The sequence below is a fragment of the Anastrepha obliqua genome, chromosome 2 (assembly GCF_027943255.1).
Source record: "Anastrepha obliqua isolate idAnaObli1 chromosome 2, idAnaObli1_1.0, whole genome shotgun sequence".
Lineage (NCBI taxonomy): Eukaryota > Metazoa > Arthropoda > Insecta > Diptera > Tephritidae > Anastrepha > Anastrepha obliqua.
Window position 1 is genome coordinate 116,186,121 of NC_072893.1, and position 121,896 is coordinate 116,308,016.

The following is a 121,896-nucleotide window of genomic DNA, read 5'->3' on the forward strand; positions in this document are numbered from 1 at the left end:
GGTCGACCACCTTTTGCCATTTTTCTTCTAGAGACATTATTCCATCAGTGTAAAACTTTTGTCGTTTCTCGACGAAAAACTGCGACAAGTAATTTTCACAGGCTTCTCTTTAAGCCAACTTTTCTCCATTAAGGGAGTTCTGCATTGACCGAAACAAATGGTAGCCTGATGGTGCAAGGTCAGGGCTATATGGTGGAGCTAAGCTCTCCCAGTTTTTGCCGAGTCATCAAAGATGTGTGTGGCCTAGCGTTGTCCTGATGGAAGACGACGCCCTTTCTGTTGATCAGTTCCGGCCTTTTTTTTCGATTGTTTGCTTCAATCTCATCAGTTGTTGACAGTAAAGTGTAGAATCAATCGTTCGAGCAGGCTGGAGCAGCTCACAGTGGTTGATTCCTTTCCAATCCCACCAAACACACAGCATAACCTTTGGAGGCTTCAATCCTTGCTTTGCGACCATTTGTTGAGCTTCACCACCCTTGCACCATGATCTTTTTCGCAAATTATTGTCGTATTTGATCCACTTTTCGTCTCCTGTTACCATTCGCTTCAGAAATACTTCGATTTCATTTCGTATCAGCAAAGAATCGCAGATGTTAATTCAGTCCATTAAATTTTTCACAGAAAATTCATGTGGTACCCAAAACATCGAGCTTCTTTTTATAATCAGTCTTTTTTAAATGGTTCAAAACCGTTTGATGATGAATGTTTAGTGCCTTGGCGATGTCATGGCAGCTTATGTGACGGTCCTGGTCAATCTTTTCCATAATTTCATCGTCTTTTTCAACGATAGGTCGGCCGGAGCGAGGTGCATTTTTCACATCGAAATTTCCAGAACGGAAGCGAGCGAACCATTGTTGTGCTACACGAACTGATACAGCATCGCCTCCGTAAACTTCACAAATTTCATTGGTGGCTTGCGTGGCATTCTTCCCTTTTTTATACAAATAGTTCAAAATATAGCGAATTTCTGCATTATTTTCACTCATTTTTGAACAGCTATAACTTTTTTTCAACTTCTCCGAATTTAATTTTTTTTTTGGTTAAATGAAGCTTAAAATGTCACCTTTCTAACACCATATGATATGACACAATGTGATTGGTAGCACTGGAGATAGATGACTCGAACGACATCTATTGACAAAATACGAAAAGACTTTTTCGACTACCCAATATTACTATTTCTTGCGAAAATATTAATCAGAATCAACCAAAGGTGCCTTCCAAAGCCCAACAGCCACATGTGACTACTTATTTATCGCACTTACGGTGCAATAAACTCCCTTTTTAACAAAAAAAATATCATTACTGCATTATAAATTATTAGCAGACAGCAGCTGACTTGCAATTGGTTTGCCATTTGAAAATATACCAACGCTCAGATCCTGGCTATATATTCATAAGCACGCACAAATATATATGCGCCACTACATACGCGCAAATTTACGTTGAGCCCACTGAAGTAGCAACACCTGCCGACGCATAAGCATCGCACACTTTAAATGCTCATTAAAATTGTCATTTATGCCCTGCAGAAATTATGATATCAGACAAGTGTAAGAGCGCGTGTAGATGTGCACACTTTTATCTTTACTGCAAACGTCTGCTGAGTTAACGTTTTTACTTCATTTTGCGAATCAGTAACGTAATGTTTGAAGTGTTGCATAATTCCTGTGAGATTACCGTATAAATTTGGCTTTTTATTAAATGATAAAAAATACATAAAGAGAGCACAATGTGCTTAGTGTCATTACGGGTGATACACTGCGTATACGTAACCCAGCATAAGTAGGTGGTAGGATATATGCAAGTACAGTAGGTTCTGTTTTTATGCGGCTTTTTTTTATGCGGTTTTGAAATAGTGCGGTTTTTTTTTAAATTACAAAATGCATGTTGACCTATCGGGAATTGTACATATAAACAAGATTCTAAACCAGCTAAGCAAAAACTCATCACAGATTACATCAGAAATGCTAACCCTACAAGTATGGAAGATATATAAAGATATAATTTTCAAAGATACAATATTTTGTTTATGCGATTTTATTTAATTATTTCAGATTCATGCGGTCTATGGAACGTATCTATAGTAATAATATGGGACTAGTGCCCTTTTTTATGCGATTTTATTACATTATTTCAGATTTATGCGGTTTTAGCATTTGAAACGTATCTATAGTTTTACTATAGAACTAGTAGCTTTTTTTATGCTGTTTTTTTTATGCTGTTTCTTGCGGAACGTATCTACCGCATAAAAACAGAACCTACTGTATAAGGTAAGTATATATATACAATAGGGCGCATCACTCTCCATATAACAAAAAAGAATAAGTCACCCTTTTCCTCCAGTGTTATAAACTCTGTTATATTTTAGGGCCTATTAAATATTAAGATTTCCCTGAGCTGAACGGGTTTGAAAGTACCTCCAGAAATTGAATTTTTAATTATAATTAAATATTATTATAAAATTTGTTAAGAAAAAGGTCTGTATAAAAACATTTCAAAATTTTTTCAACAGAATCAAAATAACATACAACTTTTTGGGTATTGAATGGGTTATTTCTCCAAGAAGTGCAAGGGTTCAGAAAAAATTGCGGTGATATCTTAGAAGTTTAAGTCTGCCAAGATTCATGCTCGCCGACATCTTCCACCCGCTTTTTTTAGTTTTAGATATTTATTTAGAAGAAATCCGAGTAAAATTTGTGAATAAAATTTAAGTCAAAAAGTCGTTATATTTCAACTTAAACTTTATTCACAAATTTTACTTGGATTTCTTCACAAATTTTCTGCAATTGCTTTCAATTGTTAAAACACCACAAATATTATCAACGATTTTCTCAAACCACTAACCTATAAGAGTCAGTTCGCGCTCCACCTTCAATAATATATATGCTTGTTTAGAATCTCAATACATTTTGTCTGGCGCGGAGTTGTAAGGGTTACAGGCGGCCATCCATTTCTGTACTACAAGCAAAACAATTAATCTTCTGCGGCTTATCGTTGCTGTCAAGCTGGCTGCCAGAAATAATTTACACACACCCATACATGCAAGAGGTATAAGTGGAATAGCGTATACACCTCGCAACAAAACGATAGCCAATCGATATTTTAGCAGTCTTGATTATTTTTATTTTGGTTTTTGAATATGCATTACTTTTGTGTAAAAGTATAGCTCAAACACTAGATAAATCCGATTTTCAAATTTTATAGAAAAATTAGAAAATTTTTCGAAATTTTTCGTCCCATTTTCATCGCTTTAATTGAACCACTTCTGGTAGCAGTTTTATAGCTTAATAAATTTTATTCCAATAAAGTGCCAGTTTGTGGTTGCTGGAAAATCCCGTTGATTTTTTATAATTTATTTCTTTGCTGTGTTTGCGGCTTTTCCTCCTTTAAACAAACCAAAAAATCCTGTATTTGTTTCTCAAGTTTTTATAATTTTTTTCTAAGTTTGAAACTTATATTTACATGGTTTTTGTTGGGCAATAAATTCTACTTTTATAAGAAATGAATGAACATCAAAAAAGTAGAAAAATACTCAAAAGTGTTCACATTATTCATGCGCTATCATTTGTCGTCTACTGTAGATGCATAAGTACAAGGAATAAAGACCATACATATGTATCTACACAATATAGGAATGTATGTGCGCACAAGTACAAATACACTTTCTTTGCTTCTATTGGTTTTATACTTAACTATAAATATCTATTAAAATATAATAGATGTTGGCAAATTATTATTTACGCTTTTGTTTTCAGCGCTCACATCAGTACAGCAGGCACCGTGAACAATGTACACTCTCACATACATATACAGACGTTTAACAAGTTGTGTCATTAAGCTGACTGTGGTGCTATCAATGCTGCTATTGTCTAACATTTTCTTGTTTTTTTTATTCTTCTGGTGTATTCTTGTGTTTAGTTGTATATTAGCAATTATTTCCATTTAGGCCCACTGGCGGCAATCAGCCAACGATTTTTTTCTCTCTACCATTTTTTATAAAACTTGTCGAGCGAAATGTCCTTTAATAGCAGCTTGTCAACAATGGCTGAGCTGCAATGGTTGTCAGCTAGCACTCGCTTTTTTTCAAATGAAAATTTTTTCATCGTTCATCAATACGAAGGTTGCAGAATTTGTATGGGCTTTACTATTATGACAATAAGAAAACTGAAAAGGGATGGATAAACCTGGCAAATGATTTATTTATTGATAGTATAGTGGAATTTAAAGGGAAATTAGTTTTATAATTTTTATATAAACCAGGCTGCATATTATTTAACTTAAACTTAGGGTAACCCGAATTTTTGAAATGTTCAAACTCATTCCAGCTGACCAGTGCTTGCCCACGATGGACCTAAGTAGAATGTTTTGCATACCAAATTCCCACAAAGGAGGAATGTACAAGGCGCAGAATCTGCAGATAGTGCTCACTGGAACGGTTCACAGCGAGCTCAAAGTTTTTCATTTTCTTTCAATGAATTTCATTCCATTAGTCAATAATCAAAAACGTCTATAATCAATATATATAAATGAAAACTTAACCCAATAAAAAAATAAAAATAAAAATATTATAACTAGATACTCTTATAGCCAGGTTATTCTTAAAAGTTTGTTTAAAAGTAGAGAAATTAAATTCTAATTCTGATACAGCTCCATCCTCAACTGCAAATCTATACCAGCGATAGCATACGAACTGTCAGTTTTGTCGCATACGAAACAATCAATTAAGAGATAATTTTTTCGTGGGCATTTCATCGCATACGATTTAATTTTAAATATGCCGTCGAACAAAGCACTTCGCTGCCTTAAAACAATCAAAGCATTACAGGAACTTCGAAATCAATTGAAGAGGAGGAGCACGTGAAGGTGAAACCCAATTTCTTGAGTTACGTAAGAATCACAGTCAAGAGGCACATTTGCTAAGAGAAATCTTATGAGAAAATGCAGGTTATTTTAGAAATTTTGAAAGAATGACTGTAGACAAATTTCAAGATATTCTTGCTTTGGTAATACTTTAATATTGTTTTTTTTTTTGTCGGGACAACTAGCAAGTGCAGCACTCAGACATTAATTGAGTTCATTGTACTACACTTGGATTCCCTTTTAATTTTCTTTAAATCTACCCGATCTCCGAAAAAATCTGAGTAGATCTTGTGGTGCCAAGGAGCCAAGATGGTCGCTTCTTAACACATTAGTGCCAAAGACCTCAAATCTGATTCGAGCGAAGGCGGGGCAGACACACAGGAAGTGGTCCGCCGTCTCAACCTCCTCTTCACAAGCTGGGCAAAGTACACTGTCTGAGATGTACTTTAATATAATAGGTCTATGGATAAGTTCGTGCGGTTTTACAACAGATGGCGTAACTTGATTATTATTCCATCGATCCACATTTCCAATGGATGTTGTGTACGCTTTAAAGAGACAAGGCCGTACTTTATATGGTTTCGCCGGTGAAATTTCTTTCATACCTACTGAGAAAACATAAATAAATAAATTTAAGTGGATTAGAAGAATTTTCGATGGTTTCATCAGTGTTTCAGTGGTGTAAAACGACAGCTAGTATCTGTTGTGAATGAAAAATAAACAAACTTTTAAAGAGAAGAACAAGAAAGAAAAGAATGCAATGCTAATTTGCAGGCGTTCGAAATTTCACTAATTGTTTTGATATTTCGGAGCAGTTTGCGAAATAGCAATTTAAGGTTTGTTTTATAATAATAATGAATTAAACGAGGCTAATATATAAATTAAATAATATAATATTTCAATAATTCCGCGAATTTCTCTGTTTCGCACTGCATCGACTTCGAAGTTAATTTAAGAAATTAGGAAATGAAAATTTCAGTGAGCGGAATCAAAGCATACCTACTTAAAGGATTCTAAATAATTATTTTAAGGGGTTAGAGGTAGTCAAAGGCCCGAAAAAATTGTGAATTTCAATATTTTTTTTTTTGTTTTGCTAGACAATTGCTTTGTTTTACAAAATAAAAACATAGCATGAATACATTAGGTTTCGACTTAGCTTTAGCAAAATTTAAAACAAAAAATTAATAATTGTAAAAGTTATCGCTGTTTGGGTGGAGCTCGTTTCTCCAGAAGTACCTTCCGGTGATCATTACAAGTGCGTGGAGATTAATCTATATTATAATCAATCGGACAGGAGAAATTAGTTTTATTAATAGATAATCTTGTGCCTGATCGAAACTTTTATTTCAAAATTAAGAATATGGCGGCCTCAGGAAGTATTTTTCAGATTTTCGAGAAAAAAACCGAAAATGAACTGTTAAAAAAATATACATTTTTGAAAAAAAAATCATTCGATCAGCACGAGTTTTTTATGTTTTTCAAAAGCAGTATAAATTTTATTGAAGTCTTCCAAGCAGTTTTTAAGTTACAGTGATTATCAGTTCAAAAACAATAGTTCTGAGAAAAACGCATTTAAAGTTTTGCTATCGAGCTCCAGAGTGCCCGAGCGCCCGTTGTTAATTACTGAATAACTTGACTCACTTCACATTTTTACACAATATTTTTAAGAAATTATACTGTAAGAAAATACAAAAAATCAACACATTTTTTGAAAATTCTGACTACTCTTAACGCCTTAAATTGCATGAAATGGTATCCAAATAAACACCGCATATTTCAGCCTGGACCGAACGAAAAACATAAGCAAGAGCTTGAAAGTAGTAGTAGTAACAATTCTTTATTTTTTTATAAATATTGTATCTTACACTTCAATAATTTGTACAATAATTAATTTAAATATTTAAATAATAAATAAATGTTTGTCCCAGCTCAAAAATTAATTCATAATTCAATTATGCAATAAGAACTTCTCTATGTGTATATAAATCAGGTTAATATTCTCCAATTGTGCCCATTAAGTATTCTATTATTTCTTTTTCTGATTTCGTTCGGTACGGGGCATCTTCCTAGAAAGTGCTGCATGTTTCCTTCTTCGTTTAAATTGCAAAAGGCGCAAATTTTCTGAGCATTTAGCGTTAGTAAACCACATCTTGCTTTGAAAATTGTTGTGATGTCAGCTAGCCGCATATCTTCTTTGATATATAATTTCACTTTTGAGTAGTCTAAAGCTGCAAACACAGTTCACGCTGAGACGAAGACGAAGATGAAGACGAAGCTGAAGAGAAATTGCTTGCGTTGCGAGTAAGCGAATAGGTTGCACAGTGCAAGACGAATTGGTTGCGCTTTTGTTATGTTAGTCGCAATGGATTCCTCATCAGATGATGACCTGTTGATTGAGCAAAGCTTATATTTGAAATTAAAACGTATAAAAGTAAGTAAAAAAGTACACCCTATAAATTTGGGAAGAGAAGCATTTGGTGAATTTCATCATTTGTATGATGACCTGTGCCACGATGAAAAGAAATTTGTGGAATATACCAGAATGACAATTAGCACATTTGATTATATTCTAATTAAAATTGAGCCCCTTATTATTAAAAATTGGACTAATTTTAATAAAACGCCAATTATATGTGCTGAAAGGCTAATTGTGACGTTAAGGTAAAAACTAATTTAAAATATATTTAGTTTTATGCCTTTTATTGATTATTACTTCTCATTTAATTACTTGTTTATCGACTGTCTTAACTTAATTAACGTGCCAAAGCATAGACAGAACAAACAAACAAAAACCACGGTAACTAGCCAGCGATTCGTCTTCAAATTCAGTACAGCAGCGTTTGAAGCTGATTGGTTGCGTTTCGTCTTCATCTTCGTCTTCGTCACAGCGCGCACTATGCGTACGAGCGAGCGAATTCATACGATTTGTTCTGCACTGTTTTTCGTCTTCAGCTTCAGCTTCGTCTTCATCTTCGTCTTCGTCTCAGCGCGCACTGTGTTTGCAACCTAAGTGTTTGTAATTTCGTATCGCGCTGTGCCTTTTGCCTTGCTATATTTAAATCTTTTAACTACATTTTGGTAAGAATCTCCACACAGCGATCTTATCAAATTGTAGCGGTGAATTTTTCTTCAAACTTAAGGCCGTACTCTATTGACATGTCATTCATGGTTTTCCAAATATATAATACTCTATGTGTACTCTAAGGATCAGAAAACGAAGGCCAATTACGTTGAATAAAGGCCAACATTCCAAAATATGCATAGATAATAAAATTGAAGTGAGTGAAGAAGCTGAGTTTAGTATACCATACTATAAGCACGTAAATGGGGGGAAAAGGAATCTTCTGCCACAAAGTTTAAGTTAAGACTTCAACATCACTGTAGTATACTAAAATCGGAGGTAGCTACTATTAAAAAAGCAGTCGATTGGCTGCTTACCACAGCATCAACATTTAAGGAGATAAACTTCTATTTTGAAAAACAAATGGCACTTGAAATAAATTTGGAAAAGTTCAACTTCATTTTCCACTGAATACCTCCATACAAAGTCCACATGGATACCAGTTCACAGTGACCTTATGGCAGAATACATGCCTCATAAACTGGTTTGGCTTGTTTCGGCATCAGCTTGAGGTGGGTAGAAGTTATCTTAGATAGCTGTGGTCTGGTTTAAAAAAGTGAGCAAAATGCCAACTTAGCGTGCGTTGAAGAATAAAATTAACCTGTAAGAATGGGATGTATGTCGAAACAATATCTGCTGAAACAAACGCATACGCAGAGGTCAATGCAATTGCTTTCTTTCTTTTTTTACCGAAAATTAGTTCTTCATTTTTTAAAGGCTGTTAACATTTTGAACGAGCGTCGTATGACCAAAAAACATTTTCATTTAACAATAGATCAGATAATAAAACACTAAAAACAAAAATAAAAAAACTTGTTTAGTTCCCATTTCACATGCATTTAAAGAAACACCCAAAAACACCATTTCAAATGAGGCGAAGACCTTAATTTTATCAGAAACGTCCATCGTCTCATTTTTGTTGGCATCTTTCTTGAAAGCAAATAATTAATTTAATCAAATTTAATTTGAAAGAACTGCGTATGAATGACCAAGCCTTCGTAGTTTATAAAAATCACCCACTTAAAATTGAATTCACGTTGCGATATTCAAACTGCTCTCAGCTTAGTAATAACACATATTTTTTCCATGCACTTTAAATAGCTGAAAACCAAGTGAAAACAAAAGCATGTTTGCATACATAAACCAGCAAACAGTTGCAAAATTTTAATCAGAGCTCCTACACACACACAAACAAACAAACGAATGCGTAAATCCCATCAACCACTTTAGGAAAAATAAATATTTGTGCAAACACACCAACAGTCACGCACACATAGAAAAATTTACATAATAGAGCAGCAGTGCATTTAAATAAATATTTACAAAGACATATGCAAATAAAAACACTTATCCGGCATCCATACACAGGCACTCGTACATGCACAAAAATGTAAATGCCAATGCAAGTTTTATTGTCAAATGAATGAATGAGCGAGTGAATGAGTGAATAAGCCCACTTGTGTTGTTGGCATTTTATCTCGAAAATACAGGCAATGCAACAAAATCCATTGAGAATACATTTATATTGTAACAAATAGGCTTCGGCATTTGTGTGTATTTATGAGTGTGTGTGTGCGCCATAAACGCACAAGGGTTAATCACAAATGGTAGAACAACACGTACTCATAATTGACAATGCAGTTGCATATACCACAGAAACATCCATACGTACATACACACATACACACACATTCATGTAAGATTTACAAACATCTATGTACATACACTCGTAAGCTTGTAACAACCACACAACAACAACAGCAAAACAATAACATGCGCTCGTAATGCAATCAAAACCACGCGAATTAATTTCAATTATGCTTTTGAAGTGAACAATTGAAGTGGAAATTCATGCATATGCATGTGTAGGGTACATGCACACATAGGTGTGTGTGTAATTGAAGAGCAATACTGGAAGTAAGCTGGTATTATGCTGACTGATGTAGCAGCAGTAGAAGTCAAAGGCGTGGAACGCTGATGGTGCGCAAAATTTTGATATAAATTGAAAGGGACTGGAGGGATCATAAAAAATTGCGCTACCTTTGATCTGGTGGCTTCAAAAATATGCGCTCTTTTAATAATAAATTTTTTTTAATAAAACTTGTCAATGTACATATACATATACATATGCATATAAAAATTACATACATACCGACTTAATTGTACCTTAGTTGCTCATAAGCTAGCGCCTGAGGTGCTTTGATGTGCCCTTTAGTGAATATTTAAATTATATATTTTATCATTTTATGTGAGCGGTTCTACATATACCTGAAAACGACTCTAACGGTTTGGATAAAATATTTTATTTAGACAATGCTTTAAAGATGGTATACCCAGCCTCAAAGGTATACCCAGCCACGAGAATAGCATTTATGCTTTCACAAGCACACCAAAAAGTGTAATAAAGGGTTTTCAAATAACAGGTGTTATTTTAAATAGCCCGCTATTTCGCTAGAAATCACTTTTAAAGCTGTCATTTTTAGATGTTTCACAAGTAGAAACTACACCATTAATAAAAATGGAACGATACACGCTTAAACAACGCATTGAAATTATTAAAATTCACTATAAAAATTTTGAAAATTTGGCAGAGACGGTTCGTAAAACTCGAACATTTTTGGGTCATTGGGAAGCACCTTGTCGGACCGCAATACAGAAATTGGTGAAAAAATTCGAGCTGTAGGGGCAAGTTAGTGATGTGAAGAATAAAACCCGTGCACATCGCTCAAGAACAGCCGAAAATATTGCTGTTGTAGCCGAAAGTGTTGAAGAAAACCCAGGTTTGTCCATTCCTCGTCGTTCTTTGGAATTAGGCATTCCACAAACGTCATAACACCGTATTTTGCATAAAGTTTTGAGTCTTAAGGCTTATAAAGCCCAGTTAATACAAGAACTCAAGCCGGTCGATCATCAACAACGTCGTATCGTTGCTGATTGGGTCGTTGAAATGCATGAAAATGAGCCGGAATATTATTATTTAAGAAAGAAATTAAAAAAAAATGAAACATTTACTTACCTACAACACAAACTTGCATTTCAATGACAAACAATTGAGCAATCCCGTTCATTGGATAAATTTGGCTCATAACTGGTTGCTTTAACTTTCAAAACATTACATTTCTAAATATTCATTTGTTAGTTGGCTTCTTACTTTACTTTTAATTATATTCCTGCAAGAGAACGCTTGCTCGCACGAGTATGTCGATCCAAAGACAGTAAGCACTCCACTTCTTCTCCTCACTGTAGCAATCTGGAAGACAATGGTATTTCATGCATTGAAAGTAAGGTGAATTTATTTTATTGGGCAAAAAGTAAGGTGAATTTATTTGTCAAACTTCGCGAGATTAAAATTTCGCTCTAGTTATTTTTTTCATGAGTTGGCAGCACTGTTAATAACATCTGGGCCAACTTTCATGTGAATGTCATTATCAGTAATATATTTACGCTTGTGTTTACCAAACGACCAAGAGTGCATTTTTCGATTTTTACAATGTCTGATTTGATTGAACAGAGAAGTGCCATCAAATTTTGTTTGCGGAATGAAATTTCGGCTGCGGAAACATTTAGCATGTTGCAGAAGGCATTTGGTGATTCGACCATGTCGCAGAAAAATGTTTATAAGTGGTATAAAGACTTCAAAGAGGGTCGAGAACGTGTTGATGACTTGAAGCGCTCCGGACGACCATCGACGTCAACAGATGACCAACACGTCAATAAAGTGAGGGAGTTAGTGCTCAAAAATCGTCGGTTGACTGTTAAAGACCTTACTGATATGATCGGAATATCAAAAGGATCTGTGAAAACCATTTTGAAAGACCATTTGGACCTACGAAAAGTCAAATCTCGTTTGGTACTGAAAACTCTCAATTTCTTGGAAAAAAGTCGTCGCGTTGATGTGTGTGAAACAATGGTTTCAGACTATCAGGTCAAGCTCAAATGCATCATTACGAGAGATGAGACTTGGATTTATACTTACGACCCTGAAACAACCGACCAATCAAGCGAATATCGTGCTAAAGGCGAGGCCAGACCGAAAAGAGCACGTCAAAGTCGTTCAAAAATAAAGATCATGCTGATAGTTTTTTTCGATTTTCGTGGTGTGGTGCACTATGAATTCCTTCCACCTGGCCAAACTGTTAAGGAATATTATTTGAGCGTTATGCGTCGTTTACGTGAAGCAATTCGTCTAAAAAGACCAGAATTATGGGCCAACAACTCTTGGTTTTGCATCACGATAATGCACCGTCTCACACTGCACTCGTTCTTCGTGACCATTTCGCCAAAACTTCCACGCATATTGTTCCGCAACCACCGTATTCGCCTGATTTGGCTCCGTGTGACTTCTGGCTATTCCCAAAACTGAAGAGACCACTCCGGGGAACGCGTTTCGATTCGATTGAGGAGATAAAAGCTAAATCGAAGAAGGTGCTGATGGCTATACCGGAAATGGACTATTTGGCATGTTTCGGGGATTGGAAAAATCGTTGGCATAAGTGTATTTCATCGAGAGGGGATTATTCTGAAGGGGATGAAATTGATTTACAAGAATAAATAAAGATTTTTCATTTTACAACCAAATTCACCTTACTTTTTGTCCACAGTATATGTGCCTCAACTACTTGCATTGATTTTAATGCTGCCCACTTTTTCTGCGTTACGTACACACACCTCCACCTCTTCCAACATGCTTTTCAACTTTGAAAATGTTCCACTCCACAAAGTTTTACATTTGAAATCGATCAATCGGATTTCTAGAGATCCTGTATAAATTCCAAATGGCTGAATGTGGGTTTCGTAACTATTTGTGTTGAAATGATACTATGAATGCTATCGTGTTGTTTTGGTTTTGAATTTCTGAAATCCGTCAACAAATGCATCTTTAATTTTTTGTATAACTCGTACCAACACGTACACTGCTTTTATAGTGCTATTGATTTAGATATTGAAAATGGAGTAATTTACCACTCTAAATATCTTCTGCAAAAATATCTCTTTTTTCTTCAAAACAAATTAATTCTGCTGAAAAAAACATAGGCTGGGTGGGTTTCGCCTTCCCTGCAGTTTTAGGTTCAGCTCGTTTATTTGCGCTATGTGGAAAATTTTTTCAACCATTTGTCATTCTTCAATTCAGAGTAATTAATGCCTTTTGATTTGAGAGTATATAAGTAGCATATTTACTTCATTTAAGCACAAAGCAAAGGGCTCAACCCCTTAGTGCCATCGCACTTTATGGAAGAAGCCGTAACGGCCTTAAAACCTTCCCTTTTTACATAATTATCAATGAAAATACACACGAGTATGTATGAATGCGTTTCAAATAAAAATATTTTTAGCAGCTTGCATTCAGAAATATTTTTTAATGAGGTTGCCACCTATTTCTCATCAAATATTTCACATCAGAATTTTTGTATTTAAAAAATTATTGAAAATCTGTAGATATTATAATTTCTGTTAGCTTAAATTTGGAAATATATTTGTGTAGAGCTATCAGCCATTATTCCTTAAAAAATTTGTACCTAAATCATTAGCAACATTTTTAAATACAATATTACAATACATTAGTAGGTAACTTGTATAGTCGGGAAATCATTTCGGCCACTTGTGTGATCAAGGTATTTTCTTGCTTATATTCTATTACTTTCCTCCTCCTTATTTCCTCTGCAATGGTTTCACAATGGATGAATTTTGATGTTTTCACCTATATGTGCCCTTTCTCTGGGCAACCCTTTTAATATCACCTAAACTAGTAGGTAAAATATAATATACTAATAAAAAATATAAAACGAATTATGCTGCTTCAAAAGCGAACGCTTGAACTACCAAATAACAGTGAATTTTCAAATTGGCAAAGCAAAAATTAAAATCGAATGATAAAATGAAATGTAAAAATACATGTGGATAGACATAGAAAACTTTTCCGGCAACGTTTGCATTTAATTAGCTACCTAAGATTTTTAAAGTTATAAAAAGCAAAAATGGAAGAAGTAGCAATACATTCCACATTGTAAAAGACTGAACTGCGGCTTCGGCTATGTTCGGCTACAACCTGAACTAAGTTTCGGTTCAGTCTCGGCATGGAAAGCACTAAACTCCGGCTGAACATTTCCCAATTTTTATTCTTTCAGAAAAATAATCTTAGAGAATACTGAACAACTAGTTAAACAATTTATTTAGTGGCATTTTGAAAAAAAAATTTTCGGAAGAAAAATCAATGCCAATAGGATTTGAAAGCGAATTAAATTCTTACACAGTTCATGAAAGCAGAACAGGAAACCATAATTAGCTCTAATCAGCCTCAGCCAGAAAATATCATGACTTTGTAAGCTTCGGTGAGAAATTTGTTGTTGTATTGTTGAAACGTCACATCAAGACTTTGGCTGAGGACCTCAGCGAAATACCTAACAGAAGTGTACGCGCCAATTATTTATTTTGTATTTATTGTTGAATCACTTTTGAGCACACAAATAGCACAACGAAAACTGTATATTTGAAAGCCGTTAAAATAGTTAAATAAAAGTAAATGAAAAATTACAATATAGGTATTAAAAATACTGTATTCTATACATACAGCTTTATATATATATATATATATATATATATATATTTTCCCATAGTTCCTAGATGAAGCATAGTGCCTCAATAAACAATTTATAATTTCGTTTATTCAGAGCTAGATATTTAATTTGTCTCCAGGATCGGCCTGCTCTATTCGCCTCTGCTTCTACTTGTCGCCTCTCCCGCCTCTATGGCTTCCTTGGGGATTAAAGTCTAGCGCTGTCCTTGCGATGTCATCCCGTTGTTTGCGCAATGAATGTCTGACCCATTTCCACTTGCAATGCATAATTTCTAATATAACTGATGTGCGGATTGGGCGGATACCTCCAAAGATTATCGTTGCTTTTAATATCAGATCAGAATATTCGCATTATCTTTCGTAGGCGACGGTTTAAGAAGAATTGCAATGATCGTGATATGCTTGTTGTTAAGTTCCATATTTCACATCCATACAGAATTACCGACTTACCGTTGGCATCAAATATTTTCTGTTTTATACGCCTCGAGATGTGGGTTGTTCTCCATACCTTGTCTAGCATGCTAAATGCCACGTGTCTCTTAGATATTCGGTTCCGTATGTCAGTTGCTGATCTGCTGTTTTTTAAAATTATGCCCCCAAGATAGCAAAACTCATCTACATCTTCAAGCGCCGTATCGGCAATTTGAAGGGCTTGCGTTTCAGTGGTGCTAATCCGTATTACTTTGGTCTTTGCTATGTTAATTTTTAGACCTGTTTGTGCTACTGCATGGCATACCGCTTGTAGTTTAGCTGATGCATTTGAGTATTTGTGCGATAGTAAACAAATGTCGTCCGCATAGTCTAGGTCTTCAAGCCGGCAGCATAAGCCCCTGCTGACCGCACACGCTTGTCGCATTGCCATGTCCAGGACTTTAGGCTTTAGTGAAAAACTATTTTTGCATAATTTTGCCACTTAATTTTTTACTTAAAAAGTTTTTCAGCAAAATTATTTTAAAACCTAAATTAAAAAATTATTAAAATAAATTTTCTACATTTTATTAAGACATACGGAATTTATTTCAAACCCGCTTAGCTTCAAATAAACCTCTTCTTAGTGCATGCCACTGCTTTTAGTCACTACTGTTTCTATGGTGAATATGAGTAACGCTGGAGACTCATAAACTAAATGTGGAACACAAGTTGAACTATAGCATTTAATGCCGTCGAACTGTCCACATAGTAAGCAATACTTAAAATAAATGAAAACTTTGCTAAAGTTAAGCTCCGACCACCCGAAGTAAAAACTTAAAGCTCAATGCACTTTTGGTTTTTTGAGTTATGTTTTTCTTTCACCAAACGAGCGATATAATACATGTTCCTTCATTATCATTTATCTGTAACTGACTTGTGTGACAAGTAAACTCATTAGCAGTTCATTTCTAAATCTAGTTACTTCACACAAACACACACACACACATCTGACTCACATATAACTTTTCAATTAAATTAAAACGTTACAAATGCAAACACGTAAATATGTAATGACAGATGTGTGAACAAAACAGTTACAAGCTTACTATGCATATTTACATGGACGAGCATGTTTTTGAATGTTTGTGTATGTGTAATTTAGGGCACACAAGCAGGCGCATTACTATAATCCTGATTATACTTAGTTGATTACAGTTATATGCACAACAACACCTTTACGACTAATTACAATGAAGATGTTAATTTTCTGGACCATTTATGACTTTGTGTGCATCACGCAAGCACAATAATAGGAAGCAAATGCTTTAGAAGATATATGGAGTCCTTTTGACGCCAGGAGGTTTAGTTCATCCACGTAAAAAAAAAATCCAAAAAAATAAAAATATACATACGGAGTCCTTCATGTAGCTTTGACTAACTTTATTTTATAAGGCAAATGGAGGCAATTAAATTTTTTGCGAGAGAGAAACTTTTGTTTCCACGTTTTTTTTTTTTTGTGTTTAGTTAGAGTGAGTTTTGAAGTAATAGTACTGAACTACATATTTTTAGACTGCTTACAAGTAGTTGTAAGTAAAGTGAATACATAGGTACATACATTTTTGGTGCGTTTAATAATAACAACAGCATAGGGGCTTGTTGACAAGATTTGACAATTTTGTATGAAGAAATAATGTAGTCTACTAGAAAACCCATATCAATCAAACTTTTAATTTTTTTTGAAAATTTAACAAAAAATTAAATAAAAATTCATCAGAATGTAACATTTGAAGTTCAAATTTTTAGAAACATTCAGGCCTTCAATTTTATGGCTCAGTCAGTTCTGTAAGTTTGAATTCGCTCAAAAATCGCGTTAATTTTTGGCAATTTTTTTTGCAGACGGTATTGGATGCTTTATTGTTTATAAGAAAAATGTCGAGCATTTGTTATGCGATTTATTTATTTTTTTGATAAGTATGCTCAAAAGACTACCAGCTCTTCTTTTGTGACGTGTAAAAAATTCGAAAAATTTCGCTATCTATTAGACGGACCGAAAAGTAATGTCGTTTCTGCGCATGTCAATGCTACTTTAACGTTTGTAAGCTCATTGCGTAGTTCAAAGACGTACCAGAGACATTTTAAAGTTAAAGTGGTTTGTTTAGTTGTGGAAACTGACACTCTAAATTCGCATTCACCATTTTGAGTTAAATGACTTACCAAATACCAGGAGAGATTCAAATACGCCATTGCATGACTTTGAAGTTACGCAAGGGTAGTAATACAACAGTTGCTACCATAAACATTTACGATATTTACCCAAGTGTATGTGATGTTCGTAAATGCCAAAGATGGTGCTCTAAAATCAGATCCAGTAATTTTGATCTTTCTGACTCCCATCGATCAGGAAGGCCAACAACTGTACGAGCTGAAGTGCAAGTGAATCCATGTCAGATAATCGATAAACTGTCGAATACTCCTAACAAACCTCATAAAAAACAATTTACCATTCGGGGTCGGCTTAAAACCGTAGGTCTCTCCGTTTGTGGAGCAGCATCAAGACGCACAGCACAAACAGGAGGAGAAGCTCAGCCAAACATATAACAGAAGTGTACGCATCATTTATTTATTTTTTTTTTTTTAAGGTTGGTCGATTATCCAAGAACATTTGAAACAAATTAATAAAACAAACAGAGCAGATGTTTGAGTTCCGCATAAACTGTCTGGAGAAAACAGAGCTAACCAATCCACGACATGCAACTGATTGCTTCAACAATCCAATATAGAATCATTTTTTGATTGCTCGATCACTGCAGAAGAACAATTGGGCCTATATAATAATTCAAAATTCAAAATGCAGTAGATCGCTCCAAATGAACGGCCACGAAGAACTGCTAAGACAGGTGAAACAACACTTTCTCTCTTTGTGGTGAGACAGCCCTCCCAAGACTACTTTCTGCATTACTTCGAGAGGGCCAAGAAATAATCCGTTCTATTCACACACGTCTGGGTCCACCATATTTGTAGCCAGCTTTCATGCTACAGGCTCGGCTTATTGTGTCTCTGTCTGTGAGGCTTGGCTTTGTTGCACTCTATTAAGGTCTATCTTTTTTCCTTAACACGTCCTCGATGTATCTCTTTACCATCTTCCAGCTGCCCTCGCGTTCGAGCATTTTGCTGATTATGTGGTTTGGCACGATGTCGCCAATCTGCTTCCTCAGAGCATCTCTTTCCTTGAGGCATCTGTCATAATTAAAAAACGTGTATTCAGCGTCATCACTCGGCGCCTCGCAGTGTATGCACTTGGAATCGCTCAACTGGCCCATGCTGTATAGGTATCTCCGGAAGTATCTGTGGCCCGAGAGGAGTAATTCACTCAGTTCAGAAGTAATTCACTTCCCCGAAGTTCCTTTGGACACTTTTTCCTATTGATGGTATGGGTTTCGCCGTCTATCTGCCAATCGTTACGACCGCAGCAGAAAATTGAGCTTGTGGCCGCCATGATTAGCCTTGTTTTGCTCTGTGTTGGCCAACCGATGTTTGTCATTTATCTGCTTAGCATTTTCGTGAACTTTGCTGTTTTCCTAGCCGAAAGTACTCGTATATGGGCCCAGAAAGTAACCCTACAGTCCAGCTGAATACATAGGTAACATATTCCATTACTTTTTAGGTCACTACGGAAGTGTCGCCAATTTGCATGCTGACCTCGAGTCATCACGCTGACGTCGGTCTTATATTAGGCGAGTTCCAGGCCGTGATTCTCAATCCATATTCCAGAGATTGGGGTCGAGAATAAATCCTTGGGCTACGCCAGACGTTACCGCTGTTGTTTCCTGACCAGCTGGTGTTCACGTCCATAGGTAGTTCTGTAGAATACTTAGCAGGTATTCGAAACCATTCGCATACTACTCATAATGTCTAGCCATCGAAAGCTGTTAAAGGCATTTCGTACATCAAACGTTGCCAGAACGGTGCTATGTGATATGGGTAGTCTGCGTTGAATGCTTTCGGTGCTACGTATCACCTCCTCTACTGCGCTAAGGGTTGACTTTCCGCGTCGGAAACTATATTGCCTTGCTGACAATCCTCCTGCACTCACAACAGACTCTGCAAGCCTGCGCTGTATGAGTTTCTCATTTCCATTTATTCCGCTCACTGCAACTCTTCTTAACAAAAGTAAGGTGAATTTGGTTGTAAAATGAAAAATCTTTATTTATTCTTGTAAATCAATTTCATCCCCTTCAAAATAATCCCCTCTCGATGAAATACACTTATGCCAACGATTTTTCCAATCCCCGAAACATGCCAAATAGTCAATTTCCGGTATAGCCATCAGCACCTTCTTCGATTTAGCTTTTATCTCCTCAATCGACTCGAAACGCGTTCCCCGGAGTGGTCTCTTCAGTTTTGGGAATAGCCAGAAGTCACACGGAGCCAAATCAGGTGAATACGGTGGTTGCGGAACGATATGCGGGGAATTTTTGGCGAAATGGTCACGAAGAACGAGTGCCGTGTGAGACGGTGCATTATCGTGATGCAAAACCAAGAGTTGTTGGCCCATAATTCTGGTCTTTTAAGACGAATTGCTTCACGTAAACGACGCATAACGCTCAAATAATATTCCTTATTAACAGTTTGGCCAGGTGGAAGGAGTTCATAGTGCACCACACCACGAAAATCTAAAAAAACTGTCATCATGACCTTTATTTTTAAACGACTTTGACGTGCTCTTTTCGGTCTGGCCTTGCCTTTAGCACGATATTCGCTTGATTGGTCGATTGTTTCAGGGTCGTAAGCATAACACCCTGCACAAGCATAAATATATTACTGATAATGACATTCACATGAAAGTTGTAATAACATCTGGGTATTAACAGTGCTGCCAACTCATGAAAAAAATAACTAGAGCGAAATCTTAATCCCACGAAGTTTGACAAATAAATTCACCTTAGTTTTTGCCAGTAGTATAAAAAATTTTTAAAATTTGGTTGATCTGGAAAATGCAATATCCAAATATTTGACTGAAAAACCAATTGATTTTTATCGATCAGGCATTAAAAATTTGCACACTAAATGGCAAAAGGTTGCTGGTTGCTGCCATCATTGATTGAAAAGAAAAAGTTGTAAGAAATTCACTGTAAAAAAACGACATTATTTTCCGGTTACCCTAATATTAACATTATCGGATTAGTTAAAAACGTATTTTTACTTTTACGTAAAGGGGCGTAGTACATAAATTGAAAAATTTGAAGCGGGCAAACTCGAAGTTATGTCGTTCCTTCAGAAAACGCGCGATATTTTTAAACTTTCTCTCTCTCAACTAAATTCCCTTTCAAATAAATTAATATTCAACCTCTTTTAGGCAAAACTCGGATATTGAATGTAAAAAGCTTTGAAAGATATTTATGAGCGCTGGCAAAAACTTTGGAAGGCTTCAATTTATAAAAAGTTACCGAATGACAGCACAAAAACTCAAGTAAAAGAAAGTGTGTGGAAGCAAGAAGAAATTGGCGGCCTTTGGTGGGCAGTGACTTGGAAATGCCTGCTAGCGATTGAACAAAAATAATGACTAAAAGTAAGAAACAATTTCGTATACAAATTAAACGAATAACAATAAAAATGAAAATAAAAAGAAAACTGAAAAAAATTGTAAGAAAAAAAGCACGCATTAATGTTGACAGAGGCACAACGTTCACTTAAAGTTTTTGCTGATGCTTTTTTTTATTTTTCGCTACTTCCATGAAAGTACATGTTTTTCTCGTTTTTCGAAAGCCAACAAGGCGCTATGAAAAATGCGAATGAAGCCACTCAGCCAAAAGCAGACAAGGCAAACACACTTGAAAAACGAAAGAAGGGCGAGCGAGTGTGTGACGGCATGTACACGTGTGTACGCATATGTGTACGCATATGTGTACGCATATGTGTAGGTAGCTGGCATGAATAATGTATGCCTGTATTGTTCAGTTTGCATATGCTATGAATACGTGTATGTGTGTGGATGTATGAGTATGTGTACATGTGCGCCACATTGGATGGTTGACTATGACAAAAGTAGGAAGATCCTCAGCAAGTTGAGACAACAAACAAAGGCACACATACTAACACATTTGCATTTATGCAACAAAAAGCACACTTACTGGCTCGTGTATGTACGAAGTTGTGTCTGAGCCAAGTCAAGAAGAATGGAACTAGTAACTACTCGTACAATTACGCTGCCGGTGATATAACAATAAAGTAACAACTACATATACAACCAAGTAATGTCTGACTGTTTGCTTCGACCCACCATTTGTACGCCATAGTTGGTCATAATGTTGGCAACAATCGAGGCACAAGGACGACTGGTCTGGGTGCTGCCAAAACAAAGCTTAGCTGGTCACCGGAGGTGAGGCGAAATGTTGCTGAGGTAGGCTGGTTTGAAACAAAATGCTGCAAAACGACAACTGCGACTCTACCAAGTAAAAGACTCAGAAGAAGATTGCGAAAAAAGATAGCGAAAAATTAGGCGTAGGAGGTATAAGAGACGTAAGAAGCGTAAGAGATGTAAGAGCCGTAAGAGACGTAAAAGAAGTAAGAGGCGTATGAGATGTAAGAGACGTAAGAAGCGCATAATGTGTGGAATGTAAGCAAAGTGGCCGTTGATAGGTAGCCAGCAGAGTGCATTTGCTAGAAAGTGAATGCTTAGCTCTGATAGTGTGTGTGTGTAAAAATCTGTAAAATTGAGTCCGCTGAAAAAAATTGGAGTGCAAAAATAAATAAAAAATTTAATGAATAATGAATAACTAAGTAAAACTGTACGCTTTTCATTTGATTACTTTATACTATATATCCCCAAAAAATGGCATGGGCTGTTGAAATCGCCGTTTTCTGTCTCTGATGTATAAAATATGTTCAAAAAATTAGGTGTGCAATACAGCAAAGCCAATTTCCCTGTTTGCTTCACATACAGGCATTTTTTGTATCATTTCGATTACGAAATCCTTTCATCAGAAGTTTAAAATATGGTATCGAATAAAATAAATAAAATACAAATTTAAAATAAAATATAAACTGAAAAATTATATGCGGGATATTGGCGGGCTAATTTGCTTAATTGTAAAGGTATATTTTTTATCCCTTTCATGATTCCGACATCTGTGGTATACAAAATCGTAAGTAATTTAATGTGGAATAATACCATAACATTTTTTTAAGAACATATTAACCCTTTATTTCCTTTAAAACTAGGTATATTTTGCCTCATCTATAACCTGAAATTTGAATAGGTTGAACCAAGGAGCACCAAGAGATGTGGTGTCTAAAACACTCAGGCTAAAACGCCCATTGTATGTAGAGCTCTGGAAAGTGGGTAGATAGTCAAGGAAGAAAGGATAAAAGTATCACAGAAAGAGATAGGAAAGAATAGAGACAGAGACAAAGAGACACTAAACAAGTTATTCCTGGGAGAATTTTCCAGTTAAGCAAGATCACTGGCGTAGTTAATTCTGTTTAAAATTATAGTGTAACAGACGGTTGCAATGCGGATTAGTGAATTCGCTGATTTGCTTATTGGGTGGTTTTGTCAGTAAAAGATAGGCCGCAGGCAACAAATACGGGTATTAATAGCCCTGATACTAAGAAATTATTTATTTATTTAATAAAAATCTTGCATTGCTATTTCTCAAACTGCTCCGAAATATCAAAGCAATTAATGTAAATTCGAACATGTCAGTGCAAACTAGCATTGCATCCAGTCTTGCTTATTCTTCTCTTTAAAGGATTCATTATTTTTGATTCACAATGGATATTAACTTTCATTTTTCCTAATTCACTTAAACTGAGTAAATTAAGTTTACATTAATTGCACTTAATTTCTGAGTTAATTCCGAATTAAGTTGTTAATCCAGACTAACGTCACCGGCTGTCTAGACTATTGGGGAAAGTACTATTCCTACTTAAAAAGAGGAAAATGTAAGTTGTCATGCTTAATTATGCCTTCAATGTGGAAAAAAAAACATAATTTTCATAAAAATATTTTCGAAAATATATAATTTTATCTGTTTCAAAAAAAAAAAAAATCAAACCAAAAACCAAAAATGATTAGTGTACAATAGACACATCTCAAAACTAAAATCATCCTGTGTTGAGCTCCCAAAATTATTATTAGTAAAACAAACTTTTCAATTTTCGTAAGCAAGATTTTTAAATCAGTTTGTCTTAACAAAAAAAAAACAAATAACTGATTACTATTCCATAATGGCATCTCAAAACCACATTAGCAAGCTATGTATAAAATTGTGTGTAGCTCGTAAAATCATTTATAATAAATCTTTATTTTTTTATAATTTTCAAAAAAAAAATAAATAACATACATATATATTTTGAGATTTTTGAAAATCAATTGTTTTGAGCTCGCAAAATCATTATTAATAAACAAACATTTTGTTTTAATTTTCGTTAAAAAAATTTAGAAATAATTTTTTCTTAAAACAAGAACTAACTGGTTACTGTACAATAGTCACATCTCAAAATCAAATTCTCATGTTGTGTTGAGCTCGTAAAATCATTTTTAATATTGTAATATTTTTTTTTTAATTTTCAAAATAAAAATATACATAACACATTTAAACCTAACAGTGGAATAAGGAGATTTTCGAAAACAATTTTTTTTGAGCTCGCAAATTATTTATTAATAAAAAAAATCTTTTTCAAATTGTCTTAAAAAACTTTTTTCTAATTTTCTTAAAAAACACTTTTTTTTTTATTTTCATTAAAAAAAACTTGAAAATAAATTTTTCTATAAAGTTAAATAACTGTACAATAGTGACATCTCAAGAGAAAACTGGCACACTGTGTTGAGCTCGAAAAATCATTGATAATAATTTTTTTTTAAGTTTTCAAAAGTTTTATAGATATTTCAATCTAACAATGCAATATGAAGATTTTCGAAAATAATTTTTTTTCTATTTAATTGAAAACTAAATTTAAAGTTTTTTATTTAAAAAAAATGTATTTTTATTAATTAGAAAAATTTTCCAAAATATGTATTTTTATTGATTAAAACAAAATTTTTCAAAAACGATTATTTTTAAAGTTTTTTATTTCAAAAAAATGTATTTTTATTAATTAAAAAAATTTCCAAAATATGTATTTTTATTAAAAAATTTTTCAAAAAAGATTATTTTTAGCAATTTTAAATTTTGCCCATCGAAGTCATAAATTTATTTTTCTTTTTTTTTCAAAAAACTGTATTCTACAATTTTCATTTTTGTGCCTCGAGCTCACTAAATCATAATTTTTTTTTTTAAATTTCATAGAAATATTTTCGAAAATAAATTTTTCTTAAAAAACGTTTGAGTGCTGTAAAAAAGCCACATAGAGTGAGTGGGCTGTTTGCAAGCCTATCTATTATTTACGCGTTGATGACCCTGGCCACAAGCGCACAGTTTGATTTTTTTGTTGTTTTTTTACTCAATCATTTTTTACGTCCTCACAGCACGTCCGTCCTACACTATGCTACTTATGTAATAAGTTTGCTTAGTTATTTATTTATTATTATATCTTTTGTGCACAGTGTATCAACCATCAGCGTTGATATACACGCCAAAATAGTTTTCTTAAGAATAGTTTTTTTTTTTACTCTTATTATCATTTCTTATTTATTTTATTTATTAATTTTTGTGTGTTTTTCAGTCCTTTTTATTTATTTTTCTTAGTGTATTCTTCATTTAGTGCGTATATTTCTTCTCCTCTTGCCTCGTTGTTATTGTTTCTGTGCGTATTTAATTGTGCAAACACTGCCTGAATCACATTTTGAATGGCTGCCAAGTGCGGCGCATCACAACCAGCCTTTCTCCGGTGGCCATTGTGCGTATTTCTGCATACATTTTGTTATTATGTATTTTCTTGATTGTCAGCATTGTTGTAATGCGCATAAATACACGCAAGTGTGTAGGAATGTAGCAACATTTATATTTTTATTACTGCACATGCACACATACACCCGTGCGCCCAATAACTCGCACTTGTGGAGAACAGAGTAAAATGGCTCATCAACGCCGGCGTACACAGACTTACAATTTAACTAGTCGTTGTTTCATTGTGCTTTGTAGGACAATATTAGTGTGTGTTGGTATTTACTTAGTTGCCTGCTTTTCTATAAATATTTGATAAGTTCTAATATAAGCATCTTTGTATATTTATGGTTGCTTTGTTTGCTCATTGTGGCTTTTGTGAATTGGTTTACATGTATTTTTTTTTTCTTTAATTAGAATTTACGGCCATTATGGTTATTGAGCGGCCGCCATTATGAATATTATTGTTGCTGGTAGAGAACTGAGAACTCAAATTATGTTGTGCATCCATCAAGTGTTTAGAAAATGTACTTTAATCCTACTTGCGAGTGGAAAGTTTATATGTATACATATTAAGTCTTTAAAATTTACGAAGTAATCAAAATGGTGACCTGCTAATTTAACTTTAAGCTAGCATCCATACCTCTTACTTGTTAGTAATATAGTTTTAAGTATATTACCACCAGGTCACAGAGGCGCAAGTGGTGATTGGTCTGATAAGTGCTGTGTATATCCATAGGACGAGAGCAGGTTTCAGACCTCAGGTTTTACCACAAGCTCTGCAGCATTGCTGAAAAATCCTTCAAACGCGATTCACCTTCAGTGAAACGTGTACCTCCCAAGTCAGCTTCTTATCCAGGATTACTTCTAGATATTTAACTTCATTGCAAAGACAGCAAGTGTCACACCTTTCAGTGTTGGAAGACTAAGCCCATCCAATTTCCATTTTCTCGTGAACAAGATTATAATGGTTTTGTTCGGATTGACGGAAAGACCTTGTCTCATGCACCAGTCATCGATTTTGTCCAGAATACTCTGCACTTTCATTCTAAGCCTCCTTAGGGATTTATCAGATGTTAGCGCACAGACATCGTCCGCATATGCTTGGACATGAATGCTCTTCTTAAAGAGCACGAATGCTCTTCTAAAAAATCTTTTCCAGTTTCTTACCTACAAAAAGAAATGGAAGGATTTATGTATGTGATATTTATTAAAACTATCTTCCCCACAATTCCAGAAGAAACTATGGAATAGGTACCGGAAATTACTACTTGACCGTGTTTCTTACATTATTTTGAAAATATAACTTTATTCTGAAAAAATGGTTACAAGTGAATCATTGAAAGTATTGCCCATCCCTCGCTACTACTTTTTCCCATCATTCTGGTAGATCTCGTATACCGTCGCGATAAAACTGTTCTTCTTTTGAGGCTATCCACGGATCAAGCCATTTTTTGATGTCTTCATATGAATGGAACTGCTGGTCAGCTAGACCATGTGCCTTCGATCGGAACAGGTGATAATCGGTCAGCGCAATATCTGGAGAAAATGGTGGGTGTAGTAGGATTTCCCACTTCAGTGTTTCCAGGTAGGTTTTAACGGGTTGGGAAACGTGAAGCCAAGCATTGTCAATACCGATCCCCATTGATGGTTTAGCTTGGTTTTAAAAGTTCATAATAAATAACACCAACTTGGTCAAGGCGACGACGTAGAAGCATGACTTTCGTTTCCTTGGATTGCTGTAGTGAATCCATTTTTCACCACCCGTCACGATGCGATAAGGAAAACCCTTCCTTTTTTGCCGCTGGAGCAGTTGTTCACAGGCGAAAAAACGACGTTCAACATCCCTTGGTTTTAACTAATAAGGAGCCCAGGTCCCCTGTTTATGAATCATTCCCAAAAGCATACAATTGCTTGGAAATGGATTGGCGGGTAACTCCTTATACTGAAACGCGCTCTTCTTGCGTTTGACACGGATCCTCATTCAGTAATGCCTCCAATTCAGCTTCAGCGTCTTCGAAGGTTTTTGGCCTTCCTTCACGCGGACGGTCGTCAACATTAAAATCACCGTCTTGTCTTTGAAGCAACGGAACCAATCTCGGCACGTTGTTTCACTTAAAGCAGCATCTCCATATACTTTTTGTAGCCCCCGATACGCTTCAGCCGCCGTTTTTCTCGAATAAAAGAGGAAAAGCAACACTTCCCGCAAATGAGGATTATTCGGCACAAAATCAGACATTTTCACAAAACCGAAAGTATATGATACCAAAACAAAATCACTAATGTGTCGAGGTTTAGGACGTTTAGGTTATGTTAGAATCGACTAGCACACGCTGCTGGCGGCATCTATTGACAAACAGCGGGAATTTAGTTGCGCACCTAATAAATACATATTTTCGTTTTACATTTAAATGAACCTATGAATTTTTCTAAAGCTTTCGACAGAGTCCCACGACATTTTATAACATAAATTATCTTCGCTTGGGTTTCACTCTGTTTTCCTGTATTGGTTGAAGTTTTCTTATTAATTCGTCACATTTTGCTAAGGCCGTCCCAAGCAGTTTCTTCTTAATTTGAAGCTATTTGTATGCACATATTTGAGAAAAACCACTGAAAGCAATTTTTATTTGCCATAAAGCCTAATATAAGTCGCCCAGAGAAGCAAATTTTACTCAAGATGCCAATAACGAAAAGGTTAAATCGAATGAAAATTTATCAAAATACCCAAAAACTTTGCACGAACAAGAATTTTCATTATATAAGTATGCCTTCGATACAGTATATTTATAAATATATACGCACATATTTATATGTACATGGTATTATAAACAAAATTTACAACTCATATGTATGCGTAAACATCACGAAAACATTTATCAAAAAAAATAAAAGTCATCAGACAACTGTCAGAGCTACTGGCAATCATCAAACGGAAATCATCTTCCAATCACATTTACTGCTGTAATATTGAATAATGCACACACATTCACATAATGTAAATGTATATCTATGCGCATGATTAAAAAACAAATAGTATGAAATACCGATAATCAAACAGTTGGATAAAGAAAAGAAAATATATGCAGTGATGTCACTCAAAAACTGGTGATGGAGAGGGCACAACAAAGTAGAAGAAAGTTAAAAAATAAACACAAAGTAGATAAAACCTAAGAGAGAGCGAGAAAGAGATGTGAATAACGCTGGGCGGATCTCATTGGACGTTAAGCTGATGCAGAGCATATAATGCAGGACCTCTTGTGTTATTGCCTAAGATTCTGCACATCGCGAAAGCAGTTAAAGGTTTTGCGTTCATCCCTTCATTGAGGAGTATTTTGCGGATCACTGGTAGAGAAGTTTTCTATGCTATTCGATCCTAGTAAATTTATATTTATTTATGCTTAAAGAATGCAATATCAGTTTTGATCGAGTTTTTCTAACTAAATTATGAGAATTTGAAACAAAGAGTGAAACGTTTTCTTCTTTTACAACGAAAAAGTGTTGGTCTCTTATTTCCTGTTAACATTAAGCGAAATGTTTGAGATCTATTAAAAAAATTAGGTGATTTTTTTAATTTCTTATTATTGATGATTTTCAGTATTTTTGTTTTTTTGCTAGTCAATTGCTTCAGTTTACAAAAAATAAAAATATGGCATTAATGCATCTTGTTCCGACTTGACCTTAGCAAAATTTCAAAAAAAAAAAACAAAAATTGTAAAAGTTATCGCTGTTTGCAGATTCATCTAAAATCAATCGGTCAAGAGAAATTAGTTTTATTAGGGTGAGTCTTCATCTATTTCTGTCGACTTTACTTTAAGTAAGAAAGTATTTATGACCATCTCTTCCACAATGGCAGATGCCAATAACGAACCTCGCTCTGGAGGCCCCCACACGTCAACAACAGATGAAAATGTTGAAGCAATGAACAAAATTGTTTTGGAATACCAGCGAATCACTACTAGATATATTTACTGAGGATGTACGCATATCGGTGTCATATAATTTTTTCGAATGTTTTGTTCATGAGACGTGCGGCAGCGACATTTTTCTGAAATTGCTTAATTTTGACCAGAGGAGCCATCGCATCAGCATCGCTTAGGAGCTGCTGAATGAATGAAACTGATTGTGGTAACAACTGGTAGCGAGTCATGGGTTAAGATGTCGAAACCAAGGCCAAATCATTCCAAAGGAATAGCCTAGGAGTGTTAAGAGGGGATAAGAACTGCAAGCAGGAAGACTCAAGTCAAATTCCAAAAGTGGTTCGAAGAAGTGCTTCGTTGATTGGAGAAAGCGTTTTGCTGCCCCAAGTATGTCGTAGCTGAGGAGGATTACTTTGAAGCAGATAAAACAGATTAAGATAAATGTATAAATATTTTTCGAGCAAAGGAACAAGTCATCTTACTTTTGGGACAAACATCGCTCAACTCATACAAGGTAAAGTCTAAAATAAACAACACTGAGCTAAAATAGAAACGACAGGAACTTTGTTCTGATAACTTTGAGCTTCTTCATTCGGAATAGTAACTTTGGCCTCAATGCACTGTTTTGAGCCATCTAAAAACTTTTCGAAAGAGTGTTTCAGGTCAATAACCGGAATGTCATTCAGGATGTCTGTGCAAGCCTCTACGGACACAAAACGTTTTCCTTTCATGGCCAAATGCAATTTTCCATATAGATGGAAGTAACAGGGAGCCATATCAGGTGAACACGGTGAGTGACTCATTGTGCAAAATACGATTTCTAGTCAAAAAATCAGTCACAAGAGTGGATCGATGAGAGGGTGAATTATCATGCAATAAGCGCCAATTCCCTCCTTCGCGGTATTCAGGGCGATTTCAAGGAATGCGATGCAACAAACGCTTCAAAACGCCAAGATAGAAAATTGTCCTTGTGGACAATTCCCTTGGAATCGTAAAAACAAATGAGCATCGAATTGATTTTTGACTTCTCCAAATCCAATTTTTTCGGTAGTGGCTCGTCTGCAGCTTTCCATTCAGCACTTTGACGCTTAGTTCTCGTCTTTGCTCGCGTCTTTAATGAGGTATTTCGAATGTTGAATTCTGAGCAAATTTTGGTCCTCAGTTAACTTGTGCGGAATGAAGCGTATACAGACCTTTCGTAAGCCCAAATGATCAGTTAGAATGCCATAAATCGATATTTTGGAGATATTCAACTCCGACTCCATGAATTTTCACGATGATTTGGGTTCATTTTTTATAAATTCACGAACAATTCCGATGGAGTTGTCATTTATGTCCTCACAACCATCTCTGAAGCGTGTAAACCACTCACTCACGCCATAAACTTTTTTCATCAATTCAAATGTTTCGGTATACGATTTTACCGATTTTAAAACACAATTTGATATTAGCTCTTTGTTCGAAACTCATTTTTGTACCCATGACACGAACATACTGACACTTTAAACGCAATAACTTCGCTTCCACTGAAGCGAATGTCACCAAACTTTCACTGGAAGTCCGCTAGGAATGTAACTTCCCACGCACTAACTCATTAAAAAGATGGTGCCATCAAGAATATTTTTGTGACGCCAGTCTTGTTTATTTTGGACTTCAGCTTGTAGTTTTTTTGTGTATTTTATTAATATTTACGTGTATTTTTCCATTTCTTTTTTTTTTTATTTTTTCCATTTGTATTTTATGTGGATGTTGTTAAAAATTGATATGTACATATACATATGTACAAAATTGATAGTATACATACTTATTAAGTACTCGTCGCTTCCAAGATGAATACGAAGTATGTAAGTAGTCCAATAAGAAATCTAATACAGAAAATAAAATAAAAATTATTTATTAAAAAACTTTTCCTATTTTATGCATATGTACGTATAAATAATACATGATTTCGAAAAATGTATGTCTTGCAATGTATGTGCATGCATGCAAACTTATTGATCACACATGCCAGCTGAAAAATAAATATGATAATAAACAAAAAACTTTGGCATACAAATGAAAAAATTAGCAAAAACAATAGTTGAAAATTAGTAGTAGCAGAAATGCAAAAAAAGAAAACTAAAGGCGCATAATTTCAGATGTCCTTTAACACTTTTCAATTTCCGCCAAACAAGCAAAAAAACGATGTACTTATATTATTCCACTTTCTTTGTTTTACCATTTCAATTTGTGTGCCAGAAAAGTTTTTTCATTAAAATAAATTTGCCTGTATTGACTGCTGTCTATACAGAAACTTGTCTGCCAAATAATTTACACTACTAATTTTGCAAATGTGCGCCTCGTTCACTTTGTGCCTGCATACATATACATACATACACGTATAGATATATATATACATATGCATATACATACATATACATATATACATATAGTAAGCAGTGTTATTCATCGACTATGGTTTGTGTTCAGGAACCCACGCAGATATTTGAGTTGGTTCGCAAATTTTCAACAAAGTTGAAATTTAAAATTGAAATTTGAAAAGGCAAACCAAGAAGCACCCAGGGAATGGTAACACCTAAAACACTCAGGCTAAAAGTCCATTATATTCAAGACTCGGGGAAGTAAAAGGGTAGATAGTAAAGGAGGGAAGGAGAGAAGTGCCAGAGGCAAAAAGGTGGGATAGAATAGAGACAGAGAGAGAGACAGAGGCAGAGACAGAGACAGAGACAGCGACCGAGAGAGAGACGAAGATAGTTAGTCCTGCGAGAATTTTCCAGATTTTTTAACAAATCTGAAAATATTCCCCTGTTTGAGAGAACGAATATTGCCCATTCACATTACATCGCAACGCAAATTTTGCAGCCCTGCCCTGGCAAAGGCAAGACAGTCACAGAGAAAATGCTCAGCGCTATCCGACTTCTCTAAGTAAGCCAGGCAAATCAAGTATTCAATGATTCCAATGATAGTCATATGCTGACCCCATGAGTTGTATGCTGTAATAATGCCGACCATCAACCGAACGTCTTTTCAACCAAGTTTTAGAAGAAAGTTCGTTAGTTTTCTTTTCGGGTTTGTCACAAAACACTTTGCATCACACATCGCTCTTTATATAAATTACATACATAATCGGTGATCCAATTAATGATTCCTGTAGGTAATTCCGATTATTGGCTTTGGTCTCCATGGGCTAACCGCTGATCCCCAGTTGGACAAAGCTGGTGTCTTTTAAATTTTTATTTACTTTACAAATACTTCCATGGATTATATATTATATATTATTTAATTTGTTGGCCTTTATCATAGGCAGTACAACTACATTTTTGTTTTCCTTTTTTGGTTTTAGGTTTTTATATTTATTTACTTATTTACTTAGTCATTGAATATTCTGCAGATTATGATGATGATGAATCTCCGGAATATTCTAGGCAAACACCATCAATAACGACGCACTGTGGATATGATAAGGACATTTCCACGGCAGCCGGTTCTACGTTACCGGAATGACTCGGGTTTTTCCCGACCAAGGGCTGCCGCTCCAGTAAACTAGCCCCGTCTAGTGTACCGTACTGTGAAATTAATCTTCACGAATGAGGAACCCATCCTTCAAATCAAATGCAGAAAGTGGCGATGGATAGGTCACACATTGAGAAAACCACCAAATAGCATCACGAGAATGGCACTGGTTTAGAACCCGTAAGGAAGCAGAGGTCACGGTCGACCAAAAAACGCTTGGAGAATGGTCGATGTTGCGCGAACTAGCAGATGCCGAGATCACATGGAACGGTGCAAAAACAACCGCACAGAACCGTGTACGATGGAAGAGTCTTGTTGAGGCCCTAAGGTCCCAAGGGGAGTGAACAAGGAAACAAAAACACAAAAAAAATTAAGTCTTTGAACAAAAGTTTCATTCAGACTATTTACAAAATAGGGTAATTAGTAATTGAGGTTTTAAAAACCTGGAATACTGAATTGAAAATATTAAAAAATACATTTTTCGAAGATGAAAAATCAAGTTAAATGGAATTCGAAATTAAATTAAATTCATTCCAAACCCGAACAAAGATAAGGAGGGAGCATTACGCGCGAAAGTGCAACCATCTCTTTATTACGAGTAAATGCTTATATTCATAACATTTATGTCCGAGGTGACCCTCACTAAAATTTTCTGATAAATATTTTTGTAGAACATTTTTTGTTCCTCAAAAGTGCCTTTAAAGAGTACTTTTTGGGCTTATTTGGAAAAACAGGTCGAATAGATTCACGAAAAGAGAAGCTATAAGGTTAAAGTGTTCAACAAAAATGATGTCCATCAAATTTCACTATGGAATATTAACAATTATATTATTTTCAGTAATCAACTCAAACTTTGACAAGCTGTTAAGAAAAACCAAAACGTACTGGAGCATACCTCAATCTTACAAAAATTGCCTACTAATAATGTGCTTTCCCAGCCAGCTAGTCCCTTTTCTGTTTCCAATATAATATTTTTATCAATAATCAACTTATGGCACTTTTTTGAAGTAATATCAAAATTTCCATGAGCAAAATTTGCGCACTTTGACAAACTCTAAAGAAAAACCGACACGTGCTGGAAAAAATTTTTAACTTTTTCTACTTTGTAATCGAAAGTACGAGCGCATAATGCGCACACGTCTAGTTTAAAAATATTTTCACTATTTTGTGATGCTGTTTATATGAAATATCCTCTCATAAAACTAATTGTTGCCCTTTTCTATTTTTCTTTTGCTGCATTGCAGGTTTCCTTTCATGGGACGTTGGCGATTGTCACGTCGATTTGGAGGAGGAACTGAATACGATAACGCAACACGCATCTGATGGAGAGGAAGCTCGTCATGGTAAGTGTGTGAGATATTTGAAGAATTTCAAATTTATGTAATAGAAGAAGGCGTACACACTTTAAATATGTGTTTTTAACAAAAATAAAATCTATATGGAAAAGTGTAGGTAATAATGATATAAAGAACTTAAATTTCGCAAATAGTTGCGTATACGACATGTCGCACAATTTATCACAGCCATCACATACAAAGTACTGAAACTGAGTATGTAACATGAAACTTATTTCAAATGCTGCACGCAAGCTGAAGTTTATGTAACTTTTAAAACTTAAGATGAAAAAGCTATGAAAAAGAGGTAGAGAGGCATAATAATCAGTTTATGAGTAGTAAAAAAGTTATAAAAGAAGGACAAAGAGAAGTACTTACAAAGTACCTTAAGGAATTAAATGCTAAGGCAGAAAATTGTATGAGCATAAATATATATTAAAACAAGAAGAGCTATGTTGGATCATAGCGTACAAACTTACACTATTTAATATGCGCTAAAATGGTTATATGTAAAGCTTTTCAAATATATACTCGTATATGCAGTATGTCCATACGCATGTGATCTCTTTCAATTTTACATCCCTCCAGCTTAATACTTATGTTTGAAGTTGTGAGACACAGCCTTAATCCGTTAACGGGTTGTGATCCTTGATCAGGCCATATAAGTAAGTAAGTAAGTCTCATCTCACAAGTGTCAGAAGCTTAAGCTTGAAAACCATGTTACAGAAGCTTGTTTCGATTAATTTAGAATAACTGCTGATACATACATATATTACTACTTGTTAGTAAAAATATATAAATACATTATTTCATAATTCTTATAGTCTAGAACAAAATTTATCAACGATAAGTATGCATACTTATCTATATAATTCATTCAGTGACAAATGCAAAGTTGATTTGAAAGATAATAAAAAATCAAAAGCCAAAAAAATTGAAATTTTCTTAAATCTATTCAATGGACGACTTATGATCCAAATGTTAAGTTAGGGAGTGCTGGCTGGTCTGTAAAAAGATCTTACTTAGACCACTAGGACGCTAAGCATCTGGAATCGAAGATATTATTTTATGTAATTCTTTATGCAGATCTTCACGAGTTTTAACAAGCCGTTCAGCATTTTGTCAGCAAAATCCTTCAACAATGAACAATGTATTGAGCCTAGGCACATTTGTCCAGTCCTACGAAGAGCGTGGCAATGGAAAAGCAGGTGATTGAAAGCACCCATAGCACTCGTTTCATTGCATGTGTTATACGCATCGCTTTGGACAAGTCCCATTTTCGCTGCGTGCTGTGGGGTGCGATAGCATTCCGTCAGTACGCCAACACATATATTTTCGTCTTTCCTAGACAGTGATTAAATAAATTATGCAGTTTTCATTTCCTAGATCCTTAGCAGAATTGGCAGTTTTGTAGAAGGTTGAGTATTCCCATATCGACTGCGTTTCCAGAGCTAATTCCTCATTTAGTTATATTTTCAGAGCGGAGAGTGGTGTGCTCAATCTCATGAAGCGAATGTCTGCCTTAGCGAGCTCATCGGCTCCCTCATTTCCGTGTATGCCTTTGTTTTCTGGTATCTTATAAATACTGGCCTTCCCCTTTTCCGTAGAGTTTCTCCATTTTTGATCTGTACTTTTGAACACATTCCGAGGTAGTGCAAGGAGCTATAATTGCTTTAATAGCCGCTTGACTATCAATGAAAATCTTTGTCCTAATATTAAAAGGAGTTAATTCCAGAGCTACTTCAGCTGCTTTTTTTGTTGCGACATCATAGATTTCAGCTTGAAATATTCCACAGTAATTAAAGAGTCTGTAAGACTTTTGAAGACACAGCCGCTCCTACTCCTTTCGCTATTTTGAACCCATTTGTAAAGAAATTATATGAACGGTACGTAGATTCTAGAACTTTCTGCCATGCCTTATGCTCAATAATGACGCTAGGCTTTTTGCCAAATTTATTTCTTGGAATTACGTATTCTGACCTTGCGTTTGAATCCAGACCATTGCTGGGACCAGAAAGCCTCTATGTGCTGAAGTTGTCCTGACATTTTCAATCTTAGAGCAGAACTTTTGGCTGTCAGTTGAGAATCCTTTCTATTGCCGCTGTTGGAGTTGTGATCATAGCGTCAGTTACACATACTCCTGCAATCCTTTGCACGCTTTCCAATCTTTTAACGTAAATCTCTTTATCGCACGCCGTCCACCAAATTATCAAACCATAGCGCATTGTTGGAAAAGTGTATTAGGTTATGCAATACACAGGTTTAGCAATTCGCCTGATCTTTTCTTATCTATTTGCAGCCAAATTAGTCTGGTTGTAAAACTGGTATTTTCTTCTCTCCATGACCTATTGGCCTCCTGAAGAATATTATTTTTCATTCCAATATTGCCTCTGTTTGGAAGCAGAGGAAGATTAGTACCCTTTCTGGCTAGCTTATCGGCCTTGCAATTTCCTTCAACATCTCTGTATCTCGAAATCCATATGAGGCTGACCTTCAAGATGGTGATAATATCATTTAGAGCTGCCAGGCTTCCTGAGCAACCTTTGGTTTTAGTATAACTGCTTCCATTGATTTGATGGCCATCTATCCGAGAAGATATTTATTGTAATTTTTGTTGTGGCGTGTGTGTTAAGATACACAGTTACCACCTTTATGGCTAGAACTTCTGCCTGATAGACGCTACGGTAGTCAGCAAGTCAGACAGATAATTCTAATCCTAACTTTTTAGAAAAAACCCCATACCCTACTTTATTTTGTAGCTTGCATCCATCCGAAAAAGTATAGTAGCTAAAGCGGGGGGAAAAAAATAATAATAATTAAAAATTGTTCAATCTTCTCTATATCGGAACATAAGAGGCATAAACAGTTCTATTCTGCTCCATAAAGAATAAACCATTATTCCTCATTTTCGTATTTTTGTAGAATAGGAAAATAAATGCGCCACTTAAAAAGAGGGCAGCCAGCTGCACCACTGATGATATTAAAGATAAAATGAAGAGGAATAATACTGCTTCTGTTTTTTAACGACTTCGAATTGATTAGGGCACATTTTGCAGCATATCATTCATAGTCATATGCGGACTTAAAGTATTCAGTCACATTTTCATTATAGCCATATGCCTACTTAGTGGCATTAAACTACCTTGACTACATTATTTTATGTCATTTTATACATAAAATTTTTTTTTTTAATTTTTCCCCACATATTCCATGCTTCTGTGCTTTTAATCTTCGCCATAAAAATGTTTTTGAACTTTGCTGACGCTTTTAATCCGAGCGTTAAGTTAAAATTTTTACCAAGTGCGCGCACTTGACGTTCTGCAGATTGCGCGCACCTGCCTGCATACGCAACATATGTGTGCATATGTATGTGCAACAACAACTTCTGCGTTTCACTCGCTCCCGGAGTGTATCCTATTCCCTACGCTGCGTATTGTGGCGCTCATTTCCTGACCACGCCAGCTTAAGCGCAGGCATATCATATGTTCGCTTGTTCGCTTGTGTGGCTGTGGACAGTATGGCATTTGGTTGGCGTTGCTTTTTTTTAATTTTCATATTACTTCACTTTACCATTATTACATTTCGCTCCTCACCTCTAATGGCGTTTTCCTTATTTTTCTTGCTTAATTTCCATTTTTAGCATTTTCCGTACATATTTCATGTTCTTACATATTTTTTTTTTCTTTTTTCACATTTCTCATTTTATCCGTTCCGTGCTCATATTACTTTTGCGGGTAATAAAATTAAAATTACCGCAGCGTAAATAGTTGGCAGGCCAATATGGCTGAGTGACCATGTGGAAGGCATTTAAGTGTATGTGCGCATGTATGTGTGTATGTTGAAAAGCATATGAATGCTATTTTGCATGGTTTTAAGTAAGTGGTTTCAGCGTACTTAAATGAAAATGTTTTTTATCCATATGCCCAAACATACATACATACATACATAGGCATGTTTGCTTAGTCAAAAGCGCACATATTTGCGTTGAAATAAAAAAATTTAGAGAAAAATTTCATTTTTTAGGCGTATAAAACTTTTGAAACTTGCTTCACATGTCTCAGCTGGGGTCGAGGAAAGCGTTTTCGCTAGCAAAGTACTTAAGTTCATTTAGAGCGGTGTACTTCCCTTGCAGCGCGCATCCGTTTACATGAATCAGTCCCATCATTGAATCTACCGCATGTTCTATGTAAGCGATTCCAAGTCGAGTATTCTTGGCATTGTCATCAGTTCTCCTAAAACTTGGGTTCGTAAAAGTTGCTAGGCTTGAGTATACTAGGTAGATAGATAGGTAGGTAGGTAGCCACAAGCTGCAGTCGGTCTTTAAGACAACTTACTTAGACTGTTGGCGATCCAATGCAGCTTTCCTGCTACACCTTGTTAAGCCATTTTATTTTGTAAACCCACAGATCTGGTTGACTAAGGTCTGACTCTAAGGACATCAGTGTCATTCAAGATCGACGACCCAAGCATCTAAACTTAGTGGCATGACACACAGAAGAGTGGCAAATGGGCAGATATCTGGCAGACTCTTCCTCCTCCTCCTACTTGCAGTTTCTGCAATAGTTGAGCCTTTCTCATGGTTCAGTCTTAAAGCAAGTCAACCCTAGAGACACTGAGCTGTAATCAAAGCAACAAGCATAGAGATGTTTTTCCTTGATCGATTAAGTAGCACATTTGAGCTACTGGCGTTCCATTTTAGGCAAATTCTTTTTGTAACGTTACATCGTCAGATTATCAACTCATCTTTGAAGTGGCTAAAGTGGCAATGCTGTTTGTACCAGTGCAGTTTGTCGGTTGAGGGGGTATACATACAACCTCCATACCAAAAGGGAGGCGAGTGGTAGTGGCTAATTTATCTTCCTTACAATTCCCTGGTCTCTCACTATGCCCTGGCAGTGGAAATATTCCACCATCTTGGTAAGCGATGCCCGGCATTTGCGAACAAGGATAGATTTAGTAGCAACCCGATTTAATTGCAGCTTGCCTGTCAGAATAAATTTAGATTTCTCCGAAAGTAGACACATTTTTGGCTAGACAGGCAGCTTTCTCATTCATGCCTATAGTTTCAGCCACATATACGCTACAATAAACTTGAGTACAAGAAAAAAAAGCTTAAAAAAGCTCCAAAAAAAATTTAAAATTTTTTCTGTGCTGAAAATTTTCGTACAGACTTTTTGTGAAATTGAATTTTTACAGCCTTCTTTTCAATTTATAGCATGAAATAAAATAAATAATTTACAGGATACTCTAAATTAAATAAAACAATTAGCAAAAAAACTACAATAATATAAGAAAAACTTAAAAAAACTATATTTATAAATTTTGGGAAAAAGTAATTTTTTTGCTAAATTTTGTTGGGGGAATATATTTTTTTGCGGTTTTTTTTCTTAGATTTTATTGATAGCTTTTTATATCTATTCAAATGTTTCTTAATAAAAAAATCAACAGAACGAAATTAAGTTAAAAGCCGAAATTTAATTAAAAAATCCATTTTTTTTTTGCTAAAAGTTTTTGGGGAACCATATTCTTCATAATTTTGGAAAACACCTTCCACAGATTTTTCCTTAATTTTTTATTCATGGATTTATAAAATTATTTTCATAGCTTTTGTTTAATTTATAGGTCAAAATAAAATAAATTTAAAAAATGTATTAAAGACAAATTTAATAAAAAAAACTTGTAAAAAATTTTTGGGGAAGAATTATTTTTTGTAATTTGGAAAACTACCTTCCTCAAATTTTTTTATTAATAGATTTTTATATATACATATATATATATATATATAATTGGCGCGTACACCCTTTTTGGGGGTTTGGTCGAGCTCCCCCTCCTATTTGTGGTGTGCTTCTTGATGTTGTTCCACAAATGGAGGGACCTACAGTTTCAAGCCGTCTCAAATATTTTTATGAGGAGCTTTTTCGTGGCTTTGCCATTGCGTGCCGAAGGGCGACCGCAATTAGAAAAATGTTTTTCTTAATTTTGGTGTTTCACCGAGATTCGAACCAACGTTCTGTCTGTGAATTTCGAATAGTAATCACGCACCAACCCACTCAGCTACGGCGGCCGAATACTACTAGATTTTTATACTTATTAAATTATTGTTATAATCCTTACTTAATTTATAGGATAAAGTAAAATAGATAAAACAAAATTTAATTATAAAAAAGTTTTTTGCTACACTTTTTTAGGAAACTCTTTTTTCGTAGTTTTTGAAACAAACGTTCTTCAGATTTTTTTCTAATTTTTTGTTAATAGACTAATGTTTCTTAAATTAATGGATAAGGATATGGAAATCTATGGATAAGTTCGTGCGGTTTTACAACAGATGGCGTAACTTGATTATTATTCCATCGATCCACATTTCCAAACATTCATTGGAGAGCTACTGTCGTAAGGCACAAACGTCAGTATAAGTTTTTTATTTGAAGCGTAAACAACAATATTTTTACCACACTTGAAAATGTCGAATTTCGTGCCAAATAATGTGTTTTTGCGGGGAATTTTTTAATATGAAGAAAAAAGCAGCCGAAAGTCATCGTATCTTGGTGGAAGTTTATGGTGAGCTTGCTCTAGCTGAGCGAACGTGCCAGAAGTGGTTTGCACGCTTTAAAAGTGGTGATTTTGGCCGCGCCGCCAAAGTTCATGGATACCGAATTGGAGGAATTGCTCGATCAAGATCCGGCTCAAACGCAAGAAGAGGTTGCAAAAACTATGGGAGTTGATCAATCAACCATTTCCAAACGTTTAAAAGCCATGGGAATGATCCGAAATTCAAATTTCGAAAAAAAACCGCACGAACTTATTCATTTGTAAAATTTAAAGAATAAAAACTCAGTTAAACTTTTTTTTTAATTCTGGAATTCTGGAAAAAAATTGTTATTTATTAATTTTTGGAAAAAAAAAAATTACTTCCATCATTTCTAAATATTTTTTTTTCTTAATATTTTATTGATAGATTCTCACAACTTTTCGAGGCGACAGAATTTAGACAAAATTTGGAAGAAGAGCTAAATTTAGTCCAAGTAAAAAATCCGGTTCAGAAATCAACATTTTACATTTCCAATAGAATTAAATCTAGGTCACATGTTTTTCAGTAGTCAGAGATGCATTGTATATTTTAAAAATTCGCTAAATTGACTGGAATAAAAAAAATTCTACCCGATTTAAGACTAATTATAAATGTCCCGAATATTTATTAGAATTATTTAGTTAATCGATTCCAGCGAATTTATTATTGCATTTTGGTGAGACATCTTATTAAAATGTCTAAAGCAAATTATTTTTTTAAGCTACTAATTTTGAGTGCAAAAAGTAAAGAGGTATTGCAGACAATGCAGGCTATGGCAAGCAGCGATTTGTGAAATGACCTATTAACGCAAAGATCTCAAGGTCATAGTGCAAGTCTCGTAACCAAACAGGCTGCGCTCGCAATTTATTTGTGAAACGTGTTTCATTTAAAGCAATTAATTCCTCTAAAATCCGGTGAAAAATTATAATTAAATAAAAATGGCATTCACATAAAAGCGTGAAATCTGCTAAACTACATACTTGACCTTTGGGATTTCACGCAAAAAAATGTATGGCAATTAGATTTTTTACAAAACCCTTCCGTCAAACAATTATTATGTTTTTTTTTCTATTACTGCGCATTAACGAGCATTTGCTTGTATGCATGCGGCTGAGCAAGAAATTTCACCACCTTGACTTAATGGCATTCGCATGGGCACTATAAAAATTTTGCGTGTTTTTCCACATTCTACTGGTATTAGTATGGCACCGACTCAAACGAGTTAGGCGTAACCAAAAACAAGGTAAAAAAAAACAAAAAAAGCGGGTAGTGCCAAACCACCAAACCGCCAACAATCAGGCGTCATGCTGGATCAGCGCCGTGTCAACTAAATTACTGGCAGCCGTGGAATAGTTGCACGTTTGGCATTTCTTTCGGACGCCTGTTACCAAGCGCATGGAGATGCAGATATACATACATATATCGGTACATGGAGGAGACATGTATGCACATACAGTCTTTCGCAAAAGTCTAAGACCATTTGAGTGTAATCTGTAATGCACTGCTAGAATTTTGTGATATTTATTAGATTTTTCTTGGGCAAGCTCATGTATTACTTTATTATTATTAGTATTTCCTATGGCTCCAGGAAGGTAAAAAGGGCCAAAAGGGCAAATAGTATTACTTAAAACGTTTTCATTTATAAGATCCCAAAAGTTCACTGGACTGCTTCAAACTTGCTAGATTGCCCCAATATAATTCCCTATGAGATCCTTCCTCTACTTTTGTTCAAATAAAATGTGCTGCCTTGCCTACGTCGCAAAGGGAATTGACGCTCCTTTCCTGGCGAGTTTATCAGCAAACTCATTACCCTCAATACCTTCAATGCTAATGTGGTGCAGTACTCCGAGCAATCACATTTCGTTGGCCCTCGGCCTACTAAGACATTCCGATACAAATTTAAAGATTGCCTGATAAGATTCGTAGGCCTTGGCTGTATAACAAGCTTGCGATCTTCCGGTGCCGGTCGTTGAGCTGTATTAAAGCCGATTTTGTACGGCCTGAATCTCAGAAGAGAGGATATGAGAAACACGATAGGGATACTAACAGCGCATTGACTGATAGACTGGAGGTACCCAGAGAAGACTCAGAGGTGTAAAGTATGAACTCCAGTGGTATCACAATGAGGCCACTAAGGTCTAAGTGTCTCGAATGACAGTCACTCAAGCTAACTGAACCTTACCTAACCTAAACGAAGCTGTATCTGGAAGACTTTTTAGAGTTTTATAAAAAAAATGACGTACATTTTTTTTTTTGGGAAATTGTGAATTTAGTTGAACCGCGCTGGATTTTGCAAAACGCGATGTATAAAGAACCCTAAGTGCTTGAAAAAAACTCTCTCGCAGTATTCCAAAATAAAAATTAATTTTGTTGAAATTATTAATATGTCACAAATCTGCCATCACCTATAGTGGAGAGAGTAAAGTTTATTCTTTGTATCACACTTCTTCACTTCCTCCTCAAAACTAGTAAGCAAGAATATGTTGAATTGAGGTCATGCGTTTCACTGCAGAATACTGGACAAATGTATTCATTGTTAAACAAATATTGCATGCGCAGTTGGGCCAGCCGCACGCCCGCAACAAAAATGCTATGTCGAAGAAAAGCTCAATAGCTGCCATTTTCTATTATATTAACTTAGAAAACTATATAGTAATAATAATTCATTCTGTTTATTATATGTATAATACGTCCCGTATTTGCGTTATAGCGTTGATTTTTGATAATTTTTTTCTGACGGCAAAGACGGCATATAAAGAAATGTTGACCGTTCGTTAAATGGAGAAAATGCACACGAACGCCAGGAAAAAAAAATTGCATAAATCAACGTAACTTTTAAGCGAAACTTTAACTTTGTTTATTTTAAATTTAATGAGCTACAAATCTGCATACTCGAAATTTTTCGAAAATTTCTAAAAATAAAATTTTTCACTTAACATAGTTTGAAGTTTTCATGGAAATTTGTCGAATTTTTTTGTTAGTTTAGTTAGTTTTCACAAAATGTATTTATTTTATCAAAACTCAATGAGCCATAAAATTGCTTGTTCGTCCTTTTGTTAAAATTATTATAATATATAAAAATAAAAATTTTTCACATAAAAAAGTTTAAAATATTCGTGAAAATTTCTTGATTTTTGTTTTTAATTTTCACAAAATTTATTTATTTTATCAAAATTCAATGAGTTATAAAATTGAATCGAACTCTTTTTAAAATTCTAAAAATAAAATATTTTACATAAAAAAGTTTCCAATTTTCATGAAAAACTGTTGAATTTTTTTTTCACAAAATTTATTTATTTTATCAAGATTCAATGAAATATAAAATTGCATACTCGAAATTTATAGCAAACATTTTAAAAATAATTTTTGGACATAAAAAAGTTTCTAATTTTCATGAAAATTTGTTGACTTTTTTTTTAATTTTAATTTTAATTTTCATTTCATTAATTTATTTATTTTATCAAATGAGTTATAAAACTGCATACTTTAAATTTTTCTAAGCATTCTAAAAATAAAAGTCTGAAATGCTCATGAAAATTTGTTGAATTTTTTTTACAAAATTTGTAACTTCCATTCAAGTGATTTTTGGGAGGAAATGAACTATTCCTTCATAAAATAAATTATTGAAATTAAATTAAAAATAAATATTTTGTCAAAATTTGTTGCCTATAGTTAATTAACGCAGAGTTTTTCATTGTGCCGCTGAAAAAAATTAAAACGAATACTAATTTTCTTTCAAATACTGTGGTTTGACTACCAAGTAAACATTTTTTCTGAATGTGATAATCATTGCAATCTCTATTTCAACCCAGTTTGAGTGTTTCGAAAATTTCAAAGTGATTTCGCTCTAAATTTGATGAAGGTTAAATAAACTACAGTAGCCTTAAAAGTGTTGCACCAAACTGTATATAGAGCAGGACATAATATACGCTGCTCATATATAGAATATATCATTTATTTACGTAGCGTATTAACTATGCATGCACATAGGCTTACCTTCCCTGTGTGTGTACGTGCTTACATGTGCGGCTTGCTAATAATGCCGCACTTGAGCTACTCGTTAGCACTTTTGCGCTAATGTCGAGCGGCTGAATGAGTGGCTTTTGTGCAAAACTAAAATATTTAGTTACGTATATTTGCATGAATGTATGTGTGTTATATGCACATACACACCGATAAGTATGGTAATTATGCAACACACGTAGAAAATCATACGTGCAAATATTTATACAAAAAAAAGGTGCAGTTTTCCATAAAAAAATGTAGCCCGCACACAAAAGCATATGCGCTGCCGATTCATACGCTTCTGTGCGCACACAATAACCCTGCACGTATGTATATATATTATGATCCTACAACTACAATTATTTCATTTGCCACTTGGCATGTGTGGAAACTTTATGCATAGGAAAACATAAAAATGTAAGAAAAACGAAATTTAGCCATTGCTTTGCTTAGTCACAAAAAAGTTTCAAATTTTCTCGTTTTCAGCCTTACTGCTCATATTTCATAACTCATTTCCTCACTTTTCTTTTTCTTACCACTCATATCCGTTGGTTTTTCCAGCTTAACATCTGGCAAAAGCGCTGAAAATTCGCTTGCCTTTAAGTCACGCGCTCAGGCATATAATTTTCAAATTCTAAATTTTTTCGGCTTAACTCATGCTTACTGCCTTTTTTCGCATAACTACTCTTCTACAGGGTTTTTTCGTAGTCCGCTTTAACTACACACACGCACACACATATTTTTATACTGTTTCTTTGCCACAAATTCCGTGCTGACTTTTAGTGGTCATTCAATTTTCTTGAGTGTCATTCGTCTTTATATGCATATGAATTGTAAAATGCATGTGTTTGGGCACTTAAAACTGCACAAATTTCATATGAGAGCATTTAAGTATTTTCGTGAAAGCGCCGAAAATTGCATGCACTCAAGTTTGAAAGTTTTTCTGCTAATGAGAAAATATATTTGCACCAAGGTTTCAGGGGTAAGAAGGCAAAATTTTAGCAACCAGATAAGATTGTGAACAAACCCAGCGACGAATGTGTAATGCTCCGATGTGAATTGAATTGCCCCTATCAGAGCATGAGCTACCAATTCTGAACATCAATGTGACTATGTGAATTCTTCCGTACTTGAAATAACTCGAAAATTTCGAGGAACTAAAAAATGTTCCAGCTCAAAAAAAAAAAAAAACAATCAAAATTTTTATGAAATACAAAATAAACTCTTAGCGAAAATTGTTGAAGCTATAGCTAAGTAATAATATCTTCCCACATAGTTGTGCCAAGCTCCTCCTCCAATTTGCGATGTTCATATTGATGTTTTTCCACAAATGACGACCCACGTAGTCGAATGGATTAATGCGTGACTACCATACGGAAGTGCACAGATTCGAATCTCCGTGCATGAAATACCAAATGGTAGCAAAAGTCGGCCGGTGATGACAAACTTTCGAGTGTATTTTATGGCAGAAAAAAGTTCCTTTTAAAAATCATGGGGTTAAAACTGCTAATTATAGCCCATCGAGTTTTAGTATAATAAACTGCAAGTTTAAAATGGCTCAAAGATTGCGTTGATTCATTTCATCATTTTTTTCGCTGACGGTGCTGGGTGCTTTCTTAGATATGAAGAAATTGTCGAAAAATCTTTATATGGAGAAAATGCACAAGAACGACTGCAAAAACAATTCTCAAAAATCAACGCGTTTTTTGAGCTACTTCAAACTTGCACATTCTTGCATCAAAATTAAATAAGCCACAAAACTGCATACCCAGAATTTTTATTTTTAGAAAATTCTGAAATTCAGGAATTTAAAAACATTAATTTGCAAAAAGTTTGAAACTTTATTTATGTACTATAGGTTCTGTAGGAGAAGAGCTAAATTTTCATAAATCATAAATTAAAATTAATTAAGAAACAAATAAATAGTCAAAACTTGTCAATAAGCCCCTGTCTTATTGTTATCAAACGCTCGCTAATATTCTTATTTCTGTGGCTACTTGATTTGACTCGCGTAAAATAGTCACTTTTGATTAGTGACCAAAAATAACTGTTATGTAAAATAATTTAACACATTGCATCAGTGGCGCCAGCGAGAGGAAGCGGGCGACCGCGGTAATAGCGCTGACATCCCAAATTTAGCGAAGTCCTCAACCAACTGTGCGATCCTTCTGCCAGAAAAATGTGAGACACAGATGGCGCTCCAAACAGTAAGAAGGCGTTGTTCCTAAGCAATGACAGGTGGGCATTCCCACTACTTAGGACTGGTAGCGGCAGGCTAATCACCTTTCCTGTCAGAAATCAAAAACAGGTTAATGAAACCAACGCAAAACTGATTCCCTATGCCGCCGAGAGAAGTGAACAAGGAAAAAATTATAATAATTTGAACTAAAAAATCATTAAGAAAAAGTTTTCGCACCCATATAATTTCAGGCACAAAAATTCTTAATTTGCTGAGCTTTTTTAAAACTCGCTTTGATTGTAAGATTTAACAAAGATTCTTAGCTTCCTTAGTTATTTTTGAACTGCCAAATTACTTGCGAAAAGGTTCATTTCACAAAGCTCCCCAAAACATTTTTTCACTTTTTATGCCATTCAAGTACTGGGAATTAGACAACGTCTGTTGTGTTTAATTTGAGTACCTGCCGGCGACGGCCTAGACGGCCCCACGGTGCTCAAAAGTGCACGAATTAATTATATTATTGATAACAACCCAAGATACTTATCTGATTTTTTTTCCTTGTTCACTCCTGTCGGGAGCATAGGGCCCCGACAAGACATTTGTCTTGCGTTGGTTGCGTTAATCTATTTGTCTTTTGACAGGGTTGGAGATTAGCCTGCCGCTATCTGACTTAATTTCGTATTATTTTATTGTTCGAAGTAATTACAGGTCTTGGTACCAATTGGCCGTGTGACAAGGACACACTAACCGCCTAGGTAGGGCTCAAGGCCAATCTTAGCCTTTGCCGTTCTAGCGGGCCCGGCATCCGGTTGCAATGCAACTCCACATCAACCAAAAGTTTTAGTCGCATTTTAGATAATGAAAACCTCCCCGAAAGGCCGTTCCCATAAACTGGTCAAAACGAACTCTAACGGCCCCTGTTCCCCGTGGTACCAAGATTAAGTCTTCGGCCGGACCTTGTACCCGAAGACACCAACAGTTGAGCTTCCATGCTGCTGAGGGAGTGGTAACTCTAGATTTTAGTCGCTTTTTACAACAGGCATAGCTTACCTCGGGCAAATCCTAACCATTGACCCGGTTATTATTCATTAAAATTAATTACATTGCATTCAAAATAGGTGCCCTTGCAAAATAATATACTAAATCCTGCCATAAGGTCTGTTACAAGTTAAGTCCGTTATAGGTATGAAATTATAATACTTTTTTAATAAAGTTAGTACTATTTAATCATGTGAATACTAAAAACAAAAAACAATTTTACATTTTCATTCTGGTCACCATTTGCTTTTATTGCTTTTACACATGCCTTCAAACGACTAGGCCATTCAGCTACGGCTGCACGCACGGTTTTATGGATATTGACGTCGCTGCTCAAACTAAAAATTGTTTGAAACTCTCCGAATTCCTGTGAGGTCTTCGACAGGCCATGAACCCCAATTCTGACCAAAAATTATAATCCACTGTTTCACCACGAATTGCAAGATATCCTCTGGGTACACTTTTGGTTCGGTCTTAACCAATTCTTGGCATAAATGAAAAGATGTAACGCCTTTACGAGATACTCCCCACCAAACCGTTACGGAGGCTGGATGGTGGCCGCGCTGAACCCTTAGAACAACATTTTTTGCGTCTTTAAAAGTTTTAGCATGGATTTTTTCGTTTTGCTTATTAAAAACGTCTTCTACAGTGAGCAGTTTCTCTTCCGTGAAAAAAATATTTTCATGGCCGTTGACCGCGTGCCACCGAAGAAGCTGCTTGCTTCTGTCGAGTCTAATTTTCTTCAAGCGCGTTGTCAAAAGATGACCAGTTGAGCGACGGAAGGCTTTCATGTGGAAATCATAGAGACTATCGGCATTTCATTTCTTTTTTTACGATTTTTGCATAAAACTGCATGGTTCTAATAGCTTTCATGCATTCATTTTCCTCATTTCCATTATTCGTTTGATTCTGCTATGCACACCTGTAAAAGAATTTTCGAGTAAAATCATGCACTTTCAACAATCACATCAAAGGCGACAATCTTGAAAAATATTGAACAGCAACTTTCGTAGCCCAGAAGTTGAAAGCGAAAATAATTCACTCACTAACTTCAATTTGTTTGCAATCAATGTAACACTTGTCCTTGGCAGCAACAACCCCGCATAACACAGCAGCATCTAAAAGACATAGGCTCACTTGTGTGGAAGCATATTTGCAGGCGCATACATTCAACTTGAATGCCAATGTTCCAGAACTCAAGTGTGTTTGTTTTGCAGTAGAAGTGCAATGCGCGCAAGTATGTGTAAATGGGTTTCTAAGTTGGTCGGTCTACATGTAAATGTTGTTGACATTTAACGCATCAAAGAATGCCAATAAAGCAAACACACAGAAGCATGAAATAGCCAAAGGAGGGGGGCAAGTAAATGCAAATTTGCATATAGATTTTATTGCGTTTGATAACTTATTGCATTTTTGAAATATTTTCACTGAACTTTTTTCTGCATAGCACACAAATAGCTGAACTGTAGTATAACTTTATTTATATGATGCTTGTTTCCTTACTACCTTGAGTAAACGAGATTGATGTAGATGTACCTATGCGTGCCAAAATGTTCAAAATTACTGCAGAAATCGATTTAGCCATGCTCGAAACATGGCGTATGTGTTGTATTTGGCCCAAACGAAATTAGAAGTAAAGATGGGCAGCATCAGGCACCAGGCACCCCTATGTACGGGCAATTTTCATATGTGTAAAAAAATTGTATAAATTTATTTCATTTTTAATTTTATTCTTTTAATTAAATTTTTTATCAAAATTAAAAACAAAGTTTTCGAAAAAAATGTATATAAAATTTAAAAAATTAAAAATTTTACTTAAAAAAATAAAAATTACATATATTTTTTTTTTAATTTTATATAATTTTTCTCCAAAAACATTATTTTTTTAAGTGAACTTATTTTATCCTAAAAACTTAGAAAAAAATTGTAACATTGAATAAATCTCAAAATAAAAGAAATCTCTAGAGGTGAAAAATAACTAACAAAGATTATTCCCCAAAAATTACAAAAATACATTTTAATTTTAATGAGAAAAAAAAATTGAATGAGAAAAACATCCAAAGGGGTTTTTTCAAAAATGACTAATAAAATTTTTCTCCCCAGAATTAAAAAAAATGTATTCTAATCAAAAATTACAAAAACTTTTGCCCCAAAAATTAAAAAAAAAAATTAATTTTAATGAGCAAAAAATCGAATGTGAAAAAAATCAAAAGGGGTAGTATTGCCTCTTCTACGCTCACTGCGTCTAGAGTCGCCAGTTTTGGAGTCATGCTATCGATTCAATTTCTAATTCTGTAAATATTTTACAGCCTCTACAGCAACATTGAAAAGGCAGGCATGGATTTTCTAAAAACTTTCCAATGAAGCTGTGTGACGTGATCACTCCATACATTTTCTTATTCTTACTTTAATTTAATTTATTTCATTTTCTCTAAATTTCAATGCCAAGTGCTTTGCAAAGTATTTCAATTTGCTGCAGAGTTAGTGAAACATCTGCAGCGAGCTTGTCAAATTGGTTTTCAATGCAAATTCTTAAAACATTTACAGTGCTTATGTATACCGTCTTGCTTAGCTGTGCAGCTGCTGTAGCTGTGTTTGTGTGCGTGTACAACTTAAACGATTTACATGCATTATGCAAACGCATCGGCAACACTGTTGTTAACTGCCGGTTGTCTGTTGTTTAAGTATGCAAACAGCTGTCAGCAAACAATTGTCAATAATGATTGGATAGAGCAGGAAGACAGCAGGGAAGAAGGAGGAGTAGCTGTTAGAATACAAAGTTAAGAATATCACTGTGGAATCACAAAACAAAAGTGGACAATTAAATGAAAAAATCTTGATGCTCAGAATGCATATTTAAAAATAATAATAATCTGAGAGTCTTTGCAAGTCACCATGTCAGGAGCATTGAAATATAACGTCAATTGGCCCAATAATTTGAAATAAAAAGTTAAAATTAAATTAAAATTAAAAATAATAATCTTTTGTTTATTAAAATTAAAATAAATGATCCTGTGTCATCCATGAACATGTGTCAATTATTTGTTTATTAAAATAAAAATAATAAACCTTCTACTTCTTCAAGCAATCTCTAAGTATATTCTACAAAAAACTGATGGAGAGGCAGCTCTATATGTGTCTGCAGCGACAGCCAAGCTGCCCTCATGGCCTTAGACAGCGCCCCAACCACTTCAAGGGTAGTCGAGTCATGTAAATCCAAGCTGAACTATGTCCGTAGACATAATCGCCTGGTGCTAACATGGGTCATGGGACACCTGGGTAAGGAGAGCTCTGACTCCTTAGATAGGAGCCAAAGAAGTTGGCCTCAGGGCCCATTCTGCCACTCCCATGTGGAGCCATGAAAGCCACGGTTAGCAAAGGGGTTACTTCAACCCACAAGCGAGTTTGGCAGACTGAGAGATGGCTGCAGATGAACAAAACTGATGTTACCTGTCATGTTCGACCGACTGTCGCAAATCCTGACAAGCCATTAAGCAGAAGGGACTCTAGGCAACTGATTAGACTGATGACGGGAAACTTTCTATGGGGGAAGCACATGGAAAAGTTAAGCATTTCAGACAGCATCACACTCTGGCCAGAATGTGGAGAGGAGGATGATACGGCGGACCACTTCCTGTGCGTGTGCCCACACTCGCCCGAATAAGGTCTTAGGTATTTGTAACTGATGTGTTAAGGTACTTGCAGTTGTCCCGACAAAAAAAAAATTCTACAGCGTATGATTGCCTGCTCAATCTGCTAAAGGAAAGTGAAACCTAAGACGTTTCACAGATCGGGTTTTTTAGCATTTTTTTAACTGCCTATTAAAGGTTTATGATCAGCGATTATTAAAGGGAAACCAATGTTCCCACAACAACGGCTCTATATTACGGAAACGACCCGGATTTATAACCGGCTAAGGAGTGTCACTCTATCAGCATTTCGAACACATGTATGGGGAATGTTTATGCCGCTACAACAAAGGGAAACTAGCCGATTTTCTCCAAAGCTGAGGAATTATACCAAAATTTAGGGCGAACCACTGAAAGAGCTAAGCTTCTTTAAAGTTATACATACAGCAAAGTTAAAGAGGAATTTGCAACTTCAAACTTCACTAGTATGTACTTTAAAAAATTATTTTTGCCGACTTCAGACACCTTAAGCTGAAAATTTGTACATCTTTTCATAACAAAAAGAACTAAAAAGTAAGCGCCAACCTGAACGCCCTCGCAATGAGCGCCTCTTTATAATTCTTCTTAGGTACTAATATCTTTGTTAATTTTCGCTTACTCCCTTTTTGGGTATTTGGCGGAACTGCTCCTCTTATTTATAGAGTGCGTCTTGATGTTGCTCCATAAATGGAGGGACCCACAGCTTTTAGGTGATTCCGAACGGCAGATGGATTTTGTATGATATCGCAAATATATGACATAAATTTGAAAATCCTACTCTCATAAATACGTACTATATACCCTGGACAGTCAATAAAAATGCCCACTATTTTCTAAACAAATTCCTGGAAGACTATACAACTATTACTAAATCTTCGTTTCCTTCTATTACGCAGTTTATTGAAAACCCGAAGCATCATTTCCATCCTATTTCCATCAAACCCTAACTACAATTTACGCTTTACTACAATATCGCATTTAAATTTCCAAATTCCTGTGCAAGCTTTGTAATAAAATAAAAAATAAATAAAAGTAAACTCCCATTAAGAGAGAGCAAAGCTTACTTACTTTTGCTGCCTTAACAGAAAATGTTGCCCTTACAGTGGTAGACTAACAGACAAATGTAAAATTGCTTACAGATATTTTTTAGGCACATTGAGAGCCGTAACTATACGAATAAAAAAAGAAACCAAATCCTGTTGACAAACCACCTATCGTTTTTTTTAAGACGCTTAGTTTGGTGCGACCATACTACAAAAAATTTGATGTCAATAATAACATACTATAAAATCAAAACGATCGCATTTTATTTTCTTAAAAAAAAAATCCTAAAAAATATCTATAAAAAATGAGTATTTGACCAGACTTAAATTAACTTTTTCTTTTAATTTTTTTTTTAATTTTAAAATAAATTTTGCATTTTAATTTTTTCAAATTTGATTGCGGAACCTTTTTAAATACATTTTTTTTTTAATTTTCCTTTACTTTTTTCTGCTCAAATATATGTTTGTTTGACACAATAACTCTTTTTTAATTGTTGCAAAGTAGAAACAGCAAAAAGTTTTGTTAAGCTTTCAACAAGGCACTTTGGCCAAGACCAGTGTAAATAAATACTGGTAAATTTTTTATATTCCAAAATGATGTATTTTGCCGCATTCAAATATATTAAATGAAATATTTTATTATTCTATTAGCTCATATATGTCTCTGCGTCTGTATATGCCCATGCAATCAGTTATCGCTACCGCGACTTGAAATATATTTCCAATCGCGCTTTTTTGCCATTCCATCGTATTTTAAATGAATATGCAAAGCTGTAATGCCATGAAAAGCGTAAAATATTTCAGATCTTCGAAAAAAATTGCATTTACACCCGACTGCACAAGCGGAATATGTTGAAAAATTGCAGCAAGAACTATTTGCCCTCCACAAAATTATTTAAAGCCAACTTTTACAGAAAATTTCACACACGAAACAAAAAAAACAACTATTTTTTAAACTTTGTGTAGCAAATTCACAGCGGCACACTTAATTACCGCTTGCCCTTAACACCTACCGCTGCATATATCGTTTGTGCAATTTTCAACTTTGTTACTATTTTTCCCGTTTTTGTGTTCTGTTGTCACTTGCACCGTGCCCATGTAACAAAAGCAATTTAAACCAACTACAAACGGGAGCAAGAAAAAAGTGCGCACTTTTGTGGCCAGGGCGGTCAGCCAACAAAACAGTTGACCGACTACAACCGCGCTTCTCAAACTTTTTTTTTTTTGTTAACTCTATTCACTTCCTCTCCTATATTCACAAGCGCTGTGGGGAATTTCTAAGTTTTTGTTTCAAGTCTGTTTTATACACTTTGTCACAGAAACGGCAGCTGTTAGCGAGGCTGTCAGTTTTTACGTCGTTTCTCTTTTTTCGTTGCCACCTGGCGGCTGGCATTTCAAGGTGTCAAGCTGGAATTTTTTTGTTTTTCAACGGAAGGATGTTGCAACTTTTTTGATACTAAACTCCGCATTTGAGCTTTAGTTTAAGGATTAGGATCAAAAATATTTTCATGATGCCATGAGGAAGTCTAGCTTGAGCTTTAACGTCTCGAGTTGTCAGGTGAGTAGCCAACATGAACTGTTGAAAATTGTGGTGAAATAAAAAATAAGTGGATAATGTGTCACTTACAATAATGAAAGGTTTAAACGTAACTCCTTCTATAGTTTGTGTTGAGCTTGGATGTTCATCCTAAAAAGAGGATATTGAATATTAAAAAGTTTTTATTTATCAAAAGTTATTTCATTTATTTTTTTTTCTCTTGGAAAAAGTTGTCCAACTTAAAAAAAAATGATCGTTATGTCCATCATTTAATTTTAAAGTCATGCATTTCAAACCTCTCTTATACTCGAGCACTGTAGCTAACATTTATGCCTATCAACGCCTGAACGCACACTAATGTCTGCTATGTATCACTAATGTGATTTCAATAAACTTGTCAATCACAGTGGTACATCAAATATCTCTTCCCAACATTGCTGTAGGCTTTCATAAAACCGCAACATTGTTAACGACAGAGACATCAATAGAAAATCAAACACAAACACATTGCAAATACATTGTCTGTACGTGGCATATTCAGCTTTTTTAATATAAGTATGTATGTAGGGGTATATGTTTTTTTTTTTCAAAATATATTGCCATTGTGCTATTCTTGCATTACATTCGCATATAATGAAGGAAATGTTGTGTGCCATAATCGAAATATCCTTGAGAATCACAGTTGACATGTGTCAATTATTTGTTATTGCATACGCAATAACCGCAGCAACGGGTGTATGCGCTAGTTGGATAGATATGATTTAGTGCATACCCTGCAGGGTACATCCGCAGTGGTATTGATGTGACTTTAATCACTAAATTTAAAATCAAAATTATTTTGGGTCACGTTTTGTTCCACTCTTTTTCATACAGTCGAGTGGTGAGTTTTAGGCGGACTTGTACTAAATTTTAAATTAGTACTAAATTCGGTAAATTTTTTGTATAATTCTTAAGCAGCGCTAAGTTCCGTATAATTTTACTAATAGCTTAGAACTAGTACATTAATTCAGTAAACGTTTTTAAGTACTAAATTTGGTAATTTCTTTTTTTATAATTCATGTTTAGGTTCGTATAAGTTTTGTTCGGTATAAGTTTTCTAATAACTGGGAACTAGTAAAGAATCCGGTATATTTTTTTAAAGTACTAAATTTGTTAATTTTCTCGTTTTTCTATAATTGGTTCTTAGTACTAAATTTAGTTAGTTTTTTTTATAATTTGTTTTTAGCACAAAATTCGGTATACCTTTTCTAACTAAGTACTAAATTTGTTTTTTTTTAATTTGTTGTTAGTACTAAATTTGGTACATCTTTTCTAATAATTTAGAACTAGTACTTAATTCGGAAAACTGTTACAAGTACTAAATTCGTTAGTTTTTTTGCTTTGTTATAATACCTTATTGGTACTAAATTCGGTATACTCAGAACTAATAACAAATTTGGTGTACCTTTTCTAATAATTTAGAACTAGTACTGCATTCAGTATATATATATATAATACTAAGTTAGGTTTTTTTTAGAAATAAATTTAGTATATTCTTTGAAGTACTAAATTCGATAATTTTTGTTTTTTCATTTGCTATAACTACTAAATTTGGTATCCTTTTCTAGTAACTTTAAATTATTAACAAATCCAATGTACCTTTTCTAATAATTTTGAACTAGTACTAAATTCAGTATATTTTTTTATTACTAAATTTGGTTTTTTTTATTACTAAATTCAGTATATTCTATTAAGTACTTAGTTCGTTAATTTTTTCTTTTGTTTAATTTGCTAATAAGTACTAAATTAGGTATACTTTTCTAATACCTTAGAACTATTCAAAAAGCCGATGTACCTTTTCGAATAATTTGGAACTAGTGCTAAATTCAGTATATTTTTTTAAGTACTAAATTCAGTAATTTCTTTAGGATTTGTTTCTTATAATTAGTTTTAGTACTAAATGCAATATATTCTTTTATGTACTAAATTCGAATATTTTGGTTTTTTCCATAATTTGCTATTAGTACTAAATTAGGTATACTTTTTCTAACAATTCAGAACTCGCACTAAATCTAGTATATCTTTTTTGTTAACTTGGAATCAGTACTGAGTTTGGCATTCTTTGCTTAATAATTTAGTACTAATATTAATTTCGTCATTTGCAACTAGTACAAAATTTGGTATACTTTTTTGATAACTTAGAACTTTTTCTTTGTGCTATTATTAAATGGCGGGTTAAAAATCCTTGAAGTACCAAGGTACACCACTTTATTTTTATTTTATTTTTACATCAAACTACACTTTTTTTCAAATTACTTGTCTGTCTGTTATAACGGCAGCTCCTTCTTAATCTTATGAAATCTCAGAACTATTAAAAAAGTTCTTTTTGTCAATTTAGAACTAGATAAAAATTGGCTATACCTTTTCGTTAGCCCACAGCTAGTACTAAATTCGTCACCCTCTTTTTTTTTTGAAATTTTAGCACAGTGAAAAACTCGATATACCTTTTTTGATTACTTGGCACCGGTACTAAATTCTGAATATTTCTTTTGCAATTTAGTACTTGTAAAAATTTCGGTATACTTTTTGCATAACTCGGAAGCATTTCTAAATTTGCAATCATTTTTTTGCTTTTTCACAAGTAAAAAATAAGACATATCTTTCTTAAGAACTTGGAATTAGTAATTAGTTTTGCGTTTATTTGCGAATAATTTTGAACTATTACGCATAAAATTTGATATACCTTTTTTGATAATTTATAACTATGTAGTACCAAATTTGCCCGATAAGGCTAAGTATGTCCTAAATTCCTTTTTTGAAGAAGTTTTAAATTAGAACAATTTCTTATATAAGAAAAAATCTGCAAAGTAGCGCACCTTGTTGTCGCTGTCGCATTCACTGCTAGGATAGAGTATTAAAAGCACAAAGCTATTTAAGTAGAACAAACTTTTTTTTTTGATAAATTTTTGTTTTTGAATATTTTTTCTTCACCTTTCTGTTTCTGTATCTATTTTGTTTTCTAATTTTTGTTTTTGAATATTTTTTCTTCACCTTTCTGTATCTGGAAACAGAAACTTTGTTCACCTGTACTAGCCTTCTCTGCAGGGTTTGCCTACACATTCACGCATTTTTCCCCACACTTCATATTTTACATTTTCCTGGCATGCTTTTTGGGGCGCAGCAGCAGGCTGACTACCAGAGTGCAGCTGATAAACCTAACCTGAGGCATTGATTTCCGCAGCAAAACCGCGACAAAGCCAACACTCAATGCTGTTAACAGTAAGATGTCAAGTTGGGGTGTACGCTTTTATATATATGTACATGTGAGAAAATGATTTGCGAAAGAGCATGGCGAATGAGGGGTACGAAAGTGGAGAGTGAGTAAAGCTGTTAGAAAGATGAGATTTTCATATTAATATTGTTGAAAGGTCTGTTACTGAAAGTAGTTATCATTGTTTTGTAAGGAACATATATGTGTACATGTATGCGTGTTGGTGAGTGTACGTGATTCGTGAATAAGCAGCATTTAAGAAAACCCAGCATTTAAGGATCAGCAAATTGTTGGCAAGCCAGCTATCATAGAGTAGATTAAAAAAATTGCACTCATTTTTTCGAAGGCTTGAAAACAGCTACCAAAATCGTAAGTAATTATGGCAAACGCAAAAATATTCATTAAATATGAAATGTGAATATGAAAAGTTAAAATTTTTTTTTTACAAGTAAAATATTATTTCAACCTAAAATTTACTATGGTCGGTTTTCTCAACAAAGTTATAGATTGGTAAAGCTCAGTTTATCTTGCCGATAAACGAATTTTCGTTCGCTTAAAAATCGTTTAAGTGTACTTTAAAATTTGCTTTATTTGTGTTTTAAAATTCTAAGATTAAAACTGAACTAAAAGCAAGTGAAATTTAAAGTAATACAGAAGAGCTTTTTAAATACAATATATAACAGCTGCATTACTAACCGAAAAAATAGTGACTCAACATAGGGAATTTTTACTCCAGCCTTGCTTTAGTTTGGGAATTCTCAGATCTATCTTTATCAGGAATTTTGACGATCGGAGAAACCTTTAAACTACCATAAGTCTGAACTCACTTCACTATTTTCATTGACAAGCATCACTGATACTGCTGGAGCACTTGGCAACTGGAACTGAAGTATAAGCACCCCTTGAACTAGGCATGGCATAACTGTTGAAGCTTTTTAGATTATTATTTGTTCTATGGCCCCGAAGGCAGCCAGATTCCACTTCTTTTAGTCCCTAATCTAAAAAATATATTAAGATTGGAAAATGAATGCTAGTTAGAGGCACTTCTTGTTTTTATAAAATCCCAGCTAGCATTTGGTGACTTCCCTGACTGGGGGACTCTGCACTCCCGCCTACACTTGCCATTTCAAACTTCACGACACTTCAATTTACCAGTGTTATGAGATACCTGTAGACGATGTCTACATTTTCACTGATAGCCAGACGGCGCTAAAATCCCTCACAAAAGAGTTAACAACCTCCAAGGCAACCATTAAAGGCCGCACATCTCTTAACGAAATAGCTGAGTCAATTCACCTAAAGGTAAAATGGGTACCTGGCCATTGTGGCATTGAACTGTGGGGCCGATGAACTAGCGAGACTCGGCACCAAGGTGACTGACGCTTACACAGACAATGGCCGACTCTCAATGCTAGTTAGGTAGGTACGTAGGTGAAATGGTTGAAGTGCCACTCTGGCACTCCCCAAGTAGCACTGAGACGTCCAACAGGAAGATATCTACAGCCAGCCAGAGCTGTTGATATAATGGAGAAGATTGATGGGATTTAGGTTGAGGTTGTTGAAGGAAGGGTCACCCAGTGACCTCAATTGCCTAGCTGCCGAACCCGGACATTTACAGAGAAAGTGCTCAACAATCTCCTTCTCTAAAAGGTCCCCACAGCTTCTGCAATGGGGGTTAAATGGTACCCCAGCTTTGAAAATTGAATGGTGAGGAGTTCAAAGCACTTTCTGAGTCCTCGTATGTTATAGTGGGGCGAAAGGGTTCTCGAAATAACAGATGAAGTAATGAAGCTCCATCTCTTCTGCTCGCAATGATAAACGCACAGGATCTGTGTTAAGCCAAAATAAGTCTAAGTCATAGTCTTAGCACACTGATTTTCATTGTATCAGAACATTGTTTAATAAGCAGACACGCCCAGAGAATAGACGTGCAAACACATGACTTCTGCTAAAGCTGTCTAGATGAGGAAGAGATGATCTCGTACTTCTTGTGTTATTTTCCTATCCACCCGTAGATGCACCATTTTAGGTAGACAATTCTTTAATGAGCTGGAAGATTTCAATACTGTGGAAATCAGGGATCTTCTAGAATTTTTGAAAAATACACAATGGTTTTAGTTTAGAGATAAGAACAAGTCCGCCACACAAGGCATCAAAGCGGGTTGTGAAACTGAGTGCGGTCCACAGTGGACAACCGCTTCAACCTAACGTAACCAAACCTCACACCTTTCCTTCATCACAACACTCTCACCGATCGCTGTTTGAATGCAATCCAAAGTCTATAAGGAGCACCAGCCTGCAGTTGCGCATTAGATGCATGTACAGGATGGCGCAAAATTAATCACTCTATCGGAAAATTTATTATATAATTTTTGCTAATGACGTTGCACTTCATTCATACTTGTTAGTTGTGAACTGGACAGCTGCAGTATACGAACAGATAAATGTCAAAATAAAGATTTCCATCACTAAAGATCTTTTTTTAATTTATTAATTTATTAAAAAATTTGTTAAAAAAAGTTAGATGATTAATTTTGCGCCAGCTTGTATGCATTTCCTTTAAGAGATTTCTAACATTTTCACTAACAATCATTTCTTCTTATTCACATATTAAAAACAATTTAAAAAAAAACGTAATTCGAATGATTAATTTTGCGCCAGTTTATATATATGCATTTCCTTTTAGAGATTTCCATCACTAAAAATGGAAATTTTTTTTTAATTTTTTAATTTATTGAAAAAATGTGTTACAAAAAACTTGGATGATTAATTTTGTGCCAGCTTGTATCTATGCATTTCCATTTAGATTAACTGATTATATGTATTTTAATTACAGCTATTACAAATACTTGAAATAGTTTATATTCAATAATAATTTAATATTGTACGAAATTAATTCGCACTTTTCATTTTCATTAATTGTTATTCGTAAAAAACTTACGACCCATAAATTCATATACATATGTAAACATAAAAACTCATGGTCAAATAGTGCAATTTAAATATCATAATTTTCATCACACCAAATTATTTGCATTTACCAAACTTTTTGCCTTTCGCTCAACCGCACATCCATAATTCGAATTTCATTAATTGTTTAATGAAGTGAACGAGCTGATAAAATTTTCATTTATTCGCTTGGTATGACATTTTTTGCATCCCATATTCAACCTTCATTGACTTTAACTAGCAAAGTTCGAATAATTTTAATCAAAAAATAAATTCAACCAAATGATTCTACTCCCTCACGCTCCGAACAATTGCAGCGAAATGTACTCGAAGTTAAGTTCATTGAACGACTATAACTATAGAAGTTTGACAACCACCCCTTACGAAAGTGTGGACTTTGTTAGCCTTCACTTCTCCCTGAACTGTCTCCTATACAAATTTACTAAGCAGAGCTTATCGGTAACTAACTATATCAGTACCAACGCACGCAGAGTTGAGCCGTGAAGTTCACCTTTATAAGGGCAGAGCACAGTTAGACTGCCCAGTATACTCGCAGCTTCTCTTTCCCCTAGCAACTAGTTAGCCTGACTAGTCAGCTCGTCACCTGTACTCGTACAGCTTCATGCGCTGAGCTTCAAGTCTGGTAACCATATGGGCTTGATAGCTAAGTATTCAGACGCAAGCGAAAGAGAAAGAAATCAGATGAGACTCAGCACTCCGGCAGGCGAAAAAACATACGTGCGTATGCCCAATGCTGGGGCTTCCAAGTAGTTTATTATCTCTTTATATAAACCACACAATAACAATAAATACAAGGCAAATCATTTCAGTATTTTTATTAAACTTTTCTTACAAAAATTTCCACATCTGCCGAATTCCTTAAATTTTCAACGAACTCTAAATCAACACAAATTTTAGTAACACTCGCTTTCACTTTTTCACAAGAAATCGCATTGAATGTCAGTCATTAAATTTCAACCTATTTAATTATTCTTCGGAAATAAGTGAGCTATTCAATTGTGCAAATTTGAAAGTATGCAAAGCAATTTTTGCACAGCAATTTGCATTTCCACAAATTTCAAATACTTGTGGGGTATTGTTGTTGTTGCGCATGTGAGCAAGCACTAAATTTTCACTTGCTCTGAATCAGGTCAAGTTAATCAGCCAATTTGCAGCCAACTACCAACCAATAAAGCCAAGCAGCAAACAATAACGCACAATCAACATAGGAGCTGGAAGCAAGGTAGCTAACAACAATAGAAGAAAGGAAATAGAAAATTTATTATTAATGCAAGTGCAAGTGTGAAAATGGCGAATGGATAGAAGCCAGAAATTTTTGTATTACAAAAACAAATTTCGTATGCAAATAAGATACTGAAAAGTTTTTGGTACGAGCTGTATGATAAGCCAGCCATTAACAAAGACACGAAAAATGCTGGTGAGATGGAGGAAGAGCGCAAAACAAAGTCACTGAGAAAAAAACTAAGAAAACAATTTATAAAGTTCGTGGATAAGAAAGTTAAACAATTGCTTTGCCATTGGTGATTTTGAGGATATCTGATGAGCAAAAACTTGCTGCGCAATTGAAAATTTTCAATTGCAGCTTCTGCCGGATTCTGACGCATTGTTCGATTGGTTATTGGCGGCAACCATAATTTAGTCAAGTGATGTGGCACAGGAGCAGAGTTTTTTTGATAGGGAGGTAGAGTTCAAAATGCAAAATGTAAATTTGAAATAAAACTAAAACTTGGATTAAAACTTAAATTCAACTTAGATCTCAATTGAGGAAAAATTAATATTAGAGACAATTAAAATTCAATTTTATTTAAATTAAAATTCAAGTCAATATTAAATTAAATAAAACAAAAAATAAAACTACTCGCTTTATCAATTTGAAATACAATGAATCGGAAATTGTTTCGACAATTATTCGCAAAAGTTAGAGAACGAGACCAATGCAATGTATTCACATATTTCACGCTTCCTCGAATGTATTTTTCATGTCATTGTCCAATGCAAATTACAGTCATTCGACATTTTTCTATTTTCTACTTTTTTGCTTATCATTTGCGGACACACAAAGAGAAGAAAATAAAAATTACATAAATATGGGCGAACAAGAAACGGTTGGTAGCTACTATGCTTAAGTAGGTGTGCGTGCGCATGTGTGGTGACAAATAGGTGAAAGAAATTTACAAGTTTGCCAAAGACAGTTTCGTAGTTAACACCAATTCAAACAAATATGCACGTATGAATACATACATACATACATATATGCATACATGCATGCAAACATACATACATACATATGTACGTGCATACATGCCACATACATACATAAACAATGAGCGCTGAGAATATGGCAACGCTAACATGACAAGCGAATTTATTGTGTAGCATATTTTAAGGGAGAAGATACAGCAGGGCGGGAAACCCAAAGGTATGCGACAGTGCTTGTGTCTTACGGTGTATGTATATGCTCATACGTGTATGTATGTGTATATATATATATATATACAATGCATAATGTGTATTGAAATTCTTTGCCATTCACGCCTTTTACTTGAACCCAAAGTTGCAAATAGCAACTAAAAACTTACACATTCTCGAAGTTCATTTGCGGTGAAAATAATCTCTGTAGCTTACACACACCCTTACACGCATAAAGCTTCACTAATACTCGTGCATATGTATGTGTATTGGTGTGTCTATTAACCCATAAATATCTATTTCTCACTACTGCCGCCACAAAGTATGGCAGACGAAAGTAATATCCTTCCCTACTCTGCATAAATTTGCATAAATATATGACCACACACATACACATGTGCATGTGTATCTGCACATATATAGCTCTATACTTATCTCCACTAACTCTTTGCAGACATTCAATATTTCCCAACTACAAAATTGTATTACTTAGGTGCGTGCGTAGTTATATACGAGTATAGCTTAACTCTATGGTGCGCCGTACAGTATGCAATAAATTTTTACTACTTTTCACAAGACGCTTACCTTGAGAAACTCCATTTCATGAGCACTGTGTGCACTATTATGCAAGCAGGGTATACCACGACCACACCTGTATGCAGGTATGTGTATAAGTCCGCTTGCGTGTAGTGGCGTATCAATTTCGCAGCCAAGCTTTTATTCATACTCGCACAATATGCGTATGAGAAATCACTTAAGAGTTGCCCACACTCTGGCGCATAGATTTTTCAGAAGATATACGGGTGCTTTGGTGACATGTTGGCTTGCGTAATAAATTCGAATTACACTTTGAAGTTGGCATTTTTCGTTGCTGGCTTTGTGTGTGTGTCTTCAACTACATGTGTCAATATAAAATTTTATTAATGTATATGTAAATTATTGTGAATTATTCTGAATTATCTGCTTAAAAAGTTCCGCATTTTGAGGTACCCTTAAGATTTTTCTGAAAAAATAGTAAGCCTAAAAGTATGCTAAATTGATGTAAAGCGTAATAGAATAAAGACATAAATTATTCAATTTTATGTGTCGGAAAGAGGTTCAGCATAATTTTGGGTCGCTTAAATTACTTTATTCTCTGAACAAAAATGTGTATTGCTCCTTTGTGGAAGAATTACAAAAATTATATAAGCTACGGAACAAAATTTAAGCTGCTGCTCACTCTGCTATGCCTGCATTCGCAAATAGGAACTCCATCTACCTACCGTAGGTTTCAAATCACAAAATCTCACTTATAGAAGACGGCAGTAGAGAAATATGTTGCACAAAACTTTCAAAATTAAAAATTAGAAAGTTTCAAGTTTCTAGCGATACTGCGATTTGTGTGATCAGGGCCTCCAAATATTCAAATTTATTTAATTATACATTTCAGTCTACAGATAAATCTTGAAGGTCTATTTATTAAAATGTTTTCGAGTATTTTAAACATATAATATTTAGTCATTAAGTGGTACTTGTCCAACTTTTAGAAAAATCGCCTAAAATGCGACACACTTTTGTTTTCTTCGTATGCATATTTTGTCAGTTTGGAGAAATAATTCTATGGAAAATCTTAACCCCTTCCCACATAAATTTTCTTCAGACTTTTCAAAAACACAAAAAAAACTTTCAAAACTTTCCTTTGGTGAAGGGGTGCAACATTTGAGGAGGGGGCATGGCAAACATATTTATGGATCGCTCAAAGTTGGACGGAAGGGGTGGAGGGAGAGCTTAAATTTAGGCTGCAATTAAAAAAACAACGGATTAATTGCTTACATCTGCAACTACTGCAAAGGCGATAAATATTTGCCCCGACAGCCGGACGGCAACTAAGGGCGTTTCAAAATAGTCGTGAAATTCCTGATTTCCCTCTCAATTGCATCGGCATACTTCGATGTAAGACTCTTTTGGGTTCCGGGTAACAGTGGCATAGCAGAAAATTGCTGGTCAGATTAGCTGGCTAGACAGGGGACCTCGAGATTGTTCTACAGCGAAATCAGAAGATTGGGGCTCCCTTGAGAAGGAACGGTGTACAGTTCTAGTCTACTGGGGTGGCAGCCCGTGGACGAGAAAAACGCGAGTCATTTCGGTAACGTAGAACCAGCCGCCATAGGAGTGACTCCTTGAAAAGCTGTGGTCTGCTGTTGGAAAGATGGGCCTCGCGTCAACTCAGCAAGCGGTGTGCTAATGCGCAAACGTGCAAAGCCGCGAAATTCTTCTGCCCATAGGTAGATTGGAGACACTTGGAGGAACTTCTGAGGCTAATAAAGCCGCAGCTCAGGAATTTAGTGGGTGTGCTTAACGGGCATTATCCGTAAGGTACTCATGCGCGGGGACCTGGAATTGCTTTCCAAATCCTTGGCGAGTGTCCTTACCGATCATTGTCCGTTAGGTATTCATGCGCGCAGACTTGCAAGTCCTTCACACAGAAGCTGTCTGGCAGATGACGTGGAATCAGCACTTTTTTCCTCAGCCTCGTCGGTCTAAGATTCAGACTTTTAGGCTCCCACTGGTTTGCTACACCTGCGGATATATCTGGTTTAAGCATTGCATACCTGGTGAATTTCATCAGCAGCTTGCAGCGGTTAACGCATTGTAATTAGCACCCGTTTTGGTCGCCATCACCCAATCCAAAGCCCTTTTCTTTCTTTTTTGCCGCTCATCGGGTTTCCCCTCTGTGTTTTTTCTCTGTATGCCCAAGTGGGCTCTCGCTTGGACAGCTATTTGTCCCAACCACTAGCTGGCGTTGTAACTATCCATAATTTTCCGCCTCGCCATTTTCTGTCACCAAATCCTTTTCATTTCAAACTTTTCCAATCATTTATACTCTTTAATTCAACTTCAACTAAAACCGCTGTCAAATTTAATGAGATACTGCTTTCTCGCATTGCCGGTGGCTCACTAAGCCTTTAAATGCTTTCCTTTCCTTTTTAAAACCCACAATCCTTTCAGAGCTACAACGTCCATTGTCACCGTCGGTCGCTATAATCTTCAGCGTCAGCGACTTTATTATTTGAGGTTGCCACATTCATTTGCAATTGAATGATATGAAAGCCGAGAACTGAAAGCTAAAAGCGACTACTGCCAGTGCATCTATAAGTATACATGTATATATGTGTGACTCAGAAGACCTCAAAGGCGTTGTGAATGAAAAGGAATAACAACAACAAAAAAAAGAGAAATAATTTGAAAAACAAAACTAAATAATTTAAAAGAAAAATTAAAATGTCTATCTCATTTAAATGGATAGTGGAAAATATGAGAAAAAAATTAGATAAAATATTGTCAGCTGGGCAGAACCGTTTTCTACTCTCTCCCTCATTGCCAAGTGAATGCAATGCACATCTATACATACTTGCACGCATACATACATACATTCTTCTTTGCTTTAGAAATACACACTGTTGTGTAGGTATTTTTTATTGGACTGTCTTTTTTGTTTGCTTTGTGATTTTAATGAGCGTAGCGTAATTAAGCCACAGCATTTTAATTTAGTGCATTAAAAAGCATGCGGCATAGCAGACGTTAGCCGGTAGTGGTATTTTTCATAAGCGCGCATAGAAGTTTGGCAAATAAAGGAAGTGAATGCAGAGAATAGGTTTCCATAAAGATTTTTTGTTTTTTTTTTTTTGGTGAATGAAATTAATGAGAACAGCAGTGAGCGTAGAGATTTGATAAATAAAAATATGGAAAATAGTATGCAAATAAATATATAAATATGAAGGATATGAAGAATATGAAGGGGAAACATGTATTAAGTATTCTGGACTCTCATAACTAATGGCAAAACAAGGTTAAAATGTAGCAGACTTTATATTTTGGTATTCATACTGAGTTTTTCTGAGCAGACGAATAATGAAATTTTCCAGAAAATGAACAACGCTTGCAAATCATTGAATTTTATTATTAAAATGCGGGTTCTGTTAAGAAAGTTTAAGATCAACTTTTTTATCGAAAAATTGTGTTCAACGACGAAGCTCATTTTTGGATCAATGAGTACGTAAATAAGCAGAATTGTCGATTTTGGAGTGAAGATCAGCCAGAAGAATTGCAAGGGCTACCAATATATCCAGAAAAGGTCACAGTTTGGTTCGGTTTATGGGCTGGAGGTATCATTGGACCGTACTTCTTCAAAGATGCTGCGAATCGGAGCGTAACTGTGAATGGTGAGCGCTACCGTGAAATGGTATCCAAATTTTTTTCCCCCAAAATGCAAGAGCTTGACTTGCATGACATGGGGTTTCAGCAAGACGGTGCCACATCCACACAACGCGTAACAATGTACTTGTTGAGAGGCGAGTTCGGACAACATTTTATTTCACGTTCGGGACCTGTCAATTGGCCACCCAGATCGTGCGATTAGATTATTTTTGTGGGGCTATGTTAAAGCTCATGCCTATCCAGACAAGCCTGCTTCAATTAACGCATTGAAAGACAACATTAAAGCCTTTATATGTGAGATACCGGCCGAAACATTGGAACGAGTATGCCAAAATTGGACTAAGCGGATGGACCATTTGTAGCGCAGTCGCGGTCAACATTTGCATGAAATAATCTTCAAACATTAAATTACCTGGACTGTACTATCGATTTAAATAAAAATTTCACGCATTTTTCTGAATTTTACGCGTGTTTTTTTGAAAAACTTTCTTTTAACTATTAAAAAATCGCCCTTTATATATTAGAATATTTTAACCCTCTAGTGACCACTCAGATTCTGTTATTTCCAGACAATTCATGGAAAATATTTATTCACGGAAAATAGTCAAAAAGGCTCTTCCGGGAGAGAGTTCATGATTGTATCTTATCCGATACGTTCCGTCATCTCGCCGGGAAGGACCATATATTGTTCGCAGTATCTTTCTTTCAAACCTTAGTATTTGGTCCATGTCTTTTGTTTTAAGTACCCATACCTCACTGCTGTATGTTAGTATGGGTCTTATAAGCGCTTTATACATTGCCATCTTTTGATCTCTTGATAGCAATCGGGACTTGAATAATTTTATGTGAGCAAAGAATGCTTTATTTGCCGCACTTACTCGGTCATTTATTGCCACGGAAGTGTCAGAATTACTGCTGATGAAAAAACCTAAGTATTTAAATTTGTCGACCTTCTGTATGCATTCACCATCTATTTCAATGTGTGCATCTTCACTCGGTTTCTTTGCGAAGTGCATATATTTCGTTTTATCTATGTTTACCCGTAGACCCACTTCTAAAGCTGTGTTTTTCAATCGCATATAAATTTTCTTAAGCTCATGTTCATTCTGTGCAATCACGACAATGTCATCGGCATAAGCTAACACTTGCGAGCTGCAATTAAAAATCGAATTGCCACATTTCAGTTTGCATACTAACTCATGTAGTAATAAATTAAAAATTGTCGCTGATAGTGAATCGCCTTGTTTTACACCTGATGAAATGCTGAATTCGTTGGTAACATCTCCATTTATCATAGCCTTGGCATTAGTGTTTGATAGTGTCATCTGAATTAGTTTTATAATTTTTACCGGTATACCTTGTTTAAGCATTATGTCGTTCAGACAGTTTCTATTGATGCTGTCGAAAGCTTGCTTAAAATCAATGAACAGACAGTGCAGATTTAGTTCGAACTCTCTGTGTTTCTCAAGAATTTGCATTAGTGTGAAACATTGGTCTGTTGTGGATCTACCCTGGCGAAAACCGCACTGGTAGTCATCCAAAATTTCCTCAGCATATACGCTCAACCTTTTATTGAGTATATTTGTAAAGACTTTATAACCAGTGTTGAGGAGAGATATGCCTCGATAATTATTACAATTTGTTTTGTCGCCTTTTTTATGTAATGGTACTATAAGGCTATTGTTCCATTCTTCCGGTAGATGTTCCGTTTCCCAAATTTTGCGTATCAGTTCTGTTATCATGTTATTGAGTACTTCACCGCCGTATTTTAGAAGTTCTGCATTTATTTGGTCACTTCCGCTGCTTTTATTATTTTTTAACTTTTTCAGACTTTCTACCACTTCGTTACGACCCGGTGCTTCTATGAAGTTTTCTGCTGTAGAGTATGTCTCATCTATACAGTGTGGACCGTAGTCTGTTGCATGTTCTATATTCAGAAGATCACTAAAGTATTCTTACCATCTATTCAAAATTTTTTCTCTTTCTGTTATTATTTCACCTTCCTTGTTTTTGCACAAATTTGTTCGTGGCTGATATGTCTTTGTTTGGCTTCTAATTGCGCTGTACATATTTCTTACATTTCCTTGACTGAAATCATTCTCGATACGCTGAACTTTGCTGTTGATGTCCTGTTTTTTCCTTTGTTTTATAATTTTCTTTGCGGCTTGCCTTTTTTCGTTATATTCAAGTAGGTTTTGTCTTGTTCGTTTGTTTAAATATTTTCTTCGCGCTTCGTTTTTTGTTTCAATAGCTGTTTTACACTCTGCATCGAACCACTCATTTGTGGTGCATCTTTTTGTGCCTATTTTCTCTTTAGCTGCTCCAATAACCGCATTTTTTACTTTAGCCCAGACTATTTCTGCTGAGTCTTCCTTTGTTACGATTAGATTACTCTTTATGATTTCTTGGTATGCACGACGCTCTTTCTCATCCGCTGAAATTCGCTCAGTACTCCATTTTACTTTCTTGAACCTGCGATCGTTGCCTATATTTGAAATTTTTTGCCTTATCCTGGCAATCACCATGTAGTGGTCAGAGTCACAGTTTGCGCCTCTAAACGATCTGACGTCAATGATCGAGGTTGCGTGTCTTTTATCCATCAATACATGATCTATCTGGTTCGATCCTCTCCTTCCGGGCATTTCCCAGGTTTGCTTATGAATTTTCTTGTGTGGAAAAGAAACGCTGCTTATCCACAGCCCGCTGCTTAGACAACAATTTATTAGTCGTGCACCATTATCGTTCGATTCGTCGTGTAGAGAGTGCTTTCCCCCAACGTCTTTGCTAATATTGGTGTTTCCCACCTTTGCATTTAAATCTCCGAGGAGCATTTTTATGTCATATTTACATGATTTTGACATCACATATTCCAGTTCTGCATAGAAGGAGTCTTTTGCAAAATCGTCTGAGACATCGGTAGGCGCATACGCGGCTACAACTGTTATGTTCTGAAATCTTCCTTTGAGTCTCATGAGGCAGAGTCTTTCACTAATTGGCTCGAAAGCCATTATACTTTCTCTAAGTTTTTTGTCAATGTAAAAGCCCACACCTAGCTGTCCTCGTTTGTTTGGACCACTGAAGAAAATTGAATAGGCTTTCTTTCTTATCTCACCATGATCCGCAAAGCGTATCTCTTGTAGAGCTGCTAAGTCAATATTATATTTCATACACTCATCCGCTATTTCGGACATCTTGCCGGCTTGTAGCATTGTTCGTATATTCCAAGTAGCAAAACGTAAATCATAGTCCTTAATTCGTTGCTTGGGTCGGTATCTTTTGATTGTATCAGTTATCCGAGGCTGTTGTTGTGGATTCGCGACAATAAATACTGGTATAAGGTTGTCAGCCTTAGGACCAGTCCCCTCTAGGAGAGCCAGATCACCCACTTCTTTTGTTCCCTTTCCTTCCACAGGGGTTTCCCACTTTGTGAGGTACCCAGTCTCTGGTTAGGGTTAACAGTTTCACCGCTCGAAGGATTCAAGTTGGGAGATTGACAGTAAGAGGTGATATACATCATATCTCAAGATCAGTATTCCAGTTGCACATTACTGCCCTTTGCGAAACCAGAGTTAATGGCTTAAAATGTACTACAAAACTATTCCTACCCGAGCTTTGCTCTATTCACGTAACATCGAGCTGGGTAACTTTTTGTGAGAAAATTTTGTCGAGAAAGAGTATTTCTGATCTGATAGCGTTGCTCCTGAATTTTATTGCAAAAATTGCATTTTATTACACATTTCAGTTGAATATGAAAATATAGGTACTAGATGAAAGTCTTTAAGCAAGCTTTAATAAAAACAAAATTTTTGCTGGTGTTGCCACATGATTTTCATAGCAAAGGTGCAAACTTTCCATACATTTTATTTGATTATTAAATTATGGACGCCAGGTGAAAAATTTGTTTGCCTTTAAAAAAAAAACAATATATTTTTACTCACGTTGCCACATGACTTTCATAGCAAAAGTAGCAATTTTAAATATTTTTTATTTAAATACTAAATTATGGATGTCAGATGAAAAGTTTCTTTAATTTAATAAAAAAACATTGAGCGGGTGTTGCCACCTATTTGTTTCAAAACTAAAACAATAATTATAAAAACAATTAATTGTAAGAGCATAACCAAATAAACATATATAAATGCAGATGTAAGGTTAGCTTTAACTCAATAACTCGCTTAAATGGCGTTGCCATCTAATTAAAAAAAAATATTAAATTAATAACAAACTTAATTTACTATTATTGGTATTTTAATACACGAATTCCCGATGAAAGTGCTTTTGACTTAAATACAAAAATATTTTTTGCTGGCGTTACCACATGATTTTCATAGAAAAAGTAGCAATTTTTAATATATTTAATTTGGGCACTAAATTATGCATGCCAGTTGAAAAGTTTCTTTAATTTTAATACAAACAATGTTGAGTTGTTGTTGCCACCTATTTATTTGGAAATTAGAAACTTGATTGCAAAAACAATTAATTGTAAAAGCATAAGCAAATAAACATAAATTAATGCAGGAGTAATGTTAATTTTGAGCCAATAATTTGCTTAAATCGCGTTGCCATCTAACAGAAATAAAAAATTAAATAATTAACAAAACTTAATTAGTAATTAGAATATAGGTATCAAACAAAATGTGTTCCAAAGGATAAGCGCAGCTTTCGTTATAATTATTTGTGTTTGGCGTTGCCACGTAACTCTTAAAACGCAAATGTTAAATAAGAGTGCAGATAAATTAAGGTTTAGGATGTGTCTATCTCGCAGATTATGATTGAGAGCGTGCTTACTACAAAGTATTTTTTAGCGGTGTTGCCACTTATTTTTTTATTAAAAAATTATTCTTTCCCATTATTTCCTTATTATATTAAAGAGTTAAAATTAACAACAAATATAATACTCGGGCATTAAGTAGTACGAGTAGTTGTATACTCGCTCGAATTTCGAATTTTTGAATTTTGCTCACTATTTTCGCGCTTTCGAACAATTTAAGCAGGTAAACAAAAATTATAGATTCTATTTTTCAGCATTTGCACTAACTTTCCAACGTTGTTCGCACTACATATGAATAATAAGTAAAACTAAAAAACATGAAGAAAAATTAAATTACAATGAATCAAAAATAAACAACTCGAGAAAACTTGATGCACTCGAGCTCAAGCGCAAGAATTTTGGAGCAATGAGCATTCAATAGGTGAGCGAATATTCATTACTCATACGCCCGGGCAGCTGGAAAATATGCGAGCACAATTGGGAGTTATACGGAAAACAAAAAATGTTTTGCTTGTTGCTGTTGTTAAGTACTTGCTGAGTGAGAAATAGATTAAGGATTTCACTTTATATCCAGGCGGGGCCGCGTGAACCAGCTGGTTATTATATACAATTTTTTCTCAACCAGTTCAGCACGTGAAAGAAATCCTGAATTTTTTTCATTTCTTCTACTTCCTTCAAAGCCACATTCACAACAAAGTTGTGCACAAGCAAAAAATAATGACAGCAGTAGTTCATACTTGTGGCAAAGCTAAGCGACTGCTAGCGCGTAAGCAGCAGCAAGTGATGTTCGCCTTATTTGCGGACGACTTACTCCTACGCAAAATGCACATCAAACATTCGAAAGGCTCATCCGCTCAGGTGGCACTCACAGGCTTTACCATGCAAACTGTCAAGGCACACTCTCCAATCCCTCGACACGCCCTCTCGTGCGAATTCAGTAGCAGCTGCTGTCAGCCTACCACCACATTTGAACCATTCAAACTACTGCTTACGCTTGACAATTCAAGTGTGCAGATAATGAACAGATGGCATTAATGACAGCTGGTAATGTAATGAATACCGCAAATGTGAAAATCAGAGAGGAAGTCAAGACAGAAATAGACCGAGGCGCATGAGACGCATGAGTGATTGTCGATGTATGTATGCAACACCAAACCAACTTAAAGCCAGCAATAACAATGGATTATCATATTCATGGGCTAACCATAAATGGCATGACTGTACAAGTGAAATGCTGCGCCAACAATCGACGTTCACATTTCAAGTGACCTCTTTCAATTCGCCTCACACTTGGCGGAAAGTGGCAGTTAATCGACAGCGCTAACAACAAAAGTGCCAACAAATAGCCGAACTATAAATACTACTACACTGCAGGTTCTGGCAAAACTTTGGCTCAACGCAATGACAATAAGCATTAACGTTTGACAACGCACATTTTGGTGTGGCAGGAAGCTGTCTCCCAAGTGTATAAAATTCACTGGATTAGTGCTGGAGCTGTGGCTGTACTCCCACGTTTTCCCTGTCGCTACCACCGACATTTTCAATGACGTAAAAGTGCCGTAATGAAGTGTACACAAAACTAAACGAGTTGTTAACTCGGCTATGATGAGCATCAACCGCCTGCTTAACTGTCTGAGTCTTACTCGCTAATTCAGCCACTTGACTGCTAGTTCCTACTAGCTGCCTGGCTTTCGCTTGGCGTAAAAACAATACGTCAGCTATTTTATTTTTATTTCTATTATTTTTTTTTTACAATTTTAAGCTCTTTCACTCATCTCTTCAAGTCTATTTAGCAGCTCAAGTGTTTGCTATCACCTTGGCTTGCATGAAAGTAATCACAAAATGACACTTGCTGCAGCACCTCAAGTATTTGCGTTTGCAAATGATTTGTGAAAATTTAGCAAGAAATGTTCATTGCTAAAGTGAAGTGTAAATTTGCTTTGGAAATTGAGGAAAATTGCACGGCAATGGTCACTGGCACTTGAACTGCGCTGAATGTTTAAGAGAAGCTGCACAAAATAAGAGCTTTGAAGTGATTAGATGTTAAATACAGTAAGAGCCAGGAAGCAGAAGTGAAGTCATTAAGAGCTTCTTCTTCTTCTTCTGCCCAAATTAGGAGCTCTAAGCGAGAAAAAGTAATTGAGCAGCTAAATATTTATACGAAAAATTTGCGATAATGTTCAATTAACTTCCGAAAATTCAGAAAAAAAATTAAAACAAAAAATTGGCAACAGTAGAGTAGTTGCGGATAAAGTTAACAATTGAAGCCACTTTTCTTCTGTAGCAAAACACTCCTTCCGGGACTACTTTCTGCATTACTTCGGTAGGGCTCAGAACGACGTCCATAAAGGAACAATTATATTCACCCACGTCTGGGGCCACCGTATTTGTAGCCAGCTTTCAGCCAGCTATGGGTTCGTCTGCTTGTGTCTCTAACTGTGAGGTTTCGCACTGTTGCACTGATTCGAGGTCTTCCGCAGGAGGTACTTGAAGCATCGCTTTACCGTGTTCCAGCTGTCGTAGCGTTCAAGCATTTGGCTGACTATGTTGCTCGGCGCGATGTCACCAATCCGCTTCCTCAGAGCCATCTGTCACAATTAAAAAATGTATGTTCACCGTCATCGCTCGGCGCTTTACAGTATATGCACATGTGATCGCGCATACCATTATAAATCTTCCGATAGGGTGATTAATTTTGCGCCACCTTGTATTTTATTTACGAATTTAATTATTTTTGTAAAAAAATATCACGGCCTCGGTAGTCTATCGTAAGTACACTAGTCTGCCATCCCAGAGGTTTTGGGTTCGAGTCCCACGTAAAGCAAGGTCCTTGCACTTTCCCAAATATACCTACCTACTTTGCCTGTTTCTAAAAAAACGAAAAATCTCATTCCTCAAACGAAAAACTTATCCTTTCCATCCTTACTCCCGCACAATAGTCAGCGTATTATTTGCATTGTGGCTGCTAAAAAAAGCAAAAACAAAGAGTTACACATTGCATCAGTGGCGCCAGCAAGTGGAAGCGGGCAACCGAGGTAATAGCGCTGATACCCCAAATTTAGCGAAGTCCTCACCCATCTGTGTGGTCCTTCTGCCAGAAAAATGTGAGATACAGATGGCGCTCAAAGCAGTAAGAAGGCGTTTTTCCTAAGCAACGACAGGTGGCCATTTCCACTACTTAGGACTGGTAGCGGCAGGCTAATCACCTACTTTGTCAGAAATCAAATAGATTAACGAAACCAACGCAAGACAAGTCTTGTCGAGGCCTTATGCTCCCGAGAGAAGTGAAAACAAAAAACCAAATGTACGCAACACAGCAATGCGTGAAACATTATTTTTATCAAAATTGTGCGTGGCCGATTTATAACCAAGCTTTTTTTGTGAGGGCTCTCACACTTGTGAAGTCATTTTAACACTCAAAATAGGCAAGCAGATATGTTTCGTTATTTTATAACAGGCTTCCTGATCTTTTGCCGCAAAGAGTATAAACATTTTTTAACAAAAAAACCTTTAAAATTCTTTGGCAAGCTATTCTTTTTTTCTGAAGAAAACTTAATTGGTACCTTTCATTTCGCATTCATTCCACTTCACATGCCTTGCCTGTATTTGCCAATTTTGCCACAAATTGCTTCTAATATATGAAAGCAATTTGTGCCTTTCAGTTGTGACATTCAACTACCTAATATTAAATGTCTCCTTCTATTAAGCTGTTTGCCGGTTGGCTAATTAAGGGCAAACTCATCAGTTATTTGCCTTAACTTGCTAACTTTCACTATCTATGCCTTTTGCTTATCGCTTTCCTTTTATTTCTCGCAAAACATCAAAGGCAAGTAGGCACATGCATGCACTCATACACACACACACATGTGTGAATGTACTTGTGTACAAATTAAGTGAGATAAATTTTTTGCTTGCACTTCTTTTTAATCAACGACATGGCTCATTTAATTGCCAACATCTAAGAGTCAAGGCACATTAGAAGGCTACAAAAGCGTTTTTCCCTTGCAAATATGGCAACAAATGCGAGCACTGAAGCAATAAAGGCAAAGAAAATATCATTTACCGAAAACCAGTATCTTGCTGATAAAAATTTTTCATTTTCCATTTAGTTGGATGTCTGCATTTTACCCTTTTTTCAATTGTGCTTTTGCTTTCATCTCAGCTATTTTTTTTTCTATGACTGGATGTTTATGAGCAAGATTTCAAGTTGGATTTCGACATAAAGGAAATGCAAATTGTTGCAAAAAATTCGTTCAGGGTAGAAAAAGCAACTTTTTCTATAGTCCAAGAAACGGCTTATTTGTTCTCAAGGCAAACACAGTCGAAATGGAACTAAAAGTCGGCCTACTCTGAAGCTCACCTGTACTTCCTAAAAAGTGGGGAAGCGAGCGCGAAAAAATTTTACTTTCTCTTTCTTATTTTTCATTTTTATTAATTTTCTACAAAAATATTGTTTATTTTACAACAAAATTCATATAAATCAAAGTTTCAAAGTTTTCCTAAAAATTCGATACATTTTCGACAAAATTTCAAAATGTTTATTAAAAATTAAAAAAAAAAATAAAAAATTGGATACGCAGTCATATAGCGCTTAAATTTTACTTTTTTTTATAATTTTATTTTAAAGCTCATTAAATGTTATTCTTTTTTCAATTTTATTTTATAGCTCCTAAATTTTATTCTAACAAAGTGCAAGTTTGAATCCCTCAACATTTTCGTCGAATTTTGATCATTTTTTCCACTGACGGTGTTGCATATTTTTCTCCATGCAACAAAAACTGTCTTACATTCGACGCCTTTCTTCGTCCAGAAGATCCCTGATTTCCACAGTACTAAGATCTTCCAATTCACTACAAAATTGTCTACCTAAAGTGGTAAACCTACGCCTGGATAGAGCAGGACAATGCCACATTAGGTGCGAGATCACCTCTTTTCTTTCCTCATCTAGACAGCTGCTGCAGAAGTCATGTGGCAAAATGAGAAATTATCTGTACCTCATCCGTGCTGCGACCCCGTGTCGATTAGGCAGGAGCAGGGCTACAATTTCAGAACTCCATGATTGATTTTAGCAAAGCATTTCATATGCTTTCGCACAAAAGGCTGTTGGAAAACGTGGAATATGCTGGAGTAAGGGCAAACTACCTTAGATTTTTTTCAAATTTATCTCGAAGGAAAAAAGTAAGGATATTCCCAGTATTTTCGGTTCTACAGCGGTTTTAGCAGAGTCAGATTCGTCACGCGACCGCATCAATGGTCCACTCCCAAACTTTAAATTCAATTATCTCAAAACTACTTTTTTCGGCGTTGTGTTGTCAAAAAAAAAAAAAAACTGTTCAACCGAATCATCTGAAATTTTAATATTTCGTTCACAACATCAGTGGCTATCGCCCGTACTAGAATCAAATTATTATTTCAATTATTTCGTATTTTTGTTTTTTATTATTATAAAAAACTGAAAAAACCGATTTTTAGAATGTCAAATTCAAAACCGCGCAATTTTGTCAAATTTTATTTTCTTTTTTTCTAGTACGGGTCATAGCTACAATCATACTGACTAAAAAATATTTTGGTTTTTGTGTTTTAGATAAATAGAAGAGTCAAAATGGACAACACCGTCCAGCTCCAATTTTTCGAGAGGTTCAACTTCAGCGCCATTTTTAAGCTTATTAAAATTTAAAACAAAACGAATTAAAAAAAAAATGATTGGTTTTTAACTTTTAAATAAAAAAAATTTTGATTTATTTTTTTAATTTTTGTATGTAAAAGAAGTTAAATAAAAAGCCTAACAAATTTAAATGTCGTTTTTCATGTTTTTATTGTAAAAAAAATTCCTGAAAATACCCTAAATTTTCGAGCTTTAGACCACCAGGACCCCTTAACAGCAACGCAAAGCTTGACATAGTCACAAGCCAACGTAACCGCAGACAAAACTTGCTTAGCTTTGTGGGTTTTTTCCAGGCTGTTATAACTCGAGATGGAATCTTAAAAACAGAAGAAACGAAGTTCTGATCAACGTGACAAACGGTTCACTGGACAGGGCTAGTTTACTGGGGCGGCAGCTCTTGGTGAGAAACAACACGAGTCATTCTAGTAACGTAGAACCGACTGTCATGGGAATGAAGTTCTCGTTGCTATTGATTCAAAAAACCTGGTCATCTCGTGTACATAAATTGCTTTTGAGATCAGTTTTGTAACTACTAGAAAATTTTGCAAATGCTCGCAAAAGTGATTACCATTTGATTGCCAAGTCAAGGATGCGAGGTGGAGCAGGTGAGATGGCACTTTACTGCCAAGCTTCTGATAGTCTTATGAGATGATGTGTTTTTGTGGTTTGCCCTTTCTTTTGAGTCTTTTTCGGGTAATTTCCTCCCTTCCAAGAAAATATTTTATACTCATCGCCTGAGCTTTTTTTATTTGCAGCAAGCCATTTTTTTTAAGCCATTTTTTTTTTAAAGTTCAATTCCCGGTGCTTTTTTGGCAGAATAAATTTATGATACATACAGCAGCATAAAAAGTACTCAAAAGCAATCGAATAGAGTGTAGCCAATGGACAAGATGACTTGCTCAAATAAAAATGCTTCCATAAGCCGCACAAATAAGAAGAAAATCATTTATATTAATTGTATTATTTTTTATTTTTCTTTTGACGGGGCTTTTATTATTTTAGGAGAGGAAAAATAGGTGGTGTGCCTTCTCTGCAAGATATTCGTGGGTCGAAAATTAGCAATTTTTTATTCCTTATTATTTTAGTAAAAGACAAGTAGGTAGTACACCTTCTGCGCAAGATATTCGTGAGTTGAATATACGAAAATTAGCAATTTTTTTTATTCCTAAATGCCCCACTAATAAGCGACCACAGAATTGCTAGCAGCAAACCTCAGGGTATGACCTCAGCCCGTAAAATTTCTAAGCTCTAAAAAACAGGAAGCAAAGGAGCTTAATAAAGTAAAAAAAGGTAATCACTCAGGGTTTAAGGCATTTCCAAGGGACAAACAAATTAAACAAAAACAAAATACGACAGGCATCAACACTAATTGCAGTTAATATCAGCCTTCACCATCAATTAACTTATCAATTTACCCATTGGAATGTTAATTTCCGAGACGTCGTTGGCAGTTTCATGCATAGAGTTATGTGAAAATTAAAATTATGAAAAATTAATGAACAGCAGCAAGAAAGAGAATCTGAATTTTGGCAACACTGTTGTTTAAACTGCTCATTATCCAAAAAAAAAAACTGCTTCAAGAATTTTTTTTTTAATAAATTAATAATATTTTTTTGAAAAAAAGTGTACAAATATTGCAATAAAAAATGCAGGAACATATGCTCAGAAAAAGCAGGAACATATGCTCAGAAATTAATTATAAGGTTGGGGGATTTTTTTTCAGAACAATGATTTGGTGTTAATATTAAAACATTTTTTTTTTTAATTTTGTTTTTGTTTATTTTGTTCTTTTTTATGTTTTTTTTTTTGTTTTTGTAATTTTTTAATATATATATATATATTTTTTATATATACGTACATATAATTTTATATATTGTATATTAATTATTTTTAAATTTGTTTCTCTTGTTACTTTTTGTAATGTTTTTTTTTTTGATTTTGTAATTTTTTTTTTATTTATTATTCATATTTTTTATTTATTTATTTTTTTATTTATATAATATTATACTTCTTTATTTGAAGATTAAAACGTAACAAATTGTTTTTAATTAGAGTTCTGGGCTCATCGACATTGAATTTTTAGCTGTCGCTCAGATAATTGTAGCACCTAATTGCTATCGAAAATGAATCATACAATCTGAATTTTTAATAAACTCAAAAATAATAACGTAATCTTGCTTCAACCACCGTACTCACTGGTCTGGGACCCTTGCAACTTTACCTTGTTCCGAAAACAGAAAATAATAACGAAAAGACGGAGATTTACCGCAATTGTGGAGTTAAAGTTCGCGTCGATGGAAGAGCTTAGGTCAAACCAAAGCGCTTTTTGGTCAGTAAAGTTTCGAAGATTAGAAAAGAAACCTGGCACAATTGTACGGCTGTCTTATATTATATTATAACTGAGTTGGACTACTTTGAATGGCGCTTAATAGATATTAATGAATAAATAAATAGTTAAAGTTAAAAGTTAAGTTAATTTAATTACAATTAATTAAAAAATTAATAAAATTAATAGGGATTAATTAAATTAATAGTGACTTTACCTTTTGAAGACACCTCGTATTTCAACAGAAATGAAATTTTTACATAAGCCAATAGCCCCAGATGCTAGTTGACTACTACTGAATAAATAATACTACTGAATAAATAAAAAAAATCGAAAAAAATATATTAAATTTAAATAAATTAAAAAATGAATTCAATTAATAGTGAAAATTACATTAAATTTAAATAAACGAAAAAATAATTAAATTACCTTACTTACTTACCTTACTTTATGAACATATCTCGTATTTCAACAGAAATTTACTTTCTACTTAGGCTAGTTGCCTTACTACTGTAATGTAATAATTTATAAATAGCTTTCATATAAATAAATAAATAAATACTTTTTGCACGTAATAAAATATTTCCACTAGTCAAATTTAGTAACTTTGACCCACTGTAAAAAAAAAAGCTGAGACGCGCTGGACAATACCTTTATACTACAAATATCATTAACTTAAGATGCACTTATATAGTAACTTTTCCAATCAAAACAACAAAAAATTGAAATAAAAAAAATATTTCGCTGTTCTAAGCCTGGCAATAGTTCTTTTAACTAACCAAAATACACAAATTTTACTCCCCTTCGCATAACATAACATATTAATGTTACCACACGCAGTCCCCAACATTTCACACCCAACTGTTAATTCTGTACATATAAAGCCATTTAAATACATAAATTGATTATGCTTCCAAGCGCTCGTTAAGCCTTTTCCCCGTTTATCAGCATCGTGTGGCACATCAGTACACAGTTACACTACTCACCACCACCTCTCTCTCTCTCTCCCTCTCTCATTAGCATTCAAGCACTTCATCTCTGTTTACCTCTCTTGCGCTCTACTTCCCACATAATTTATGCTATCAAAGTTCATTTCCTTTAACGGCTCAGTTAATTGCTAACGACTTGTAAGTAATTATGATTATCCGTAATATTCCACTTATATATTTATAATGAATATCCTGGTAACCATTTAATAGTGAGTATGATATTGCGCGAATGGCCTCTAGTTGATTTTATTACAATCAGTTTTTCTTTATTTATTTTTTTTTTTTTTGTCCTCATATTTTCCATTTTAATTTGTAGTAATGAGCTGTCTTCAGCTATTTTAATGTGTGCTATATAATAGTTATGGCTTTCTTTCCTCTGCTGTTCCAACTCCCTGTCGCCCTGAAGCTTAATTGCAAAGCAAGGCCTGCAACTATTTAGTGGGCAAAAAAAAATTAATAGCGCTTGGAGTATAAACGCAACATCAGTCCCCATCACTGTTTACGCCCACTAGCGGCGGCTATAGCCACTTTTCTGGAAAACATTTCCACCTACACTACTTTTTTCATATACACAAACACATTCACTCTAACTATCGTTATCTATTTTTTTAATTTTTCTTTCTCTCTTACTTTGCCAAACGCACTTTGCACTCTTCTTTCCGTAATTTATTTTACTTTTCCATTCACTATATTTTCAGTGACCTCCTCCTTTGACCCACTTCAATTTACTATTTGGTTTCACTTCACACTAATCGGCAACCCTTCTCAATTCCTTCTCCACTCGCTCCTTAATGACCGCTCATTAGTGTTTTATTAAATAAAAATTGCAAATCTCTTGAGAGCAATTTGTCGCATTCATGGCGTAGGAGTCCAACAAATTACACGCAACGCAGAGAGAAGTGGAAGGGTTTTTGGCTTATTTATTTTATTGTTTCTTTTTATAGAAAATCATATATCTGTTTCTTCACACAAACAACAAGAACTTTCTCAACACTTTGTTGGTGGTAATCTCGTGTAATTGACTTTTGAATCAACTTCTTTCACCAATACAGTTATATCACATTCGTGTTTGCGCTGCTGCCGTACAGTGAAATTAATAAATTTTTGAATAACCGAGATATCTTCGCATTCAAAATACTTGAATAACTTCTAAAGCATTTTAGATAAATTCTAACAAATTGAAACAAACTTTAAATCAGCTTTAAAGCTCCACCGCCCTTCCATCTCTTTACTCATTTCCTAACAAACAAAGAGAGCAATGTTCCATACAAATACTAAGACGAATATGGGCATACGAATATTAAAGATTTAAAAGAAGCAGTAAATGGAAGAAAGTTTTCGAAGACTTCAGCAAGTGTAAAAATATAGACTAAAGACTGAAGAAGTCAGCGCGTGACCGGTAGTCCGGTTCATTCAATGCCGCAGCAGTAGAAGCAGTAGAGAATTTAACCATATACTAATAAATGACTTGGCCACAAGTGAGTGGCGGCCGCCTAGCGCATCTGCCAGCACGAAGCAAGCAACCAGCTTATCCACCGCTCCACCTCTCAAGGAGAGTTTGCAACACTTGAATTGCGGAAAAATTAAATTTTAAAAAGCTATTCAAATTGAAAACTAATCGTACCAGCGAAACCCACTTGAGCAGCAGTGGAAGTCAATGTTGAAAAGCAAGGCAAAACAAAAGCAAAGAAAGATAAGGCAGTAGAGCCAGAGAAGTGAGCGCAGTGCAGATAAGGAAGCGCACGAAGTGCCAGAGATAAAGGAAGTTTTAAAAGTGCTGACGTTGAATCTCGACTACCTCGACAACTCTCAAGAGGCTACAAGTTTTACTAACATCCACACACACATATGCGCACATATTAACATTTTGAAGTGGTAACACTGGTCCAGTCAGCACATAATTTGAAACTTTTAAAAGCAGTAATGGCAGCTACTGAATTTAATGTTCAAATATTTAAAAGTGTCCTAAGTACATACATTAAAAGTTAAAGAGTAGCGAAGGCAATGGTTAGAGTAGCCGTACCATTTCCATAATTGAGCGCAGGGGTAAGCAACAACTCGCATACGCCTTCAAGCCTTCAAACACCAAAATAATATCGCTCAAAGCGCGCCACAGCCACACAGTCTCACTCGCATTGCTGTCATATTCTTAAATACCCTACACACATTTTAGTTAAATAGCGCCACGTGCCGCTATAACGCTCGTCAACGAAAGTGTTTATTCAATTTTACTGTTACTTTTAGTTAGCACATTTTGTTGCTTCTCTTTATGAGCTTGGCTGCAATATGGCACCGCTTGTTTGCAGAGCGTTCTTTCAGACGCTTCACACGCTGAGTTATGTTCGTTTTATTGGCTAATAATGGCAGTGTTGTACACTTAATTAATGAATATAATGGAGTAATGGGCGCGCTTTTCTTGTACTGCTCGATTTAACATCATCAATCGGGTGTGGTAGAAGAAAAAAATTGTACAATTAAAAACATCAATCAACAGTGCCCGCAACTGACCATTTTTTATGTTTTTATCGGGAAAACTAGGAAGTACAGCGCCCAGACTCCCTTATGTCCATTGTACTGCACTTGGGTTTTATAAATCTACCCGATCTCTGAAGAAATCGGAATAGATCTTCTGCGGCCAAGGAGCCAAGATGGTCACTTCTTAACACATCCGTAACAAAGACCTCAGGCCTGATTCCAGCGAAGACCGGGCAGACGCACAGTAAATGGTCCTCCTCTCCACATGCTGGGCAGAGTGCACTGTCTAAGATGCCTAGATTTTCCATGCACTTCGCCCATAAAAAGTGGCCCCTCATCAGTCCAACCAGTTGCCTATAGTCCCTTCTGCTAAATGATTTGTCAGGATCTGCGACAGTCGGTCGAACATGGCAGGTAACATCAGTTTTGTCCATCTGCAGTCTCTCTCAGCCTGCAAAACTCGCTTGTGGGTTGAAGCAACCCGATTGCTAACCGTGGATTTTATAGCTGCAGAAGGGAGAGGCAGAACGGGATCCAGGCCAAAGAAGTTGAGCTCAGAACTCACCCCAGCTACATAGTCAGAGGTCTGGTTACCCGTAATATCCACGATAGCATCAGAATATTTTGTCTACCAACATAGTTGAGCCTGGATTTACAAGACACAACTTAATCGTACAACATCCAGAGGACGAATTACCTGTTACGATGCTCTCGCTCAAACATTTCACGTATTACTGCAACCCCTACAGGTCACTGAAAGGTAGGGGATCTTGCAGCCAAACACAAACTTCTTTTCAATCCCATCTGCAGAAGCTGTCAAGTGGTGGGTGGGAAAGAAAGTCTTTTCCATCATTTATGCGAATGTCCAGGTTTGTCCAGAACAAGGCTTCGCTCTTTCGATAAATCTCTCCTACAACAAATTAATGAAATCTCAGACATAGAGATAAAAAATTTGCTGTTCTCACAAAATGGATCTGACTTAAAAAAAAACCAACACATCACACGAGAACATTGGTAATCAAACGGCGCTAGTCGCTAATCAAGATTATTAAGATTATTCAAATACAAAACCACATCAAAAACAACAACAACATAACGCTGCCACTAGCCGTTCTATTTCTACATTTTCGACGGACACCAAGTTCTTTAATTATTTTTTTAAGTAAGACAGAAATTTTTCATCCAAAATATACTTTGCAACTAGACTGCTACATATTTTCTTTGAACCTGAGAATGTTGTGCATCCACAACCCACGTTTGTTGCCCATAAAGACTTATTTGCCTCTTGCACAGAAACTGTAGGCGGACAGAGCAGCGATAACCCACAATAGCTGAAAATTAACCAAATTTCATTTGAGATTACGGCAGGGATTTCTCTCACGCGCACACCTGCACATCTGTGAACTAAACCAATCAACAAACAACATGCAAAGGGAGAACCAGACACCATTAGAGGGATCAACAGATCGAATTGCATATACTCGTATGCGTATACAAGTATATGCGTGTATAGCCAAAATAAAGCTGAAAGAGTAAGTGAGTGTGTGCATTGTTATTATGTGACAACCGCACAAGTTGTGACAGAGCAGAGAATAGCAAATAGCGGCACTGGCATAGAAAGCAACAAATGCATGCTCTTAGTGCCCCTAGCTCACGCTCATTTGCCCCTCTAAACCGGTATACGTTTCAATGATTTTAATTTCGGGTCATAAAAGCTGCATTCACACACACATTCACTACTTATCATCATACTCACACTTCTCCACTTCAACTGAAGCACAATCCGATTTGAGGTTTGCTTCCGATGCAAAGTGGTAGAACTGTGTAGCTGTTGTAAATCCCGAAGCAATGTGCTATGCGCAATTGTGCGGTTCACATACACGTACATAGCAATGAATACACTAACATATACATATGTACATACATACATATATGTACATTGGTATTTGTGCGTCACTAAATATAACGCATGTCATTTGATGCCATGTCAAATTATGTCGTTTTCTGAACCACAGGGATTTGCACTTACCTCAAAATAGCATGATAACCTGACATAACGGCATGCACATAATGGCAACCACAGCATGCCAACCACAAAAGCATGTTAGTACGTATATACACATACATATGTATGTATATGTACATGAGAATGAGAATGTGTTGGTGCATAAGTCGATAAAATGACTTGTGGTTTAATTTAGTAAGATTTCAAAATGATAAACAATAAATTCCAACATATATTACCTCTAAAATTTCTGTAATGCCTGAAATTTAAAACCAAATAGGTCATATGGCAAGGGCATACTGTAGCTACTGTGCAACCTACATGTGTGCTTATCATGCAAAACAAGTTGTTTATTTGAGCATGGAAGCGACATAGCATAAATAATAGTCACACACCCACACGCAACCACCACGCATGGCCGAGCACTCAAGCGGAAGTCGACTACAGGTAAATTCATTTGTACCAAACTGGTTACATTTCTAGTGTACGTAGAACTGCTAACTGGTTCAAGTTAACTGGTTTCTCTTCTCATCGCTAGCAACTGGTGAATATGACTCGTTGCTGTCCATTGAAGTGGATGTCCAACGAGAACGAATGGTGGGTATGTTGCACATTTCACAACGAGCACACAGGTTTCAGGGCGACAAATTTTCAAAAAATATGTTCTAGCTGCTCGCAGCGTTGGAAAAATCTAAAGAATTATAAAATGAGAATATTTTCATTTAACGTTCGAAATCTTAACTTGAAGAGATGTAATTGTAATTTTTTTGTCTTATGGGCAGGCGAGGTGTGTGCTTCTGTTTGCGCACGAAATTCTTCCCTTTTTAATATCAAAAATCATTTTTCATTTTTGGCTGCTTTTGACGCAAAAAAAACGATTATTTGCAAGTACATTTCATCTTCAACACTTTCACGCCCTAAAGACAGATGTGGCTACCAGCGACTTGCGTAATGAGGTGGCTCGAAATTGTCCAAATCCTACTGGTTCTAAGCAATCAAGATTTTCCCTATAGGGAAAAAGTAATCATTGCAAGTGAGCATCTAAAAAAATATTACATCTATAAAATAAAACCACCGAAGTACTCTGGTTGACAACACTGACCAGCAAAGCGCGTATGGTAATGAAGCGAGCGATTCTGGGCAACTATAAAAACAATTTCAAATTTGCATATGTGTAAGTACCTATGTGCATATGTATGTTTATGCGTAATAAACATTGTGAAAATAAATAAAATTGTGGGAGCAGCTGACCCTGAAATATGCGCATGGGAGTTGATTCTGTCGCTGATATGTCGGAAATTTTCATTTTTCGTAGCATACTTTGGGGTGTATCAAGCCCAAATGCGCCCCTTTCAAAATGCGAAATCCTGCGCATGAAATATGTTTTATGGAAGTAGCCGTATGCATGTATATGCATTTGTACTTGTGTAGTTGATATTTTTTATTATGTTTTTCGTACATGCGACTCTATGAGCCAACCTTGAGCAAAACAAATGAAAATGCAAAAAAATCAAACAAATATTTTCGCCCCTTTTTGCAACTGCAAAAGTATCGATACTGTTATTTTTTTTGGAATTTTTTTAACAATATATTTACAATTTATTCTTTGATGTCCTTGTCCTGCCGTTTGAGTTTCACTATTTGGTGGAAATATTATTTTCTCTTTAACTGGCCTTTGAGTAGCTTTGCATTTGTGCCCTGAAAAGTACACAAGCAGATTGTTTTTTAACACATTTTCTAGCCATTCAAGAATACTCTGAAATTCAGTGTCACAAACAGTCGCCCATAGCAATCGTAAAATTTGAATTTATGAAATAAGAAATCTCTAACTTTGCATTGCAGTTGTAAAAAGGGAGGTGGTCTTCCTTGACCTCCTTGACGCCCCACACAGCTACGCACACTTTTGTGACTATACAAAGTTAGGTAGAAAACAAAATCAATTATTTGAATTTCCCCTCAAAATTCAATACCAGCTAAAATTTAGTTAGTAAAAGGGTTCGAACTGATGGTATATTTTTAATGCATAAAAAAAATTAATATAGCTTTTCAGCTTCTGCCTTCCTTTATCAGAAATAGGATGGTTATACTTAAAACTTAAATTGTTTTCCAAAAACAATTTTATTAAATTTATTTTATCCTAAAATAATAAAAATGAAATAAACTTATAAATAAATAAAACTCACAAAATAAATTGTATTTGTTTCCAAAAAATATTATCTAAAATAAAATTAATTTAAGAATGAGAAAAATAACCTGGAGTTTTTCACAAGAGACAATAAAAAAATTACCAAAAAAATATGAAAAAAATTAATTTGTTTCCAAAAACCATTATTTAAAATAAAATAAATTTATAAATGAGAACAAAGACACAATAGACAAAAAAATGTCCCAAAACAATCACAAAAACATGTGAAAAAATATGTATTTGTTTCCAAAAAACTTTTTTTTTACTTTAAATTTTTTTAATTAAATTATTAATAAAATTTATTTAATAAATATAGAAATATGAAAAAATCTGAGAGGAGTGTTTTTCACAAATGACAAAACAAACATTTCAAAAGAATATTAAATTTGTGTTCGAAAACATTCTCCAAAAATTTTATTTTAGCCTAAAGAAATAAAACTAAAATAAATTTACATTCTCTCAAATGAGAAAAAATCTGTTTTTTCACAAATGGCAAAAAAATGTTCGAGAAAAATTTCAAAGGAAATTAAAACTCTTTTCCAAAATAAAAACCTTTAAGAAGCAAAATAAATTTATAAATAAGAGAAAAACCCAAAAAAAAATTTATTTTATTTATTTCCGAAAGGATTTATTAAAAAGATGTGGTTTTCGCAAAGGGCAAAAAAAATTTCGCAAAAAAAATGTATTTTTTTCGAAAAATTTTTTTAGTCCAAAAAATTAAATTTAAATAAATTTATAAAAATGAGGGAGGATCTGAGAGGGGGTTTTTCACAAATGACAAAAAAGAAATTTCCCCAAAAAATTTAAAAGAAAAAAATATTTGCTTACGAAAAAATACAATATTTAATTTTTTTGTATTTGTTTCGAAAAATTTGTTAAAGGTTTATTTTATCTTAACAAAAATAAAAATAAAATAGATTTATAATAATAATAAAAATCTGAGACGGGTGATTTTTGTATAAAAAACATTCCCCAAACAATTTTCAAAATTATACTTGTTTCCAAAAAAATTATTTTCAAAAAGTTATTTTAGCTTTATTTTTTGCTTCAAACCAAAACTGAAAAGATTTATTTTAGCTTAATATAATAAAATCAAAATAAATGTATATTCACTCACAAATGAGAAAAAAAATAAAAGAGGTGTTTTGCCCAGGTGACAAATAAAACGTCCCGTTGGCTTCCCAAAAAATTTTTTTTAGACGTTTACTTTGTCCTACGAAAATAGAATTAAAATAAATTTTTTTAAGTTGATTTTGTCCTAAAAAAAAAATTAAAATAAATAAGAAAAAAATCTCAGAGGGGTGCTTTTTACAAAAAACAAAACAAATTTCCCCCAAAAAAAAGAAACAAATTATATTTTTATATACATATATATAAATTTTTTAGTTTTTTAATTTTTTTTGAAATTTATTTAAATTTTAAATTTTGTTTGTCCTAAAAAAATTGAACTAAAGTAAATTTGTAAATTTCTTAAAAGAAACTAAAAATATTTTATTTAAAAACTACACACCAAAATTTAATTATTGGATAAATCTCAAAATGATAAAAATTTTTCAAAATTTTTGAAATATTATAAAAATTTTCAAATCTATAAAAAATTTTCAAAATTTGTTCAGCTTACTTCTTATTATACTGAAGCCTACAATTAAACCAATTTGCAGAAGAATTAAATCTCATGTCTAAAATACTTGGCTCACTTGGCATGGAATCGCTTATACATATATGAAAGTCCATCCTTCAGTCGCATAAGGGGCATGTGGATCGGTAGGAAGATCTTCCCGGATGATGATCCCAAAGAGCTTCACCTAGCGCACCTTCTTTGTTCCGCCTGATTAAACTTAAGGGACTTAAGCAACCATAGGAGCAACGGTTGCACTTTGACGTCAGTCACTTGCCAATCTGGACTACCTGTTTGAAGAGTGGGATGCACTTTGCTGTAGTCAAATAGGCGAGCGTCTAAATGCCTGCGTATATGAGTCGCTGTCAATCTCCAAATAAAAGAATAAATCATGGTTTGGGATGATCAAGTAGACAACCTACATATAGGCAATTCATCCTGCTCTTAAGCTGCTGCTTTGTCTTGTACTACTTTCCGAAGAATATTTCTGACGAACTCTATGAGTTTTATTTTTATAGAAAATTAACGAAAAAAGTTAACCATGAAAAGTTTTGTGCATATTATAGAAATATCAAGTGACTTAGTTATGAGAGCTGAAGTGCTTGCAGAAAAATCATTAGCAGAAGAATTTTCGAGCAAATTAAATTCTTTCAAGGCTCTTTGAAGGATTTTAAACAAAATTTTCTTTAACACTTTCTAGTAGAATAATGTCATGATTCCTAAGGCTTCAAGGCCCATAAAACAAATAGAAAGAAGAACTCAGCCAAACACCCAAACAGGGTGTAAGCGTTAATTATATATACATATATATATATACATATATAAACTCGTGTAATTGGATTAATTGAAAAGTTTGTGGCAGACTATAATTTATCTCTAAACGTCTGCCACAAACCCTTCACTTAATCCCCAACTATGCGCTTATCTCCTTCCACTTCCATCCTTCTCATCATCAGTCCTAATTCACTTTAATAATTTTCGTTTACGAAAAGAAATTTCCCCTTTTCGAAGGAAATTTACTACACAGTTACACATTTTTGACCAGCTGCGTGTCGCATAAATCATGCAAGCGTAAAAAATGACAATCTCATTAAATATTTTAATTACATCAGCACCTGATGACCTAGCACCAATGACATTGAAGCTGATTCTATTCATGAGCAAATGTCGCCAACACACATACACACACACACAAATGCACATTCCATTAGGTGCGTGCGTTTTTCATAGCTGCCAAAGTCTGAATGTTTTATTAGTGCCACAAAAGTGTCAAAATAAAAAATTTAAAGGGAATAAAAGTTAATAAAAGGGGACGTAGCAGAAGAGCGAAATTGGTGAAGAGAGTGAAAGAGAGAGAGAGAGAGAGAGGAAGAGAGAGAGAAATAGTGTAAGCGGAAAAGAAAGGTATAAACTTTGGAAATTTGTAAATTCTGATTTCAATAAAAAATCTGACACAACACCTTAATCACTTGCAGTGCCTACAAGCAGATACACTAGCACATTTTTTCGTAATAAACTAATCTGAGATTAAATCGTTTTACCTTTCGGTGTGAGCGAAGAAAAACAACATAAAAATAAATATGTGAAAGAATTTATTTAACCCCTTTATTGTAAAAGTTAAATAATTTTCAAGGGCGTAAAAGGAAAGGGATGTATGGGACAAACCTATTATTAAAATAAATTTTAATAAAGAATATAAAATAATTTTTAATAGCTTGTATGCCCTCCGATGTTTATTTCAACTGATACTAGTCGTCGTGGTATTTTAACAAAATTAAAAAACATTATTTTATTAATTAATTTATTTTTGGTGCGCAACTAAGTTTTCACTGTTTTTTTAATGAAAATACAACTTTATTCTGAAAAAATGGGTACAAGTGAATCATTGAAAGTATTGCCCATCGCTGGCTACTACTTTTTCCCATCATTCTGGTAGATCTCGTATACTTTTCTTTCTTCTTTTGAGGCTATCCACGGATCAAGCCAATTTTTGATGTATTCATATGAATAGAACTGCTGGTCAGCTAGACAATGTGCCATCGATCGGAACAGGTGGTAATCGGACGGTGCAATATATGGAGAATATGGCGGATGTGGCAGGATTTCCTATTTCAGTGCTTCCAGGTAGGTTTTAACGGGTTGGGCAACGTGAAGCCGAGCATTGTCATGCTAAAGAATCACTTTTTCATGCCTCTCCGCGAATTGTGACCGCTTCTCGCGCAGTCCTTGGCTCAATCGCATCAATTGAAATCGATACCCATCCACATTGATGATTTCGTTTGGTTTTAACAGTTCATAATAAATAACACCAACTTGGTCGAGGCGACGACGTAGAAGCATGACTTTCTTTTCTTTGGATTGCTGTAATGAATCCATTTTTCATCACCCGTTGCAATGCGATGAAGAAAACTCTTCCTTTTTTGCCGCTGGAGCAATTGTTCACAGGCGAAAAAACGGCTTTCAACATCCTTTGGTTTTAACTCATAAGGAGCCCAAGGGCCCTGTTTCTGAATCATTCCCAAAGCATGCAATCGCTTGGAAATGGATTCGCGATTAACTCCTAATACTGAAGCAAGCTCTTCTTCCATTTGACACGGATCCTAATTGAGCAATGCCTTCAATTCAGGGTCTTCGAAGGTTTTTGGCCTTCCTTCACGTGGACGGTCGTAAGTATTAATATCACCGTCTTTGAAGCGACGGAACCAAACTCGGCATGTTATTTTACTTAAAGCAGCATCTCCATAAACTTTTTGTAGCTCTCGATGCGCTTTAGCCGCCGTTTTTTTTCGAATGAAAGAGGAAAATCAAAACTTCTCGCAAATGACGATTATTCGACATAAAATCAGACATTTTCACAAAACCAAAAGTATATGATACCAAAGCAAAATCACTAATGTGTCTAAACAGTTTGTTTACCATATGTCTAAGCTTGGTATATGATGTTTAGGTTATGTTAGAATCAACTAGCATACACTGCTGGCGACATCTATGGACAAACAGCGGGAACTTAGTTGCGCACCTAATAATTTTTTTTAATTTAATTTTTTTGAATATTTTTATTTTTTTTATTTTTTTTATAAATTGGCATTGGCCTTTATTAAACTGGCGTCTGCCTTGCTTGCTAAGAATCCTACAGAGGTTCTCCATTGAGCTTAGGTCAGGCTAACTGCGAGCCACTTCAGCACAGGACAACTTTTCTCCGCGAAAAACTGCTTTGTACGCTTAGCGCTGTGGATGGAAACATTATCCGAGTCATAAGAGAGCCGCCGTAAGAGTTTCGTGAATGCAGCTTTTGTCGTGGCTCGCGTATATCTCTCCAATACTTCTGACAACCATCAGCCAGATTGAGATTACTTTTTTTTTCATCCCTAAAAATAATGGATTGCCATTTGTATTCCCAGAACTCATGATTATCGGCGAGTTCGAGTTTGCTGCTTTGTCGCGTGGTGTAAACTTTGGTTAAGCCAGTATATTTTGATATTTTAAGCTCGAAAATTTTGAGTGCAAATTTACTGTATTCTTCTCTTCGTAGCAATGAGAGGAAGTTCACATCTAATTTGGTTAGGGCTCTCTCGTACAGCTGTCGTCAATCTTACACTTTGAACCAGTTCTTTTAATTTTTCAGGAATCGGGATCTATCAGAATTTTTTAAAAATTTGTAAACTAAAAAAAATTTAAATTGTGAATTGTGTATAAAAATATCACACAATTACCCCAACAAGTAATAAAATCTTAGCGCAAGCATTTGCTTTTGCCTTTCAAGAAACCCAAATTCCAAGCAACGCTCAAACGCAACGGGACTTGATATATAATTGGCACTTACACCCTTTTTGGGTGTTTGTCCGAGCTCCTCCTACTATTTGTGGTGTGCGTCTTGATGTTGTTCCCCAAATAGAGGGGAGTTTTAAGCCGACTCGGAACGGCAGATGGCTTTTTATGCGGAAGTCTTGGAAGTCTGCCATTGCCTGCCGAGAGGCGACTGCTATTAGAAAAAGCGTTCTTTCATTTGGTGTTTCATGCACGAAGATTCGAACTTACGCGCTTCTGAATGGAAAAAATATTTACCACTTTTAATGGCATTTTTTACTGTGCTTTTATAAGAGATTGCTTTTTTTTGCTGTTATATTCGAGTGGCTTCATAAGTGATGAAATCAATGGGACTCATCATATACTTATTTATATAAGTTTTGTATCCCATTTTGAGTGCAAGCAGCTGTGTATATGTATGAAGGTTTTCTGTCCCTGCCTCTGTATCTCAAATAACTTTTCTAGCGTTTAAATAATTTATCACTCAGCTGTGTGGTCACTTCTAGTTACCGAAATTTAATATTTATTGGTTATTAATGTGCGCACAAATTATTAAAAAAAAATATCCTATACTATAGAAAATCTCTTATACCTCACATAAATAATTTTTGTATAATATTGTTGATTTTTGTTTTTTTTCTTTCTGTTCTCATTTCAGGCGAACGACTCATTCAGTATGCTAGTGAAAATCTAGTCACTGAAGTGCTAATACACCCTCAGTACAATACACTCATACAATGTATGCGTAATCTGCTGAGTAGTTTTACACGACATCGTCATATAATACACGCTGGCTACACGTTCTCTGGCAATGGTTCCTGGATATTGCAGGTGCGTAGAAATTTTTTTACAATTTCCAATTCGTTAACTTATTGAGTCACAGCCCGAAGCTCTTTAATTGCATTAGATTTTTTGCAAAAAATTATATTAAGTTATGAACTATAGGGGTTTCCAATAAGAATGCTGACAAGATATTGAGCATAATTGAAGTCATGGCTATCTCTCGTACCGGTGAGGAAAACTGACCACCAAGCAGGGGTTATACCGCAGTAGCGCAATCGTTCGACACCGCCAAAGTCCGTACAAACTAAAATATTGCTCAAGCTCAGTCTGATCCAAGCAAGTACAGTCAATGAAAATGTGACCACTCGACTGACCGACCGATTGCCCTGGTAGCTAGTATTAACATTTATTGAAATAGCACCTCTCGAATCTGTAGCACCATAAGAAGCCGCGGCGCTTTTCTAAATAGTTTGGGGTGGTCACTGACATTAAAAATGAGAAAAGTGGGCTTCCTTAATAATTTTTTTTCGATAGTAATTGAGTTTATTTAACAAAGCTAATAATACGGAATTGTTATATGCAGTTTTAACTTGATTTCATTAGGTTTTTAGAAAAAAATAAAAATAAAAAACTTGATACGAAGTGATGCCCATATTTTCAATCGGTGGATGGCTGTAGTGGTCGATAAATATCTCGTAAAGTATCGATCAACCAATTTAAAGTTTAAGCTCGTTGTCAAGTAGACATTTCACATTAGATAGTATTTTGCTGTCTCTCTGGCGGCCGCCGTAGCCGAATGGGTTGGTGCGTGACTACCATTCGGAATTCACAGAGAGAACGTCGGTTTGAATCTCGGTGAAACACCAAAATTAAGAAAAACATTTTTCTAATAGCGGTCGCCCCTCGGCAGGCAATGGCAAACCTCCGAGTGTATTTCTGCAATGAAAAAGCTCCTCATAAAAATATCTGCCGTTCGGAGTCGGCTTGAAACTTTAGGTCCCTCCATTTGTGGAACAACATCAAGACGCACACCACAAATAGGAGGAGGAACTCGGCCAAACACCTAACAGAAGTGTACGCGCCAATTTTTTTTTTTTGTTTGTTCCATTGAGTTGTGCGTTACCGGGTGTTAACAATGGAAGTCAACAAAGAGGAAATTCGGGACATTTTTTGATAAAAGGGGAAAAAGCAAGTCGGCTGCTGAAATTGTAAATGGTGCCGATATTTTAACGTGCAATTTTGGTTTCGCCGATTCCGTGCAGGCATTTTTGATGTTAAAGATGAAGCAGTATTTCCGCGCAGAGAAAGAAAAAATCGTGTAGATGTTATTCACCCTTTTATTATAAGTGCCGTTTTACATTTTAAGCATCGCCTACTATCTTGTGTATAATTGTACAAGTACAAAGTTCCATGTAAGTGAAGTACAATTGTTCGTATAAGAGAGCAGGATTGGTTTGCAGAGTTGTATTTAGAATTCAACAAAAGAAAATGTCGATAAAATCATACCGCAAATAATCGAAATTAACCGTCATGTCAGTAGTCGTCGCATCGCTCAGAAGCTAAAGATCGGCCATAAAAGAGTTTTAAGCCATTTTTGTAAAAATTTTAAGCAAAACTAATGAATTTCTTCTTCCCCAAACTAATATAATTGGCGCTTACACCCTTGCAAATGGAGTGGCCTACAGTTTTAAGACGACTCCGAACGACCGATGGTTTTATAACGAGCTTTTTCATGGCAGAAGTACATTTGGAGGGGTAACCGAATGGAAGTCCGCGCCAAGCCAGGCGTACGTTAAGGTTCCACTAAATTCAATCGAAGCAAAAAAATGTTCGCCTTACTAATAAATTTAGTACTTGCAGAAGTTCAAGACTTTTTTGCGAAAACTTACTAAATAGCGACTTCTGAATTACCGGAGTCATCGACATCAAAAACATAATTTCCAGAAAAATGCGGCTGAGAGCTTCCTTCTCTTTCGTAGTCGCATATCTCACTTGAGAACTCTTTGACTTGAAGCATTATTTTACAAAAAAATAAATACTAAACACAAGCAATCAATTTTTCGAAAACTTTAACTTATCTTAACCCTTTAAAATATGTCGTACTCGTTGACCGATGGCGCACACGTTGACCTTTCAAACAAATAAATCACATAAAAATAAAATGCATAAAAGAATTTCTGCTGCATCTGTCTGCTAAGTAAACAACCAACGAGCTTTCCATTTTCAGCCATTCTACCCCACACGAATCTGAGTTACTTTCTCGCTCCGATTTTAGGCGTTCATAAAGACTAGTCCCTTCAGTCATGGAATCGTGTTGGTGGTGTTGATGGCTGCTTCGCGATGTTAAAATAAAATAATATTAAATACTTCAATCATTTGCCGAGGTTTATATTGGCTCAGTGGGAGAAGTCAGAAGTTGATCCTGAAAACCGGTATGTCACTTGGTGAACGATAATTTCCGTTTTCGTTTTCATAGCCCTGTTCACTTCGCTCGGGAGCATAGGGCCTCGATAAGACTCTTCCATCGTACACGGTTCTGGGCTATTGTCCCATGTGATATCGGCATCTCCTAGTTCGCGCAACATCGACCTTTGCCAAGTGATCTTTTTCCTTACCTTACAAATTCGTAAATGCTCCGAATTATATTAATTTGTGTTTTCCACATTATTTTTTATTGCAGGATGGAACCTTCTCCGTCTCTGACTTCTCAGAGGCGTTTCAGGAACACGACGTACAGCGTGTCATACGAGCCTACGCCGACACGATTACAATGAATATACATTGTGCCGATGCCGGTCACTGGTACAGCTTGCCACATAAAAGTTTTACACGCCTCTGTAAAATACGTATCAATCCCGTCGATGTGTTGGACACAAGCAGTGAGAGTATCAATGCATTTATTGGTGAGTTCTATTGAGGCAAATATATTTCATCAATAACACGAATTAAATTTACCATCTGCCTCACAGACTATCTCGCACCATTGCTCGTGCCCACTTCCTTGCGCGAATTACTTGAGACTTCGGATGTTGTAGGCAATATACGCTTTACACATCCTACTCTGTATGTCTTCCCAGGTGGTCAGGGTGATGCTGCACTCTTCGGCATCAATGGTTTTAATATGTTGGGTAAGTGGTGTGGCATTGCTGAAATTCGGCGGAAATTCATTGAATTAAATTCTTGTTTCTTTTTGTACTAGTCGATGGTGGTTTCAACCGCAAGGCTTGCTTCTGGGATTTCGTACGTCACTTGGATCGCTTGGATGCCGTCCTTATGACGCGTCTTAATAATAGCAATATTCAGGGTATTAGTTCGGTAGTTTCGCGTAAGCGTGACGCTCATGTCTATCCACAAATTGGACACTTCTTCGGTAATATACCTGATCGTAAGGGTGGGCTGCCCAGTCCCGACGGTGATAAGGATCGTGACCCACTATTGGTGGATCTCTTCGAACATGGTCACAATTTGGTAAGCGATCTTAAGTCGCTCGATTTGAAGCCCCAAACTTGCTATCGCAATCAAGAGCCAATCAATCTGTATCACAAAGTTGGCCATGGCACATTAGATATGTATGTGATTAGCCCGGCGCGTGACTCGAAAGAGGTGAAAGAATTCTTAGCGAAATGGCATTCCGGCGATCAACGTTTATTCGCTGCACGCGACACACGCGAGTTCAATTTCCCATTGCAGAATTTAGTATCCATTTGCGCTTTGCTGGTATGGCAACCAGCGAATCCAGACGATACTATTACTCGCATACTCTTCCCTGGTAGTACACCAGACTTCAAGGTACAGGAAGGTTTGGAAAAACTCAAGCATCTGGAATTCATGAAACACTCCACCTGCACTGCCAAATCTATTGCACCAACTATACAGACTGTGGTGACCACACGTAAAACATTCAAGTCCGCTATCGGAGCGCCTATTGAGCCACTAAGCGTACCGTCCAAAGCTATTGGAAAATTTGCCCCAGTTGCCACAGCCGCTATTGCCGTACAACAGGACAATAAAACCAAAGAGGCCGCAGCCTCTGCTGCTCAGGTCATCGAAGAGACCAAAATTGAGAAAGCTGAGGCTGAGGAGAAGATTATTTTGCAGAAGAAAGAAGATTCTGTAGACACTGACGAACCAGCCGCTGAAACTGGCGATGAAGCTGTGCCCGAGTCCACTACGGAAGCAGAGATAAAAGAGGAAGACAAGCCCGATGGCGAAGTTGGCGAAGAAGATAATAAAGAGAAAGAAGCTGAAAGCGAGAAAAAGGTTGAGGTAGTTATTGTGAAGCCGCAGCCACAAGCTACACCCCAAAAGGAGGAAACTATCACACCCGAAGTTATCAAACCAAGCAAGGTTTCCAAAGGTAAGACTGACAAGCCACGGGCGGAAGTAAAGCCTGTGGTACGTTCACGTATCGATACCAAACCGCCCAAATCAATGGAACGCAAAATCATGAGAAAAGATTTAGCTTCAGAAAAGAAGGCATCACCCACTGCTACACCACGCAAAGAGCCAGCAAAACCTGCTGCGGCGCGTGACATTAAACCACGTGTAATCACACGTGCTACCAAAGCAAGTCCGAGCAGCACACCAGCCAAGAGCGCCAAGGATGCTAACAATCGTAAGGTGCTCGAATCCAAACAGCAAGCTACTCGCCAAGTCACCAGCACTTCCACTACCGCAACTACGCGTCGCGAGATGACGCGCACAACTGCTGCGGAACGCAAAGAATCACGTACGCAACAACAGCAAGTACAACAGCGTAAGCCAATTTCACGTCGTCCACGCGGTGCTTCACCATCAAAGCGGGCGCCTGGTAGTCCCGTCAAATCGGCCAAACCTAAAGCAGATTTGAAAAAATCCCGCTTGGACAAAGGGGGCACTACAGACTCTAGTTTGGTATCTACACCATCAGCCGATGAGGCAACCGCTGCAAAGAAGCTGCAAGACTTGACAGCTTCACAAGAGTTAGATGCCGAAAAGCAACGTGAGTTGGACGATCTTAAGGAAGAGCAAGAGGTTGTACGTGAAATAGAAGCTGTATTTAGCCGTGATGAAATGAAAAGGCAAAAACAATTGGCAGCAGAAATGCGAGAGATATCCAAACAGGATAGCACTACTGAAGCCGAAGAGGAGGAAGAATATCTAATAATTGAAAAAGAGGAGATCGATCAATACACTGAGGACTCGATTGTAGAGCAAGAGAGCAGTATGACTAAAGAGGAGGAGATTCAGAAGCATCAACGCGATTCCCAAGAGTCGGAGAAAAAACGCAAAAAGAGCGCCGAGGAAGAAATCGAGGCTGCAATTGCGAAGGCCGAGGCTGAAGAGCGTAAGGCACGACTTGAAGGGGCAGAAGCAGCCGAAGAACCTGAAGAAGCAGAAGCAGCTGAAGAGGAACAGGAAGAGCTTGGCGAAGATGAAGCTGCAAAACCCGAACCCAAAATAACTACACCCGAAAAGTCAGAAATTAAAGCAGAAGTACAGGAAATAATTACCACAGCCAAAGATATAGCAACAACACGCACTGAAGAACACATTAAGGCTGAAGAAGAGCTATCTTCACCAACACCTGAGGAAAAAATTAGTAGTGCTAAGAAAACTTCCGAAACTAAAGACGAACCTGTTGAACCACCTGAAATCATGCCTGCCAATTTACAAGAAAGCCTGCCAGAAGAGAAGTTCTCCGCCACCATCGAGTCAGGTGCCACGACAGCGCCAACGCTTCCTGAAGACGAACGAATACCATTGGATGAAATCAAGGAAGACCTTATAATTGAAGAGAAATATGTTAAAGAAGAAACCAAAGAGACAGAACAAGCCGCTGGGCCTGAACCTGCAGCCTCCAAGCCATTGGAGCTAGCAGAACCAGCAGCAGGCATTGCCATTGAGAAGGTCGCCGAACCTATAATTGTCGGTTTAGCAACCGCAGAACGTGTTCTCCCAATGAAGATGACCTTCGAGGCACAACAGAATCTGTTGCGTGATGTAGTGAAAACTCCGGATGAAGTTGCGGACCTGCCTGTGCATGAGGAAGCTGACTTGGGTGTATATGAAAAGGACACTCAGGAAAGTGGAAAAGTTATTTCACATAAAGAGGAAATTACTAAAGAGGAGAAGGAAGCCGAAGAAAAAGATATATGTGAAGGAAAAGAAGTGGAAGCTGAAGAAGAAGAAGAAGGAGAAGAAGACGAGAAACCCAAGGGAGACAAAGAAGTGGAAGAGGAGAAACTTGTTCCCCTTGTAGTCGAGGCGACAATCTTACCAACAGCACCATTAGAGGTGACACCCGTCCCCGTGGAGAAAGCTGTATCCCCTACCGAAAAGGTAACTTCCCCCACCGAGAAGGAAACCACACCCGAAGTGAAAGAAATCCCTCTTGCTGAGAAGACTTCTACGCCTGTCGAGAAACCTGCTTCTCCTATAGCAAAAGAAGTCACTCCAGCTGAGCAAACTCCATCACCCGCTGAGAAAGCTGTTTCTCCAGCTGAGAAGGCACTATCACCAGCAGAGAAACCAACATCACCTGTCGACAAAGAAATCCCTGTGGATGAAAAAACTCTTCTAACTACCGTGAAACCCGCTTCTCCAATAGATGAAGAAACCACTTCAGCTGATAAATCTCCATCACCAGCAGAAAAGCCAGCATCACCTACTGAGAAAGAACCATCATCCGTAGAGAAAGGTATTCAACTATCTGAGAAGCCTTCTTCGCTTGTCGAGAAGCCTGTTTCGCCAACGGAGAAAGTAGGGGCTCCTACTGAGAAAGCTGTTTCACCAGATGAGAAAGTTTCCTCCCCAGCCGAAAAACCAGCTTCCCCAATAGAGAAAGAAATAACTCCGATTGAAAAAACGGCATCGCCGATTGAGAAAGCCGTCTCTTCAGCTGAGGAAGCTCCTTCGCCTGCCCAAAAACCAGCCTCTCCAGTGGAAAAAGAAGCCACACCACCTGAAAAAGCACCTTCACCTGTTGAGAAAGATGTTCCTCTAGCTGAAGAGAAACCGTCACCAGCAGAAAAACCAACTTCTCCTGTTGAGAAGGAAACCACTCAAGCTGAAAAAATTGCATTGCCCATTGAGAAAGTTATTTCTCCAGCAGAGGAAGTTCCTTCGCTTGCCAAAGAACCTGATTCTACATTAGAGAAGGGAGATTTCCCAACTGAGAAAACACCATCACCCGTGGAGAAAGTTGTCTCACCAGCTGAAAAGGCACCTTCACCTCCAGAAAAACCAACTTCTCCTGTTGAGAAGGAAACCACTCCAGCTGAGAAAGTTGCAGTGCCCATTGAAAAAGCTGTTTCTCCAGCAGAGCAAGTTTCTTCGCTTGCCGAAGAACCTGATTCTACATTAGAGAAGGGAGATGTCCCAACTGAGAAAACACCATCACCCGTGGATAAAGTTGTTTCACCAGCTGAAAAGACACCTTCACCTGCAGAAAAGCCAACTTCTCCTGTTGAGAAGGAAACCACTCCAGCTGAGAAAGTTGCAGTGCCTATTGAAAAAGCTGTTTCTCCAGCAGAGCAAGTTTCTTCGCTTGCCGAAGAACCTGATTCTACATTAGAGAAGGGAGATGTCCCAACTGAGAAAACACCATCACCCGTGGATAAAGTTGTTTCACCAGCTGAAAAGGCACCTTCACCTGCAGAAAAGCCAACTTCTCCTGTTGAGAAGGAAACCACTCCAGCTGAAAAAGTTGCAGTGCCCATTGAAAAAGCTCTTTCTCCCTCAGAGGAAGTTCCTTCGCTTGCCGAAGAATCTGATTCTATATTAGAGAAGGGAGATGCCCCAACTGAAAAAACACCATCACCCGTGGAGAAAGTTGTTTCACCAGCCGAAAAGACACCTTCACCTGCAGAAAAACCTACTTCTCTTATTGAAAAGGACAATGCCCCAACTGAGCAAATGCCATCACCCGTGGACAAAGCTGTTTCACAAGCTGAAAAAACAACTTCACCGGGAGATAAGGGAGTCAGTCAAGCTGAGAAAACGCTATCACCAGTTGAGAAAGCTGTATCCTCCATTGAAAAATCCGTTTCTCCATCAGAGAAAGAACCTTTACCTGCAGATAAATCACCATCTCCTACCGAGAAGGATGGAAAACCAGAAGGGCTAATACTCTTTGAGAAGGAAGAGCCTGCAATAGAACCAAAGACGTCGATCACTCCACCTGAAGAAAAGGATGGTAGCGAAGTTACTTCCGAAGATGAACTTCCTGCCCATGTACTTGCAGCTATTAGCTCAACTCAATTAAAAGATAAAGAGGACACCGGCTCAATCGACAGTCCAGAGACAATCGAAGAAGCTATTGAAGTTGAAATACGTAAATCCTTAGAAGCTAGTAGAAAAACTTCAAAAGAAATGAAAGAAACTGAGTTTAAATTAGAATCTCGTAAGACATCCGTTGTTTTAGATGAAGGCGAAAAAACCAAAGATATATCCGAGCCATGTTCCAAAGAAATTTCACACTCCGAAGGTCTAATGGATGAGAAATCACCTCCAACATCGAAAATACCTTCCGAAAGGGAATCAGCGTTGAGCAGTAAAGATGAAACCGAAAAAACCGTGATAACAGAAGAAAAATCTCCACTTCCATCTACAGAGCCCTCCCGTCGGGAGTCTGCTGTTGAAAGCCCCAAAGATGAGAAGACCGCGGCCGTTTCTAAGGAGCAATCACTTGCTGGTTCGGCTGCCGAAAGTCTTAAGGGTGATAAATCCCCAAGTGTGTCTAAGGAAATATCAAGGCGAGAGTCTGTAGCAGAAAGTGCTAAAGACGAAAAGCCAACAACTGGCTCTAAGGAAGTATCCCGACCAGCATCTGTTGCAGGAAGTATTCATGGCGAGGCTGATATATTAGATATGGAAACTGTTTCGTCTCCAGTGGACAAAGCCCCAATAGATGTATCAAAACTTACTTTAGATTTAGAACCCGCGAAACGTGTATCCAAACTGCCAACATCCTCAAGTCCCGTAGACGTTGCTGAAGGGGATTTCCCAGAAGTGAAGGAAGAATCGACAGATACCAAACAATTTCCCGCAGAAGACACTACAGTTGCCGGTGCCAAAACAGTTTCAACTCCAGTGGACGAAGCAAAATATATCACGGACGACGGTGTTGTTGCAGTATCGCGTCCTGAAAGTCCTGAAGGTGAGAAATCTTCTGCTATATCTAAGGAAAGCTCCCGTCGACCATCAGAGGGTGAGGCTCTAAAATCATTAGATAAAGATAAAGATGCAAAAGACGAAAAATCTGTTATTCCTTCCAAAGAAGAATCGCGACCAGAACCCGCAACGGAGAACTTGAAGGTTGAAAAGTCCCCTACCGATTCTAAGCCAGAGTCTGCTAAAGAGAGTGTAAAGGAAGAAAAATCTCTAGCGGAAAGTGTAAAGGAAGATAAATCTCAGTTGGCCTCAAAAGATCAATCTCCTGTTGTCTCTAAAGAAAGCTCCAGACGTCCGTCTGAAGGTGAAGCTCTCACTTCAGCTGTTAAAGATGATGTACTATACCCACTAGAATGTTTAGAAGATGTCAAAGCTGTTGAATCAAAAGAAAGGAAGGACTCGGCTCCACTTCAATCGAAGGAACCCTCTAAGCCTGTATCAGCTGCTGAAAGTGTTCAAGATAAGAAATCTCCAATTCCTTCCACAGAAGCTTCACGACCTGAATCCGTGGCCGAAAGTGTGACAGACGGTAAGTCACCAGTCGCTTCCATACCAGAGTCAGCTGCAGAGAGTAAAAAAGATGAGAAATCTCCTACGCCTTCCAAGGAGGTCTCGCAACCAGAGTCCGTGAGTGAAAGTTTAAAAGATGATAAGTCACCAATCCCCTCCAAACCAGAGTCAGCTGCCGAGAGTGTAAAAGATGAGAAATCCCCAATAGCTTCCACGGAAGCCTCACGCCCAGAGTCCATTGCCGGTAGCGTGGAAGACGATAAATCAGCAATCGCCTCCAAGCCAGAGTCGGCTGGGGAGAGCGTAAAAGATGAGAAAGCCCCAACAGCTTCCAAAGAAGCCTCACCACCGGAGTCCGTAGCTGAAATTGTAAAAGATGATAAGTCACCTATTGTTTCGAAACCGGCATCAGCTGCCGAGAGTGTAAAAGATGAGAAATCCCCAATAGCTTCCACGGAAGCCTCACGCCCAGAGTCCGTTGCCGGTAGCGTGGAAGAAGATAAATCAGCAATCGCCTCCAAGCCAGAGTCGGCTGGAGAGAGCGTAAAAGATGAGAAAGCCCCAACAGCTTCCAAAGAAGCCTCACCACCGGAGTCCGTAGCTGAAATTGTAAAAGATGATAAGTCACCAATCCCCTCCAAACCAGAGTCAGCTGCCGAGAGTGTAAAAGATGAGAAATCCCCAATAGCTTCCACGGAAGCCTCACGCCCAGAGTCCGTTGCCGGTAGCGTGGAAGACGATAAATCAGCAATCGCCTCCAAGCCAGAGTCGGCTGGAGAGAGCGTAAAAGATGAGAAATCCCCAATAGCCTCCAAGGAAGCCTCACGACCGGAGTCCGTTGCCGGTAGCGTGGAAGACAATAAATCAGCAATCGCTTCCAAGCCAGAGTCGGCTGGAGAGAGCGTAAAAGATGAGAAAACTCCACTTGAATCGAAAGAAGCCTCACGCCCAGAATCCGTGGCCGAAAGTTTGAAAGATGATAGATCCCCTATTGTTTCTAAACCGACATCAGCTGCAGAGAGTGTGAAAGATGAGAAATCTCCAACTCTTTTCAAGGAAGTCTCACGCCCAGAGTCTGTGGCCGAAAGTGTGCAAGATGATAAATCACCAATCGGCTCCAAACCAGGGTCGGCTGCGGAGAGTGTAAAAGATGAGAAATCACCAATAGCTTCCAAGGAAGCCTCACGGCCAGAATCCGTGGCCGAAAGTTTGACAGATGATAGATCCCCTATAGTTTCTAAAGCGGCATCAGCTGCTGAAAGTGTAAAAGATGAAAAATCTCCAATTGAAACGAAAGAAGCTTCACGCCCAGAATCCGTGGCAGAAAGTTTGAAAGATGACAAGTCACCTATTGTTTCGAAACCGGCATCAGCTGCAGAGAGTGTGAAAGATGAGAAATCTCCAACTCTTTCCAAGGAAGCCTCACGGCCAGAGTCTGTAGCCGAAAGTGTGAAAGATGATAAATCACCAATCGCCTCCAAACCAGAGTCAGCTGCTGAAAGTGGAAAAGATGAGAAATCTCCAATAGCTTCCAAGGAAGCTTCACGGCCAGAATCCGTGGCCGGAAGTTTGAAAGATGATAGATCCCCAATTGTTTCTGAAGTGGCATCAGCTGTTGAAAGTGTAAAAGATGAAAAATCTCCAATTGAATCGAAAGAAGCTTCACGCCCAGAATCCGTGGCAGAAAGTTTGAAAGATGATAGGTCACCTATTGTTTCTAAACCGGCATCAGCTGCAGAGAGTATGAAAGATGAGAAATCTCCAATTCTTTCCAAAGAAGCCTCACGGCCAGAGTCTGCGGCCGAAAGTGTGAAAGATGATAAATCACCAATCGCCTCCAAACCAGAGTCAGCTGCTGAAAGTGTAAGAGATGAGAAATCCCCAACAGGTTCCAAAGAAGCCTCACGTCCAGAATCCGTGGCAGAAAGTCTTAAAAATGATAAGCCACCTATAGAGTCTAAACCGGCATCTGCTCCAGAAAGTGTTAAAGATGATAAGTCGCAAATAACTTCCAAAGAAGCTTCTGTACCTGGATCCGTTGCTGAAAGTATTCAGGGAGAGATATCACCAGTTGGTGCAGAAGAATTAATAACTGTTTCATCTCCTGTTGACAAAGCGCCTATAAAAATGGAGGATCTTCAACTTGCTTTGAACTTAGAAAGCTCCAAATTTGAAACAAATCTGCCAACCAAATCAAGTCCTGTAGATGTAGCAGAAGGTCAGTTCCCTGAAGTTGAAATAGAAGCATGCAGAATCCCTGATATACCAAAGATATCTGCAGAAGAAGCTACTCTCAAGGTATCAGAAACCATCTCGAGCCCCGTAGATGAAGCCAAAGATTTGATTGATATTGGAGAAGGTCTACAAGAGGTCGAGGATAAGAGTCCAGTTTCACCAAAGGAATTAGGCGAAGAAATCAAAGAAGCTTCTAAAAAAATTGTCGAGATAAAAGAGACTGTAGAAACCGACACCACGACTTTTATTGAAGAGAGAGCCAAGACAATCGGAGATGTGAAAGAGACAACTGAAGATTTGGTGAAAAAAGTTTCCGATGAACCTATAAAGAAATCAGATGAGGAAATTGAAGATATTTCAAAGCAAGCCACTTCAAAAATTGAAGAAGCAGCGGAAAAAATTGATGAAAAGGGAAAAGCTGCTATGGAAGAAACTATCAAATCTGCGCAAGATGTATCAGAAAAAGCTGCAGATAAGGCGCAGGCACTATTTCATGATACTACGAAGACAGTCGAAACTCTAAAAGATGCAGTGGAAGATAAGACGATGACTATCACCGAAGAAACTGCCAAGAAAATTGAAAAAATAACAACAGCCGCCGAGGATGTAGCAGAGAAGGTAGCTGAAGAAACTACCAAGATTGCGGAAGAAATTACCGAAAAAATTAAAGATAAAGCACAGACCGCGCTCGAAAAAGTTACTGCAAAAGTTGATGAATTAGAAAAAGCAGCTGGAAAGACAGAAAAATTGGAAGAAAAGGTAAAGACTGTCGCAGAAGAAGGTACCAAAAAAGTTGAGGAGTCAACTCAAAAGCTTGAAGATACCGCAAAGACTATTGGTGCAATACTTACAAAGAGCAAAGAGGACATTACAGTGACGATAGGTGATTTAGCAAAAGCAACTGAAGAAAAACGGAAAACAGCCATTGAAGAAATTTCGCAAAAGGTTGACGAAGTATCTGAGCAAGTCGAAGACGTCAAGAAAGTCATCGAAGACAAAGCAGTAACGCCAACTGAAGAAATCACAAAGAAAGTTGAAGATGTGAAGCAGATCATCGAAGGCACGACAAGTGACGAGGTAACTAAAAAGATTGATGAGGCTAAAAAGTTGGCAGAGGAAAAAGCACTGGTAATTGGTGAAGAAGTCACTGAAAAGGTTTCCTCCATATACAAGAAAATGTCAGATATTAAAACTGCAACAGACCCCAAAACCGAAGCCGCTGCAGAAAGAGTTAAAGAAGCAAGAGAAGTCGCCGAAGACAAAATCAGCGATGTTACAGAAGAGGTAGGTGAACTCATTCGGGATGTAAAAGATACCACAGAAGATATTACAACAGCGACAAGTACCGCTGTTGATACCGTAAAAACCGATATTTCTACTGGTATTGGTGCATTCTTCAAAGATGTCAAAATGAGCATTTTCGGTGAAGCACAGCAGAAAGAGGAGCAATTAAAAGAAATCACAGAAGAAATAACAAAAACCGAGCAAATCGAACTCGAATCTTTACCACCATCTTCCAAACTGCCACTTGAGTTGGGCACATTTTCAACCGAATTGAGAGAAACTCATATAACAACTGTGGAATCACCCGAGTTCAAAGTAACACACACGGAGCGTGATGAATCCATATTGCATGATATTAAAGAAGAAGATGAGGAACACAGAATTTCACCACCAACAACTAAACCAGCAATATGTCCCGAACAACCTCTTCGACCGGTTTCACCACGTGAAATAGAAGTATTTAAGATTGTAGCCGATGTTGCCAAGGTTCTGAAATCCGAAAAGGACATCACTGAGATTATTCCCGATTTTGATGAGCAAAAACTAGAGCAGCGCCTAAAAACACCAGAAGAACCAGAGCAAGAAAGCTCAACCGTTCAACGAATGTTAGTAACTGCCAGCAGTGAAGATGGCGGCGAAGAAATAGACATTTGTCCCAAAGGTAGCATAGTTTTTACACCGACAATGGCACAAGAATCGATACCGGAAAAAGTTTCTCCAATCAAACCGCTCGACATAGACTATAAGCATTTCCAAGAAGATGCCGCAGCCGATGAATCGGAAAAGTCTTCCCCTGAGCTACGCTCGGGTCCAATTTCAATTGAAGAAAAAGATAAAATAGAAGAGTCTGAAAAGATGTTGCGAAAAGAAGCTGAAACCAAATCCGATATAGAAGCGAAGGATCTACGTAGCAGCTCAACAACCAGCCTACTAAGCGAAAAAGATCTTATAAAAGATGAAGAAGAAACTGATAGATCTAAACGAGATTCAACAATATTAGCCCCTGACAGTAAGGCATCACCACCATCACCGAAAGATGCTTCTGCCACAGCACTTGCCACAACCGATTTAGTTGTCAAGGCTGATGGAGATTCAGCTACAACCAAAAGCAAGAAGGATGTCTCCAGCTGCAAGGAGGAACAACTCGAAGAAACTGTAGAATCTCAGCGGAAATCTATTCCACCTCTTACAGCAAGCAAGAAAGATGTGGATACGGAGCCGCAACGGGAATCGATTACATCTGCTGCTGAAAGTACGAAAAAAGAAAAGTCACCAACTCTACCCAAAGAATCTTCACGACCAGAATCTGTTGCTAGCACCAAGGAAGACAAATTTGAAGAAACCGTTGAATTTCACAAAGAATCAGTTATAATGACTGCTGAAAAAAAGAAAGAAGACGTCATTGAATCCCGACGGGAATCGCTCCTATCTACTGCCGAGAGTAAGAAGGACGATAAGTCATCAGCTCCGTCAAAAGAACCCTCCCGACCAGAATCTGTTGCCAGTACCAAAGAAGAGAAGGTTGAGGAGTCCACTGAATCTCGGAGGGAATCAGTTATATCGACAGCTGAAAGTAAGAAGGACGATAAGTCACCAGCTCTATCAAAAGAACCCTCCCGACCAGAATCTGTTGCCAGTACCAAGGAAGACAAGGTTGAGGAATCCACCGAATCTCGGAGAGAATCAGTTATATCGACTGCTGAAAGTAAGAAGGATGATAAGTCACCAGCTCCATCTAAGGAAACTTCGCGACCGGAATCTGTTGCTAGCACAAAGGAAGATAAGGTTGAAGAATCCATTGAATCTCGTAGGGAATCAGTCATATCAACTACCGAAATTAAGAGAGAAGAAAGCATTGAGTCCCGACGGGAATCGGTTCTATCTACTGCCGAAAGTAAGAAGGATGATAAGTCATCAGCACCATCAAAAGAACCCTCCCGACCAGAATCTGTTGCCAGTACCAAGGAAGACAAGGTTGAGGAATCCACCGAATCTCGGAGAGAATCAGTTATATCGACTGCTGAAAGTAAGAAGGACGATAAGTCACCAGCTCCATCAAAAGAACCTTCCCTACCAGAATCTGTTGCCAGTACTAAGGAAGAGAAGGTTGAGGAGTCCGCTGAATCTCGGAGGGAATCAGTCTTATCAACTGCCGAAAGTAAGAGAGAAGAAACCTTTGAGTCCCGACGGGAGTCGGTTCTATCTACTGCTGAAAGTAAGAAAGATGATAAGTCATCAGCTCCATCAAAAGAACCCTCCCGACCAGAATCTGTTGCCAGTACCAAGGAAGACAAGGTTGAGGAATCCAGCGAATCTCGGAGGGAATCAGTTATATCGACTGCTGAAAGTAAGAAGGACGATAAGTCACCAGCTCCATCAAAAGAACCTTCCCGACCAGAATCTGTTGCCAGTACCAAGGAAGACAAAGTTGAGGAATCCACGCAATCTCGGAGAGAATCAGTTATATCGACTGCTGAAAGTAAGAAGGACGATAAGTCACCAGCTCCATCAAAAGAACCTTCCCGACCAGAATCTGTTGCCAGTACCAAAGAAGAGAAGGTTGAGGAGTCCACTGAATCTCGGAGGGAATCAGTCTTATCTATTGCCGAAAGTAAGAAAGAAGAAAGCGTTGAGTCCCGACGAGAATCGATTTTATCTACTGCCGAAAGTAAGAAGGACGATAAGTCACCAGCTCCATCCAAGGAACCTTCGCGACCAGAATCTGTTGCTAGCACAAAGGAAGACAAGGTTGAAGAATCCATTGAATCTCGTAGGGAATCCGTCATATCACCTCCCGAAATCAAGAGAGAAGAAAGCGTTGAGTCCCAACGGGAATCGGTTCTATCCGCCGCAGAGAGTAAGAAGGATGATAAGTCCCCAGCCCCATCAAAAGAAACTTCCCGACCAGAATCTGTTACCAGTACGAAGGAAGACAAGGTTGAGGAATCCACTGAATCTCGGAGGGAATCAATCTTATCGGCTGCCGAAAGTAAGAGAGAAGAAAGCGTTGAGTCCCGACAGGAATCGGTTCTATCTACTGCCGAAAGTAAGAAAGCTGATAAATCTATTGCCAGGGCCAAGGAAGACAAGGTTGAGGACTCCACTGAATCTCGGAGAGAATCAGTATTATCGACTGCCGAAAGCAAGAAAGAAGAAAGCGCTGAATCACGACGCGAATCGATATTATCTATTGCTGAAAGTAAGAAAGATGATAAGTCATCAGCTCCTTCAAAAGAACCCTCCCGACCAGAATCTGTTGCCAGTACCAAAGAAGAGAAGGTTGAGGAGTCCACTGAATCTCGGAGGGAATCAGTTATATCGACAGCTGAAAGTAAGAAGGACGATAAGTCACCAGCTCTATCAAAAGAACCCTCCCGACCAGAATCTGTTGCCAGTACCAAGGAAGACAAGGTTGAGGAATCCACCGAATCTCGGAGAGAATCAGTTATATCGACTGCTGAAAGTAAGAAGGACGATACGTCACCAGCTCCATCAAAAGAACCTTCCCGCCCACAATCTGTTGCCAGTACCAAGGAAGAGAAGGTTGAGGAGTCCGCTGAATCTCGTAGGGAGTCAGTCTTATCAACTGCCGAAAGTAAGAGAGAAGAAAGCGTTGAGTCCCGACAGGAATCGGTTCTATCTACTGCCGAGAGTAAGAAGGATGATAAGTCACCAGCTCCATCCAAGGAAGCTTCGCGACCAGAATCTGTTGCTAGCACAAAGGAAGAGAAGGTTGATGAGTCCACTGAATCTCGGAGGGAATCAGTATTATCGACTGCCGAAAGCAAGAAAGAAGAAAGCGCTGAATCACGACGCGAATCGGTATTATCTATTGCTGAAAGTAAGAAGGAGGATAAGTCCCCAGTTCCATCTAAGCAACCTTCGCGACCAGAATCTGTTGCTAGTTCAAAGGAAGATAAGGTTGAAGAACCCGTTGAATCTCGGAGGGAATCAGTATTGTCAACCACCGAAAGTCAGAAAGAAGAAAGCGTTGAGTCCCGACGGGAGTCGGTTTTATCTACTGCCGAGAGTAAGAAGGATGATAAGTCACCAGCTCCATCCAAGGAAGCTTCGCGACCAGAATCTGTTGCTAGCACAAAGGAAGAGAAGGTTGATGAGTCCACTGAATCTCGGAGGGAATCAGTATTTTCGACTGCCGAAAGCAAGAAAGAAGAAAACGTTCAATTAGGACGAGAATGGATTGTATGTACTGCTAAAAGTAAGAAGGACGATAAGTCACCAGTTCCATCTAAGGAAACTTCGCGACCGGGATCTGTTGCTAGCTCAAAGGAAGATAAGGTTGAAGAATACGTTGAATCTCCGAGGGAATCAGTCATATCAACCACCGAAAGTCAGAAAGAAGAAAGCGTTGAGTCCCGACGGGAATCGCTTCTATCTACTGCCGAAAGTAAGAAGGACGATAAGTTATCAGCTCCATCAAAAGAAACTTCCCGACCAGAGTCGGTTTCCAGTACCCAGGAAGAGAAGGTTGAGGAGTCCTTTGAAGGTAAGGTTGAAGAATACGTTGAACCTCTGAGAGAATCAATCTTATCGACTGCCGAATGCAAGAAAGAAGAAACCGTTGAATCACGTCGGGAATCAGTTCTTTCTACTGCCGAAAGTAAGAAGGACGATAAGTCTCCAGCTCCATCAAAAGAAACTTCCCGACCAGAATCTGTTGCCAGTACCAAAGAAGACAAGATTGTGGAACTTACTGAATCTCGGAGAGAATCAATTATATCGACTGCTGAAGGTAAGGAGGAGGATAAGTCACCACCTCCATCAAAGGAACCTTCGCGAACAGAATCTGGAGCTAGCACTAAGGATGAGAAGATTGCGGAAGCTGTTGAACCTCGGAGGGAATCAGTCTTATCGACTGCCGAAAGTAAGAAAGAAGAAACCGTTGAATCACGCCGGGAATCGGTTCTTTCTACTGCCGAAAGTAAGAAGGACGATAAGTCACCAGCTCCATCAAAACAAACTTCCCTACCAGAATCTGTTGCCAGTACCAAAGAAGACAAGATTGAGGAACCTACTGAATCTCAGAGAGAATCAATTATATCGACTGCTGAAAGTAAGAAGGACGATAAGTCACCAGCTATATCGAAAAAAGCTTCCCGACCAGAATCTGTTGCCAGTACCAAAGATGAAAAGTTTGAAGAATCCGTTGAATCTCGGAGGGAATCAGTTTTGTCAACAACCGAAAGTAAGAAACAAGAAAGCGATGAATCACTACGGGAATCAGTTCTTTCTACAGCCGAAAGTAAGAAGGACGATAAGTCACCAGCTCCATCCAAGGAACCTTCGCGACCAGAATCTGTTGTCAGTACCAAGGAAGACAAGGTTGGGGAGTCCACTGAATCTCGGAGGGAATCAATATTATCGACTGCTGAAAGCAAGAAAGAAGAAACCGTTGAATCACGACGGGAATCGGATCTATCTATTGCCGAAAGTAGGAAAGACGATAAGTCACCAGCTCCATCAAAAGAAACTTCCCGACCAGAATCTGCTGCTAGTACCAAGGAAGAGAAAGTTGAAGAATCCATTGAATCTCGGAGGGAATCAATCTTATCGACTGCTGAAAGCAAGAAAGAAGAAATCGTTGAATCACGGCGGGAATCGGTTCTATCTGCTGTCGAAAGTAAGAAGGATGATAAGTCACCTGCTCCTTCAAAAGAATCTTCCCGACCAGAATCTGTTGCCAGTACTAAGGAAGAGAAGGTTGAGAAATCTATTGAATCTCGGAGGGAATCAGTCTTATCACTCACCGAAAGTAAGAGAGAAGAAAGCATTGAGTCACAACGAGAATCGGACCATAAGTCCATAGCTCCATCCAAGGAATCTTCACGACCAGAATCTGTTGCTAGCACAAAAGAAGATAAGGTTGAAGAATCCGTTGAATCTCGGAGGGAATCAGTCTTATCGACTGCCGAATGCAAGAAAGAAGAAACCGTTGAATCAAGACGGGAATCGATTATATCTACTGCCGAAAGTAAGAAGGATGATAAGTCACCTGCTCCTTCAAAAGAATCTTCCCGACCAGAATCTGTTGCCAGTACTAAGGAAGAGAAGGTTGAGAAATCTATTGAATCTCGGAGGGAATCAGTCTTATCACTCACCGAAAGTAAGAGAGAAGAAAGCATTGAGTCACAACGAGAATCGGACCATAAGTCCATAGCTCCATCCAAGGAATTTTCCCGACCAGAATCTGTTGCCAGCTCTAAGGAAGACAAGGTTGAAGAATCCGTTGAATCTCGGAGGGAATCAGTCTTATCGACTGCCGAATGCAAGAAAGAAGAAACCGTTGAATCAAGACGGGAATCGATTATATCTGCTGCCGACAGTAGGAAGGATGATAAGTCACCTGCTCCTTCAAAAGAATCTTCCCGACCAGAATCTGTTGCCAGTACCAAGGAAGAGAAAGTTGAAGAATCCACTGAATCTCGGAGGGAATCAATCTTATCGACTGCCGAAAGCACGAAAGAAGAAACCGTTGAATCACGGCGGGAATCGGTTCTATCTGCTGCCGATAGTAGGAAGGATGATAAGTCAACTGCTCCTTCAAAAGAAACTTCCCGACCAGAATCTGTTACCAGTACAAAGGAAGAGAAAGTTGTATCTCATATGACATCAGATCCTCGTCAAGTGAGTTCGAAAGAAGAAATTACAAAGGCAATAACAGAGTCAGTGGTTAGCAAAAAAATTGAGGAATACAGCGAATCTGAAGCTGAAGCTGAAGCAACCGCAATAACGGTTGAATCTTCTTATGTTACTTGCAGCTCAAGTCATACTTCAATTGAAGAAAAGAAGTCGGACTCCGTAAAAGTATTACAGTCCTTGTCTTCTTCTACAGTTGGGAGCAAATCAGTAGATTCATCAGTTCGGACATATATAAGCGAAGACTCTCTTAGGGAATCAATAAGTAGTGTTAAAGTCGAAAATGGTGAACCTAGAGAGTCGATTTCCAGTTTTTCTGGAAAGAAAGATATGGAGAAAATTGCTGAAGATGAAAAGTCAGAAGAATCAGTGGTTAAAACTGTGACGGAGGTGATAGCCAAGGCGGAAGAATCGATGACGCATTCGGAAGAATGCTCATCGGAATCCATCGTAAGTGAAATACAATCTACCGATATTATTACTCAGAAGTTAGACTCCCGCACGACAGCTGCAAAGCTAATTACTACAGTCGGACATGAGAGTAAAGAAAGTCTGAAAGACACAGTTGCCGAGTTCTTGGCTACTGAGAAAATTATCTCAGTAAAGGACAGCTTGATAGGAGATGTGAAAACTTCAAAGTCCACTGAAGAAAGTTCAGAGAAAATAACAACAACCGGGATAGCACAGTCAACCACTGCATCTCGAAGAACATCTGATTTGCTGGCAAGTATGAAAGACAGTTCAAGAAGAGAATCCGAATTTAGTCAAACGAGCGAGGGACGCCATACACACAGCGATCACGAAGACGATGATGAGGATGAGGACATTGTTAATATGAAAGAGGGGCGTTCCAAATCAATAGCCACGATCATGATGACCAGCATATATAAGCCATCCCAGGAAGTAGATGCATTTGAGAAACTGGAGGAAGAAAGTGAAGATCATGCCGAGACACTTGAACAAACTAAATCGTCCATAACAAGAACCACACATACCATACTCAAATCGAGCGAACAAGTAAGCTCTTTAAGCTCGGATACCAAGTCAAAGGCATCAACACAATTGGAAACTATAATACTAACACAACCTCTGGAAAGCGATCCAAAAACACCACCCACTGCACCAGTGAGTCCAGGTATAAAGCACATGACAGCAGGTGTCAGCACAGCCACCGCCACAACCACCACATTAAGCGAACCATGTGGTAGTAGCGCAGCCTCTGTGAGCGGTCCCTTATCACCAAAAGATGTTAGCGGTAAGTCCAGTCCAGGTGCACTTACCTCTGAAAGTCAATCAATTCCGACACCAAAAGGTCGCGGTTCCCTTTCAGATACTTCCGATTCATCACCAAAGCCGACTTCACCATTCCCACGGGTCACCAAAGATGACTTGAAAACCGCCACCGCCACTATCGTAGAAGCCACCAGCAAAACTGCATTTACACCAAATGAATTCACCGAAGATTGGCAGCCAGACTTCCATGAGCGCGGAATTGAGAAGACAACCGCACTTAGTGGCAGCACTGAAAAAATCATCACAACAACCATAACTACAGTGACCAAGGTGATCTCTAGCGATGGCAAGGAAATTGTTATGGAAGAAAAGACCGTCACCACCACAGATACAACTGAGCCAGATGGTGAAAAAGTAACAGTGACCACTACACGCACCACCAGCGAAAGCGAAAAGAGCGATCTTGTACTGCCCAAGGAGGTGGCAATGTTGCGAGGTGCGTATCGCTCTTCTACACCCGGTAGTGACGAGGAGCGTATGACAGGTGCCTACATGAGTGACGATGACTTGCCCGCGTCGCCACGCAGCATTGCATCATCGCACGGTGCCAGCTATGAACTGCAACGCTCAAGTTCAGGTGTGAGTAAACGTTCTGACTTTGAAGTGGATGATAGCCAAGATGATATACCGCCACAATATGGCAGCGAGGAGCACTCAACAGCGCGCGCTGTCTCCACAACCGCCAGTTGCCTACAAAAAATTCCCGACCCAATGAGCACCTCCTTCTACGGCGCACTGCCTGATTGCTTCGACACAAAACCAACAGCTCCCATACCTATCTGTGGCACAACAACTCGTACAGTCACAACGCGCACATATGTCGCCGACTCACCTGCCAGCCAGTCTACGGAAAGTGTCGAAAGCACTAGCCAAACTTCAGCCAGCCGTCAAGTAATCAGTGGTGGAACACGAGCTAGCGTCGAAAGTGGTGATCATAAATTCCTTGAAGAAGCCGACATGGATTTCGAGAAGGCGCTCGAGGAGCACGTGCAAGTGCGTGGCGCTGATGTTATGTCCTCGGTGACAGCCAAATATTCGTATTCACCTTCCAAAGCGGAAGAAGTAGAAGAAAGTGTCACCAGCGCGGAAAAACCAAAGTTCCCGTTAGTAGATGTACAGAAGACCCGCTTCACTGAAACCGGCACTGTATCTACCAGCGCCACTAGCACCAGCACCAAAGTCGAAAGCGCAAGTGAATGTACAGATGGTAAAACGACAACGACTACCACTACGACCACGACTAGCACTAGCGCTGAAGGCGCAGATGCATCTGCTTCAGACACAACTACCGCTACTGTTACAAGCGAAACAACAACTACGACGACAAGCGCTACCGGAGCACTGCCTAAAGACCCACTGAAGGAATGGGGCAAACCCTTAGGACTGCCATCACCTGCACCGCTGCCCGTTGAAAACGATGTACGCACTACACCGAAAAAGGAACGTCGATTAGTGGCGACAAAGACACGACTGAACAACGAAAAGAACCTTCGCAAACGTTCTGAATCGCCGAACAAGGCCAAGAAACCAACACCCGTGTATGTGGATCTCACCTACGTGCCACACAATGGAAACTCCTACTACTCGCACGTTGAGTTTTTCAAACGCGTACGGGCACGTTACTATGTCTTCTCGGGTACAGAACCCAGCCGGCAGGTATATGATGCGCTGTTGGAGGCCAAACAAACGTGGGAAGACAAGGAGCTAGGTAAGTTTTGTTGAGCAGTATGCAGACTTCATGAATAATGGCTAACTCGAAAATGTTTCTTTCATTGCAGAGGTCACCATAATACCTACATACGATACTGACGTACTCGGCTTCTGGGTTGCGCAAAATGAAGAGCTTTTGGCTAAGTATCGCATCGATTTGTCGCCTTCAGCATCGCGTTGTACAATTAACTTGCAGGATCACGAAACATCCTGCGCTGCCTACCGCTTAGAATTCTAGGCCACGGGGATGTTCATTTCATTTGCTGATGCAGAAAATCTCATACAACTCTACAACTAAAAGCTTAACACTCTACTAAGTAATTTAAGACACAAAACAAAATGTAACACAAAGTAACGAAATGAAGCTTTTGACAACATCAATCGTGAAGCTTTCTTGGAACAAATACCGAAAAATAAACAAGCAAATAATTGCAAAACACATGAAAGCTTTTGCGGCTAAAACTTTGGCGTCGATCGAAGTATGAAACTTTAACAAACGTAGACAAGGTTCAATAGCTGGAAAAAGCTTTCACGCTTTAAAAGCCCACAACTCAGCGCTTGAAGTCAGGCGTACCAACGCCAGCTTGACATACTTGACAAAGAAACTGAAAAAAAAAAACAAAAACACAAAAAAAAAGCAAATGAAAATTTAAAACTGAGAATCAGAGTGAAAGCTTGACGGAGCTTTGCACTTATGTACCCAGCTTTGTAGCAGCTTTTTAATGAGAGGATATGACAAGAAATAGAGCACAGAAAGACATGAACATAAGAATGGCGGAGTTTTTGGTGTACTACACGAGATTTTGCAAAAACAAAAATGTAGTGTAGCGCCATTTTGTTTACTAATGCCGCTCCTATTTATGCAGAATGTCCAGTATGTAAATCGTAAGACCCTAAGTAAGAAAGGTAAAGGCTAAAGAAATATTCAATAACAAATGCAATAAAAGGAAGAGTAAATAAAATGCTTAAAAACTTATTATAGTAATTAAATTAATATTTGTTGAACAAATTTAATTACATGAAAACAAATGCGAGCACGATTATTGGAAAGAAAGACATACGTACTTAAATAATATTATATAATAAAAAAATTATATTTGCAAAGGAAAAACAAACCAAAAGCAAAAACTCAAAGAAGAACAAAATGAGCTAAATTATCAATTATGAAGATTAACATAATTCAAATTGGTTAAAAAGAAATAAAAATAATAATAATATAAACCAAAAAATGTAAAAAATGAATGTGAGGAAAAATGAGCAAAATGCACTTGATAAAGCAAAACGTGAATATTAACAAAAACGAAAAATAATAATGTCAAAGAATGCAAGAATATGACAGCAAAAAGCAACAATAATAAATAGTTTAACGAAATAAGTACAGCCAAAATGTAAAAGTAGAAGATGGGCAAACTTAATAAAAAGGCACTGTGCTTTGCGTGCATACGTACGCGTAAAGGGGAGATGAAAGTTAGTCATTGAGTGAATTTCTATGAGTATTTCATTTAAAAACTTTCAATCCCTGTACAAACAACATAATTTAAAAACGCAGTGATTTAATTTGAATATAAAGGATTTAAAAACTTTATAAAATAAAAGAGAATTAAATGAAAGAAGGTATTATAAATAAAAAAATACATAAATAAAATATAAACCAAAAAAAAAAATTTGTTTAAATGGAATTTAAATAAATTGTATATTTTATAAAAAACATTTAAAATTGATATTGAAGATGAAAAAATATAATAAAACAAAATGAAGTAAGCTGAAATCAATTTAAATTAAATTAAAGAAAATGGAAAGTATTTAAAAGAAACTGAAATAAAAATTTAAAATGAACAAAATTAACAAAGAGACTAAATAAAATTAAAGAAAATAAATTAAGTCTTAGTAAGCGAATAAATAAAAAAAATGAAAAGGACTAGAATTAAAAGTAATAAAATAAAAGTAAGTTTCATAAAATGCGGAATCGTAAATTAAAATATATGAAGAAATGAGTAGAAAATAAAAATAAATAAATTTGAACACAATTCAAAACAAATAAAAGTTGTGTTTAATTTTATTTTATTAATTTAAATATTTGGTTTTAGATTAAAAAAGGAATAAAAACTATAAGTAAATAAGTTTGAACAAAATTAAAAATAAATATAAATTTTGTTTAATTTTATTTTATTTAATTACCGTAAATTAAATGAAAACAGAAAAAAAAAAATAAAACAAAATAAAGTAAAAAATTAAATAACATAATATGAAATAAAATTAATTAAAAATAAATTAAATTTAAAATAACGAAATAAAATAATATAAAATAAATTGAGTACAATTAAAATAAATTAAATAAAGTGAAAAAGTTAAACCAAATAAAGAATATAAATTTAAATAAAATAAAATGCAATAACACAAAATTAAATTCAGTGAAATAAATCAATATGGTATAAAATAAAATAAATAAGTAATAATATGTAAAAAATATGATAAAAATAAAGTAAAGTTGAATAAAACCAAATTGCATTAACTTCAAATGAAGTAATCTAAAATGAAATTAAATTTGATTAAACTTTAAAAATGTGTAAAAAATAAATTAATTAATTTAAATTAAATTATATTATAAAAAAAATAATAAAATAATGTAAACAACACTAATGAAAATAATATGATATATATATACATGAAATTAAATCAAAATAAATTAAATCAAATGAAGTGAAAAAGATCACATTAAATTAATTGAAACAAATTAGACATTAAAAAGTCAAATAAAATAATTTATTTTTATTAAAGCTAAATAAAGTGAAATAAAATATAAAAAATTTAATAAAAATAATTTAAATAAGGTGAAATTAAATAAAAAATTAGTAGAAATAAGTTAAATAAGGTAAAATAAAATAAAACAAATTAAATATATTTAAATATAATACAACAAAATGAAAAAATTTAATTAAGAGAAATAAATCAAAATAAATCAAAATACTACAAAATAAAATAATAACGTATAAATATATAAAAATGTAAGTAAAAAAATTAAAATTAAATTAATAATATAGACTTAAATCAGCTAACTTAAAATAAAATAATGTCAAATAAAACAAAATAAAAGTAAATAAAACAAAAAAAAATTTTTGAGTAAAAAATTATCAACCAAATTAATTGAAATAAATGCGATATTAAAAGGCAAAGTAAATTAAAAGGCAAAGTAAAATAAAGTAATTAAATTAAAAATAAATTAAATACTAAATAACATACATAAAATAAAATAATGTAAAATAAAACAATTTTTTAGTTAATGAAAAAAATATTAAACGAAATTAATTGAAATAAATTAGATATTAAAAAGTAAATAAATTAAAAAGACAAAGTAAAATAAAACAATTAAATTAAAAATAAAATAAATTAAATAAAGCGAAATAAAATAAACACAATAATATAAATTGAAGTACAAAATAATAATAAAATTAAATCAAATAAAATTAAAACAAGCGAATTAAAATAAAATAAAGTAAAATAAATAAATAACAAAATAAAAGTAACTAAAATAAAACAATTAAAAAAATATATCGGTAAATAAAAAAATTTAATCAACTTTTATAATTAATGCAGCAGTAAAATGCAACTAAAGAATTTAATAAAACTAATTAAAAAATAAAAATTAAATAAATTAAATTAAATTAAGTTCAATTAAAAGCAACACCAACCGTTAAAAATATAAGAGAATTTAAATGTTAAAAGATGCAGTGCATATATGTAGTTCACTACAAAAATTGTTGTTGTTGTGAATTAACTTCTCCATCAATTGCTTGCACCTTCCATTGATTTCTAATATTTCAAAAATTCTTATACGCATACGTAAAGATTATTTAAAATTAATATTCACTAATTTTTGAAACTCACATCCGAATGTAAGTTCAGCCAATTTTAGCATTTTCTGCTGCTCTACAACATTGGCACATCTAATTATGTATTCGGCGTATGTGTGTAATGCTAAAAATAGCTAATTCGAAAATTCTAAAATCCGCACTCAATATAAAAAATAGTAATTTTCAAAATTTAACGCTGCATTCAACTCCGCTGCAGAACTCTCCGTATACGAGTGCGTATAACCGCAAACGCCAGTGCATACATAAGAACCAAGCATAAAGAATTTCAATGTGAAAGAAATAAATATAAAAATATGAATAAAAATTTAAATGAAAGCCTCAAAATATATTTAAAAAAATGCCTTAATTAGTTATGGCTAAAATGGCAAATTAAAACGAAAAAGCTAATGAGAAGTACAGACCAAAATTATAAAAAATAATAAATGCATAAAAAACAATGAAGTAAAATAAATGAGCATCGCTATGTGCGCCGAAAATGGAGCGCTCTGATAATAAGTAAAAATAGATGAATAAATAAAATATAAATAACAGAAGTGATAGAAGTGCAAAACAACTTTAGCTAAAAAAATAAATAAATCAAAAAATCTTAAAATGTTAAAAAAATATCAAAAATGAACTAAAACAGCAGAACCAAATACAAAGTATTCAGAAACTTTTAAGGAATTCATTCCAAAAAATGTATTCACACCTGTATAGTCATTTATTAAAATCTTAAACATTTCAAACAAATTTCATAAATATATTTATACTATTTTCAAGACAGTTTTCGAGAGTTAAAAAAATTAGCAGCTAAAGGGTGAATGTTGCGTAAATTAGCAAACTTCTTTATACAAATCATTTAGCAAGCAGCAAATGCATACCTATGAAACCGGAATGCATTAAATAAACAAAATATTTTTTGCTCGAAAATGGGCAAAAATAGTTTATACCAAGTAATGGTCATTGTTGGAAATCAAACTTTTCCTTATCTTGAGTAGTACTTGATAGCCTTGCCAAATAAGCTTGTTCGCCTTTTGAGCCAAGTAAATTAGCGTGCCATTTTTCACGCTTTCCTAGGACATGAAATGCCGCTTTGCAAGTGTGCAAGTGTCATCGTTAGTGGAGTCATAGCTGATAAGTATATAAACTAGAGTTATGTTGGACGAATAAGCTACATGGAACAGTACTTACTTCCAGGTTAACGCCACCCCGATTTGCTTGGCAAGCTTTGCTCTCTGTTGAGGTGCATTGCATCAACGCAAAACCACTTTCAGTGGCTACTTTTGATATTCAGCGCCTTTTGTAGCATAAAGCAATATACAAATCAATTAGTTAAAGTGGATAGCTTTAAATTGAACTCAACATTTTGAATTTACATACATACATATGTACAGCGCCACTTGTATGAGAATTCCGTTTTCATAGGTATACGCCTTGTAAATTGAAAATTTTCAATTTGTGATTCATGCAGCAGGCACCATAATAATTATTTGTTGTTTATTTAAGTAAGCAAACTGAAAATAAAGAACGTTAAAGAACAACAAATACAAGTACGAGTATGACTAGAATTCCCAGCATACTTCGAACCAAATGGTGCACCACATTTTCGTATAAATCCTCTCTGCGAATCCTATCGCAAACAATACAACCTGGCCATTAAAGAAGTAAGTGATGTAAGGCCAAAGAATCGTTAACCAATGTGGCGAGTATTTGAAGTCTATAATATTGGGCAAAAGCTAGACCACTTGGGAGCGAGGGAAGTGTTAACTTTTATTCCGATAACCAAACCGCGATCAAGGCTCTGACGACACCATGACGCAGATCCAAACAAGTCGACCACTGGAAGAGTAAGGAAGAGATAAAATATCTGGTGGGTGTGCAGGTGACATTTCCCTGAACTGTGTTCCAGGATATAGGAATATAGATTGAAATGATATCGCTAATGAACTTGCCATGAAGGGAACTAAACTGGTCTCAGAGACCGGCTTGTCGATCATCGGGGTCCCCTGACTGTTGTTAAAGTGGAATTGCGCAACTTATTTCTCAGGAAAGCGCAGAAGAGATGGAGCTCTCGCATTGCGAACTGAAAGATATCTTGCACCCCCTTCTTGTATTCAGCGTAAATCCTGAGTCCGCATTCCTCGATCAGTTTTAG

At 36.4% G+C, this 121,896-nt stretch overlaps 1 protein-coding gene across 1 annotated transcript; it reads left to right on the forward strand.

Moving 5' to 3' along the window:
* The first annotated feature begins 26,344 nt into the window (after nucleotides 1–26,344).
* On the forward strand, nucleotides 26,345–116,943 carry LOC129238367 (microtubule-associated protein futsch). The gene is made up of 13 exons (XM_054873392.1): nucleotides 26,345–26,384; nucleotides 33,471–33,569; nucleotides 92,924–93,096; nucleotides 95,729–95,951; nucleotides 96,018–96,176; nucleotides 96,248–101,581; nucleotides 101,789–102,265; nucleotides 102,701–104,692; nucleotides 104,795–107,100; nucleotides 107,344–108,388; nucleotides 108,521–110,151; nucleotides 110,209–115,888; nucleotides 115,959–116,943. Exons 1-13 carry the CDS (start codon nucleotides 26,345–26,347, stop codon nucleotides 116,126–116,128), a joined length of 19,329 nt encoding a protein of 6,442 aa, XP_054729367.1. The 3' UTR covers nucleotides 116,129–116,943.
* The last annotated feature ends 4,953 nt before the right edge of the window (nucleotides 116,944–121,896 follow it).

Bases quoted from the DNA above. Each gene is read 5' to 3' on its own strand.
- LOC129238367 (XM_054873392.1), top strand. From the start codon at position 26,345: ATGGTGGGTGTAGTAGGATTTCCCACTTCAGTGTTTCCAG. The intron at 26,385-33,470 runs GTAGGTTTTAAC...GCTGCATTGCAG, and splicing joins TCCCACTTCAGTGTTTCCAG to GTTTCCTTTCATGGGACGTT. The intron at 104,693-104,794 runs GTGTTAAAGATG...TTGGTGCAGAAG, and splicing joins ACCGGCATCTGCTCCAGAAA to AATTAATAACTGTTTCATCT.